Source organism: Acinonyx jubatus, chromosome X (assembly GCF_027475565.1).
Source record: "Acinonyx jubatus isolate Ajub_Pintada_27869175 chromosome X, VMU_Ajub_asm_v1.0, whole genome shotgun sequence".
Classification (NCBI taxonomy): Eukaryota; Metazoa; Chordata; class Mammalia; order Carnivora; family Felidae; genus Acinonyx; species Acinonyx jubatus.
The window spans coordinates 91,515,663-91,658,563 of NC_069389.1; the positions used below are offsets into that span (position 1 = coordinate 91,515,663).

General features: G+C 38.9%; 2 protein-coding genes and 1 non-coding gene across 5 annotated transcripts; 1 reads left to right on the forward strand and 2 right to left on the reverse strand.

Annotated features, from left to right (window-relative positions):
- Nucleotides 1-3,751: 3,751 nt before the first annotated feature.
- On the reverse strand, nucleotides 3,752-102,138 carry LRCH2 (leucine rich repeats and calponin homology domain containing 2). 3 transcript variants are annotated; one of them, XM_027054872.2, is made up of 21 exons: nucleotides 101,755-102,127; nucleotides 71,208-71,352; nucleotides 67,117-67,243; nucleotides 62,168-62,273; nucleotides 61,948-62,084; nucleotides 57,452-57,585; nucleotides 49,976-50,063; nucleotides 49,555-49,666; nucleotides 49,003-49,100; nucleotides 48,847-48,905; nucleotides 46,928-47,035; nucleotides 40,939-41,004; nucleotides 33,583-33,631; nucleotides 33,388-33,504; nucleotides 26,801-26,845; nucleotides 24,485-24,535; nucleotides 22,004-22,061; nucleotides 21,124-21,236; nucleotides 20,802-20,939; nucleotides 20,578-20,655; nucleotides 3,760-6,763 (listed from the first exon to the last, which is right to left on the reverse strand). In XM_027054872.2, the coding sequence occupies exons 1-21, from the start codon at nucleotides 102,104-102,106 to the stop codon at nucleotides 6,644-6,646; spliced, it is 2,301 nt and encodes a 766-aa protein (XP_026910673.1). In that variant the 5' UTR covers nucleotides 102,107-102,127; the 3' UTR covers nucleotides 3,760-6,643. The 3 variants fall into 3 exon arrangements, with proteins under 3 accessions (XP_026910675.1, XP_026910673.1, XP_026910674.1); XM_027054874.2 differs by lacking the exon at nucleotides 46,928-47,035 and having other exon boundaries at nucleotides 3,752-6,763; nucleotides 101,755-102,138; XM_027054873.2 differs by lacking the exon at nucleotides 24,485-24,535.
- On the reverse strand, nucleotides 24,034-24,162 carry LOC113597856 (small nucleolar RNA SNORA35). The gene has a single exon (XR_003418601.1). It is a non-coding gene; the product is annotated as a small nucleolar RNA SNORA35 (small nucleolar RNA).
- On the forward strand, nucleotides 51,064-52,530 carry LOC106985365 (protein SET-like). The gene is made up of 2 exons (XM_015083538.3): nucleotides 51,064-52,105; nucleotides 52,282-52,530. The coding sequence occupies exons 1-2, from the start codon at nucleotides 51,265-51,267 to the stop codon at nucleotides 52,308-52,310; spliced, it is 870 nt and encodes a 289-aa protein (XP_014939024.1). The 5' UTR covers nucleotides 51,064-51,264; the 3' UTR covers nucleotides 52,311-52,530.
- Nucleotides 102,139-142,901: the final 40,763 nt, after the last annotated feature.

Below are 142,901 nucleotides of genomic sequence, written 5' to 3' on the forward strand. Positions count from 1 at the left end.
CACAGAATCCGAAACAAGCGCCAGGCTCTGAGCGGTCAGCACAGAGCCCGACGCGGGGCTCGAACTCACGGACCGCGAGATCATGACCTGAGCTGAAGTCGGCCGCTCAACCGACTGAGCCACCCAGGTGCCCCTCAATCTTAATTTTAAAGATTGTGAATAAGAGACAAACTTCAGTAAAGGTATATAGATTTCATTATTTGTAATTCAATTAATAAAAAAGCACCTAGTACAATGTTTCACATGATTCTGCTCTCCCTTTTTATATTTAATTATTAACCTTCCCATATTTTCATCAGAGTAAATGAGTCATCTTGCCCCAGAAGACATTCAGCTGCCCTTGGTAATTCAGGCTAACTTGTATTTTAATTTGATTTTTAATGGACAATTTACCACATGCTTTGGGAGGCACGAAAATAAGTGAAATGATTCCAAATGTTTTAAGTCAATATAACTTACTTTACCATAAAAAAAAGGAATGAAATAGAGGCACCTGCGTGGCTCAGTCGGTTAAGCCACCAACTCTTGGTCTCAGCTCAGGTCATGATCTCACAGTTGTGAGATCAAGCACCACGTTGGAATCCACACTGACAGCATGGAGCCTGCTTGGGATTCTTTCTCCCTCCCTCTCTCTGCCCCTCTCCTGCTCATGCTCATGCTCTCATTCTCTGTCTCTAAAAATAAATAAATAAATAAACATCTTTAAAAAAGGAATGAAATAAATAAATACCTTTTTCCATTTGTTCACAAGGGATGTAATCTGTAACTGAAAGTGTGAACTCTAATTAAAAAACCGTAAATTGGGGCGCCTGCGTGGCTCAGTCGGTTAAGCGTCTGATTTCAGCTCAGGTCATGAGTTCACAGTTTGTGAGTTTGAGCCCCGCGTGGGGCTCTGTGCTGACAGCTCAGGGCCTGGAGCCTGCTTCGGATTCTGCGTCTTCCTCTCTCTCTGCCCCCTCCCCCACTTGAGCGTGCGCTCTCTCTCTCTCTTTCTCTCTCAAAAATAAATAAGCATTAAAAAATTATAAGTATTTAAAATTAAGTATGTATTTGTATGGGGCCCAAATTTTGTATTCATCATGGTAGCCTGAAAGAGTAAGTATGTTTTCAACTTGAAACCAAGAATTTCTGCCTAGCAAGAGGAGAACGGACTAACATGAACACCATGAAAAATAAGTGTAGTTTTCTTCCTAAGCATTCCAAAAGAGGAACATGCTTTGTGTTAATATTTGCTAATTTAACATTATATGAACTTGAGTTTTACAAATACTTATATTATTCTTCATGTGACTAAAATCACATGGTCATGTGTGCTTAAAATAGATTTTAAAAGAAAATTTAAAAAATAGTGTTAATCAGAGCATCAAGCACATCTCTTTTTTTTTTTTTTTAAGTTTTTAAAACTTATTTTGAGAGAGACAGAGACAGAGGGAGACAGAGAATCCCAAGGAGGCTCTGCACTGTCAGCACAGAGCTCAATCTCATGAACTGAGAGATCATGACCTGAGCCGAGATCAAGAGTTGGAGGCTTACTCCACTGAGCCACCAAGGCGCCCTAAGCACACCTTTTAAAACCATAAAAGAAGGGGAAAGCGTTGGTGGGGAATGGGTCAAATAGGCAATGGGGACTAAGGAATGCACCTGTCGTGATGAGTACCAGGTGATGTATGGAAGTGTTCAAACACTATATTGTTCACCCGAAACTAATACAACACTGTATGTTAACTAGCTGAAATTAACATAAAAACTTAAGAAAATAATTAAATAAAACCATAAAAGAAAATCCAAAAGTTCTTAATAAAGTAGAACACATTTCAGAATAGAGACCTATTAAAAAATGCTAAGTACCTGTTACCAAGACCTTGAATCATCACTTAAAATATCGAACTACTATTTGTATAATAAACTGATACTGACATAAAGCTTGAACAACCACAAAGCCTTATTACTAAAACTGGTCACTCAACCAGCAAGATCTGCATCACTTGGGAGCTTGTTAGAAATGGAGAATCTGAAAGCCCACCCCTGAACTGTTGAATCAATTGGTATTTGGTTAATAAGGTCACTAGGTGCTCCACATGCATATTAAAGTTTCAGAATCACTGTTCTGTATTCTATAGAATAATATTATTACTTCATAAATTATACAGCATTACTTGTTATTTCTTTGCATTAGAAGTGACTGAGGTATCTGAACAAAGTTCTAGAAAATTCAATTTGCTATCTGAAAAATCTATTTCTATTTATATATTTACATACGTGCATACCTAATATATTTTTTGCCTATTTAGGTAGACCCTTGATGAATATTAATGGCATACAGTAAAAATGATTAACTTTCCTTAATCTTCAAGTGGCAGGATAATATTATGTATTTAAGAATCAAAGAAAATAGGCTGCAATAGCTTCTTCAAAATTTTTTAAAAGAAAAAATTTAAAGAATTTTAAAGAATCTTCTCTTTTACAAATTGTGGTAACTTTCAAATGATTCAGTCAGCAACTTCCCATCCTAAACTACTGATGTCAGAATTCTCACAGCTTGTAAAAACTCTGATTTTCCAATGCAGTAAGACGCTCCTTGGCTACAATAGACGAAGCCTTGCTTAACACGTGCGTGCGTGCGTACACACACACACACACACACACACACACACACACTCACACACACTCTCTCCCTCTTTCTGTGGAAAATCTAAACTATTTTAACACCATAAGCACAGGGATTTTTTTCATGTTTTAAAATGCAGAAATAAAAAAGACTATGCCTTAAGGAAGAGAAGACATCTAGGCATTTCCAAATTAACTTAATATACATTAATGTATCAAAGGGCACCCAGCCTGTTAGAGCACTCTGGATGCTGAGACAGGTTCCTGAGAACCTTAGAACCACTCTATGTATAACATCAATATTTATTAAAGCAAATAAAGACAATTCAAAATTCTGTGATAAAGTTAGGATACTTTTTTAACAAGTTATGCTAAATGTTTACTTCTTTTCAAAAAAAATTTTTTTTACATTTATTTATTTTTGATAGAGAGAGACAAAGCACAAGTTGGGGAGGGGCAGAGAGAGGAGGAGACACAGAATCCAAAGCAGGCTTCAGGCTCTGAGCTGTCAGCACAGAGCCCGACGAGGGGCTCGAACTCACAAACTGTGAGATCATGACCCGAGCTGCAGTCGGACGCTTAAGCACCTGAGCCACTCAGGCACCCCACTGTTTACTTACTTCTTAAGCACATCTTTAAATCTCAGACTTTAGGGTAACTATAAAACAGGGGCAATATCACCTTTAATAATAATATTTACCTGAATAAGCTTCCACTAGTAGGATGAATAATAATTATGAATAAATGACAGTCATTTTAATGAAGTAGGCAGAGTTTTTAAAAACTGGAATTACTTGGGGCGCCTGGGTGGCTCAGTCAGTTGGGCGTCTGACTTCAGCTCAGGTCACGATCTCGCGGTCCGTGAGTTCGAGCCCCACGTCGGGCTCTGGGCTGATGGCTCAGAGCCTGGAGCCTGCTTCCGATTCTGTGTCTCCCTCTCTCTCTGACCCTCCCCCGTTCATGCTCTGTCTCTGTCTCAAAAATAAATAAACTTGAAAAAAAATAAAAAAAAAAAAAATAAAAACTGGAATTACTTGAAAATGATTTTTTTTTATCATCAAATTGCTTAAGGGTAATTCAATCATATACCTCACACTAAATTCTACAATACAGATAACCACATATCCTATCTTTCACTTTACGTAAAAGTTTATCGGACATTTATGTATCTAAAGAGTCAAACTTACATAAAGGTGATTTATTTTGTGACGGTATCTTAGGAACTGTAAAGAGAATCTGAACTCTTAAGCAACTTACATGAAATATCCTCTTGAAGTCTATTTTTCCATAGTAGAGAATACAGACACAAGCTATCAAATACCTAGGGAAGATGGATGCTGTGATGTTGGGAGAAGAAGTAAAGAGAGAGAAAAGAAATCTCAGACTTTAATTTTTTCATTCAACTTTATCCACAGTTTGCATCGGTAATATACATTTAGTGTTCCATTTATTTTTAAATGCATCAGAAAATCAATTATGATAGATCTGTGACCAATACAAAGATTTCTGAATTCTTCAAAAAATTCACTTAGAAAAGTCGATAAACTAGCATTCTGTAAAGATAATTATTAAACAAACGGTAATGCATTTTTACTCCTTATTTCAATTCTAACATATCCAACATCACTTCTGTCTTGTGCCATAGAGTAATAAAATTTAGCAGGAGTAGCTATCTACTACATTTTTTAGGGCCTAATAAAATATTTGCTTGACTTATTTAACCCCTTCAAATCACAAATCCAATTCAAATAATTATAATCATTCTTAATTCAATAAGTGATGAAGTAAATATAAAATAACCATAAAAACCATTTAGAATAAAAATTTACACTTATTTTAAAAACTACTAAAAGAAATACATCAGAGCCTTGATAAAATGTGTCCTTGGGGACTATGCTGAGAAACTGACTTAGAGGTGGTGTTGCCTTTTGGCACTAGAGTAAATAGACTGACATGATGTGAACCTCAGATGGACCCGTCTTAAATGGAATTTTGCTTTGCGGCGAAGAATGCTGTAAGAGAGGTTCTGGTGTAGTTTCCCTTTAAAGCAATAACTGACAAGTAAGTGAGATGCAATAAGGAAATGGCCTATAATTTCAATGAGAAACAGGAAAATACCTGTAAAATAATTAACATCTAGACTGATTGAGAAGAGGAATCCTACCGCACGGGAACTACGAAAGCAGTATGAATGATTGCTGTAGCTCTTAATGGTCACTTGATTTGTAACGTTGTCAGATCTGTACAATAAAAACTAACAACTTGAGATATTTGTTTGCCATTTCTTACCTTTATTACCCAAGTTTTCACTAGGGAGATTGATTATGCCAATGAAGTGTTTTTTTAGATCCAACTGAAAAATAGTAACTAATTAGCTGAAATATTTAAAGGAATAAATTACTAATAATTTAATTTTAAACCTTACAGTTATAAGAAGCTTTAGTTCTTTAAAAGCTCCAATTTCACACTTGGGGAATGTAAAGAACACATGTGTATTCTAATGCCAAAATGTAATTATATGGCTTCATTGCCAAGTGATCAATAAAAGTAGAGTTGTTTCTAAACCAACCCTTATTATACCATTCGGCACACTAGTTTTACCTTGTATATATACCCTTTGAAATACCCAGGCCAACACTTTTAATAAGCTGCATCCATATTAAGAGGTAACAAGTGCAAATAATCACATATTTAAGATATGGCACTTGCTTGGCTACTACAAAAGTAATTATACTAAGGTTCTTCTATAGCAAACTGAGTTATTACAGTAATGTTTTTGAAAAATTCCTGCACTCCTACCAACGTAAATTTATCCAGCTCCAAACTAAACAAGGACTTTAGGTAACATAGCATACTTAGGAAAATATTTATAGAATGGTCTGTGTTTAATTCAACATCATGTTCATTGAGGACCCTAAGATTTACAGGATCCACAAATGGCCGGATTCCAAATACACACCTATTCTTCAATGGCTGCTCTATGAACCTGAAAAAAAAACCAACCCAGCTAATGGCAGCATGCCGACTGAAAGTCCAGACACAGATCCAAACTTTGGCAGGCCTATCAAAGTGTCCTTGATAATGAGTACTTGGCTACTTCTCAAAAACCTTACTGCCTTGTGTAACATTTTCAATACAGAAATAAAATACTCTCCAAATAATACATATTAAAAGATGATTAAGTTTTGCAAAATTAAATAGCATAAATTAAGCATATTAACATTGTTTTTTTTTTTTTTTTGACAACATGACATAACCAATTTAAGGAAAACTGCAATGGACTAAATAAAAAACCACAAATGTCACCGTGTGAGGCACATTTAAATCCTCACATATAACGGACCTTACAAAATCTGCTAAAATATTTTAAAGTTCCATTGATTCCATTAATACATAAAAAGAAATTGCAAAAATGCTTAAGACTATGTAAGAGTCATCAATTACACAGGCACTTCACATGTAAACAGTCTACAGTACAACTGAAAATATTTTGGCACTAACCTATAATACTAAAAGAATTTAATATAAAGCCAGAGTTCTGCATTTTCTACTCATTTTTTTCTAGAAAACTAAGACCAAAGATTGAAGAAACTGTGTATAAACTAGAATTAGAAGTGTATTAAATAACTCAAATATAGAATAGTTTTAAATCGGTAAAAAAATGATTACCTCATCCAGGTGTTTACTAGTATGCTCTGATATAAAAAAGTAAACCTAATGTGATTATTAAATTGAAACCACATCTTAAATTTAGTGTCAATCTGGTTTTTGAAAAATAACGAAGGTTATCAACTGACTCAGTAAAAAGAGAATTTGAATTTATCAAAAACTCTTATTAAGTTAATCCAGTTTTTCCCCCAAAAGAAGTTTGGGCAATTCAAAATTTAACTTTGATGTTTTAACATGATTTTTTTTAAGCTATGGATTGACCTAATAAAATTATTAATTTTGATTAGACATTCTTATCACGAACTTGAGATTTTTTAAATCACTTCAAATAAATGAAACTATACACTTAAAATTTTGAAATGTTACATCAAGCTGTAGAAAGCTGAGATGCCTTGGTTGTAGGTAATTCAAGAAGAGCCTGCACTGTGACACCAACTTTCACAAGACCTCTCTCTTCCAGAATATGATGAGGCAAACAGAGTCTTTCCTGAAAAACAAAATAAATGATATCAGAACATCTGTTTTTTAATAGTGCAGTAAAGCCTGAACAAGTCAGAACTGGATTTTTAAAACATGTGTCCTGTAAAACTTCAAGTAGAAAGTACACAATTTTAATTAAATTCTAAACTTTTTATTCTCTTCTGGAGGTGTAATTGCCATGTAACATTATATTAGTTTCAAGTGTAAAACATAATGATTTGAACAGCATTCTCTTCTCTGTATCTATAATGTGCATTTTATTTTGTTTGTCCACTTGGGTTTTTTTTAGAGTCTACACGTAAGTGGAAACATACAGGATTTGTCGTTCTCTGTCTGACTTAATTTTGTTTAGCATAATTCCCTCAAAGACCATCCAAGTCACAAATGGCAAGATTTCGTTTTTTTTTATGGCTGAGTAGTATTCTGCTGTATGTATACCACATCTGTGTCCATTCATCCACCAACGGTCTCTTCGGTTGCTTCCATATCCTGGCTATCGTAAATAATGCCACAATGAACACAGGGGTGTGAATATCCCCTTGAATTGGTATGTTTGTTTTCTTTGGATAAACACTCAGAAGTAGAATTGCTGGATCATATGGTATTTCTATTTTTAATTTTTGAGGATCCTGCATACTGTTTGCCATGCCACAGTGGCTGCACCGATTTACCTTCCCATCAACCTGATGCAAGGGTTCTCTTTTTTCCACGTCCTCATCAACATTTTGTCTTTTGGACAACAGCCATTCTAACAGCGGTCAGGTGGCATCTCATTGTACAAATTCTAATTCTAAAATGGCTCTTTCGATAGACTTCTAGGGTACGGGATTCTATTTTACGGTCTTTGTTTTGATCTGAGGTTGATCTGATCCACATAAATAAGCGAGTACTTTAAAGTGAGACAGCCATGCTAGAAGTTCCCTAAGCTCTTGTGCTGGAGTAGAAAGAGCACTCCATTTCCAGTCAGGAAATCTAAGGGCCATGCAATACGAAGTGCTAAAGGTACTAAAAACTACGCAGAGACTCGGTTTCTTCAACCTGAAGAAAGGACCGTGTAAGAAACAAACTGAAGAGTGTAAACTCTTCAGTCCTGTACAAAATTGGCCTCTCTCGTTCATTCTACCAGTTCTGAGGTTCCACGGTCTCTAATATGTGAAATGATTCAGTACTTTTTGTTTGTCTTACTGTTACTTCTTTCCAGCTGCTAGTGATCTTTGTTGCTTCTTCGTTCAGTGGCCTAGAATTTGAGAAGTAGCAACTGCCTCCGCTTGTAAGCACATCACATCTCATTTGACCTTAAGGCAGCTTTGCATTAGGTTTCATTAGCCTTGGCTGATCCTCTTCTAACTTCTTTCCTTTTTGTAAGTAATCTCTACTCCCGACGTGGGGCTCAGACTCACCACCCCAAGATCAAGAGTCACATGCTCTACCCACTCAGCCAGCCAGGTTGTCCCTCTCCTAGCTTTCTTGATGTTTTCAAGAGTTCCGTCTTCACTCTCTTCTCTTTTGTACTATATCTTCTCTTTGGTATTCTCAAAGCCTTATCAAAATTGCAAGGGTTAACTAAATAAATTTGGTAGCTATTTCTGAAGAAACAGGGCAGTCCACTGCTTCATCTGGGACACACATTCATCTCAGGAAAGTAAGCTAGTAATGGATAGTGTGGGCGGCAAACAGACCATCGACAAGACCCATCTGGTCCGTAACTATACACTTGGTGAGCACAGTATCTTACAAGTCTAGAAACATTACATTTTTTTCTAAATCCACTGTTTCTTCAAACATGGGGGGCCTTGGCAAGACTAGGCCCCTATTCCCAAACAGTAATAACTATATCCGCCACCCTGATGACTTTCAAATCTTTATTTCCTGCCATGACCTCTCTATTGAGCTCCAGATACAAATATGAACATGATACAGCCAAATGGATGTCTAACAGGCAGATCAAAATCAATCTGTCCACAACCGAATTACATCATCACTAAGTTAAACTGTCCTTTTATATTCTGTACCTACGTCAGTAATACACTATTCAATTTCTCTCAATATAAACCTCGGAATCCTAATAGTCTTCTCTTTCTTCCTTATTCCCATAAACCATTCACCAAACACTACTGGTAATAATCCCATTTATCAGAAGCATTCTCAAAAACTATCTTCTCATCTCCATTTTCACAATAGCATTTGCTGCCTTCCCAATGTTTTGTTTATTCAAATAATCACTGAAATGTTAGAAAAGAACAAAAGGTTTCAAATCAATGACCTCAGCTTCCACCTTAGAACTAGAAAAAGAACAAACAAATTAAGCCGATGGCAAGAAGAAAGAAAGAACATATGAAGTTGAGAGAGGAAAGCAATAAAATAAAAACCAGAAAATAATAGACAAAAAAAAAAAAAAAATCAGTGAAACCAAATGTTAGTTCACTGAGAAAATTTTTAAAAATTCATAAGCTTCTAGTTAGGTTAATCAGAAAAAAGAAAATACACAAATTACCTACATCAGGAATAAGAGTAGTAACATCAGAAGAGATATTACAAATACTAAACTGATAATAAGGGGACATTATAAACAACTTTATAATAGTAAGTTTGACAAACTACATGAAATAGACAAATTCCTTGACACACAGTATACCAAAAGCTCATGCAAGAAGAAACAGAAAACCAGACTAGCCTTGTATCTATTAAAGAAATTAGAATTGTAGTTAAAATCCTTTCCACAAAGAAAACTTTTGGCCCAGCTGGGTTCATTAAAGAATCTGACCAAACGTTTTAAAAGGAAGTAAGATCAATTCTACACAAAATTTTCACAAAAAGTGAGGAGCAGGGAATACTTCCTAACCTATTTCTTAAGGTCAATATTACCATGACACTAAAGCCAGGCAAAAGATATTAAAAGAAAAGAAAACTAAAGACCAATATCCCCATGAACATAGATGTAAAAAGTCTAAACAAAATTTTAGCAAACTGAGTTCAACAATATCAAAACAACAACCAAATCTATGATGATCAAGAGGGTTTATCCCAGAAATCTAGGTTTGAGTTAATATCTGAAAATCAACCACCATTAAGTCACAATACTGTGAAAGAAAAAGGAGGTTATCATCTCAGTAGTTGTAGAAAAAGCATTTGACAGAATTCAACATCCGTTCCTGATAAGAACTCTCAACAATCTAGGAATAGAAAGGAATTTGCTCAACCTGATACAGTTCATCTATAAAGAAAAACAACAGCTAACATTTGCAAAGTATATATCTCAGAGTACTTTTATCTGGAATATAGAAAAAAACACCCACAACTCATTAATAAAATGGTGAATAATCCAATTAATAAAGGGGCACAGGATTTGAAAAGACACTTCTCCAAAGAATGTATACAAATAGTCAATAAGCACATGAAAAGGTGTCCCACATAATTAGCCACTAGGGAAATGCTAATTAAAACCACAATGGCTGTGGGTGCCTCACATCCAGTGAGCTATGCTAGCTTACTGTCAACTTCCCCTAGAGGGTGAGGGCCCCCAATCCAGCTGCACAGCTGTGGATGCTGGGGATTGTGTTGGATGTCCAGAAACAGTCAGGGGTGGCAAATGGGTCAGATCCACATTTCAGCTCTGGAAGAACTCTGGGTGCGGGGTGGGGCAATGGGATCCTCCAGCCTTTGCATCCCAGGCTGCCCCATCGAGCCCAGAGCCCAATCCCTCCCGAGGCAATGGCAGGACTGGGTCCCTAGCTGACCAGGCGCAGGGATGCTGCAGGGGAGGCGACACAGGCATCAGCCACAAGAAACCGAAAGCAGCAGCTGTGAACCTCTCCCAAGCACAGTAAATGATGTGACGTTCCCCGGCTCCTCTGAGAATCTCTGCCTGCTCCCTCCTCTTTCCCACCCTCAACTGTGTCCTTGGGGCCTACGTATAGAATGAAGAAAGCTGAAACCAGTGTTCAAAAAAAAATTTGTTCATGAGTGTTCATAGCAGCATTATTCATAATAAACGATGAGTGGAAACAGCCCAAACGTCCATCAACTTATGAACTGTAAACAAAATGTGGTATAAATGTTAGTCAGTTAGTTAGGAGGTATCAGCCAGGAGGGATAAACTGATGCTGGCCACACCCTCGGAGGCACCCCCAAAGGTTAACAGCCACACCTTCAGAGCCACCTCTAAGGGCTAACAGAGCAGGAAAGGCTTAGCCGCAGAGTCGGCTCAAAAGGCACAAAGGGACTTCTAAGAACTGAGCAAGCACACAAAAGGTTGCCTTGTGCTATCCCCTGTGACCTTAGGTTACCTTAAAGTCACAGCAAAGCCCATTAAAACTCTTGAACATGCAGCACATAAATAAATACAATTATAACAGAATGCATCATAAGTAGGCACAATGCACAGAAGCCAAAATGTTACACAATCAGCAGGCGACAATCAAAAATGCCAATCAAAGCCAAATTTATATGTAAACAAAGCAGGCTTATAAGGCTGTAGCTAGAGCTTCTCAGGTCCATTGCCATTCTTACTCCGGCAGGGGCCTGCTTTCACTCTTAAAAGTATACTATACTTATCTACTTGATAAACTCTATCTCCCTATTCTGGTCTCAGGTCTCTAATTCATTGCGGCATCCAGGCCAAGAACCTAGTGACCCAGTAACCTCGACATACAATAAAATATTCAGCCATAAAAATAAATAAAGTACCACTTTACACAACAACACGGATAAACCCTGGAAACATTATACAAGATGAAAAAAGCAGACGCAAAAGATCCCATATCGTAGGACTTCGTTTATACGTAATGTCCAGGAGAGGCAAATCCGTAGAAACAGAATGGGGTGTGGGGTGCTGGGGGTGGGGAGTATGGACAGGGAGACTACTCATGGGTAAGAGGTTTCTTCCTGGGAGGATAAAAATATTCTAGGGGAGGAGCTAAGATGGTAGAGTACTAGGAGGACCCTAGGCTTCCCTCATCCCTGGAACATACCTAGATAACCATCAAATCATTCTGAACACCTAAAAAATCCATTTGAGGACTGACAGAACAAACTGCGCAACTAAAGGGCGAGAAGGGGCCACATCATGGAAGGTAGGGGGCACGGAGCTATGGTCTGGGGAAGAAAAGTGCTGCAGAGGGGAGGGAGCCCTGGTTGTGGAGAAGAGAGAGAGAGAGAGAGAGAGAGAGAGAGAGAGAGAGAGAGAGAAGCACAACAGGGGGTAGCATAAGGAAAACACTTCTCCAAAGCTACTGACTGGGAAAAGGAGAGAGGCTGATTTTCATGAGTTTTCGCACCCAGTGGGGCTCAAAGACTGAAGTATTAGGGGTCTGTGGCACAGTTTCCTCTCCAGGGACAAAGGAGCTAGTGAACGCCGTTTCCCACCCCTGCCCCCTGAGCAGAGACACAGAGACACCCACTGAGGGCAGCCAACCTAGGCACTGGTTCTCTAGCGCACTTGGCCCCTGCCCTTCTGGGTCAAAACTGCATCAATCCCAGTGCAGCAAGAGCCTCCCCAGGAAGACCGGCACAGGTCCTCCCCACCCCCGCCCCCCCCCCCCCCCGCCATACCTGGGTCCCTAAAGTTCAGAGTTTTAAACTCAGGGGGCCTGGCTGGGATAGAGTCCAAAGTGCACTGCACTGCTCCAGGCAGGCAAACAATCCAGACATATTGTGAAAACAGCAATCTGAAAAACACCTAGGACACATGAGGGGAAATTATTAGCTCCTCTGGGAGGGCTTCCCTGACAGCAGTGAGCATAAACCCCTCTCTGGGGACAAAGGAGCTGGTTGGTGCCATTTCCCTCTCCCAACCCTCAGCATAGACTAACTTCAGTCAACAGCACAGTGCCAACATCCGCTGCTGAAATTACTTTCACTAAGCCCCGCCACCCTTCGTTGTGCTGGTACTGCTTTTCTCAGGCAAACATCCCTGAGAACTGATGCAGCAGGCTCCTCCCCCAGAAGACCAGCACAAAACCCTGCACAAACCACATCTACTGACCATAAAGATCTGCAAGGCTTCAGCTCTAGTGGAAAAAGCATCAGGTCTGTTAACAAGCAGGCCAAAGCACATGTAGATAGAACACGCTCCGGCCAAGGTCCAAACACTCCCCACTGCAGGCAAGGAGCAACTCTACAGAAGACTAACGGATGGGATACAACAGTCATAACGGCATAAGCGGCAGCAGAGCACATGTAGCATACACCAGAGACACTTCCTGAAGCGTCAGGCCCTGGCTGTTCTATGATTTCTTATTCATAGAGCCATTAACCTCAGAAGCAGGGAACATAACAGGCTTTCCTAACACACAGAAGAAGACAGAAACCTAGACAAAGTGCCAAGACAAAGGAATTCATCCCAAAAGAAAGAATAAGAAAAAGTCATGGCCAGGGATCTAATCAAAACAGATGTAATACGCCTGATCCAGAATTTAAGACAACAATCATAAGGATACTAGCTGGGCTTGGGAAAAGCATAGAAGACATCAGGGAGACACTTACCACAGCGATAAAAGAGCTGAAAACTGGTAAGGCCAAAATGAAAAGTGAGATAACCAAGATTCGAAGCCAACTGGTTGTAATGACCACAAGGATGGAAGAAGCAGAGAAATGAACAACATATAAGATAAAATTGTGGAAATAATGAATCCAATCAAAAGAAGGAAAGAAAAATCTTGGACCATGAATGTAGACTTAGGGAACTCGGTGGCTTAATGAAGTGCAGTTAACATTCATATCATAGGACACCCAGAAGAAGAGAGAGAAAAGGGGACAGAAAATTTGAGGAAATTATAGCGTCCCTAATCTGGGGAAGGAAATAGACTTCCAAATCCAGGAGGCACAGAAAACTCCCATCAAAATCAACAGAAACAGGCCAACACCAAAATATACCATGAATTTGCAAAATACAGAGGTAAGGAAAAAAATCCTAAAAGCAGAAGACAAAAGAAGTCCCTAACTTACAAGAGATGACAAATAAGGTTAGCAGCAGATCTCTCTACAGAAACTTGGCAGGCTAGAAGGGAGTGCAATGATACACTCAATGTGCTGAATGGGAAAAATCTTCAGCCAAGAATACTCTATCGAGCAAGGCAATCAACCAGAAAAGAAGGAAAGATAAAAGAGTTTCCTAGACAAACAAAAATTAAGAGTTTGTGACCACTAAAGTAGCCCTGCAAGAAATAGTAAAGGGGACTCTCTGAGTGGGAAAGAAAGACCAAAAGCAACAAAGATTAGAAAGGAACAGAGAAAATCTCCAGAAACCATGACAAAACAAGTAATAAGATGGCACTAAATTCATATCTATCATTACTCCGAATGTAAATGGACGAAATGCTCCACTCAAAAGACACAGGGTGTCAGGATGCATAAAAAACAAGAGCCATCGAGGGGCGCTTGGGTGGCTCAGTCAGTTAAGTGTCCAACTTTGGCTCAGGTCATGATCTTACAGTTCGTGGGTTCAAACCCTGTGTTGGGCTCCATGATGACAGCTCAGAGCCTGGAGCTTGCTTCGGATTCTGTGTCTCCCTCTCTACCCCTCCCCCACTCGTGCTCTGTCTCTATCTCTCAAAAATAAATAAAACATTAAGAAAAAAAAGACCCATCTATATGCTGCCTAGAAGAGACCCATTTTGGACCTACAGACAGCTGCATACTGAAAGTAAGCAGAGGGAAAAACATTTACCATGCAAATGGACATCAAAACAAAAAAGCCAGAGTAGCAATACTTATATCAGACAAACTAGATTTTAAACTAAAGATTGTAACAAGAGATGAAGAAGGGCACTATATCATAATAAAGGAGTCTATCCAACAAGATCTAACAAGTAAATATTTATGTCCCCAACTTGAAACCCCAAACATATAAAACAATTAATAACAAACATAAAGGAACTCATTGACAATAATACAATAATGGTAGACTTTAAAACCCCACTCATGTCAATGGACAGATCATCTGAACAGAAAATCAACAAGGAACAATGCCTTTGAATGACACACTGGACCAGATGGACTTAATAGATACATTCAGAACATTTTATCCAAAAGCAACAGAATATACATTCTTCTCAAGCGCACATGGGACATTCTCCAGGACAGATCATGTATGAGTTCACAAATCAGGGCTCAGCAAGTACAAAAAGATTGAGATCATACCATGCATATTTTCAGATCCCAACGCTATGAAACTGAAAGTGAACCACAAGAAAAATTTTGAAAATACCACAAATACATGGGAGGATAAAGAATATCATTCTAAAGAATGAATAAGTCAAGCAGGAAATTAAAGAAGAAATAAAAAACACACATGGAAACAAATGAAAATGAACAAGATGGTCCAAAAGATTCGGGATGCAGCAAAAGTGATCATAAGAGGGAAGTATACAGCAATACAGGGCTACCTCAAGAAGCAAGAAAAATCTCAAATACACAGCCTAACCTTACACATAAAGGAGCTAGAAAAAGAACAACATATGAAGCCTAAAGCAAGTAGATAGGAAATAATAAATATCAGAGCAGAAATAAATGATATAGAAGGAAGAACAAGAACAACAAAAAACTACAGTAGAACAGATCAAAGACACCAGAAGCTGATTCCTTGAAAAAATTAATAAAACTGATAAACCCCTACCTGGACTTATCAAAAAGAAAAGAGAAAGGACCCAAATAAATAAAATCATGAATGAGTGGGGAGAAATCACAACCAACACCACAGAAATACAAAGAATTATAAGAGAAAATTATAAAAAATTATATGTAAACAAATTGTGGACATTCTGGAATACAATCTGGAATAAATTCCTAGAAATATATCAACTACCGAAACTGAAACATGAGGAAATAGAAAACTTGAACAGACTAATAATAACCAGCAAAGAAATTGAATCAGTAATCAAAACTCTCCCAACAAACAAAGTCCAGGATCAGATGGCTTCAGAGGAGAAATCTAACAAACATTTAAAGAAGAGTTAATAGCTATTCTTCTCAAACTGTTCCAAAAAATAGAAATGGAAGGAAATCCGCCACGTTCATTCTACGAGGACAGCATTACCTTGATTCTAAAACCAGACAAACCCATTAGAAACAGAACTACAACCCAATATCCCTGATGAACACGGATGCAAAAATTCTCAACCAAATACTAGCAAAGCGAATCCAACAGCACATGAAAATAACCATTCTCCACAATCAAGTAGGATTTCTTCCTGGTTGCCAGGGTTGGTCAATATTCACAAATCAATCAATGTAAAACACCACATTCATAAAGGAAAGGATAAGAACCAACATGATCCTCTCAACAGACGCAGAAAAAGCATTTGACAAACTACAGCATCCATTCATGATAAAACCCTCAAGAAAGTAGGGATCCAGGGAACGTACCTCAACATCATAAAGGTCATATATGAAAAACCCATGGCTAGTATCATCCTCGTTGGGGAAAAACGGAGAGCTTTTCCTCTACAGTCAGGAATAAGACAAGGCTGTCCACTCACGCTGCTGTTATTTAACATAGTACTGGAAGTCCTAGCCTCAGCAATCAGACAACAAAAAGAAATAAAAAGCATCCAAATTGGCAAAGAAGAAGTCAAACTTTTCACTATTTGCACATTACTTGATATCTATGTAGAAAACGCAAAAGACTCTACCAAAAGACTGCTGGAGTTGATACACAAATTCAGTGAAGTCGCAGGATACAAAATCAACATACAGAAATCTGTTGCATTTCTATACACAAATAATGAAGCAGCAGAAAGAGAAATCAAGGAATCAATCCCATTTACGATTCTACCGAAAACCATGAGACACTCAGGAATAAACAAATCAAAGAGGTAAAAGATCTGTATTCCAAAAACTATAAAACATTGATGAAGGAAACTGAAGACACCACAAGGAAATCGAAAGACATACCATGGATATTCTTTCCTGCTTTGTCAAAGAGGAGTTGACCATATAGTTGTGGATTCATCTCTGGGTTTTTTATTCTGTTCCACTGATCTATGTGTCTGTTTTTGTGCCAGTACCATACTGTCTTGGTCCCTACAGGTTTGTAATACAGCTTGAAGTCTGGATTTGTGACCCCCTCCAGCTTTGCTTTTCTTTTTCAGGATTTCTTTGGCTATTCGGGGTCTTTTGTGGTTTCATACAAATCCAAAAGCACAATTTTTAAACATGATAAATTTTACTTCAAAAACCATAAAGCTTGTGCTGTTTGGAAGATACTATAATGAGGGGCACCTGGGTGGCTCATTTGGCTAAGCGTCTGACTCGACTTTGGCTCAGGTCATGATCTCATGGTTCTTGAGTTCAAGCCCTGTATTGAGCTCTATGCTGACAGCGCAGCGTCTGCTCGAGCTTCTCTCTCTGTCCCTCCCTCTCTGCCCTTCCCCTTCGTGCTCTCTATGAATATAAATAAATAAACTTAAAAAAAGATACTCTAATGAGAATGAAAAGATAAGCCAAAGACTTGTGATACAATATTTGTTTATCACATATCTGGTAAAGAACTTAGTTCATAATTTATAGAGAAATCTGAAACTCAGTGACAAGAAAACAGCTCAATTAAAAAACAGACAAAAGAGGGGTGCCTGGGTGGCTCAGTTGAGTAAGTATCTGACTCGATCTCGGCCCAAGTCTTGATCTCACGGTTCCTGGGATGAAGTCCCGCGTCAGGCTCTGTCACTGACAGTGCAGAGCTTGCTTGGGATTCTCTCTCTCCCTCTCTCTCTCTCTCTCTCTCTCTCTCTGCCCCTCTCCTGTGCACACATGCATGCGTTCTCTCTAAGTAAATAAATAAACTTTGAAAAAAGAGACTAAAATAATAGAAGATTAGAATAGAATATGCCATAAAACAAGCCATACCAATGGCAAATAAACCCCTGAAAAGATGATCAACATCATTAGCCTTCAGGGAAGTGCAGATTAAAACCACATTGACAAACTGGTACATACCTATCAGAATGGCAAAAAATAAAGAAAAAAAACCACTATATTAAATGCTGTTGAGGATATGGAGGAACTAGAACTCTCATATACTGTTGACAGGAATGTAAAATGGTACAACTACTTTGGGAAACAGTTTTTTACTTTCCTGTAAGGTTAAGTACACACCTACCATATGTTTCATTCATGTTACTCCTGGGTATCTACCCCAAATTAAAGAATGTATGTATATATCCAAAGACTTGTGTATAAATGTTCATAGCAGTCTTATTTGTCTCAGTGGTCGCTAAAACTGGAAACAATCCAAATGACCAACAAGTCAAAAGACCAACAAATTGTGGTTCACAATGAAATACTACTCAGCAATAAAAAGGAATGATCTATTTATATATGCAACATCACTGATGAGTCTTAAAACAATTGCACTGAGTGAAAAAAGCCAGAAAAAAAATCATACATATTCTATCATTCCATTTGTATACAACTCTAGATAGAAAATGCAAACTATTTTTTTATTTTTATTTTTTTTACATTTATTTATTTTTGAGAAACAGAGTGAGACAAAGCATGAGCAGGGGAGGGACAGAGAGAGAGAAGGAGACACAGACTCCAAAGCAGGCTCCAGGCTCCAGGCTCTGAGCTGCCAGCACAGAGCCTGAGGCGGGGCTCGAACCCACGAACCACGAGATCATGACCTGAGCTGAAGTCGGACGCTCAACCGACTGAGCCACCCAGGCACCCCAGAAAATGCAAACTAAACTATAACAACAGATAGCAGATTAGTGGTTACCCACAGAAAAAAGGATTGCCAAGGGACACACGGAAAGTTTTAGGGGTCATGAACATGCTCATTATCTTGACTATGGTGATGATTTCATGGTGTATGCATGTCAAAACTTACTTAATTGTATAGCTTATCTATATGCACTTTATTGTATGTCAATTATACCTCAAAAAAGCTATTAAAACACAAAAATCTCTTGGGGCTCCTGGGTGGCTTAGTCAGTTAGGCATCTGACTTTGGCTCAGGTCATGATCTCATGGTTCGTGAATTAGAGTCTCACATCGGATGAGCTTGAGCCCAACTTTGGGTGAGCCTCACTTCTCTCTCTCTCCCTCTCTCTCTCTCTGCCCCTCATGGGATTCTCTCTCCCTCTCTCTGCCCCTAGCTCACTTGCACCCTCTCTCTAAAAAAAATACAAAAATACAAAAGTACATTAAAATGAAATAAAAAACACTAAATGAAGAAGCGGACTCTATATTACAATTTCTAAGTCAAGGAAAAACAAGAAGCTAACGATAAAACTCTTTCCCCAATACCAGTAGCTGGGAAGTTTTGAAAATGGGAGTTGAAAACTGGTCCTTCCATAGTCCCTCTTGTGGTAGCATGGGTGGGTTACTAACCCTTTCCTAAAACAAGCTAGAAAGAGAGTATTAGACTATGCTAAGTAGAATAGTTTCTGTTAAGACCTTCCTAATTGACGCTTCTCGCCTACTGTACCACGAAGGTATCTGGAATATGTCGCAATGTCTTTTCTTTCATATAAAAGAACACAAATAGAGAGTATCCAAGCCTGAGGATATGTTCTAAAGTTAGATTACCTGGGTTCATAGCTTGGCCCCACTGTGCACTAAAGATGAGACCTTGGACAAGTTCTCTAACCTCCCTGTGCCTCAGTTTACTCATCTATAAAATGTGCATTCATTCGATAAATGTTTATCGAGAATGCCCCTCCAAAAAACTCTTAAAAATGATAAAACAGAAAAATATATATAATGTAATCCTAACTAGAAAACAAAACTTCCTAATTTTTCTGTTTTCTCAATAAGAGATTAAGAGTCTAACACAGAAGAACTAACATAAAAATGTTTAAGAATTAAAATTTTAAAACATCATGTCAAGCATAAAGATGTAATTAGAGAACAGCAGCATGTAGTTTCGAAATTACAGGGTAATTCAACTGATTCTCTCTCTATAAATTATATTTATTCACTTGAGGAAAGAGATTAAAGTGGAATCTGTCGACCAGATTATTAGGACACTGGTAAAAAGAGCTAAATGAGCACAACTCAATATATAAATGTATCAAATCAACACACTGCACACCAAACTTAATGTTATGGATCAATTATATCTCAATAAAAATGAATTTTTAAAAATAAAAGGATGTCAGCAAATCTGACAACAAATTATATTTAAAAAACTAAATAAAGAAAATAAAAGGGAAAAGTATCACAACTATATTGTGATCTGCTAACAACACCATGTCCTTTCAACACCTGATCATCTTGATGTTGGGCCTATGATGTTTTCTAAAACAGTAGTATTTTAATTATTTGTTTTCATTATACATTTACAATACTACTTTAACTGCTAATTTTATAGTACTGCAATTATCACCTGAAACATAAGCCAAATTCTACAAATTTCAGACAAAGTTTGTCCCATGAGAAATTGTCATAATATGTTACCAATATGTAGAATTCGACATTCTAAAGTTTAAAACGCTGTTCACCCTGAATGCAAATCTTCTGATGAGAGTCTACCCATGGATTTACAAAGCAGTCCAAATGTGTTTCAGCAGGAGAAATGAAAGCAGCAACTGCATCACAATCAACTTTTGATATAGCCACTAAGTTATGTCTTCTCAATGATATGTATGATTACTGCATTTTTCCATACATGTAGCTATTTTATAAATGACTTTAAAAGCAGCTTTAAAACATTCATTAGACAGCTGCTACAGTTAAAGCTGGAAGTCAGTAAAAGGTACCAAGAGAGCATATTCATTTTCATGTCCAGAAAGCATTATTTGTTCCTATTGTGAAGAAGAACCCTGGTATGCACATAATAAGTTAATATTTAAATGATCATTTTGTTAGAAAAAGAACAGTTACCTGTGAGACACCCAACTTTTTACATGCATCAAGAAAATTTTCTACATTTCTTCGACATTTTGCCATGCTCAGTTTAGGCTGTGAAGTAAGGGGAAAAAGGTATTTTTCAGGCACATTTATACAAAAATTAATCAAAACTAAAAATTACATTTACTGACGTGTATTATTGAAAGACAGTTTTGAGAAGCTCTATCTTCCTTTAGAGAATTACTGAAGAAACTTACCACTGCTGGTGATGGCACGTGAATACTAGCTACAGAGCGTGGCCTTATATGATTGGCTAAATGGCAAAGAACAACCCCATCCATCAGTGCAGCTCCAATGTCATCAGGCAAGATGACTTTTAACCTGGATTCGAGATTCTATAAAGAAATGGGTGTAAATCACAGATATTCTATCTAAATATAAATGCTATATATTTGTATCAGTAACCATTATATAATCCAAAATTTTAAAAAGCTTTGCAAATAAAATGCATCTAGCTTGCTAATTTTCCAAGTTAAGCTCATTTCTGCAAAGCAAATCTGTAAGGTCAATCTCGCTTACGTTGCGAAGTTGTCGTATTTGCTCTCGTTCTTCCCGGAGATGTTCCATCTTTCTTCTCATTGTAAATCCTGGATCTGCTGCCCCATATTCCTGACGAGATGAGCGGCTAAAAGCTATAAAAACAGACATTTCCTAGCTTATCACAAGGCTAACAGGAAGAAGCAACCAGCAGTGGGGAAAGAGGCATGATGAAAAAGAATCGGTACAAAACTACAAAAAACACCATCACTCAACACATTCTAAATACTTTTTGTAGAATATCATTGAAATCTACTTATGTGCATAACTGAAAGCAGCAGGGAAGACAAGTGTAACAACTTCTACCACCCATGCATGTTCTTATTTAAACATATGTTATTAGAAACTTATGATCCGGGTTAAAAATTGTTATTGAACATACATCAGCCGTTATTATCTTAAAAAAAAAAGGAAATTATTCTTGAAGGTCAATACAGTTATTCAGGAAGAAAAACTATAATTCAATACCTTGCCAAGTAACATGGATCCATTTTCTTTTGGGCTTGCCAAATGCGAAAAGATCCCTTTTTAAAACCACAATATAATGGAGTGCTAGGATTTCAAACAGTGTTTGGTCTGCTGGCAGAGTGGTCATTCTAAGAGCAGTCACAGTAGAGTAGAAATAAGACTGCAGTATATCTAAGGCAAAAAGCTGAGGTTTCAGGAGCTTGAAGGTAAAGAGGAAGAAAGAAATGGGGGACGGGAATTGGAAAGACAAATAAGGTTAAGAGAAAATTACTTTTAGGAGAGGGGAAAGAATCTATGTGTACTTAAAACTACGGAATCAATCCCATTTAAGCAGGAAAGTTCTAGCTGGTTTCATACATAACCAATAAATCTTATTTGCAGAATATATATTTACCTGATCTAGGCTTCAAGCCAAAAGGACCATGTGAAAAACCATCAGTTCTATCATACTCCTAAAAAAAAAAAAAGAAGAAAAGAAAGAGAAAAGTAAATAAATAAAACCACTTCTCTTTCCAAATAACCAAGGAAGTTATTTGCATCCGTTTCAATTTCAGAAGTATTTGGTTTTTTCCATGATTAGTGGAGCACAGAAAGGTAAACTGCATTTCAATTCAAATCGATACATTTCACTTCTAAAAGACCTACAAATATTTGCTAATTGATCTGACTGCATAAGCTTTTAAATACTTCTCTCTCACAGTGTAAGGAAAATTAAAAATTATTGAATTACATAAAATAAATAGGTATTTTTTGAATGAAGAACCAGATTAAAGCCTCCGAAAAAAATGAAGTAAGCTTCAATGAAGAAATAAGTGAAATTAGCAACATTTACTAAGTGTCTACTACGGACTTGACATTGAATAGATAATCTGAGGCAAATCTACACGTTCACGGTAACAGGGAGTGACAGGTGATACTAACAGATGACAAATTATCATCTCTTCTATTCTAAGGTTCATTGTTTCCAAGTGCATTTAGAGGTGTGCTATGGAAAGAACTGTGGTATGTTTTTAACGTCTGAGCTTGGAGTTAGAAAGCTTAGCAAAACATTTAATTTCTCTGTGACTATTTCTTCACATTTAAAATGGAAGACTGTTGTGAAGATTAACTGAGATAACTAAAAGAAAGCCCTCTGGAAATTGTACAGCTGTAAGAAAACAATTTTAGCAGTAGCTTACTTAACACTTGCAACAACTGCAAGGGCCTCAGTCGCTTCCTTACCATTTATTGACTGGGATCTTTGGCAAAGGTTACCAGTCTCCTCAGCTATAAAATTATGAGGATGATACTCAGCTCATGGGGCTGCTCTAGGTTCAGGTGTACAGGCAAGCACTTTGTTAAAAGTAGAGTACTATAACTAGGGGCGCCTGGCTGGCCCAGTCGGAAGAGCATGCAACTCTTGATCTTGGGGTCGTGAGTTCAAGCCCAACGTTGTGCACGGAGCCTCCTTAACATTTTTTAAAAAACGAAAATGAAAATAAGTAGTATAGCAATATACTAAATGTTTTTACCATTTTGTTTTACAGATGAAATGGAAGTTATCAGAATTTCGGTGATTCTCTGAATCTTCTGCTGATTAGTATGGTACATGCAGTTCAAGTTGAATGTTAATTGAGCCACCACCACATGTATTCATCACCCTATCCACCCACAAGCCTCACGATTTGTTCGTTATTTTGGTTAAAAGTATTATGAATTCCCCCAAATTTCATTTATCCAAATGCAAGCAAAATGTATTATAAAAGCAATATAATTTATCTGAGAAAACTGGCACTAATACTCTCTCCCCATGAGCATAGATCATAAAATCATAAAGCAACCAGGCAACTAGTCACTTATATGCTTACATTTTTATAACTGAAAGTAAAAGAAAGGATTAACAAAAGCATGTGACAAAGACTAATTTTACAATACCCTAACTTAAATTACTTTCTAAAAGAACGCAAACCATTTTACCTGCCATACAAATAATTTAGAGATGTGTTTATAAAACTAACATCCAAGTCCATTTAAAAGTTTTATAATGCAACTCACCCAAAACAACAGACAAATGATCCGGGCTTTTTTAAAAAACTAACACCACCTATATAAAATGAAACACTACCTTTGTAATTAACCAAAGTTATATGGTGAATATGGATGACCCGAACATTTAGACAAAGTTCCGAATTCACCAAATGAATACATAATCATTTATTTACCAATGCCAACACACTTTTATAATACTAAATAAGGTCATCTGAAGTAGCAAAGATACTGCTTAGAATTGTTCATTTAATCTCTTGTTGTAAAGCAATAGGTCTCACTAAATTAGAAGAACCAATCATTCAAACCACTAGCGTATTTGGGTAAGATCTCACAAACTCCACCTTTCATCCCACCCCTCCTTCCCCAGGCTCGCCCTTAGGTCTAAGATGCCAGGAAATGTGTACCCTCCTGTCGATAGGAACAACCCACCGCAGGGATGTTTCTCGTGGAAAAAGGAAGTTTCTGTTGCATTGCTTTCAGACCTAAGTGGTTATGAGAAAAACCAAAGGTCATTGCACAATGCTGAAGTACTTCTTTCAAATTTAAAACTGTAAAGTTGCTCTTCTCATTTCAAAATATAGATGAATTCTAAAACACAGAATTTTATAAAGGGAAGTCTTTTCTGTGCTCTACAGGCATTTTCCAATTATGATTATGAACATTTGTACAAAAGATGGTGTCCTCAGAATTTTTTTACAGACTAGGTTTGTACAAATTAACCTACTGTGGATTTTTTAATATGAGTGAATAAATTGTATTGTTTCAAAAAAAAAAAAATAAAGATGAGGTTACAGAGAAGAGACAAGGAAGAAACCTATGTAAACACATATAAAAACAGAACTTGTACCTCAGATGATACTGGAGATTGTGGTGACATATAAGCATTATCACTGTCTTGCTAAAATATAAAAATAAAAAGATGAAAGATGAAATTAAAATACAAATGATGATTTAGACACATAAAAGAAAAACTGAAAATTGCTTCTGATCCACTGCTAAAGGAAGAATCTAGAAAATACCATCTACCACCTTGCCACTCAAAGTGTGGTCGGTGAACCAACAGCGTCAGCACCCTCTGGGAGCCTGTTAGAAATGCAGAATCTCAGGCCAACCCTAGACCCGCTGAACCAGAATCTAGATCAATAAAATCATAAGCACTCTAAGGTATCAGAAGCACTATCTAGTCATATCAAACATTCCTGTGAATTTATGTCCTTTAAGTAACACAAATGAGGAAAATCTTTCTTTATTTCTTACAAGAGATCCATATATTAGGATTAATTCAAAATGCCAACGATACGCGACAATCTGAGAGAAGTACGTGGAGGCAAGCAAAAATTGCATCACCTCAAATAAGAACATTTACCTGGAAAATTACGTGTCTCTACTATAGGCTTAGAAATAAATACAAAAGATTTACCTGCCTAAACTAATATTAAATGGTCCATGTTTTTTTAATGACCACTAGCAACCAAATTGAAAAATCTTAACATTTAACCTTGAATATGCATACCATAGGACATCATCATTTCCTTCAACAGAAGATTACCGACTACCTACTGTATGTCAGACACTGTGCTACACAGTGGGAATATTAAAACTTCGTAAAATATCATCCACTCAAGGATCTCTCAGTCTAGGGGGAAAATAGATTCATTTGTACAGGCAATACAACCTTCTCGGTACAATGACAGACCCATGGCCTGGCATAGTATGAGACGCAGATGAGGGGCACTTGGGGAAATGGTAGGGGTGGTGCAGAAAGGCAAATTTCCTGGGAAAGTAAAAAACTGAGTAGGTGTTTACCAGAAACAGAAGGAAGGGAACAACATTCCAAGACGAGAGGACAAGGACGAAGGCACGGGAGCAAAAATGAAAGGATGAGGCAGAAAACCCGTGAGCAGTTCATACTGCTGGACGGCACAACGAAAGCGAGAGAAAGCAGGACAGATCATGAGCAGAGGCTGGTGTGGTAAACAGGGGCTTGATCAGGAAGGCCCTAGAATTTACCTTCTAAGTGACGGGGACGCATTGAAGGTTTCTAAGCAAGGAGAGAACCTGCTCACGTTTCTGTGTTCTTTGGAGCAGTCACTGTGGCTGCAGGGAGGAAAATGGACTGGAGAAAGGGATGAGAGCAAGGACGCTACTGTGGTGGTACAGGCAGAAACTGTTAAGGGCCTGGGCCAGGGCAGAAATAGCAGAAGTGCAGGTGGGGAATGTGCTCAAAACATTTCAGTATCAAAAAGAAAAAGTAGGTCTTGCTAAGTGATTAGATATTGAGGTAGGCAGGACCAGAGTGGATATAAAATATAAAGGGACAGGGACAATAGCCAAGCTGAGCGTCTAGCTCAGGGTTCAGCAAACATTTTCTGTGTGGTCCCATTTCTCAAAATTGAAGTATTCAGAAGCCCTGCCAAGTACTCAACACCAAATTGATACCAATCCCTTCAACCAAAAATACCCAAAGCTGAAGTATTTATGGTGATGACACTGTGTCATTCCAAAAATGCTAGGTTGCTGCATAACTTAAAATGGTGAGGTAGAAAAATTTATAACAAGGCACAAACCGTAGAAATCTAATTTCAAATGTTAAAATAGTACACAGAATTTGCAGAAAAAGATTAACAAATTCCAAAAGAATCTCAACTGACCACAAGGTTGGTTTAGGGAGACAAAAGATGAGAAAATGTAAAAGGTAAATGTTAATAAAATTCTAAAACCGAACTATTAGATGGGGCGCCTGGGTGGCTCAGTCAGTTAAGCGTCTGACTTCAGCTCAGGTCATGATCTTATGGTTCGTGGGTTCGAGCTCTGTGTCGGGCTCTGTGCGGACGGCTCAGAGCCTGGAACCTGCTTCTGATTCTGTGTCTCCCTCTCTCTCTCTCTGCCCCTCCCCTGCTCTCACACTTGTCTCGCTCTCAAAAATAAACAAACATTAAAAAGAAAGAACTGAACTATCAGAAATTCCGTTCGAGGTGAAAGATATATGGAAATTACATAATTAAATCAATAACTGCATGATGATGTTCTGTTTGTATTATTGGAAAAAACCCACGCATTAAATCACTAACAAACTGACAGATGTATTACATTTTACTTTCATTGAACCAACTACATATGAAAAGTAAACATTTTAAAGAATTGCTTTACCCTCTTTTCTCACCTCATCGTTTTCATTGCCACTTGAACTCTTCCTTGATGATTTATACTGAAAAAAATTTAAAACATATACTTTACTTTTCTTTGAACATACGAATTCTCTACTAGTAAATGCTATGTGAGGTTTATTCATATCTTATTAAATTCTCTGATACTTTTGTTAAATTACCTGATACCAAGTTTAGATACATAAGCAGTTAAATAGTCCTTGGCGCTTACTAATAGCTAACACACAGTGCTTTCTATGTGCAAGGCATTGTTCTATATATCTAGTAACGTTTCCTTCCTGAGCCGATCCATTTCCCATCCATTCAGGTTTGCTATCTGAAGGTTGTCTTAAGTTCTCCCTTTTTCTTAACCCACCATATCCAAGACATCATTGTCAATTCTTTCCGTAATCTCTCTCAGACTTACTTCTTCTGAACTCTTGTAACTACCAAGGTGCCTGGGTGGCTCAGTCTATTAAGTGTGCGACTTTGGTTCTGGTCATGATCTCACGGTTTGTGGGTCCAAGCCCCACGTCAGGCTCGGTGTTGACAGCTCAGAGCCTGGAGCCTGCTTCAGATTCCATGTCTCCCCCTCTCTGCCCCTCCCCCACTTGTTCTCTTTCTTTCTCTCTCTCTCTCTCTCTCTCTCTCTCTCTCTCGAAAATAAACATTAAAAAAAATTTTTTTAAACACTCGAAATACCACTTGCAACTCAGGATTCTCCTATTGGAAAACCGACTTGCAAATTTCTTTGCAAATTTCTGGCACTCCCATGTTTTATTTAATGGCACCCTTTACTTATGCAGCTTTAATTCCCTAACTCTTGGGAAACAAGATAACCTACCTGATAGCTCAACCACAGATTGGTGAACGAGCACTATTACGGATTACAAATACGAGACCTAAGTTCCTCCATTGTCTCTCCAGTGATTTATGACAACCACCACTAACCTACCAGGGTGCTTTTTCAAGCTGACCTCAGACATAGTCTCAATATGTTTGCAACCTGATGTTCCAGAGACAGCCCCTGAAGGCAGCCGGCATGTGCGAACAGACCTATCTGCCATCTCTAGGCTCAATGCTCCCTGGCAGCATGTATTCTTGGTCCTATTCTACTTTAACAAAAGGGTGACATTTGCACCGCAGACCCCAGGACCTGAAGATGGTGTCAGTCATAGCAATAACGGAGAAGAGACGCATGGATGTCAAAACGGAGCTGTTGCCAACCTGAATACTGATGCAGGATCTCACCCCTAAAGGCACTGTTGGGAGGGTTTCAAAGAGGTTACTACCAGTACCACAAGTACGTTAATGCGAAGAAAGGGAGCATCGTGGGGGTTTCTATGTCGCTGGCATCTTACATGCTTTTCAACTACTGCCGTTCAGACAAGGACACTCAAACATAAGCAGCTACACAAGTACCACTGAAGAAGGCCCAGTATGGATTCCTGCCTTCCTGACCATGACCTTCTTTGCCAGGCACCCCTGATAATTTGCTGCAACCTTTCATATTTTAATTGAGAATGAATACCCGATAGAGGATGACTCCTGCAAAAACAAAAACTAAAACAAAAGAATGACATTTGAGTGAATAATAAGCTAATTTTTATTAACTGTATACTCTGTGGCAAGGGCTTTTCTAATAAGCACTTTATATTATTAAGTAATTCATTAGTGAAAATAATCCTGTAAAGGAAGACACTATTCGAGTCATTTGAGGATAGAAAAAAATTAAGCTTAGCAAGGTTAGGTAATTTGTCAAAGTCACACAGTTAGCTGATCTCCCAGTTAAACACTGGAACCAAAGTGGTTTGATTTGACAAGCCAAGGATATTAACCCCTATGCTATACTTCCATCTCTAAATCCCGAATGATTAGCAAAGGTTTGCCAGGAATAAAAAGGGCTAGTGGGCATTCTCAGAAGAAGGAAAGCACAGAGGAATAAAAAAGCTCAGTCTGTGCAGAAAACAAAGAGTAGCAGTATGGCTACTTGAGAAGAGTGAATTGTGGAAGGTAGTAAGACTTAGAGAAGTAGGGAAGCCTGGCGCCTGACATTTTTTAAAAGTCCAAACTTGGGGTGTCTGGGTAGCTCAGTCAGTTAAGTGTCTGACTCTTGATTTCGACTCAGGTCATAATCTCATGGTTCATGAGATCGAGCCCCATGTCAGGCTCTGCACTGACAGCACAGAGCCTGCTTGGGATTCTCTTTCTCTCTCTCTCTCTCTCTCTCTCTCTCTCTCTCTCTCTCTCTCTCTCTCCCTCCCTCTCAAAATAAATAAATAAACATTAAAAAATTAGTTTAAATAAAAAAATTCTTAAAATGTCCAAGCTTTCTGTTATTGATACTAGAGAGTCAAGAAAGTCTGGCCCTAAAATAAAAAAGATAAGGCAACAGCTGCAAGGGGAATTAGGGATAACTGTAGAGGTCTAAGCACATTTATAAGATGGAAAGTAAAGAGATAGAAAGGATGTAGAGAAGTGAATAATTGATAAAGGAAAGAAACAGAGGATGATGAAGTCAAGAACACAGATAGTAATAATATTACCTACTACTCAACTATACTTCTAATGAAAACACAGAAAGGTACTACTTAGTTTGCATTACTGCACAGATTTGAAGGTCCTAAAACCCCAAACTTAATATATACACAGATTTGAAAATATTCTAGAAGTCCAACTTGTACTGAATCAACGCAGCTGCCCTCAATTAGTATTAGTCTGAATAACTGAAGCTTACTATATCTAAATTCAAATAATATAATAAAGACCTGTTTACAAACCAGAGAAACAAAAAGGTCGATTCACTTTTGAAATTTAAGTTAATTTCACAGGAGAGACAGTAACTAGTGCACAAACTCGAACTCGGAACAAATCAGGTTATTTCACAAACCCAACTGGCTTCCCCAACCCAGTATAAAATTAACCATGATCATAGAAAATATACAAAAATATTTTCCTTGGAGTTAGCCTTTAAATTCAAACATTATACTATATTTATGCAATCAGATAGGTATTTTAATGGTCATTGTAATGTTTTAGCGCAACAGTAATAAGATACCTTTGAAGACAAATATGTATGGCATTTCGATAAATCAAATCATTCTTAAAACTGATATGTTACAGTTACTTTAATGCTTTATAACTTCTTTGTTTAGAAATCAATCATCAAATGCATTTAGAAATTCATGTGTTATCATTATTAGAAGAAATTAAAGCTACTAATTTATATTAATGTAATTTATCAAAAAATCAGATGTTCGTATTTTGTTGTGTATCTCATTAAAAAGGTTAACACGTTTCTGTAAAGTGTAAAATACATTTGCTTTTTGTAAATGATTTTTAATAAGGTAATATATTTCCTGAAATACTTTTACTTTGAAAAATGCGGTGACTTTATTTTGGCAATAAGGACACTAAATTTGATTTAGTAAAGTAGTAATCTACACAAGAATGGCCTGGAAGCCTAGAAGGGTTAGTCAGTATCACTCTGCTGTACTGATTTACTTACTCAGATAATCTGACCCAATTTATCTTCTTGTTCACATAATCTGGCTAATATGTTGAAACATGTTTTACTTACTTTCAGGGGCTTACCTGAAAAACCTTACTACCCAAATTCAGTCTTGGCAACTAGGAAGCAGTAACTGGAGAGATCCACATACAACAAACATTCACACAAGCGCTTTCAATAAATATACTGAATAACAACACCATTAATAATTTACCATGGAACATAAAGAAACCTTGTGGCTTAGCCATTTATATGTCTTAGGATAAAGTGGCAACAAAAGCTCTGTATGTTTCTTAACACAGAAAAGCTAAAGGGGCCATCACTGAGTGAGCCTGGTGATACTTTGCTATGAATCTCTAGAGTAGTGCATTTTAATGTTGAATGAACTATAAATCCAGATTAAGTGCAGTGCTATATCCTATGAATAACCCTTTTGATTCCTGGGAGATAGGTGATTAAAAGAAATTTTGTTTTTTTAAATAAAGACACTTCATAGCTGTCAATGATGTTTCAATCAAGAAAATCCTGGCAATTCTGAATAATGGTTTTGACTTAGAAACTATCTCAGGGTTTATATATTTTTTTTACATCTTAGGAAAAAAGTTGTTGACATTCCATTTTTTTGCAGTGTCCTAACACTGACATCTTCTGACTGTTGAGGAGAACTACATATCTCCTTAAAATTTCCCAGTCACTAAAACTTATCTTTGCACCCACTTTATTTTAAAGTGGAAGACATTAACATTTGTTGAAAGATAATAATGTAATGGACATTTCAAATATTATCTCATTTGATCTCTTAGCAACTTATAAAAGAGAAATATTACAGGAGATAATTTAAGCCATAAAAAATAAAATCCTTATCAACAAATGATGCTATTAACACAAAGAACTTTTTTTTTTTTCAACGTTTATTTATTTTTGGGACAGAGAGAGACAGAGCATGAACGGGGGAGGGGCAGAGAGAGAAGGAGGCACAGAATCGGAAACAGGCTCCAGGCTCTGAGCCATCAGCCCAGAGCCTGACGCAGGGCTCGAACCCACAGACCGAGAGATCGTGACCTGGCTGAAGTCGGACGCTTAACTGACTGCGCCACCCAGGCGCCCCTCAAAGAACTTTTTTAAGAGCTCACTGAGGCTTCTATTAAGACTTTATTGAGAAGTTCAGTTGGGGGCGCCTGGGTGGCTCAGTAAGTTTTAAATGTCTGACTTCTTTCTGCTCAGGTCATGATCTCATGGTTTGTGGGTTTGAGCCCCACGTCAGGCTCTGTGCTGACAGCTTAGAGCCTGGAGCCTGCTTCAGATTCTCTGTCTCCCTCTCTCTCTGCCCCTCCTCCGCTCGTACTCTGTCTCTCTCTCTCAAAAATAAATAAACATTAAAATTTTTTTTAAAAAGTTCAGTTGGGTTACCATAAACTATTTTTTAAAACAATGAAACTGTATTGATTTGCAAGTTTAATTTGATATTAGGCTATCCACAGTAGATAAACAGACAGCATAGCATAGGCTCTGGGTTCAAATCCTGACTCAGCTACTTATTAGCTAAGTGACGTGGAGCATATTACTTTGCCTCTCTGTGCCTTAATTTCTCCATTTGTAAAATAGGAACGATAAGGTACTTACTTCACAGGATTGTTATGAATATTAAATGAGTTGATATTTGTAAAGTACTTAGAACAGTGCAAAGCACTTAGTACATGGTGTGCAAGAGTTCTGATAAATTGTCAGAATTTATATGCTTTTACTTTACTAGTAGATCAAATAAATATCAAAATCTCATTCTTTAGCCAGAAATACCAAAATTTCCCCCACATCATCACTCATTCATCAGGTTTTCTCTACTAACAAATTTTATCGAGTGCCTTTGTTCGAGATTCTATAAACTAAAAGAGGAGACTTTAAAATCAATGTCAGAATGTACATAAAACTGCAGATCTGTAGAGACATGGGATAAACAGACTTACACCATTACTGATCAGGGTTCTACTTTAGAGTGTTTTTCCTTTTTCCCTATGTCTTTTATTACTTCATTACCTCTCACACTGACCAGGTAACATGAAGCGCAATAAAAAGATTCAGTAATTACTTGTTGAAAGATGAAACTTGCTATGACATGTAACGTTTCTGTTTTGGTCATATAATACTACTTCCATGTATGTTATACTCCCATATAAGGAAACAGATCAATGTGTATAGATAACCACTTCTACCAAAGAAAAACATGAAATATAATCCTACCCATTAGTGATATAAACTTCAAATTACCTACCCATTAGCATAGAGCAATGTCATTTACATAAAATGATTATTATTAGATAAAAACTAGGCTTCAGGAAACAGAAAGGTACACAAAGACAACAGAATTTGCTATTCATGGGGCAGGAAGCTTCCCTGCACTGTTCATTTGAGTCAGAAATTCCAATAATGGATTCTGATTAGTACTGAATATTATGCTAATTCCACAGGCATCTACAAACATAGCGGACTTTAACCACAAATGAGTAATACTACAATACTTACAAAGGTATACCCAGTAAAATTTCATTAAAACACTCCTAAACTAGAAATCTGAGAGAATTCAGATAGTCTAAGCTTTCCAAATTTATCTATGATAAAAGATCATCTTAAGAAATCTACTAAGGTAGCAAGAAGAAAAAATGAGGGACAAACACCTTCAGGCATTTTTAAGAGCCATGTACACAGCATTTATTTAGCCAGAAACAGTTAAATGCTAATTGCAAATATGTGTGAACTACATACTGAAACAAATCTAATTAAAGACCTTTTCTAAGTAATTCTTCTAAAACATTACTACATATTGCTACAATTAGCAGGATAGCAACCATTCATCTTTCTTGTCAAGTATTTGGTAAATCACAATTCAGACTGATCTACTCATCCTTAGTTATTCTGAATTATTGAAATTTTACCTATTTAACTGGATCATAGTATCTATACTCTTGCATGGGGGAAATCAAGACAAAATAACATATTTACTATATGTAACTAGAGTTCTATTCTACCTTATTGACACAAAACTGATAAAATCAAAACTAATAATTACGAAGTAAATTTTGCAATTCAATAAAGTACCTTGAAATATTCTTTTCTAATCTGTTTGCTCCGCCTCCTTTCTTCACTCTGCCAGATTATAGGTTGAGATTCTGGCCACTGCTGTTCATCTATTTGATCCTTCTGAGTTTCTAAAGGCTGTAATGAGACAATTTCTTTTAACTAAATAAATGAGAACAAAATATTAGATATAACAGTAATTCATTTTCCTCTTACCTGCCATGTGAGAGGTGATAACGGTGAATTAACTTCATCTGCTGAGACACTACAAAATTAAAGATGCCTTAATATATTAAAATCTTTAGAATTACCCTTAAGTATTTATTATGAGCATTATAAAGTTGTCTCTCTCTCTCTTTTTGTAGCAGAAATCTAAAGAATTTACCCATGGCTATGGTTTGCACTAATAACATAAAACTTAGCTGACAAAAACATATTTAAGTTCCCAATCACTTATATTCCTTTAAAAAACATTAAAACGAGTTTACTTAATATCATCCTATGCACAGAACTCCTCTAAGGACTTTTTAGAGGCCAAAAGAAACGTGACACCTAGACAAACAATGAAAACACAGAATGTTTATTGTATTACACCGTCACCAAAACCAAACAAACAAACAAACAAACAAACAAACAGAAACTGAGTAATTTCTTTATACAAATGTCTTTCGTTTAAATGCCAAAGAGAATAGGGGAGCAATTCTTTTTTGACTATTGAATTACTGATTATGAACCTCTAACCCTTCATTCTGACACACAGGGGCTACGGCAGAAATTCTTTTCATCTATTTTTGTGGGGAACAGTAAACCACACATGCTGTTGTTAGGTAGCCACTCTGAACAAGAAGTTCCTTTGGAAAAAATACACAAACAAAATTCCCACAGGAGCTATTATTATTCAACACTGTTATAGAACTTCTCTATAGTACAGTTAGAAAAGAAACATGTAAAAATTAGAGAGAAAGAAATAAATTTTCAAAATTTATAGAAAACATAATTATCCAAAGGAGGTAAAATCTATTCTTACTAAGAGAATGTTACCAGTTATAAAAAAAATATACAAAAGTTAATAGCCTTCTCATATAACAATTATAACAAGCTATAAAATATATTAGGAAAAAACTCATTCATAAAAGTAAGGAAAAGCAAAAATATGGAAGAAACTGAACTTAAACATGCATAAGACCTACATGGAAAAAAAAAAACTACCAATGTCTAGTAAGGAACTTGAATAATTGGAAAGTTCTTAGACAGAAAGACTAAGTATTATAGGTGTAACTTTTACTTCAAATTAATGGACACCTGAAATGAACTATAATAAAAAACCAGAAAGTATTTTGGGGCTTGTATTAGAAATGCAATAGGGGCGCTTAGGTGGCTCGGTGGTTTAAGGGTCTGACTTTGGCTCAAGTCATGATCTCGTGGTTCACAAGTTCGAGCCCCGCGACAGGCTTTGTGCTGACAGCTCAGAGCCTGGAGCTTGCTTCGGATTCTGTGTCTCCCTCTCCCTTTCTCTCTCTCTCTGTCTCTCTCCCACTTGTGCTCTGTCTCTGTCTCTGTCTCTCTCTCAAAAGTAAACGTTAAATTTTTTTTAAATAAAGAAATGTGATAGAAGAATTTCCAAGTTGATTTGGAAGAACAGATGATCAGGAAGAGAAAAGTTATATAATAAAAGGGACTTCCCTACTAGGAAATTACATATATTCTATTAAATTAATCAAATACTACTAGATCCAGATTTTCCAGGGGAAGACAAGTACAGGACCACAAATATAACAACTTTTGATTTAAAAATATGAAATTTACAATCACCGTAGAAACGATAGGTTATGTAGCAAATAGTGTTGAGACAACTGGTTAACCAATTATAAAATACACACAGAAAGAAAGAAAAACAGAAGGGGAGGAGGAGAGGGCGTGAAAAAAGGAGAGAGGGAGCAAGAGAGGAAAAAAAAAACCAGATACCTTTTTATCAAACACCAAATTAATGACTAAAAGATTTAAATATAAATAAAGATAACATCACAAGCATATGAAAAATATGGGCAGTAGAAGTTTTTAAACATTGGGACAGACAAGGTATATGAAGAAGCAAACTAAATATTGACAAAACACACAAAATGTAAGAATTATACTTTGTGTCTGGCCAAGACAGAAGTAACAGTGATCAGATTTATTCCCTGACTAAAAACACTAAAAGCACAGACAAGATATATAAAAGTCTACCTTCCAAGATCCTGAATATCAGGCAAGGCCAAAAAAAAAAAAAAAAAAAAAAAGACATTTTTTTTTTCTTCCCTGGACAGATGGCTAACAAACAAGTCAAACCCCACAACTGTGCCAGGTTGCCGCAGAAAGAGAGCTTCCAGGCTTCAGGCTTCAGCCCCAGACGAGGAACCAAAGCACGGCCCAAGGGTATCCGTGAATTAAGGAAACTGAGCTGGGACCCAGAGTGAAAGAGGTAGATGGAATTAACAGGACAAAGTAATAAAGAAAAGAGCAACACGCAGAGAAAGAACTTACGAACTCTCACAAATTTTCTTCCAATTTTCAAATTTCAAAATCTTCAAATTTTCAGCTGAGTACTGATCACTGATCTTATACTAGGCGAAAGAATGAATCACCAGAAAGATTCGACAGAATAGTTCTCAGACTCACAGAGGACTACAAGCAATACGGGTTCCCACAAGCCAGACTGGAAAAACATATAGTTGATGGAGCATCAGCCAGAGTACTAAGAAAGTCTTGCCCCACTAGGGGGCCAGATATGTCACACTGATTCCACGTAACAAGTCACAAAAACCAAGTCCCCAAAATATCAAATCGTTGTCAAGTAATTTAACCACATCCGAGAACAAAGTTCCAGAATATTTACAGCAATGCGGTAAGATCCAGCACCCAAGAAGGTGAAGTTCACGGTTCAACCAAAAATTCAATCAGGTAACGTTCAGGAAGCTCGAGGAAAAGACTAAACATGTTAAGTACAGACGTGATGGACATAAAATAGATAAAAATCAAAGTTCAAGAGATGACAAGTAGAACATCTCTTTCAAGTACGAAGAAAATGACACTACATGGAAACACAAAGGAACACGGGGCACTAGAGATGGTGACGAAGGGAGTAAGGATAAAAGGCATTATTCTGATTATTTAAATCTCTTTAAAGAAGTAACTGACTATTTAAAGCAAAAGTATAACAATGTATTATGGGGCTTATGACATGCATGGAAGTCAAATGTGTAGCCGCAACACCACAGAGGCCAGAAGGGAAGAAATAGGATTCTGTTGTGAAGTCATGCAATGTATGAAATGGCCTAATAGCACTTGGGAGATAGACTGTGAGATGTTCAAATACTATACTGTAACCCCCAAAATAATAACTAGCGTATGATAACAAAGAGTTATAGCTAATAAGCCCATGAAGGAGAGAAAGAGGAATTTTCAAATAAAATTTAAAAGACAAGAGAAAAAGAAGAAAGATGGCTACAAAGAACAGATAAGACAAAAATTAAACACATTACAAGATGACAGATTTAAATCCATTAATACCAATAATTCCATTAAATATGAGCAATATTAACGCTGCCATTAAAACTCAGACTGTCAGATTAGATAAAAAAGGAAGGTGCCACCATATGCTAACTATAAGAAACCCACTTTCTTCACAAAAACACAAACAGGTTAAAAATAAAAGGATGGTAGGGGCGCCTGGGTGACTCAGTCGGTTGAGCGACCGACTCCAGCTCAGGTCATGATCTCAAGGTCTGTGAGTTCGAGCCCCGCGTCGGGCTCTGTGCCGACAGCTCAGAGCCTGGAGCCTGCTTCGGATTCTGTGTCTCCCTCTCTCTCTGCCCCTCCCCCGCTCATGCTCTGTCTCTCTCTGTCTCAGAAATAAACATTTTTTCAAAATTCAAAAAAATAAAAGGATGGAGAAAGATGTATCATGTGCTGAGATGACTATATAATATCAGAAAAGTAGACTTCAGAGCAAAGAACATTACCAGAGATATAAAAAATGCCATTTCATAATGACCAACGTATAAACTCACCCTAAACATTTATGCAGCTAATAAAAGCCTCAGAACATATGAAGGAAAAGTGATAGGACTTCAAAGACAAATCCCCGATTTGTGCTGGAGATTTCAATAGTCTTCTCTAACAACTGATAAAGCTGACTGACACTGAAGTGTGCCAAGGGGGCGGTGGGGTAGTGAAGACAAACAATGAACAAATAAAGCAATACACATTCAGGATGCCAGATGGTAAAAAAGTATAAATTTAGAACGTCAGAGGGTTCTGTGGAGAAAAATAAACCCGAGATATGGATAAAGAGACAGAAGTGGGAGAGGCATGGTCTTTTATTTAAGTTGTTCAGGGAACCCGTTGCTGCTGCTGCAGAAACCTGACGGCAGAGCATAGGGCTTATACGGTTACCTGGGGGGGAATCATTCCAGGCAGAGGCAAAAGCCTTGAAGGAATGGAAAATGCCTGGTATATTGAGATTCAACAAGGAGGCCAGTAGAGCTAGAGAAGAACGAACTAACTAGGAAGACCGAGGCAAGAGAGGAAGACAACAGGGAGCCAGATGACGTTAGAGGTTTCCGAGTCCTCAAAGGGCTCTGGTTTTTATTCTCAATGAGATGGAAAGTCATTAAAGAATTACTTCTGAAGGGTGACGTGATCTGACTTACATTTGAAAAAAGACCGATCTGATGCTTTTTTTGAAAAACAGGCGAAAGGAAAGCAAGGGCGAGAGAACTGTTAGGAAGCTACTGTAATAAATGAAGTAAGAGAAGGCCAGGGTTAGGGTGGTAGGTGTGGAGGTGACAAGATGTGATCGGATTCAGGGTAGATTTTGAAGGTAGCGTCAACAAGATTTGCTCGTGGATTAGATAGGGCGTGTGAAAGAAAGTGACGAGGTTGGCTCTGAGGTTTTTGAGCTGAGTAACTACAAGGATGAGTTGACCTTTTCAGAAATGGGAAAGAAATACAGGAAAACCAAGTTTAGGAGGTATAAGGAGGGAGATTAAGAGTGTGGTTTTGGAAAATTAAGTTTCATATGCCTATTATACATCTAAGTAGAGGTGCTCAATAGGCACTGGGTCATACAACTCTGTGTACACACGCACACACAGATGAAAAAAGGGCCTCAAGGGAAAAATACCAAAGTACTATAGCTTGTCATCTCTAGAGAGATGGACAATAGGTGGTGTTTATTTATGTGTTTGCTAAATTTCATAATTTTTCAACAAAAAGGCTACACTAATCTTATAATCAGGAACAAATTTAAATTATTTTTTGTTCTTAAAAAAAATATTGAGGGCCGCCGGGGTGGCTCAGTCGGTTAAGCATCCTACTTCGGCTCAGGTCACGATCTCGCGGTCCGTGAGTTCAAGCTCCGCGTCGGGCTCTGGGCTGACGGCTCAGAGCCTGGAGCCTGCTTCCGATTCTGTGTCTCCCTCTCTCTCTGCCCCTCCCCCGTTCATGCTCTGTCTCTCTCTGTCTCAAAAATAAATAAAACGTTAAAAAATAAATTAAAAGAAAAAAAGAAAATACTGAGTGTTTTGAAGATGAGGAAAGTAGAAGTAACAGTTCTATGAAGGAGAGGCCAGGATTATACATCACAATTTTGAGGTCTGAGTAACTGGGGCTTTCTCAAGAGAATGTTAGGAACCTGGGGAGGAAGCTTAAGATGGGAATGAAAGGAAGTGACAGGGAAAGTGATAACACAAACTTTACGAGAGCAAACATGTAAGAAAACACAATCAGTTTTCAAAAAGGGAGGGAGTGGGTTAAATCCAATTAATGAAATTTGAGTAGAGGAATGTTTCTAGACTGGAGTATAAAAAGTCATCTTAGGGGTGCCTGGGTGGCTCAGTCAGTTAAGCGTCCAGTTCTTGATTTTGGCTCAGGTCATGATGTCACAGTTGTGAGATCAAGCCCCGCGGCGGGCTTGGCACTGGGCATGGGGCCTGCTTGGGATTCTCTCTCTCCCTCTCTTTCTACCCCTCCCCAGATCACTCATGCTCTCTAAATAAATAAATCAATAAACGAACTTAAAAAAAAGTCATCTCACACTTGAACTCAGAATTCTGAAAGCCCAAGTGAAAAAAAGAAGGGCAATCCCAGTAGAGAAACCAGGATATAGAACACAGATATATGAAACCACGCTAGAATAAAGAAGAAAAAGCACCCTGCCAAACGGCAAAAGGTGCCAGTGGGAAAGCACACGATAAGGTTCTTGAGGTAGGCAGAAACTCACTTCAATCTTACAGGTTAAGTCAAACATTTTCAGCTTTCTCCTGAAAGTTATAAAGAACCAGTAGAAAATAATAAACGGGAGTCACACAGCTAGATGGTTTTAGAGCCATCACTCTTTACATCAGTGCAGAAGACAAATTTAAAGGGAGGCAAAAGTGAAGAAAAAAGATGACTGGTGACTGCTGCAGTAATCCAGGAGGAAAAGGATGGGGCCTAAACCAACACCACTGTGCTAGGAATGGAGAGGTTGGGATAGATGCAAGTGATGTTAAGGAGCTAGAATTTTCTGTGATTGACTAGATGATTGACTAGATTGGGAGGGGTGCCTAACAGAGAGAAGTTTCCGCTGATTTCAAAGTTGCTGGCTTGGGTGACTAAGTAGTGACACATTCATTCAGGCTAACCCTATGAGAAGCAGTCACGTCGGGAAAAAGTAAGTTCACTTTAGACCGTGAGGTATCCAGGAAAAGTGATCAGTGGGATGTGTGAACCTCGAGGAGGCTGAATGTTGTTACCATATCTTACGATGAGGGGTTCTGGAACCAGACAACCTGGGCTTGAATCTTCACTGTACCACTTACTAGCTGTGTGACCTTGAGCAAATTAGGGTAATTTCTGAGCCTCAGTTTTCTCCCCTACAAAATGGGGTAACAACAGTAACGAACTTCACAAAGAGGATTAAATGAGAGAAGACATCTAACACATCAGAACAGTTTGCACATAACAAGCATTCAAGAAATGTTCGCTCTCTCTGTATTTCAATACTCAGCCTACCCCTAGCCTTGGACCTCTACACTCCTGGGGGAATGACCCAGGAGTTGAGCCTGATGCAAATTTTCAAACCGCCATAAAGAATAAATCGAAACTTTCAAAGTCTTCTAGTTCTGTGGAATTCATATATATTAACTTAGACCCTGTATTCATGTAGAAGAATTTAGTAAAAACCCAACTGAAATGAAACGAAAAAGTGAACAGGAACAGAGAATAAACACAATGATGAAGAAAAACATTATTCCTGGCAGTAATAGTAATCCAATAAATGGTTTGCTAAATTAATAAATGAATAAACGATTCTATCACCAAGACAGAATGCAGGTATGAGCACAAAATAGATCAAATAAGCATTTTTGGATTCGTTTATATCAAAAGTAAATTCAACTGGTGCTGTAAACACATTTCCCCATTAAATTATCTAGTTATATTAAATCATTTATCATTTATTCAATTAAAGCCCACACATGGGAACATCACTGTTAGAGAATCAAGTTTCATTATACAATACTAAATATAAGGACTAAGACATTTATATACCTCTTTTCGCATTCCACAGTTTGTTTTGGCTTGTTTCTTGGGACAGAAGTTGAATGGTTAAGAATCCTAGAAGTAAAGCAATACATTAATTTCAAAATACATCGAAAAGTATTCTTTTTTTTTTTTGCACACGATAGAATAGATCTCCCTAATAAACTGCATCTGGTCCATGAAGATCTCTGCTAGAAAACAACATTAAATATTATTTCGATCTAATGCCTATAAGCGCACTGGGTATTACTAGGGAATGAAGCTCACCGACTGTTCCATGCATCTTCTTTCATAAACCCTTTCTTTAAGTTTGGGGATCTTCTAACCATGCTATTGCCCTACGTATCTAACTTTTGGCCGAGAAAGAAGATAAACAGATGCAGGTTGTTTAGGTACCATCATGATTGATTTCATTTTCCCAGCACAGCAAATGACACGAGTTATATTGATGTAACAGATGACTATTTTGCTAAAAGCCAAATACATCTTAATTCTAAAGGCAAAACCATGTTGAAGTTCCATTCTTAAAAAAAAAAAAAAAAAAACACAAGTTTATTACATTTTTAATACCCAAATGAAATGGTATTTGAAGAAAACAAAAAAGAAAAAGAATGATAAAGCATTATATGAGAGAACTATTTGTCCATAATTTTATAGAATTCTAAATATTATTCTCAAAGTCAAAAGTAATGAATTAATATATTTCTTTAGCATAAGTCACCAACATATTTAATAGTTCTTAATATTTATCTAGTGACCATAGATATAAATGTAACTTTTCAATTTTAAAGTTTAGTCTAATAAAGAATAAAATACATCTTTTATTCAAAACTTTTTGGAGGTCAACTATCAAAATATATAGGAGAAAACACTTAAAAATTAAAACTACATATTAACTACTAAAATATATCATAAGCTAAAGATAAGTTGGTAACTATAGAAAGATGGTTGACATAAGCCAATTTCTATGACCCCGCATTCCTCACTAGCTTGGATGTATTAAAGCTCCCCTGGGGAAAGTCACATGAGAGGCAAAGGACAAGGAACACAGGCAAAGGAGTGTAGCTTTGCACCAAAGAATTTCGAGATTAATGACATCTTTATTCTTCTTAGTATGGGCACGTAACTAAAATTGCACTTAATCCCCAAATGCAGAAGAATCAGGGTAAAAAAATACCCAAGACTATTAAGAAGAAATACTTTTTTAAAGAGTGATTTTTAAAAAAGAGATATAACAGTGTGAACTATCCTGAGGGGTGAGTGTCAGAATTATTGCAGGGGGGGGGGCGAACGGGGGGGGGGATCATATTACTATGCCCTCACTACAGTAAATTCTGAATTCTCCTCAAACCACACTTACTAGCATTGTGATCACTGATGCATATGAGTCATACTGGAGGAGAAAGAAAAAAACAGTTGAGACCTACTTACCTATAAAATGTAGTTCATACACTTAAGAATTCTCCTACGTAAATGTTTGTTTGTACGTGGATCTTTAATGTTTTACTCTGTGATATTAACGGTCAAAATAAACCTCTGCTTGGGTCGCCTGGGTAGCTCAGTCAGTTAAGCTGTCCAACTTCAGCTCACGTCGTGACCTCCCGGTTCACGAGTTCGAGTCCCGCGTCGGGCTCTGTGCTGACAGCTCAGAGCCTGGAGCCTGCTTCGGATTCTGTGTCTCCCTCTCTCTGCCCCTCCCCTGCTCATGTTCTGTCTGTCTCTCTCTCAAAAATAAATAAACATTGAAAAATAATAATAATAATAAACATCTGCTTTATCTAAATATCTATTCTAGATTATTAACACATTTCCCTAATCCAGTTACCAGTACTATGTTTTAAGTAAAAGACTATAAAATTCAGCTGTACCCACCTGGCCCCTTAACACTTAAGGCTTCCACAAACTCTATAGACACCCTGATGCATGCCCTGCTGCTCTGGTCCTCTGGAAGAGGTTTTCACTGAACGATGCTCTAGAACATAAACGCCTCCGTCTGTATTCACATCTCCCGTACATCACCCAAACCAAAAGACGGAAGGGGTAAGATTAGGGGGAGAGGACAGGGAAGTCATTAGTAAAGCAAACAGAAAAGAAAGAATGGATGGATTTCAAGGGCTGAGAGAACTACTTAATTAGTTATAACAAGCTAGAGGTTAACACTGGACTACTTGTATGGTCAGAAAAAAAAAATCCCATGAAATTGGTTATGTACATAATTTCAAAATTCCAAACCAAAGCAATGAACTTCTCAAAATCTGATTTTCCTTTCCATGATCCTTAGTTATACATCAATAGAACGTTTCAAAATTGCTTTTTTTTTTTTTATTCAGCCGTATCACATAGTACTCAGAAGTACATCTTTCCACAATAAGTGAAAACTCTCAGGACACACTTAACAGCAAATAACATAATTATTAAAAAGAAAGATATAATAGAAAATAGCATACAAGTTAAGAGGAATGAACATGCAATGGGAACCGGTCAACTGAAGCTATTCATTGCAAAAGACCCACATATATTGTAATCCTTTCTCTATGATGATAACCAAGCAAATTCTAAGGAGCCAGCTAAACGTCAACTTATTATAAAGCCACATAATAAGAAAATCTGTGTAAGAAAAATAACAGTAGCCACCTCTCTAATAATAAGATAGATAAGAAAGATTGGTGGAAATTTGAAGAATTAGCTAAATAATTTAGGGTAGAACATTAAGGTAATTTTTAAGACAATAGTATTTTTTTTTAATTTCCCAAATTACAGCGAATGTTGAAAACTTGCAGAATAGGGGCGCCTGGATGCCTCAGTAGATTAAGCGTCCAACTTCAGCTCAGGTCATGATCTAATGGTTTGTGAGTTTGAGCCCTGCATCAGGCTCTGTGCTCACAGCTCAGAGCCTGGAGCCTGCTTCAGATTCTGTGTCTCCTTTGCCCTCTGCCCCTCCCCTGCTCACACTCTGTCTCTCTCTCTCTCTCTCTCTCTCAAAAATAAATTAAAACATTTTTTAAACACTTGCAGAATAGCTATTTTAATATGGACAGCTTCACTGATTCAGAGGGACTTCAATACACTCAAATACAAGTAGAAATAATCCAGTATTTTGATAAGGGGGATAAAGATGAGCTTCTAAAAACTCAACAGTAAACTGCCAATACAAAGTAGCTTAACCTATGCAATTCAGAGAGGAAACAGTCTTCTAAAAACTAGGCTTCAGACTTTGAACACGTACCAGTTATCTACTTGATAGTCTATTCGATCTCCTTTCCCACTCTTTTTGACTATTAATTATGTGCAATACCCTCTTGTTATTTTCCTAGGGTAGCTTCATCCACCTAGTATTAGTATAAACATGCGTAACGAATAAAAGACATTTTTAAAAGTAGCAGGAACTAAACAACTGGCAAAGTTGCTTTAAGAAAATCATCGCTGAACCCAACCTAAGCAGCTTTTTAATAGCCTCTCGTTTGGGAGTGCGCACACGGCTTCTTTCAGCTCAGAGCTACCACTGCATTTACCTTCAACTAGTAGCTAGCTAAAGAACTTCTAAGTAGTATACAGTCAAAACAGGAGTCCGAGGTGGTACTTCCTGATATGCGAGGGTAACCTTACTCTAAATAAATTATTTTAAATCGTGACAAACAACAAACAAAAACATTGCAACGACTGTGTTACAACCTAAAGAGACATGTTATAACTCCTGGTTGATCTGCAATTTTAAATAGCATTTCAGATTCTTTATTAATAAAGTTGGAATCTACAATGCAGTATGGAAGAGAAATCTACAACCAGAGAAGGTGTAATATTTACATCAAATCCTCTAAGGGATGGATATATCCTTATAGAAGATTACTTCTGATTTTCTTGGACTCACTCCAATTCAAGTATTGTAATAGTAAACAAAAATCTTAATTATCTATACCTAAGAGATGTGAGCAATAGCAACATACTTTAGAAAAAGGGAAGAGATTATTTAGTGGAGAAAATGCTAGAGTTAGCATAAAAAAATTCTGAGATCAATTTAACAGAACTGGCCAAGGATCTAATTAAAATTGTTTATAAATTATACATTTCAAAAGTAAAATGTGCTCCTTACATTATGACCAGATATGATAAATATTTTAATGCCTTCCAAAGCTAGACATAATTATTACATTAATGTCACTGCATATTAACGTTTATCTTTAAAAAATCTGTACTCCTATGTGTTAACATCTGAAAAGGGAGATGAAGAGAAACATCAGACATAAATTGCTTTTGCACACATCTAAAAAAATAAGTTATTTAGAAAGGACATCACTAAATTAATAGTTCCTATTAGCTTTACATTTGTTTACCTCATCTTCCAGCAATCAGTTAACTAATAATATTACTGAGTACCTACCATGTACAAGGCACAGTGCTAGGTGCTATTTTGTACAGATCACAAAACTATCACACACAAAAAAACCCTAGGAAACATCATTTGATGTTGTTTCTATGCTAAAAAGAGTAATTCAAGTCACAGGAATAGATTAAAAACTAATACAGTAGTAGAAAACTGGAAAATGTAGAAATGATATATAGGACGATGTTAAAATCTAAAATTATGTACTCTGGTGCTATTCTTCACACAATCAGAGAAATACTGTCGTGGGTTCTTTCAAAATCAATATTATCTGCTCATAATGATAAATACAATTATTTCACCCGCCAGGTACAAAAGATAGAAACTCAACTATTTCTTAAGCTACACAGAGCAGGTGATGGCTTGCTTCAACAAACCTCTTAAACCACGGGGGAGATCAATACTCGGATTATACTGGAAGGGGAAAAACATACACTAGCACTCACAAGTAGCCAGTATAAAAAGAGGCCCATTAGAAATGAATCATAGGAAGAGATTAGAAAATAAATTTCACAGAAAAGGGTGACAGAAAGTTATGGTAAAAGAAAAACATGAACTGGGAATGAGGATACATTAGATACAGAAGGAATAAGGATGAGTGATATTTTCTAGTATGGTTTTTAATTCTATAAATGTAGTAGCTGCACACACGCACAAAAAATATTTAGTAATTATTTTAAAAAACATAGTGGCCCTTAAAACCACACATCTGCAATTTGCTAAGTCTTAACAGCCATTATTCTCAGCCTATCTAAGCAAATGCCAGTATATCTCATATGCTCAGCCTATCTAAGCAAATGCCAGTATACATCCTAAAACACGGTCACGTGAGCCACAAACATTTACTGTTTTGATTAAGAAAAACAAAATACTCATTAGTTACCCACACTAATAAATGTACCAAAATTATCCTTTTAATTTTCTCAAAGCAAAACACCACTCAGATCTTCTTTATCATTTCAAAACTAAACTAAATCATGCAGATGCACGAAGAGCTGACCCTGAGCAGCACGCAGAACTTCTGTAATTAAAAAGGGACTCGCACTCATTTCATACTCCTTCATATAATGTCTTTCTTATGGCCAACGGCACGTGTATCTGGAGAAAGTCCGGCCAGAGGGAGAAACCCTCCCTGACCAAGAAGCAGACCAAAGTGAACCTGTGACCTTCAAACCATAATGCTGATTTAATCAACAATTATGTAAGTCCATTCAATTCTAAGGAGTTTACGCATATCCCAAGTAATCTGGAATTTCATAAAAAGCATACTACACACACATGACACGGGGAAAAATGCTTATAACGTCTCTAAGGCTATTGTGAGCTAAAATGAATACCAACAAATAAATCAGTTACTATTATTTAGCACACAGGACTAAAAAAGAGACACCTACACAGTAGTTAAATAAAATGACTATGTGGGTATAAACCATTTGTTAATTGTGGGTGTAACTGGACGCTTCTCTCCTAAGTATTTCCTAGTGTCTTTTAATAGCCCCTTGACACAGATCTTAAATGGTCCTATTGTTTACTGGAAACTTCATTTGATAATCTTTGAATAATCATTTGAGGATTATAACGTCTGCCTATTTGAATCTCATTACTGAAAAAAAATACCTGTTCTTCTGCTCTTGCTGCAATAACTGAGCGGCTATTTTCCTCAAATCAGTTACTTCCTTCAAATCATCATCCTCTTCCTCTGCAAGTAACTGTTCTTTCCCAAGTCTGAAAGGTGACACAAACATGGTTATCCAGAAAGTAAGGCAGATGACATTTTATGCCAGCTTCCAGAAGCAGAAACCATTTGTTCGTTTTTAATATCAACTGAAAGCTAAAATCCTAATGTCCTTGTACTTGAAACATTAAAACAAGAAATAAGGAATACTTAAGGAATATAAAAACATACCTAACCTCTAGTCAATAGGAAATGTGTCATACTGGTGATATTAATAAATGGCTAACAAAGTAAACTGTATTACCGTTTTGTAATTTCTGAAATGTATAATTTAACAACGCATACTCCCCAGTCTTGAGTGTAATAAGAACTCCAGAGCCCTATATGCCTGTCTTTATAAATATCAAATGTTATCAGTTTATCAGTTTATTCATCGTGACGTTAAAAGTCTCTATGTAAGATGTTTAAGTAGAGGAAATGCAAAGCAGGTCCAAGTAAGACTGGCGAATTTGCAGGAAAATGCTCATTAAAATACATAATTTTTAATCAAAGAGAACAAAGGAATTTTTAAATAAGTTCTCCAAACTCCAGTGATTTTATCCCAAAGGTATTTCATTTACAACGCAGTATCAAACCCTAAGACTCCGTATCTTCACCATATCTTGTATGCCACTGTGACCCTCAAGTTTAGGCAAAGATCTTCAGGAGATAAAGTGAGAAAGTAAGAGAAGAATGACATATAAAGAGTGTAAGACAAAGCAATGTACCTCCTTATGGGGTACCAGAGATGATTAATTCAAGATTGCTTAAAAAGTTACCAATGAGGTCATTTGGAGGAAGCACAATGGACAGAAAAGAGAAAAGCTTGGAGATCAGAAACAGCTAGGGTCACACCGTAGGTTCTAGTGGACGCCATCTAAGTGGTTCTAGGCAAGAAACTTTAGAGTCTCCCAAGCTTCATCTTCCTCATCTGTAAAAATGGGGATAGCATTAACCCTGCAAGATTTAGTGAAGATTAAGTAAGAAACATGAGGGGCACGTGGCTGGCTCAGCTGGGAGAGCACGAAACTCTTGATCTCAGGGCCATGAGTTTGAGTCCCATGTTGGGTTAAATAAATAAAACTTAAAAAACTATATAATAATCTTTGGGACACCTGGCCGGCTCAGTTGCAAGAGCACGCAACTCTTGATCTCAGGGTCATGAGTTCGAGGCCCACACTGGGTATAGAGATTACTAAAACAAAATAAAAATCTTTAAAAATAAATAAATAAGAAACACGGGAAAGCACACAGCACAGATCCTGGTACATGGTAGGTATACGACAAATGTTCGTTCCTTCCTTCCTTCCTTCCTTCCTTCCTTCCTTCCTTCCTTCCTTCCTATACAGCTGTATAGCAACTTTAAGGAGTGACTGAATGTGGCAGGTCACACTCCATCATTTCCTAAGATGATACAGAAAAGATCTCAAGTGCATTATTTTCATAAAACAGAAGTAGATACCCTTAAAATTACTATAACCAGTCTGATGAAATGGAAAGTGTAGTAGACAAAGACTTGAAACATCTCAGTTCCAGACATTTGAAACTCCAGGTCTATATCCTTATTGGCCAAATGATGCAAAAAAAAAAAAATCATTTATTTTCAAGAGTTGCTTAATAGCTCAAATGAAGCAATGAATGTGAAGGTACAGTCGTCCTCGGTAATAGTAGAATTATTACACTTCTTAGCCAGGGTGGTGGGGAGGATGTATATACTACACTGAGCTTAAATGCTTACTATCCTCTTCAGTTTAATTGAGGAATACAGACAAATGTTTCGTGTATAAGTTACATTTCAATTGGAGGATTCGTGTATGCTTACCTTTTTTCATCTCCCAATTCTTCATTTTTCTGAGATTTCTCAGGACCTTTTTCTTTTCCCTTACATAAAAGAAAGTTACCATTTTAAATCTGTGTGGTGTACTTTTGTGAGATAAAGGAGAGTATGTTATTAATATTTGTTCAAAGTTTTCTTTACCTTAAGGAAAGAGACATATGATCCAATATGTGCATCTCCTTGTTCAAGAACTGCTACATCTTCTGTGTTGGGATCAATAAAATCATACACCTCCTGGTCTAAGTATAGATTAGTAATTATTAGAAAATATAAATAGTAAGCAGTATGCTTTCATACTGTAGTATTTAGAATAAAAGTATATTTTTTCAATAAAAGAGGTGGCCAAAGACATTGTAATTTTTCGAAATGCATTTTTGATTAAGGGCAATATACATGAAATAAAAATAGGGGTGCCTGGGTGGCTCAGTCAGTTGAACATCCGACTTCAGTTTGGGTCATGATCTTGAGGTCCGTGAGTTTGAGCCCCACGTCGGGCTCTGTGCTGATAGCTCAGAGCCTGGACCTGCTTCAGATTCTGTGTGTGTGTGTGTGTGTGTGTGTGTGTGTGCGCGCCTCTCTCTCTCTGCCCCTCCCCCACTGACGCACACATGCTCTCTCTCTCCCTCTCTCTCTCAAAAACAGATAAACATTAAAAAAAATTAAAATAAAATAGCAGGCACCCATATGAATTACCTTTCTGAGAATCAGGTTTGCTTCCAATTGAGTGACTGTCATTTCTTGATGTCTGTTCTCTATTTGACTCGGAGACTTGAGAGTGAAGGCTGATTGTGTCGTCATCTGATGGCTGAAAGGAATAAGCACAAAGTACAAATGAGGCACTTGAAGCATAGAATAAGGATTAGGTTATTTTAATTTCACATAAGACGCGTAGAGTATCTGCTTTACATCTCCAGTTCTCAAACCAAAAATTAGTATGTTAAGCTTTCCTGTTCTGCTTCTAAAAATGTGCATGTCCTTTTTTCATCTGAAGTCATTAAATGCAATAATGATTGTATTTTTAAGCAAAATAAATCAAGTGTGCACAAGTGTCTATGTATTTCAGAACTCTAACAAAATTTATAAATAAAATAGATTAGCAATAGAAAAGACTCACTTCAGTTGTAGATAATCGTTTCTCTCCATTATCACTTCCAATCCCAGAGTCAGGGCCATGATTTTTATTTGGATAAAAATCTTCCATACTATGGAAATAGAAATTCTAAGGACAATTAGGGTTTTCTTCTTAAATCAATACAGACTTGACCTAAAATGTCCCTAGATAATACAGAATATATACTCTTGATGTTTAACATCCTTAAGGACATGAAGGGAAAGTATCAGAAACCATCTGATAAAATATTTTATTCATATCCCTCATGTAATATTTTCCCTTCATGTGCTCTGTTGTAAAGTGTCAATTGTTAACAATAAACTATTACTTCTCCTGAGAGATTCAGAAAAGCAGGGTCCTGCTAAAAAATACTCTTAACGAAAGCCCTTTCTATTTTTCTCATTGCTTTAACAAATTTTACCATAGAACACTGAAATATGTTTTTAACTTCATAGTTTCTTCTTCATTAGCTGTAAAAATACGCTTTCGCTTTATAAATAATTCCCATCCGATAATTAAGAGAAAATGCAAAAAAAAAAAAAAGCATGCAAAGCACTGAATAAACAATTGTTTTGGCAGAGCTGTCCTTGAAAATTTCGGAATTACACAACGCAACAGTATGCCACCCAGGTTGCAAGGTATTTTTCGCTTTAATTTGCAAATTTACATACGCGCAACCTTGCATACACTCCATACGGACCATTTACTATGTGCCAGGAATTAAGCTAAGTGCTTTAAAGACAATACCTCACACACGCCTTGTGAAAACTCTAGCAGGTTGGTGGTGCAGTCTCACTCTGCAGATGAGAAAACTGAGGCCAGGAGGGATTGAACAACTTTTCCATGACACGCAATTTGCAAATGGCGGCTTAAATGTGATCCCAAGATTATCTAACACTGAAGTCTCTGATCTTAATCACGATGCTCTTATTTCTTCCCCAAATGCCGATCCGTACACTTTCCAGGAATGTATCAATATAGGTGCGCCGCCTCCTCCCCTCCGTACGCAGAAGGCCGGGCGGGGCCCGCGCGACGCCCCGCCCACCCCCCCCCCCCCCATCATCAGGCCATGACGTCGTCAGGAAGCGCGCTCGTGAGCCACGAGGCAGAGCGAGCGACCGCGCGCCGGGAGGAGGCGGCTGAACGCCGGGAGGTCGCATAGAGCGAACGACCGAGCGCCCGCGCGCGTGACCCGTGTGGCGTGAGGCGTGAGGGGAAGCCGCTGCCTGCCCCCTTCGCCTTCCCTTCTCTCCTGTTTCCTGCGACCGTGACCGCGACCGCGGAGCAGCACCATGTCGGCGCCGGCGGCCGAACTCGGTAAAAAGCTCAACTCCAGCCACGACGGGTCCGGCGAGACCACAGAAAAAGAACAGCAAGAAGCGATTGAACATATAGATGAAATACAGAGTGAAATCGACATACTTAATGAACAAGCCAGCAAGGAGATCCTGAAAATCGAAGAGAAATACAACAAACTCCGCCAACCGTTTTTTCAGAAGAGGTCGGAAGCGATCGCCAAAATCCCAAATTTTTGGGTAACAACATTCGTCAACCATCCACAAGTGTCTGCGCTGCTTGGGGAGGAGGATGAAGCAGTGCTGCATTACCTGACAAGAGTTGAAGTGGCAGAATTTGAAGATACCCAGTCAGGTTACAAAATAGATTTATATTTTGATGAAAACCCTTACTTCGAAAATAAAGTTCTCTCCAAGGAATTTCACGTGAATGAGAGTGGTGATGCATCTTTGAAGTCCACCGAAATCATATGGAAATCTGGAAAGGATCTGACGAAACGTTCAAGTCAGGCACCGAACACGGGCAGCAGGAAGAGAAAGTATGAAGAACCTGAGAGCTTTTTCGCCTGGTTCACTAACCATCCTGATGCAGACGTGGATGAGTTAGGCGAGCTCATCAAAGATGATATTTGGCCAAATCCACTGCAGTACTACTTGCTTCCTGATACAGATGATGATGATGAAGAATTAGAAGAGGAAGAAGAAGAGGAAGAAGAAGAAGAAGAGGAGGAAGAGGAAGAAGAAGAAGAAGGGGAAGGAGAAGAAGAGAAGAAGGAAGAGGAAGAAGAAGGTGAAGATGATGACAAGGGGGAGAAAGGCGAGCCGGATGACGACAAAGGTGACTAATGGAACGTGGATGGATGCCAACCTTCCTTTTTCAGTTTTCTCCAGTCTCTGGGAGCAACTTGCAGTCTTCCCCACCCCCACCCCCGCCCTTCTCCTCCTCTTGTGCTCATTTGCCCTGTTTTTTGTGTACTTCATTTTTTTAAAAATGTTTGTTTGTTTGTTTTGCAGAGAGAGAGCCAGAGACACACGCAGCGTGAGAGCCACAGGCGGAGAGAGGGGGAGACGCAGAACCCGAAGCAGGCTCCAGTCTCCAAGCTGTCCGCGCAGAGCCGGATGCGGGGCTCCAACCCACAAACCGTGAGATCGCGACCTCGAGCCCAAGTTGGACTGAGCCACACAAGCGCCCCTCGTTTGCCTTATGTTTTGAAGTCTCTTTTCTCTCCCTTTATGCCATGGTTCTCTACTTATTTGGGGGGGGGGAGGGGGAATACGTTGAGCAGAATACACTGGGAAAAGAATCTCTACCCCTTTCTGTTCCAAATTCATTTTTATCCCTTTAAAAATTTCATCTCAACAAAAACTTTATGGAATCAGCACTGCCATGTTCTGTGGGGAAAAAAGGGAAAAAAAAAGACAAACGTTCTGCTCCCTTAGCTCTGCTGGAAGCTGGAGGGTGTTTAGGCCCCTGTGTAGTAGTGCATAGAATTCTAGCTTTTTCCCTCCTTTCTCTGTATACTGGGCTCAGAGAGTAGTACACTGTGTCTCTGAATATGGACAGTTAGCATTTACCACCGTTATCTGTCTACTTTCTCTTGTTTAGAAAAAAAAAGAAAACTTTAAAAAATAGGATTAGAGAAGGTCAGCAAAGGGTGAGATGTTTGGGTGGGTTGAGCGGGCATTTTGACCACATGGCTTCTGCTCTGGCAGGTTTATAATGGTGATGTTTAACAGACATCCTTGCAGCTGAAGATGACACTCTTACAACAAAATTCTCTCCTGATGATGATTTGAGCCCTGCCACTTGCCAGGAGAGTCGGCAGAACCTGTAGGATCTTATTTAGAATTGACATTCTCTTGGAATTTTGTTCTTGTTTATTTTTAAATATCTTTTTCTTTCATTGGAAAGATGATGCTCAGTTTTAAACGTTAAACGTGTACAAGTTGCTTTGTTACAATAAAACTAAATTTCTACAAAAAGGATTTGATGCTTTTCTCTCAGAACAGATGTATTTCATTATGACTTTCCAAGTTTGAGTCATATAATGTATTGTCAAACTTGGTCACCCTGACTCCGTATTTTTTGACATGCACTTTGCCGGGTGACCTCAGGGCTTGTGTGGACTGAGAAAGGGATTTGAATTAATGGGTACGATTTGCCATCAGCTTCTGAAATCTTCCACCTCAGTTGGGGTACCAGATTGCTCAAAAGTCAGTTCTGATTATGCTGTGCCCTTGATTTGTATCCCAAATTGGCGTTTTTAAAAATGGGCCTTTATTTACCTGGATATAATCACAGTGCCTGCCACCGCGGTCAGACAGACCTGGTGCTCTAATGCCGAATTACACGAAGGGAGGTTGCTGGCCTGTCTTCAGTGGCACTATGAGATGTGGCCGAGAAGACAGACTCTCAAGAGAAGTCTGTGCTGGTGGTGAACTCAGGAGTACTTTCGTCTCAAAGTACTAGCTATTTCGCGCACGGCTCTCAAGCGAGGCCTGTCTGTGTGAATCTGGGTGAGAATGACCGGCTCGGCTCCGCTAAATGCCATTGTGCGCAGACTAACATTTTGGGAAGCTACCTAATGCATAAGCTTTTTCATGCTGTAAAGGATGATAGCTAAAATTAAATTCCACTTAACTTTTTCAGAGAGGAATTCGTGGATAGCCAGGTCAAATTCAAAGTTTTCTGATGCATGAAACTTTATAAATGGAACGATTCCATCGATAGGCAAAGGGTAATGAAAACCTGTCTAGATGGATAGCATGTATAATTTCTGCACAGGTCATGCTTAGTAAGTACTACATCAGTGTATACGGGTCAGGAATCTTGCTCCAATAAAGGAACATAAAGATTTAAAACTATATATGTATAAAAAATTAAATAAACTCAGGTGAGCAATTACCAAGTGTCAGACACTATGCTGAATGCCTGAAAAGATAGGAGATGAATTAAACAAATGTTTGGCCTCAAAGGGCTCTCAGCCCAGAGGGGGAGTGTGTTTATATATTTTGAAGACTATGACAAAGGTAAATATATCAAGTAACATGAGAAAAGAGTGATCAATTAATTCTCCTTGGTAAGGTTAGGAAGGGCCTCACCCAAGAAAGTGGCTTTGGAGCTTAGTCTAGAAGGATGAAGAGAGGCAATAATTGCTAGCATTTATGGAGTGTCCTTATTAGCTACTGTGCCAGGTACACATCGTATTTTATTTATAATCCTTACATTCTGCAATTCATGCATCATTTCTTTTCATAAATGAGAACAGAACTTCTAAAAGTTACCCTCCCAGGGGGGAAAAACAGAACCCTTACTGAATATCATGTCTTGAACTAGTTGCCGAGTACACATTTAATTCTCACAACAAGCTTTTGAAGTGGGTATTGTTAACATTTTAAACAAAGAAATAGGCTCAGAGACAGTAAACAACTTATGCAGGCAAAAGAAGAATTAAGAGGTTAAACCATGATTAGAAGCAAAATCCACCTGACGCCACTGCACAATAATACATCCGTGTACTATACTAAAATCTATGCGTATCTGTGATAGTTGACAATGATAACAATAAGCTATTAGTTGAGGAACTGTTATGGGTAAGGCGTGTTAAGTGCTCTATATACATTATTTAATTTAATCCTGACAGCATCCATATGATTATTTCCCTTTTTACAAATGTAAGAACACTGAGGACTACAGACATTATGACACAAGGACATGAAGTTATCAAGAGTCAGAGAAGGGCTTCATGGGTATATTATGCCTGACTGCAAAAGTTGATATACCTAACCACTGTAACGCTTATCTATGTAGAATAAATACTTTACAAAATCGCCAAGGCACAGAAGGCTATTCTAGGTAGTAAGAATCAAAGAGACAAAGGCATAAGCGTAGAGGTGGAAAGTGCACACAGGAATTTTCTAAGTAGTTCAAAACAGCCTGTGAGTAGAAAATTAGCACGCCTAAGAGTCGCTTCATAAGTAGATTCAATTGACTTGTACTATCCTATATAGTAGCCACTAACCATCATATGGCTGTTGAGCACTGGACATATGGCTAGTCTAAACTCAAACGTGCTATAAATGAAAAACACACACCAGATTTCAATGATGTAACAGAAAAAGAATGGAAAACCTTACATTTTTTATAGGGATTACATGTTGAAACATGTAATTACGGGTTTTGGATATCCTGGGTTCAGTAACATTAAAATTAATTTCACCTGTTTCAGTTTTACTTTTTTTTTTTATGTGTATTTATCTTGAGAGAGAGAGAGAGAGAGTCAGAGAGAGACAGAGGGGGAGAGAGAATCCCAAGAGGGGCTGGATCTCACAAACCGTGAGATCATGACCTGAGCCGAAATCGAGTCGGACGCTTAACTGACTGAGCCTACCCAGGCGCCCCATTTTTGCTTTTTTTTTTTTAATGGATTACAAGAAAATGTAAAATTACACATGTGGCTTATATTCCACTTCTATTGGACACCAGTGCTAGAGACCATCTCTAAAATACATCTCCGCTCTTTCCACTCCTTTTCATCTCCACCGCACCCACCCTATTCCAGACCCCTTGATCTCTTGGCAGTACTTCAACAACCTAACTAGTCCCTGTGCTTCTACGTTTGTTTACTTCCAATCTATGCTCCTTTCAAAAGCCAAAATAGCTGTTTAAATATAAACCAGATCATGTTATTCCGCGGCTCATAACTGTCTGCTGACTTCCCACTGCACTGTAAGTAAAATTCAAACTCTGCACACCACAACCCCCAAAGCCCCCACGTGACTTGAGGCCTGACTACTTCTCCAAAATCAACTTGGACGTCTTTTTCTTCAGTCACTCTGCTCCGACCGTGCTGGCCTTTCAGTTTCTTTAACACACCAAGTTTCTTCCTAACTTCGGGTCTTAGCGCATGTCGTTCTTTCTGCCTGAAATGTTCCTCCCTTAGTCTTTACGCAGCTAGCTTTTCTCCTTTCAAGTCTTCACTTAAAACCTCACCTTCCCAAAGCGACATTCCCTGACCACACTCCTGAAACATGTTCCTCTCCTTTGTCCCTTGCCACAATTTGAAGTCGTATGTGTGCATGTGTATTAGGTTTCTTTGCTTCATTTGCTGGCTGGCTCCTTCTCCACTAGACTGTGGGCTCCATGAGGGCCGACACCAAGGTACAGGCCATTCAACAAAACATACCCTGAACCTGCCAGCAGGCATCTGACTGCTATTTGGTGTTTGTTTCAACTGATATTGGTACAATAAACAAGTGATTAATATAATCAATGTCACTACTAAAGGAAATTCATTTTTACATAAACGTAAAGCAAACTAATAGAGATCACAATACGAATAAAGCCTAATTTTTATAGAACTGTTTGGTTTATTATCACTCATAATATTAAACAGAATAATCTTTAGGAATTAAATATAGTGTGTAAACATTTAATTCTACTGAGGCAACAGAAATATTCTAGAAAACATCCCATTTGGGAATTCAAAAACACTACTTAATATACTGCCATTCCAATTACTCTAAACTTTCTCACAAATAAAATGACAAACCTTTAAACATTTCAGGCAGGAGTGTAGTCTCCCTTTCTGCAGTCTCACCCCATTCCACATTATTTTCCATACTACTTGGTGGAATTGTATTTTCATAAAATCTTTCAGACATCCCAAAAGGATGAATCAAAAACAGATAGTCAAATCTACCATTTCAAAATCTCACGAGGAGATAAACACCAATGTCGTACAGAATATCAGTGATAAGTCATCTTTAATCCAGACATAAAGAATATGAAGAAAAGGAGAAAGGTACCCTAAAATGTCTCACCCCCAAATAAAATTCTACTAGTTATTACAATACTAGTTAGTACAATAGAGGGATTATCATAATAAATTAACAGTTGCCAAGGGCTGAGAAATTAGTGTTTCTGTAATATAAAGTCAAACATTTACATTTTGCTACCAAAATACTAGTAATACTTAGTTTTTTGAGAAAATCCCAAATTTATTCTAGTATCACAGAATTCTATGATGGTGATATTCCACTTCAGTCAACTGTTGATTTTAATCCTGGGCCAGTCAACCTAAATATATTCAGTACACTCAAGATGAATCTGTATCTTTTACCTACAGAGAAGACAGCAATCATGAAATGAGACTGTATATGAATATTAAGAATATTACATTACCTGTCTGTGAGAGGCTGGGAGGGCATCCTTTTACTCAGCGATGGAAGATCCAGAGAATCTGGTTTCTTATCCATTCTGCAACATGCTTGGATATTTAAGTATTTAAATATGTGTACTTTACCCTTTAAACATATCTGTCAATAAATAATTGAGAAAGTAGATTTAGTTATATAGGCCCAAATATTAATGTCACCTACCAATTTATTTATATGTGTGTATATATATATATTTTTTTTTTTTTTTAAGTTTATTTACTTTGAGAGAGACAGAATACGAGAGGAGGCGGCACAGAGAGAGAGACAAAGTGGGAAGACAGATAATCCCTAGCTGGCTCCACAGGGTCAGCACAGAGCCTGACGTGGGGCTCGAACTAACCAAACTGAGAGATCATGACCTGAGCTGAAATCAAGAGTTGGACATTTCACCAACTGAGCCACCCAGGTGCCCCTATTTATATATTTCAATAATCTTAAATTATGCTGAAACATCACAATCACAATAGAAACTTTACATATCTGAATCATTTGTACTTCTGACAGTTTATGAAAAAATCTGACAATACCAACTAAAAGTCTACTGCCATTTATAAGTTAATTTTTCTGTACGTGACTAAAGTTTTCTTGCTAAAAGTACAACAAACCACTAAATAATATAAAATCTATAATTCACGAAAGTTGCTTATTTTATTTTATTAATGTTTATTTTGAGAGAGAGAGAGAGAGACAGCGGGGAAGGGGCAGAGAGAGACAGAGACACAGAATCCAAAGCAGGCTCTAGGCTCCAAGCTGTCAGCACAGAGCCGATGCAGGACTCAAACCTTGAGATCATGACCCGAGCCGAAGTTGGACGCTTCACCGACTGAGCCAGGCGCCCCTCACAAAAGTTGTTTTTATTAGAAAAAAGTGAGAAGAAACATATTCACTGTAGTGATGAGAACAGAAAAAAAATAATAATAACCCATGTAATTCTTTAAAATAATCTTATCAGAACCACAAAGTTGTTTGGTCCAAACACTGGAATAAAGTTAATCAAAATAATATAAATATAGGAAAAATGAATTTGTTGAAAGGTGTGATAGCAGGCCAGTTAGAATAAAATAATTTTTCAAATGGTCAATTCAACTAAAATATTGTCCTGAAAAGTTACTTTCATTGGTGGTGGAGAAGAGGAATAATGAGGGCTAAAATACTATGTGAAAGAAAGTATTTTACATAAAAAAGACAATGAGCAGTAAGAAAACGGTAAGTTAACTTCAGTCACCATGAATAATATCAAATAAATATTTCTCAAAAACTGTAATCATGGGGTGCCTGGCTGGTCAGTCAGTAAAGCGTGCCACTCTTGATCTCGGGGTCCTGAGTTCAAGCCCCACATTGTGTAGAGAGCTTACTTTAAAAAAATTTTTAGGGGAGCCTGGGTGGCTCAGTCAGTTAAGCCTCCAACCCTTCGTTTCCACTCAGGTCACGATCCCATGGTTTATGAGTACGAGCCCCACATTTGGATCTGCGCTGTTGGCGTGGAGCCTGTTTGGGATTCTCTCACTCTGCCCCTCCTCCTCTCCTGTGCGTTGTCTCTCTCTCTCTCAATCTCTCTCTCTCTCTCTCTCTCTCTCTCTCACACACACACACACACACACACACATTTTTAAAAAATGAAGACAAATAAAAAATAAAAACAGTTTTTTATAACTTATTCAAAAATGTTTTGGAAGGACTGGCTGGCTCAGTCGGTGGAGCATGGGACTCTTGATCTCGGGGTTGTGAGATCAAGCCCCACATCGGGTGTAGAGATTACTTAGAAAGTGAAATCTTAAAAACAATGCTTTGTTTTATGGATGGTCTTACATAACCTACAAACATGCAAAAAATAATCAACAAAGAAAACAGTAAGAAACAAACAAAAAAAAACCAGTAAGAAAAGTACATGAAACAGTAATTATCATTCCAGGCATAAAGAATGTTTCTTAGATAATTGTAACAGATACAAGACCTGACCACTGAAAAACTTCATTTAAAAGGAAAAACTCTGAGCTATTAGAATATAAATAATTACCAATTAAAATATATCCCATTATCTGTATAAGCCAAAGAACAATCATCTTTCATTACCAAATTAAATACCGGTGAATTCTTTTCTTTTCTTCTGTAAATTTTTTATTGCAGTAATTCACATACATAAGTTAAAATCAAAGAGAATTACAAAAGTGGTAACGAAAAATTAATCCCCCATTTCACTCCTTTCAATCTCCAAGACTTAGTCCCCACATACCAACTCTTTCGAGCGGTTTTCTGCTATTTACCTTCATATATATATATCAGTAATATGGTTCTGTTTTACTTCTTAGCTATATATGTTATTTATTGAGGTCTTACTAAGGAAAACGAGGACTCAGATTTCTTACATTACCACTGCCCACCACTATCACATATCATCACAGCCACCATACCATCCTCCCATCTTCAATCCCCATCAATTTATTTCCTCCTTCAGAAGTATAGCCTAGTGGTTAGAGCACAGACCCTGCAGTCAGACTGCCTTGCTTTGGAACCAGCTGTACCCACGCTAGCTATGTGGCATTGAATAAGTAAGTCCTGTAACTTCTATGCTTCTGTTTCCTCATATATGAAATGAGATATAATAGTACCTATTTTACAGGGTTACTGTAAGAATCAAATAATTTAATGCATGTAAAGCATTTCGATAGTGCCTGGAACACAGTAAGCACTAGAAATATCTCTGCTATTATTACTCCTATGTCACAATCTCTCATTAAATCAAAATACAGTATTATGACAAGAACATATTCTGCTGAGGCCAAGAGTGATACACATTTGGCTGCTGAGTTATGGAAGAGAATCTGAGAGAATCTACCTACGCCGTAGAATAAACCCCAGGCTTTTGCTAAGGCAAGTGAGGGCTAGGCATGCGACTACAGAGCTAAGGGCAAGAATCCGAGGGTGTAAATCTTTTTTTTTTTTTTTAATTTTTTTTTTTTTTAACGTTTATTTATTTTTGAGACAGGGAGAGACAGAGCATGAACGGGGGAGGGTCAGAGAGAGAGGGAGACACAGAATCTGAAACAGGCTCCAGGCTCTGAGCTGTCAGCACAGAGTCCGATGCGGGGCTCGAACTCACAGAGTGTGAGATCATGACCCGAGCCGAAGTCGGCCGCTTAACCGACTGAGCCACCCAGGCGCCCCCGAGGGTGTAAATCTTAAGACCTGTAGTGTCCAATATGGCAGTCACACTAGTCACATGAAGCTATTTCATCTAAAATTAATCAAGATAAGATTAAATTTAAATTTAGGCTCCTTAGGGGGCGCCTGGGTGGCTCAGTCGGTTAAGAGTCTGGCTTTGGCTCAGGTCATGATCTCACGGTTCATGAGTTTGAGCCCCACGTCAGGCTCTGTGCTGACAGCTCAGAGCCTGGAGCCTTCTCTGGATTCTGTCTCCCTCTCTCTCTGCCCCTTCCCCGCTAGCTCGCTCTCTCTCAAAAATAAATAAACATTAAAAACAATTCTGGACAGCACAAATCACAGAACATTCCTGTAGCTGACAAAGTTCTGCTGGACAGCACTGCCTCAGACATTCTACAGACTTTCACAGTTCCAGTCTTTCATCCTTCTATTCAGTTACAGCTCTCCTCCAGTACCAAGCCATTCCCAGGTCTAACACAGCAAGTAAATCAACCTTCTTCGTGTTGCCCTCTCCCATAGCAGGCCCAAGTTCCAGCTTTCCCCTGCGCTGCTAAGGCAGCTACTACCAGGACACCAGGCAGCCTTCATTTGAATTAGAAAAAGCATCCTCTTTGGAATGAGTGGAATGTACCTTTGTAGAAAGAAAAAGGAAACCCTTCTTCTGGAGCAGAGCGCCTGCTGGCATCTCACTGCCACGTGCCTCCTCGGCCAGATCCTCTCCTGCCAGTGTAAGTAAAGACCCCAGTTCCCACTATTTCATCTACCTTCCATGTTCCAAAATTCTGTTGCCATCCCTCCCCTGCTGCCCTCTTCCCTCTCATTCTCTGGCCTTATTATGGGTTTATATCTTGGTACTTTCCTTTACTGTCATTTTAGTAGATTCCATATGGATTGAATCCTCAAACTAAAAGGCTGAATTAATTCTTTTCCACTTGTATCTTGTTCTTTCTGTTAGGATTCCATCTATCAGTGTTGAGAATGCGTTCCAATCAATCATACAACAAAAAGTCAAGTAGATACATACCCGAGTAGGATAGAGGCAGAGACCCTCCACAGTCTATGTTTTTAAAGGAACGCTGACAAACAGAATTACGCATCTGGGCATTCTAAATTCTGTGCTCCAGAAGCGAAACTAAAACTCCTACCAAAGTGAAAAAGTCACTTCGCAGAAAAACTCCTTTGGCCAAGAAGGCCTCAACAACGAATTGACTCCTCATTCTGATGCTTTCTGATTTAGCAATCTGATGGATAATTATGAAGAAAAATAGAAGGAACACGTACTGTATTTTTATTACAAACCTGTGCTGGTGGTACTTGCAATGGATTATTATCCAAAATCATTACTTGCAAATGATGCAGCTTCCTGTAACAAACTGGAATTTCGGTCACTTTATTACAGGAGAAATCCAGCTTGACTAAGGGAAGATCTCCTAATTCTGTTCAGAAATGAAAAATAATTAAATTACATTGCATATAGTTGCTCTCTTGTTCATTTCAGTAAAAAGAATGAGCATCTTACCATCTGGCAACACGTGAAGATTATTTCTTCTGATATTTAGCTCTCTAAGTGAATGTAATTTTCCCATTTGTTGGGGAAGGACCTGAATCTCATTGCAGCTGATATCCTAAGGAAAATAAGAAAATAAAATGATAACAAACTAACTGAGAAATACAGACATATTTCCATTTTCAAATTAAAGCACATGGCTAATAGCAAAAGCTACCTCAAATGTTGTTTCTCTGAAAATGGATTATCTGGCAGATTTCTATTAATGTTTCATCATAAAGTCAAGGTGGCACAGTTAAATTTTTCCGTGCAAAACTGTGAATAATAACTTAGGACTACATAATTCAGCCTTTTGAAAATCGCAGCTGAAGACTACTCTCACCAGCCAAAACCAGAAGTAAGGATAATCCAGGCACTCCTCATTCAGAGGTAAAATAAAAAACAACGATCAATCACTTTGATAATCTGTCAATTATGGTAGTTTTGAATTACTCTGTTGGACAGAAGCTGAGAAAGTCAAGGATTTACAGACGTGAGCTGGAGAACCAAAGGCTATGGTCAGAATCAATTTAAACCTCTTTCTCAACGGGACACAAAATATGAGGGGTTACAAGCTCAAAATCTTGTGGCTCACATCATAACGCAAAGACTTTCCAGGAGATCTGAATCAGAAATGTCTCAAGGTTAAATTAAAATGCAAGTTCCTGATTTAAAGGTAAATGACACCACTTTCCCATAACAGGAGACAGCTGAAAGTAACTGTGCTCTCCTCTTCCTCCCCTCAAAGAGAAATCTGCAGCGTGAGCTCATACAGCAATCATTCCAGACACACGGCAAATGAAATTCACATTCTTCTGCAACTTCTTCCAATTTCCAGCTTTCACTGGAAATGATATTAGCTTGAAGGGAACAGAGTGGCACATATATTCAGTTTTATCAAAAATTAAAAAGGCAAGAGGGTAAATTCTGAATACTGAAGCCACGTAGGGAAAAATCCAATAGAGCTAAGACATTGGAAAAATGTATCCCGGAACACCTGGATGGCTCAGTTGGTCAAGTGCCTGACTCCTGATTTTGGCTCAAGTCATGATCTTACGATTCGTGAGATCAAGCCCCAAGTCAGGCTCCGTGCTGACAGCACCCGAGCCTGCTTGGGATTCTCTCTCTCTGCCCCTCCCCTGCTCACACGCTCGTGCTCTCGCTGTATTTCAAAATAAATAAATAAACTTTAAAAAAAAGAAAAAATGTACCCTACATACTTCTTTCAAACTATACCTAAGGCACCTTCATTCAACAATATCTATTCATTAAATACTATTTGCTAAACCAGGTTCTAAGTGCTGAATTTAGATTGTCTCATGGAGAAGCTGGTATTTGAGCAGTCTTGTCAGAGCTGAAAGTATGAGCCATGCCAATATATAAGAAAGGCAAAAAAGAAGGAACTTAAGGAAAAAAAGAAGGAACAATAAATGTAAAAAGGCTCGTGAGCAAAACATGCCTGACTTGTACTAAAAAACAGTAAGAAATTCAGTGTCACTAGAAGAAAGCGGGCAAGCAGGAGACTAAACTGGGGGGAGGGGTACAACTTAGGCCTTTACTCGGAGAGGTGTGGGCAGGAACCAAAAACTTATAAACAGAGGTATGACATGATCTGACTTCTATTTTGACAGGACCTTTGCTGCTACGGTGAGAATAGGCTATTATCCAAATGAAAGATAATCAAATTTGGAGAAAACGTCCTTTAAATTAATACTATTGCTTCCTGCAAAAAGTATCCAATACTGGAGAGTTCTATATAAAAAAATCCATTGAAATTTGATAGCCGCCCAGAAGAAATAAACCCAAACACAAAAAACTGACCCACTCACCAATAGGTACTCTACAAAATACTCTGCCGGGATTGGAGACCTGAGAAGATTTCCTACGTTTCTAATTATAGAATCGCACTATAGTTGGCCACCACATTCCTGCGGAATGGTGTCACGGGAAATACTCCAATGACAGGTAATACCCACAAATTCATTACGTGATTTACCATTATCAATTAGCCATCTTAATGCTATCTATTCACTGTTACCGATTTCAAGAATTTAAATAAAAGCATGATATTTTTATAGTGTCTAGTAAAATACAATCTTTAGTAGCTTTAAAATATTCTATTTAATAACTAAAAATACTAGAATAATTCTAAAAATCCTAAATATTCTTAAAATTTTATCTATCCCAAAACCATCTCATGTAATATAATTTAGAACATAGGGCCAAAACTAAATGACAAAAAAAAGAAAAAGAAATTACACAGCCACAGAATCTTAAAGTATAATATTTATAAAATCTTTAGAAATATTAAATATCTAGGGGCACCTGGGTGGCTCAGTCAGTTAACCATCCAATTCTTGACTTCAGCTCAGGTCATGATCTCAAGGTCCATGAGTTCAAGCCTCACCTCAGGCTCTGTGCTGACAGCGTGGAGCCTGTCTGGGATTCTCTCTGTCTCCCTCCCTCTCTCTCTGCCCCTCCCTCACTCACTACACTCTCTCTTTCTCTCTCCCTCAAAATAAATACACTTAAAAGAAATATTAACAGTGTCTGGGTCAAGCTAAATATTGGTCCCCCTTTTACTATGAATTTGTTAAATCACATCTAGAATCTTCTGTTCATTTGTGAGTATAATGTTAAAAGGGACCTTAATAAAGGGAAACATTTTCAGGATAAAAATAGCTAAAAATAGTGAGGCACCTGGGTGGCTCAGTCGGTTAAGTGTCCCACTTCGGCTCAGGTCATGATCTCACGGTTCATGGGTTTGAGCCCCACATCGGGCTCTGTGCTGACAGCTCGGAGCCCGGAGCCTGATTCAGATTCTGTGTCTCCCTCTCTCTCTGCCCCTCCTTGCTCATGCTCGGTCTCTCAACAATATATAAATGTTAAAAAAAAATTTTTTTTAATAGCTAAAAATAAAAAGTAATGAAGAACAGAAATACAGAAAATATAGAAAGGAGTAAAAGTAATAAAGATGTTTAAACTACAGAAAAATAGGCCTTAGAGTTTGGTGAAATGGGAGAGTAAACACATGACAGATTACAAATACTTGAAGGGAAGAAAAGTTGTCATTATCTATACTTTTTCACATGGTAGTCCCAGGACCAATGGATAAAAGTGATAGGGGGTGTGTATTTTAGTTCAAAATAATAAAGATAACAAATAGGAGGTTTGCAAAAGAGAATAAAGGATGCCTCGGTGACACACACACACAAGATTTATCCACCACTGAAAACGTACAACTAGATGTGTTGGGGATTCCTATGATAGCAAGTGGTTAAAATTCTATGGTTCTAAAACATAACAGGACTAAGTTCAAGGCAGTCTCCTTGTGTTATAATTGCACATGCAGGTATTCATTACTGGATAAAAGAAATAAAAGGATGATGTTCCTGAAACGTCTGTTCATAACATTCTATTTGCACATTAATTTGCCACTGAAGAATCATGGATAAGTTCCTCAAAAAAACTTTTGGCCCTCCACACATAATAAAGTCATACTTAAGAATACTTTCGTTTTTTTTTTTAACGTTTACTTATTTTGAGAGAGAGAAAGAGAGAGGGCAAGACAGAGTACGAGCGGGGGAGGGCCAGAGAGAGAGAGAGAGGGAGAGAGAGAATCCCAAGCAGTCTCCGTGCTGTCAGCACAGAGCCTGAAGTGGGGCTTAACCCCACAAACGGTGAGATCATGACCCGAGCCAAAATCAAGAGTCAGACGCTTAACCAGCTGAGCCACCAAGGCACCCCAATACTTAAGAATACTTTTTAAATGTCCGTATATCAGGAAAGCATTACTCCACACAGAACAAAAAATAGAAATAAACAGCAAGCTATACTGTGTGAGGTGGAAGCATTGGCGAGAAAGAAATGCCTTTCAAAGTCCTTCTAGACGGACTAAGAATCAAACTGACATGAGACAAATTAATAGGAGAAAATGAAATCCCGTTTCTTAAGTACGGAGAATCCATACCAACATGAAATTCCCAAGACAGGCAAGAAGAGGCTTATATGACATCCTGAGCTAAGGAGAGGGGTAAGAGTCTGGGGATACAAAGGAGGAAGAGCATTATTAGCAGGAAGGTGAGAGGACATGTTTAGAAAACAAAGTGTGCTGGATTATTCAAATAACTTTCTTAGGCAAAGAGGAACCTCTGTTAATAGTGCCTATCCTGGTACAGGCTCTCCTTTCCACTGTAAATTTAGACAGTTGAGGTGGGGGACTAAAGAACTTTTCCTAAATCTGTTGGATGGATTGCTTTTAACTCAAAAGAAGCATGCCAAAGTGCCCATCCTGGCCTGCCCTTGGCCCCTCCAGAAAGTAACAGAAAGATGAGAAAACGGACCAATGTTTTGAGGAGATAATTATGTTTCTCTCAAAGTTCAATGTCCTTTAATACCTAAAATGTCCTGTACAAGGTAATTACTTTATTCCTTTATTTCTACAATCAGTTGTACACAATGGCCTCTTTCTATCTCGGTCCCAAAAGTGTTGTAAAATCACATGAGAATATAGAAGCGCGAGAGCTATTTTGTTCATTCTACTTTGCAGGCATTACACTCTCTTCCTTTATTCCCTTTCTCTGAGGCTTTCATAGCAGCCCCGGTCGAAGACCTTTACTGCCCCCAAAATGCACAGACAAATGCTTACTGGTTTGAAAAGCATTTCTCAAAGCTTATAAGCAAACCTTCTGACCTCACTAGGACTGAGAAACAGCCAGGCTCTTAATGTGGCTGTGAGCTAAAATCAGACATAAGCAATGGGATCTCAAAATTTTACTACGGTGAACACAGGCACATACCAAGTTATTCTTTAAAAAAAAAATTGCACTGAAATTCCATAAAAAGCAATCTTCCAAAATGCATGTTATGCATATTACACACAATACATTATTATACACGACCAATACAACTGTTTTACTCACCAATTCCATTAAGTCTTTTAACTTCCCAATTTCTTCTGGAATGGATACCAGTTTATTATTACTGACGACCAAAACTTTAAGGGGAAGGTCAAATAGGTATTTTGGCAATGTTGACAAAAGATTTCGACTGAAAAGAATAAGAGAGTCTCATTATGAGATATGTCTCAAATTTCTGCTCTGTTGAAAAAGAACAAATCACTTCAAAAGTAAATAAAAAGCTTCACCAAATAATAACTATCATTTAATGAGTGCTTACTCTGTATCATACTAAAACCCTTAAATGTAGTATCTCCTCTAATACTCACATTAACCCCGTAAGGCAGGTTAGCAGCACTATCTCTATTACACAAATAAGAAAACAAAGGTTACAACTGTGTTAAGTGACTTGCCCAGTCGCAAAAGACTGCAAAGCCTGTGTTGTCACCTATGATACTGTCTTACATGCCATCAGTTCTCAAAACCCAGAATCATTCTTCTGCGCTAGAAAATGCCAGAACCTTGTTCTCTGGTCTCATTTCACCGCATTCAATACCTCCATACCTTTACCTAAGGAAAAGTCCCAAGGATAAGTTTGCACATGCCACCATGTTAAAACATTTATAAAAGAATGACTGGGGTTACATGTTCAAAAACATGTAGTAACCCTAATCCATTCCCTTTTCTTATGAGTTTATGGTATAAGGGCCCACCCACACCGTTATCTCGGATCAAAGCTGACAGAACATTCCTATCTCTGTGGATATAGCACAACTAACATTAGAAACAACTAACCTAAATATAGCAACAACTCGCATTTATTGAGTACATACTACGTGTCGGGCCACGGTCGGAGTACCTCCCATGAGTTAACTTCGCTAACCCTCACAACAACCTGCTTTAGGAAGAGAGAATATCACGATGCCCATTTTACAGATGAAGAATCAGTCAAAAAGAGATTAAGCAAACTGCTCCAAGTCACACAGCTGGGAAATAGGAGAGCCAGGATTCAAATCTGGGCAGTAAGGCTCTGGGGTCCTTCCCCTCAACGTACATATGGTGGGTCAAATTCACACACCAATGCAGACTGACCCAAATGATCCCTGCTATAGATTCAATGTTTGTGTTCCCCACAAAATTATAATGTTGAAACCTAATCCCTCATGTAATGGCCTCTGGAAGTAGGGCCTTTGGGAGGTGATCGGGTCATACGGGTGGAGCCCCCATGAACGGGTTTAGTGCCCTTATAAAAAAAATACCTCAGAGAGCTCCCTTGCTCCCTCTGCCAAGTGGGGACAGCTAGACGACGGCCGTTTATGAAATCAGGAAGCAGGTCCTCACCAGACACCAAATCTGCCGGTGCCTTGACCTTGGACTTCCCGCCTCCAGAAATGTGAAAAGTAAGTTTCTGTTGTTTACAAGGCACCCAGTACATGGCATCCCATCATAGCAGCCCAAACAGACTAAGACAATCCCCCTACTAAAAAAATATAAAGTATACCATTACATTTATACACTAACAAGTATTCATAAAAATAAGCTATTATTTTTCCTGTTTTTCAAAGTGGCAGTGATAGACCTGTACCTAGCATTGTGCGGAACATACACAGCAACGAAAACCCAGTGGCAGCCCAAGGAAGAACATCAGGACCTCTCCCTCCCCATGTTATGCCTGCAGAGGACATCCAGAAATACTAGTTTGGCTTTAATCACAAGGAACAGACTTAAAAAAATAGACAATGCCCCTAGACCAGCGATCCTGGCCAGGCTGCTGGGATGTCAAATATGCCAGGAGCTTGTTACAATTCTTGACGCTTTCAGGATCAAATAGAATCCTTGGGAAGGTGCCCTTGTGGAGCACACAAGGATCTTCCTACAGAATTATTCTAAAAAAGGGAAGAGCACACAGGAAGAAAGAGCTGAAAAAGCATCTTACAAGTTTCTCAAGGTATTTTCACCAAAATAAAAAACAAAGTAAGTGAGGAAAATAACAGCACATACAAACTCATTCTAACCTTCCCCAGACCAAAAAAAGTTAAAAATTGGTCTATTTTGGGGGGGGGGGGGGCACCTGGCTGGCTCAGTGGGTAGAGCATGCGATTCTTGATCTCAGGGTTGTGAGTTCAAGCCCCACGCTGGGCCTAGAGCTTATTTAAAAAAAAAAAAAAGCCTATTTTCCTCCTTTAAGAAGGTTCATTGAGTTAGCAGTCAGCTTTCTCCAGAATCAAATTTCTTTATACACAGCTACTAAGTCATTAATCTTCACTTTTTTGCCATGTTTTAGAGACAAAAGAAATCAGAAACAAGGACTAATGTTATTTCAATAAAGTTTGTTCAAAACTGTTTGTGACTATACACAAAAATTGGGAGGTGACTTTTAGAGATCAAAACAGCAAAGAATCAGAGAAAGTTTTAGTGAAACTATTTTAAGATTACCATACATTTCTATTCAAATAGAAATTCAATTTTTGACAAGTTACTTTTTTTCATAAAAGAGCAAACTGAAACAAAAACAGAGACAAAACTTAAACTAAGGCCTTACTTGCCTCAAACCTCTCCCCCAAGCCAGGCCAAAGAGATATTAGAGAATTAGAAAAGAGCAACCCAAATGACTACATCTATGAAAGGAATTTCCTCTCACACATTTTCAAGTATAAAGTTTCAGCTAAAATAGTTAAGTACTGCTAGATGACGTCACTGAGGGAGACACACAGAAGGATTAATACATCGCAGCGAGGAAGGAGCATTATTATTTATATGTATTAGTATTTCCCACTTCCCTATATGGGAATTTAGACAGGTCATTTTGTTAAGGAGGGGGAAGAAATGACCCTTACAACTAAAAAAAAAAAAGGAACGCAAGAAAATGATTCTACTTTTTTTGAAGATTTGATTTTTTTTAATAATGTCTACACCCAACATGGGGCTCAAGCCCACAACCCCGAGATCAAGAGCCACACATGTCACAAAGGCGCCCCGAAAATGATCTTAAGCATAAGTCACAACATACCAGTTTCCATTCAATGTCACTCATTTGACAGGACAATCTTTTTCTTATACTTATCGAATGGTGACTGGTATAAATAGAGGGTAACAGCTAAGAAAGAGAGTTCTACAGTCATACTGCTTTGATCTGAATCTTGGCTCTACCACTTGCTGTGTGTGTGTGTGTGTGTGTGTGTGTGTGTGCGTGTCTATATGTGTACACATACACACACACACACACACACACACACACACACACGACTTTGGGCATACGGTTTCCCTCTGCACTTCAGTTTCTCATCCGTAATGCAGGGATAATAATAGTACCTTTCTCAAAATGCTGCTGAGGAGATGATGTAACATGGATAACATATTTGTAATGTCTGGCACACAGTAAGCATTATTAACATCAACTGTTATCTACTTCCTAACATTCCAACGCTCCCATCCTAATCCATCCATCCTTAAAGTGGCAACAAGAACTCACAAGAGTGTGAAAAACAGAGCTCAAGAACTGTTTCTTCATAATGGCTCACTTTAAGGGGCGTCTGGGTGGCTCAGTCAGTTAAGTGCCCAACTCTTGGTTTCGGCTCAGGTCATGATCTCATGGTTCATGAGTTCAGGCCCCTCATCGGGCTTTGAGCTTGGGATTCTGTCCCCCTCTCTCTCTGCCCCTCCCCTGCTTGCGCTTGCTCTCTCTCTCTCTCAAAATAAAGAATAAACTTAAAAATAATAATAATAATAATGTTTCACTCTGAGGATGCATATAAATAAATCTGTAGTGTGGTGCTATGGTTTCAGAAAAATACTTCTGCTCTAAAGCCTTGCTACCCAAAGGGATAAGGACCAGCAGGCATTGGCATTACCAGGGGGCTCGCTAGATGTGCAGATAATCAGATGTTTTAATCCCCAGGTGGCTCCTGTGCAGGTTAAAGGTTGAGAAGCAATACTCTCAAGAACAAGACCAAAAACCTATAAAGTAATGTGAACACGTAACAAATATAAGTAAGACACTGCTGAAATAAATATGGGTTACACAGCCAAACCAAACACAATCCTTTGTTACTGGAAAGGATTAGAACCGTAATAGAAAACAAAATCTACAAAAAAAAAAAAAAAGGTTTCCTTACCTAATGTTAAGGTATGTTAACATCTGCAGGTTTTTAATAGCTTCAGGAATGGTTTTGATGCAATTATGATATAAATTTAATGTTTCAAGAGGTGCAAATAACCAAACATCAGAAGGAATTTCTGTAAAACGATTTCTCGAAAGATCTGAAAAAGAAAAGTAATATTTGAGTATCAAACATAAACCTGTATCTATTAACAATTAACAGAATTATTTTCATACTTGCTGAATCACTTAGAACCTAAGCAACTACTTAAAATATCATAAAATATGGGGCTCCTGGCTGGCTCAGCCGGTACAGCATGTGACTCTTGATCTCAAGATTGTGAGTTCAAGCCCCAGTTGGGTGTAGAGCTCACATACATACATACGTACATACATACAATATTATAAAATATTATCCAAAAAGGCAAAAAAAAAAACCCATGTAGAAACATACTCATTTAAAGCTTATTTATTGGGGCGCCTGGGTGGCTTAGTTGGTTGGGCGGCCGACTTCGGCTCAGGTCATGATCTTGCGGTCCGTGAGTTCGAGCCCCGCGTCGGGCTCTGTGCTGACAGCTCAGAGCCTGGAGCCTGTTTCAGATTCTGTGTCTCCCTCTCTCTGACCCTCCCCCATTCATGCTCTGTCTCTCTCTCTATCTCAAAAATAAAAAAAAAAAAAAGCTTATTTATTAACAAATTGTACTTGATACGCTTTGATAGCTTTAAAATTTATCTTTTAAAATACCAATGAAGAATTCTCTCCGATCCTTTCAAAAACACAAAACGTCCTCCGCTGATCCCACATCCTCCTCCACCTCTTCCTCCTTCACAGCCAAACTTACATAAATCTACAACACATCTAAATTTCTTACTTACCATATATTTCTCAACCCACTGTAATTTTGTTTCTATTCCACTTTCATGCTCATCAAGGTCACCAACAGCCTCCATATCACTAATGACTCATCCACCTGGAAACATTACCTGTCTCTTGGCTTAGAAGCCTACATTTCTGCATCACTTCTTATCATCTCTCTGGCTACTTATTAGTCTCTTGCTAGATTTTCCCCTGTCTGTATTGTAAACGTCGATGTTCCTAAGAGCTGTGACAAGATATTCTCTCCATCTTAAGATATACACTTTAGCGGATGATTCCACCCAGTCCCAGGGCCAAAATAATCTTTATATACCGACAAGTTTCAAATTAAAGCTCTGTCTCAACACCTATGTTCTGATCGTCAGAAGTTCTCTTGATAACTCTCAAGCACCTCAAATTCTACAAAATCTGTACAGATTCTGTAAAAGTCCGAACTGAAGATCTTATTCCTCACATCTGTTTCTCTTATCTCAGGTAATGTCACCAACATCCTCCTGTTGAGTTGCACAAGCCAGACACCTGGTATTCATTCTTGATTCCTTCCTCTCCTAAGTTATTCCCCATACACACAAATATACTTCCATTCATTTCAATTTTCACAAAAATAAAATCGTGGAATTATTATAACCATTACACCTCCTTTAAAGGTTTGTTAAATGGCATTTTGAAAAAAACTTAGGACATCATGTGGCAGGTTGAAAAAAATACCCTAAAAGCGTTTCTTAAGTGAAGCACTACTCACCTTTTAGGGGGCATGACGATTTGTTGTGTGAGGCTATCCTGGGTGTTATAGGGTATTTAGCAGCATCCCTGCCATCTATCCATAAGATGCCATTAATACCATCTAATCATGGCAGCCAAAAAATGTCCTCTGGGGTTCAAACCCCCCTACACGTGTTGAGAACCACTGCTACCTCATCAGAGAAGTTCACTTTGCTTAGGTTAATTCATTACACGTATTTGGTTGAAAACATAAGAATATTATTTATCTGTGTCAGGGAGAACATCGATAGTGTACCTTCACCCACCATGTATCATTTAGCATGCGATCTGCCCTCATGAGAAGAACAGCCTCCTATCAATGCTCAACTTCCTCACTCTGAAGAATGAGACCCATTTACTTAGCAATACAGTAGATTCCTATTTGGAATATTAATATACATGTATTAATATATGTTTGTGTGTGTATAAACACGTACTCACCTAATGTAAAATTTTATAATAGGCAAAAGAAAACATTAGTTATGATTATTTGAGGATTAATTTGGAAACTTCTTCCTACAGCCGTAAGATTCTGAATGACTAAATAAAAGGATAGACAGAATTACTAGAAACCAAAATCTGAACTTGAAACAGAAGCTTCTCAATATCCTGGCTGACTTCCTCTGGATACCCAAGCATCATGGAGGACAAATGAATTCATTATCTCTTTAGTTTAGGATGTTTCTTTTACATTTAGGGTTCTACCTCTTGCTCTTGTAACTTCAGAATCCCAAGAGTTGAAAATTACTGTTTACAATTAATTTTAAATCCTAAAAACAAACTTTGCCTAGTTCATTATTCTGTATAAGTATTATATACCCATAAATAATACAGTGGTCCTAGAGCTAGATGATGGAAGCTTCAATTAAGATTGCAAGAATACGGATAAGAAAATTAGGTAGAATTTGAAATGTATCTTGGCATTAGTACTTAACAGGGATTGGGCAAGTGATTGTCTATGTGGGATACATAAGAGGCAAGAATCAAGGATGGCATCCAGGACTCTGGCCTAAGCAACTAAAAATGATGCTACTTAATAAAAGAGGTGGGGGTAGAACAGGATTTTTGGTTTTCTGCTGGTGGAAGTTTTATTTTGTTTTTTGAGGCAGAGGTTAGAATCGAAGATTCTATTTCATATCTGTATAATGTGAGATATCTGAAAGAGAGCCAATGGAGGAGTTAGTCAGATGATTATAGATCTCAGAAATGAGGTCTGGGATGGATATATAAAACTGAAAGTGGTGGGAACGTGGTCAGTACTATAAAATCATAGAAATGGAAGACATCACCAAACATCAGAGTATGGAGTTGGAAAAAGCTGAAGAATGGGCCATCAGGATAGCCAATATTTACAAGCTGAGTAGAGGGGGGGGAAAGCAAGCAGAGAAGACTAAAAATAATGGTCAAGAGAAAGAGTGCTCTAAAAAGTGACAGAAAAAAAATATCAAAATTACTATTTGTTCAGCTACAAGGTAAAAGCAATCATAATCCTATTCTTGATTTGTTTTATCAGCAGACAAGCTAACTGTTGGTCTGATGCGTAACTGTAGCCCCAAACATAAGAGAAACAAAACGAGTGTACATTTATTTCCTGACAATATAAAAAAGCCAAAATATCAGTATTAATAAAAACAATGATTTTAATAAAATAATTTAAATACTATGAACACATTATTTTAATAAGTTACATATTATTGTGTGAGGCTTTATGTTCTTTCCCCTCTAAAAAAAAAGATTATTTAGTTAAATTACCAAGTAATATTGAGAGTTCCCTTAGGGAATTTAATTAAATTTGCAATAATAACCTATTTTCTGGATGAGCTAATATACTTGCTTAGTAAACACCACTTAAAATTACAATTAATTATTCTAATTTAATTGAGTGAAATCAAAGCATAATAAACTCAAAATTAAAACTCAAGCCATTATCAAGCCCTTAATTAAGAATATCTTGTTCTAGGGTTTTTCAGATTTTAAATCTCTATAAACATCCTTTCTAGGAATTCGGTAAACAGAATAACAATGTCAAAAGAAAAAAATACGACCAAGGAAAGAAAGATAGGGAATAACACAAAACAATCTGTATCTCAATTTCTTGAAATATCACACACTAACAGCAGCTCACATTTTCCTTCAAAAAAGTACAAATGGACTTTTAGATAGATACAATGGATAAAATTCTAACTTCTAAATTTTTCATCTTGCGACGTACAATGAAAACATAAAGGAATTTTTACAACATTCAAAATCATTTAATTAACACGTACAGTTGGGCACCTAGACTAACATGACTGGTAACGAACATACTCAAGAAACACATGCAGAATTGGTATCGTATTTAATACGGTTCCATCCAAAGATGAGAAAACAAAGTGTTAATTTATTCCTTATGGGGACGTTCATCTCACAACAGCCTTATAAAGCCTGCCTCCTTTGGGGGTAAACGGGACTTGGGAAAAGATAATTATAAAGATGTTCCTGCTTTCTCCCCCACACACACAAAAGAAAACTAAAATTCGTTCCGTATCTTCCTGAAGTGAGTTGAATGGTGGCCCTCCAAGACACCAGGCCCTAATTGCTGTGAACGCTTACGCGGTAACATCGTGCAGATATAATTAAGAGTCTTGCACTGAGGAGACTAACCTGGATTGTCCAGGTGGGCCCTAACTTCCCCCACAGGCATCCTGATAGGAGGAAGGCACGGGGAGGTTGGACACACACATAGGAGGAGAAAGCCGTGTGAAGATGGAGAGAGAATTGGAGCGATGCAGCCAAAGAATGCCAGCAGCCGCCAGACGCTGCAAGAGGCAAGGAAAGAATTCTCCTGTAGAGCCTCTGGAGGGCGAACAGCACTGCTGAAATCTTGATTTTAGCCCCGTAAGACTCATTTCCTATTCTGGCCTCCAGAACTGTAAAAAAAAAAAAAATAAGCTTCTGCCGTTTTTCAACCACCAAGTTTGTGGTAATTTGTTACAGCAGACACAGGAAACTAACACACTCCTCATCAAAATAGTTTATCAGAAGTAATGAGAGAATGCCTGCAATTTTTCTTTTTTAAATGAAATAGCTGCACATTTTTTCTTCCTTAAGCAGGAAGGTGATATCTCAGTTAATTAGTGTCCTTGGAGATAAGCACCTTTATAACCACTGAATTATTTTTCTTTTGTCTTGGTTTTAATCATAAATCATTACCAAGCAGTACTGGCAACAACTCAACAGCAGACTGCTGTGTACTGTTTCCTGCCTTCCTTCAAACCTCTCCCGGTACAACTGCGAGGAGCCTTTTAGAGATGTTAATAGGTCACTTTACATAATCTGATCTAAATTATGTCCTGTATCACTCTTGGGCTTCAGAGGTCAAGGAAGCCAGGGGAAGGAAGGAAAGGAGTCAGATGGAATGGAAATCTGTTTGCTGTCCCCCAAGCTGCAGCCACAAGAGCCACAGATGGGTCCATATGCCAGCCAGTGCCATTCCTGGCCCACCGGCTGGCATTCCTGCCAAGGTATAGAAAACGGCTTTCAGAAATTATACTATTATACCATAGTAATTATACTAATTATAGTTTGATCTTATTCCATGTACAAAAGAGTGTACGGTTTTTGTCAAATTGTTGAAATTCAAACGAAGATGCGTGAGTCTTCTTTAGGTGATATTTAATAATATAGATTACTATAGCCCCTCTTATTAAAAGAATCCTAGATAATATCTGAAAATCTGACACATTTCTACCTCTGGAAAAATATCTAATAATGAAGCATGTTGTTGGAACACACCCTCATCATTAACAGAGATATCATCATAGAATTTTCTGCTTAAAGAAACATGAGGAGGGCACCTGGCTGGCTCGGTCAGCAGAGCATGTGACTCTTGATCTCGGGAGTCATAGGTTTGAGCCCCACGTTGGGGGCAGAGTTTACTTAATAAAAAAAAATTTTTTTAAAGAAACATGAGGATTAAGTGGAGAAATAATTTGAAATGAGAACTCAAAATTCACACCAACAATAACCTAAGTGGAACTGGGGTGACTATCTCTCTCTCTCTCTCTCTGTCTCTCTCTGTCTCTGTCTCTCTCTCTGACACACACACACCCTGCATATGCTAGATCAGAATACTAGAGGCCTTGCATAATTATGTTTAATCCTCATAACAGCCTTGTAAGGTAGCTATTATTCCACATTATATGTATGAATCAAAAACAGATTGAATGTCATGCCCAATGTTAAAAAACTAGTAATAACCGACAGCACCAGGGTTCCAAACTCAGATGGGACTTCAAAGCCCACATTCTATGTGTGGATTTCCACTCCTTCAACACACTATTATGACCTCATGTCCCAGATTTCAAATATTCTGTTCCACTGGAATCAGAAAGCAGGGTCAGAGAAATTCTCAATCTCCTAGCCACATTCATAGGTTAGGTTACTTCTTGCAATAGGAAGCAGTGTGCAAATCTTAGTTCAAGTCCAATTTTTAATTAAGAAAATAATGAACACCTTTATAAAGCTCTCAGCTGTTCCTAATTTACCAATTCAGAAGTGTTTGGTCTGAGCCAACACATCGCTTTCTTGGCTCCTTGAAGAGTGGACTCTACTAATTTTTCAGTATTTTTAACCAATCCAATGAACAAGGATTAAAGAAAATGAAACAAGTTTCTTCAAAAGGTAAGTAACATCTTATAGGCAAAACCAGTCAGCTGAGTACCTGTCAAAAACTCTGAAGAATCTGAGACTTTATCCTACTTGCAAGCCAACGAGTTAGCCTAACATAGTTGTATGGATGCTGGATGAAGGTAGGAGGTTCCTGTGAGACAAAGGACTTTATTACTCACAGGTGGCAGAAGCAGCATATTTTTATCAGTTCTCCTTGCCTCCCAAATCCCACCAGGGCAACACAGATAAGTACAGATGAATGCTTACCCACATAGTATATCGTGTTATAGGAGAGGAACTCTGAGCTGGGAGAACCAAATCTTTTATAATAGACAGTAAGCATGCATGCACTTTGTTCAAAGGGAGGCATTATCTTCATACTAGACATTAAGCACAACTGTCCTTTGCTCTGCAGAGAGAAACTATCTCATTTTTCCAAAAGACAGTCCTGAACAAAGAGCAGTTAGTGCCTCATTCACAAGCTGTGCAGAAACATGAAGCCCATGGAAAATTATCTCCCAATAGTACCATGTACATTCCTTATCAAGCAGGGATTTGAAGTTGCAGCCTCACCACAGAGACTATACAAGGTAAAACAATTACCTTAATTCTCAAGTTCGCTGTTGTCCTGCACTTACTCTCTGTGATAGAGGCAGGCAAATCCTGATCCTCACCTTTTAAGCCCCATTCTCTTTATTTCCTGGGCAGCATTCTGACTGGACTCATTTATTCAAACAAAATTCTCTTAAGCAGTATGAATTAGGCACTAGGTGTTAAGGTAGGTAAAAAGCCCAGTCAGACACCAACCCTAAGTAATCCCAATTATTGTTTCACTCTAGCACCAAATATAATCTACTTAGATAATAACAACTCACTGAAAGAAGCTATGCAAAAAGAATCACACCCACTTAGTTCTACTAAAATTGTAATTTTTATAAAGCTGTTGCGGTGAGACCAGTACTATATCATTCGTGGAGTGTATCTCAAAGTTCACACAAAGACTGACAGCATGAAAAGGGAAAGGTAGCCACTATTTAGCAGCTGAGCACTAAACTGGATCTGAATATTCTGATTCTACTAATTACTACCTATAAAACATCGCCAAAGTCACTTATTTACTATTCCTCACTCACTCAGAGATATTGGAAAGGAGTGAATCTTCTATGAAAAACCTAAAATCCCAAGAAACAACAGAAATGAAGGGAAAATTACCAACTTGCACCTAGTGATATATATATATATATATATATATATATATGCTAATAAAGATACAAAATAAAATGATAGAAATTGATCATTATATTGAGTTCTTATGACACGGAAAATATGTAGCAGAATTCTATGTCTTTAGGGTGTAGATAAAAATCAACCAACCCAAAAGCATGTATCCTAATATGAAAATTTTAAAATTAAATTTTCTGTGCCCTTTGGTAACAGATATTACTCAAATGTAAGCAGTTACAGTATGTAAAATCTCATTAATATGCTCTCAAATATGAATGCTTCCTTACCTATTTTTCCATCTAGAAGAAATGTCAGGACTAAAAACAAAAGCAACAAGAAACCAGGAGGCATCACAGCTGTCTGTTGATGTAAGAATGGAGAGTGTCTTTGAAGTATCAGAGACTCTGATGTTGGAGCCTGATGGGAAATGACAACCCCGTGGCTCTGGCATCTGCTTTCAACAGATGCCCTCTGCAAAGACAGGTGATTTCTTGATTCAGTATTCCCTAGAAGGGTGTTGGGCTGTCATTCGGGACAAGATAATGGAAAGTCCATCTAAAACTCTGAAGCCTTGTTGAATGAGTAAGACGTATGGGTAACAGAATTTCTAAGCTCCGTAGTGAGTTAAATTGCTAACCGTAAGTACAGTGGAGAGAAAAAAAAAAGGGGGTCAAGTAGATATGTGAAAAAAAATGAAGAAAAAATGCTTTAAAGCCAACAATTATGAGAAACAGTAACAGGCAGACCTCACTGGCCTACAGCAACCAACACTGGAAAGCTCTTTTTGAGCACAGGCACTTTGAGAAGTAAGGGTGCAAACAAAAACAGATGCTACAAGGAGAAACCACAGCTGCTAACCAGAGGGTAGATTACATGCATGCTCAGTGAGAAAAGGACTGTGAGTCATACAACTATTAGGCCACGTGGAAGTATGAGACTTTATTTAAAAAAAAAAAAAAAAAAAAAAAAAGGAGGGGGCAGCTCCATGCAGTTATCTGTAGGAAATCCTGCGAAGTGTTTTAGTTTCTCCAAGAAATAACGACTAATTAACCGTGCAATGACACTCCAACATCAAAGTAATGTTTAAAAATGACACTATACTTCAAACCTTATGAAGACTTATTCTACTGTACATTTGGCATTATGAATCTATGCAGTATTATTTATTAAATGGTTCTTGGAAAACCTTTATTTTCAAAAGACGAATGTTATAGCCTCATCATATAACTTTTACTAAAATAAATTCCAGATGGAGGAAAAAGATAAAAATGAACCAGAAAAAAAACCAGAAAAACACTGTAGTGAATAGTCACTATTAGAATGGGGAAGGACTTTCAAAGCATTAAATAAGGGAATGATTCAAAAATGAAAAGATTTCTAGATTTAGTGACATAACAAGAAAGGAAAACTGAAGTAAAAAAAAGCAATGTATATATATACACACACATACACACACACACACACACACACATATATATGTGTGTGTGTGTGTATATATATGTATACACACATCCCAATAGCTCATAGGTAAAACCTGGGCCAAAGACATAAACAGAATCAAAAATGAAAAATAATCAATGACCAAGATGCCCATGAAAATATGTTCAACCTCACTGTCAATCAAAAGAAATGCAAAGAATAAGATACCAAAACTCACTCATCAAATTTAAAGGTTTTTAAAGGTATCGCTCAGTATTGGCAAGGCATTTCCATACACCACTGATGGGATTTCAAAATGAGATAACCTGTCTAGAAGGCAATTTGACAATATGAATCAAGGTCCCGAAAAATGTTCATACCCATTGATCCAAGAAATCAACCTCTAGCAATTTTTGAAACCAAATAAAGATACATAAGAAATTATGTACATTGGCAGCACCTGAGTGGCTCAGTCGGTTAAGCGTCCAACTTCGGATCAGGTCATGATCTCACATTTCTTGAGTTCGAGCCTGCATGGGGCCGTCTGCGGTCAGCACAGAGCCCGCTTTGGATCCTCTGTCCCCCTCTCTCTCTGCCCCTCCCCCGCACTCTCTCAAAATAAATAAACTTAAAAAAACCTTTTAATTAAAAAAAGGAAATTATGTACATTTAAGGATTATTTAAAACAGTAGAAAATTAAAAACAACTTAAATGTCCAACAGTAGGTAAAGGCTAAGTAAAATATGGTATATACTTAAAGTAGAAGATCTTGCAGCCTTTAAAAATTTAATTTTAATTAAATTTAATTTAAATTAATTTAATTTTAATTAAATTAATTTAAATTAATTTAATTTTAATTAAATTTAATTTAATTAATTTAATTTTAGCTAATTTAATTCCTTAATACGAAAATAAGAATACTCACAAAATAACTAGAGCATTTTAAATATCAAGCTGTATACACAGTATGAACCGTTTCCTTTAAAAAGGTACATTTTTAGAAAGTACCTTTAATACGCTCCTTCATACACATACAAAGGTAGGGAGTGTGGGAGTATGAAGTAAATATACCAAAATGTTAATATTTATTCAAGGTTGGTGGAATGCGGAGTATTTTGTATTTTCTTCCCTATGCTTTTATTTTCCAGGTTTTCTACAATAAATAAACGTTTCTGTTATAAGAAAAACACAACATTATACTATTTTAAAGGTATTCGACTGACTACACAAGGTAAACTGAATTCTAACCATATACATCCCACTCATTAAAATGGTATGTGCAGACAGTTACAGGCTTGGTAAGTTGGTATTATATATAATCTTCTCTTTTGATGGGACACAACTTGGTCCTGCTACCACAACCTCCTCCAAAGCATCTATCACACGTTATCATCTATAACATGACGCTGAGTCATGTTATACTGACTCTACTAAACATCATAATTTATTAAATTACCAGGAAAGTATGCAACTTTTAATGGCAAAATCATGCTCTCATGTCAATCCTTTTCTTTTTTTTTAAGTGTATTTATTTTTGAGAGACAGAGAGATAGGATACGTTTATACAGTATACTTTTTATTTGTCTTAATTTAGACACCTTAGTAGCTTCCTACTGCATGAGAAAAGAAAAATCTAATGTAATAAGAGAACAGTCTGCATCAAATGGACTCCCCAGAATAGTAGGCTTTGGATTCCAAAACAAAAGTAGTTCTTTAAAAAAAGAGGTGGGGGAGGTCACCTGGCTGGCTCAGTAGGTAGAGCATGTGACTCTTGATCTAAAAAGGGTCATGAGTTTGAGCCCCACATTGGGCTCAAAAAGTACTCATAAAGTAGAGCTTACTTTCAAAAAGCAGTCCTGGGGTGGTAGTGGGGGGGACACCTGGGTGGCTTAGCTGGTTAAGCGTCTGACTTCGGCTCAGGTTGTGATCTCACGGTTCATGGGTTCAAGCCTGGCAACAGGCTGTGTGCTGACAATGCAGAGCCAGCTTGGGATTCTCTCTCTCTGCCCCCCCCCCCCCGACTTGCACTTTCTCTCTCAAAATAAATAAACTTAAAAAAAAAAAGAGGCTAATGACCGCTTCTCAGCCTTTTGATTAAGATCAAGTGTCAAAAGAATGGCTAATGAATTATCTTTTTTAAAAAAAGTAGTCTTTGAGGAGGGTTAAAAACAACAACAACAACAACAAATCCAAGAGCAAGCTAAATGGATACAAAACCATCCTAAATAAAACTAACTGCTTCATCTTTGATGAATCCAGATTATGAGGAATTTTACAGGCAGTATACTGTGCTCTTTAAGAAAAAGTACTGTATTTAGAGAGCAAAGATCATGTTTACTTGAGTTGTTTCACAACAAAGCACTAAAATATCAGATGCTGAAATTTTTTTTAATGTTTTTTTTTTTTAATTTATTTTTGAGACAGAGAGAGACAGAGCATGAACGGGAGAGGGTCACAGAGAGAGGGAGACACAGAATCTGATGCAGGTTCCAGGCTCTGAGCCATCAGCACAGAGCCTGACGCGGGGCTCGAACCCACGGACCGTGAGATCATGACCTGAGCCGAAGTCGGACGCTCAACCGACTGAGCCACACAGGCGCCCCTGGATGCGGAAATTAAAAGCAAGTTACAGCACATTAATCACAAAGTAATGACAAATTCCACAAACCAGGCCAAAGAAGACTCCATCCGTTCGTGGTAAGTGGTCAAGCAACGCCTACAGAGCAGCACACTGGCAGCTACCAGTAAGACCGAGTGAATTCACAGGCACTTTATTGCTAACAGAGAAAGCATCGTAGGAACGCTATCAGTCCCCCACGTCTCAAGTCCTACAGGACACAACCAAACTGGAGGGAGGGACCAAGTGACAGACCACAGGCACAGTGGGCCGCCCGTTCTGGAGACGTCAATTCTAGACTGGATTGCAGCTCTGCACTTTTATGCTCACAGCTATACCTGGATGTCCAACGTCCCAAAATGAGAGAAGAAGATAATAAACTCCCACAAGATAGGGAGGTGGATAAAAAATGACCTCACGTCATCTGTCTATGTGCCCTGTACCGGGGAGGAGTCTTCCCCCAAGATATGGGTCAGACCGCGGTCGAGCCCGGCGTATGTGGACTATGAGGAAACGTGCAAGATCACCAAGGTACCGTGGCAGAGCCATTCCACTAGTTTTTAGTAAAAAAGAACAAGAAGTCCGTACATAAAAGAATATACCATGATGTGCCCACAATATACCATGACCTCCCCACAATTTTAAATCCAGAAATCTGACAACCATTGCAGAGAAGCACAACACCGAACCAAACACTATAGGGAATTTTTGTATCTGCCCTCAAAGCATTTAAATTCCTCTCGGGGCAAGCAATTTAAAGCCAAAAATACAATTGCACCTGGCTGTCTACTCACATTAAATAGTCACTTAAAATTCTAACAGTAGAAGATGGTTAAATAAAATACGGTACATTCATACAATAGACTATTAGGCCGTCATAAAAAATGCTATAAAAATTTTTCTTCAATGAACACTGGCATAAGTAAGACTCAGGAAGAACAATTTGGAAGAAGACTGTACAATAGACTATAATGGGAAGACTTTTATGGCAACATTACACAGATAAATGTTGAGAAAATTCAACAATGAGGTGATGAGGCTTTTTACAAGAGAAGCACTGAACATATAAAGAGTTGTTTATGAGGGCCTTTAAGCTCTGATCCTACTGAGGATGATAAACTTTGCAACTCGGAAGTGTAGACCTTAGTTTTGCCTAAGGCAAATGGAGGACGACAGACGAATCATGTAAGAACAGAGTACTGGACCAAGACATGCAAAAAATATAGTTTTAAACAATTTAGAGCTATACTACCAAGAAAACTGCTAAATCTAATAATAAAATGTGCATTTATCTCCCAATTTTTATGGGACTTCATCTACCAATGTAATTTTCAAAACAGAATTTGTTAAACCAACATAATAATCCTCAAAACATTTTATAATTCAATATTTTCTGTGGGGGCTGGGCTTAGGAATCCCCCGGGCTTACACCAATGGGTTAACAAGGCACAAAGAAATACAAAGCCATAGGATGCTCACACCCGAGTTTGGGTAAACCAGATTGGCACACTAAGAATAGGGAGGTGTAAAGGCACCCCAAAATAGAGAGGGGATGCAGAGCCCCCAGAATAGAGAGGGAGGGGCAAAAACCCAAAATAGGAACGGGCGCAAAGGTTCCCAATACAAAGGTATACGACATAAACCAGATCAGGCGTGTGGGGCCAAAATGCCCCCCAATTTAGTACTATAGCAGAAAAGCTGCTTTCACAGGAGGGAAGGGCCAAGTTAGGTAAACTGATAAACTGGACTATGGATTGCTGTGCTGCAGGCGAAGCAGCCCACAGTGGAGATGGTTAACAAAAGAAAAGGTGCCTTGTTAACCCTGAGGTTATTCCCCCTATCTGTCTCATCCCCTAGGCTAGCTAAGATAAACAAGCACAGCGCCTCCTGTCTGCCCTCAACAACCATCTGCCCATCTGCCTGGCGCCAGGATTTTGTTTTGTAACTGACCCAAACCCCAAACACCGTATATCTTCAAAACCCCCCTTTTCCCTCATGTCCCCAAGTTAATGTTCACTGTTCCTTTGTCTCTTTGTGCACGCCCATCACGTTTGTAAGCCTTCTGATCTGAATAAATACAGGGCAAGGACCCTTATTTGGGGCTCTTGTCTTTTTCCAGACATTAGCCATCTCTCACTTTAATCCTGCATCCCGCTCTTTTGCTGACCAAAAGAGAACTTTAGACTTAGAGTCTACCACAGTTTTCAAAAATCAATTTTATTAGTTAACCTAAATATTTAAAAGTAGTCAACTATTCTGTGGAGCACCTGGCTGGCTCATTTGGTAGAACATGCAACTCTTGATCTCGGGATCGTGGGTTCAAGCCCTATGTTGGTCATACAGTCTATAAACAAACAAACAAACAAACAAATAAATAAATAAAAGCTGTCAATTATTATAAAATAAAAACATATCCCGTGCTACAATATAACAATATACAAAAACTATAGATAAAATAAATACACTTTTTTTTTTTTAGGAAGAGCATGACTCTGGATCTCAGGATCATGAGTTCAAGCCCCACACTAGGTCTAGAGGTTATTAAAAACATAAAGAAATAAACTTTAAAAAAAACTATAGCTAATGTGTAATAGTTAAAAATTAAATAATCATATTTCTGCGTATGAAGCAATAATAAACTTATTTTTGTAGTGACTGGCTGGCTCAGCCGGTAGAGCACACAACTCATGATCTTAGGGTCGTGAGTTCAAGCCCAACGCTGGGCATGGAGCCTACTTTCAAAAACTAAAATAAAAAATAAACGTATTTCTTTTCTTCTAATACTTTTTCATTTTTTTAAATAATAACAAAGCAATTATTTTTTTTTAATGTTTATTTTTGAAAGAGAGACAGCGTGACTGGAGGAGGGGCAGAGAGAGAGGGAGACACAGAATCCGAAGCAGGCTCCAGGCTCTGAGCTGTCAGCACAGAGCCCGACACGGGGCTTGACTCACAAACTGCGAGATCATGACCCGAGCCGAAGTCAGACACTTAACCCACTGAGCTACCCAGGTACCTCAATAACAAAATAATTAAAACAACATCAGGGAGACAATGAGAAGTCCAATCTCACTGGAGAACAGGGTACACAGATGAGTAGTGGGAAATATAGAGGAAAAAGAAATAGACAAATTATGGGAGAACTGAAAAGGCATTCAGGGTAAGAAGGATGCTTAATTGAACAAATGTGTTAAACACCTACTATGCACCACACACTCTACTTTAGTGCTGGAGTGGCAGCAAAGTAACTACATTCAAGTAACTCCAAAATCAGTAAAAGGAAATGTAAACAAATACCCTATTTCTTCGATTTTATAATGCCCGTTTTCTTCTAATGTTAACATTTCTGAAATCCACGTACGTGTGTGCTTATTGTGGAAGTTTTCTTTCCAGAAAAGTTATTAAATTGATGGTGAATGCTACAACAAAGGAAACATATTAATTGCAATAAAGGATCACACCTGTTATAACAGAAGTATAGAGTAATCACTATATGTGGAAGATGAGAGGACAGGAAACAAATAAAGACCTGATCTGGGATACAAAAGATCAATAGGAATTCACAAGGTAGAAAAGAAGGAGAAGGACATTTAACAGTAGGTGGTAAAAACATGGACACCTAGAAGCTCATGATATGGGGCACCAGGGTGGCTCAGTCAGTTAAGTGTCCAGCTCTTGGTTTCAGCTCAGGTCACGATCTCAGTTTCGTGACTTTGAGCCCCACACCGGGCTAATGTGCTAGCAGCGTGGTGCCTGCTTGGGATTCTCATTCTCCCTCTTTCTCTTCCCCTCTCCCGCTCGTGCTCTGTCTTTCTCAAAATAAACTTAAAAAGAAAAAAAAAAAAAAAAAAGAAGTGCATGATACCGTCAAGGAACAGCATGTAGTTTGGGAGACTGCACTGTGGAGTCTGGGGGCAGTATAAGACTAACTTGAGGGGCGCCTGGGTGGCTTGGTCGGTTAAGCGACTGACTTCACCTCAGGTCATGACCTCACGGTTTGTGAGTTCAAGCCCCATGTTGGGCTCTGTGCTGACAGATCCGAGCCAGCTTCCGGTTCTGTGTCTCCCTCTCTCTCTGCCCCTCCCCCATTCACACTCTGTCTCTCTCTCTTTCAAAAATAAATAAATATTAAAAAAAAAAAAAAGACTAACTTGAAGAGCAGTAAGCCAGGAATGCAAAGGGGATATAATAGACAAAAAAACAATCAATGTAAGCATACCATATTAATGCAGTAAAAGACAAAACCCACGTGATCATCTCAACAGACACAGAAAAAGCATCTGAAAAATCCAACACCCTACTGTGATTTAAAACATTTTTCAAAAACTTCGGTATAAAAGGCACTTTCTTCAACTTAATAAAGGGCATCTATGAAAAAAACAGAGCTAACACCATGTTCAATGGTGAAAGACTGACTGCATTCCTCTTAAATTCAGGAACAAGGCAAGAATTTCCACTCTCACCATTTCTACTCAACACTGTACTACCAGAAGTTCTAGCCAGGACAATTAAGTCAGAAACAAGTAAAAAGCATCCAGATTAAAAAAAAAGAAGAAGAAGAAGAAGAAGTAAAACATTTCTATTTGCAGATGACATGATCTTGTATACAGAAAAACCTGCTGAACCATTAAAAAACTATTAGAATGAAGACACTAGTTCAGCAAGGTTGCAAGATAAAAGGTCAGTATATAAAAACCAATTATATTTCTATGCACTAGCAATGAGTATCCCCACAACAAAATTAAGAAAAAATTTCCATATTTACTCAGCCATAAAAAAAAATCTTGCCATATGAAACAATTTGGATGAAACCAGATGGTATTATGGTAAGTGAAATAAGTCAGCAGAAAAAGATAAATACCTTGTGATTTCACTTATATTTGGAATCTAAAAAACAAAACAAATAAAACAAACACAAATACAGGGAACACATTGGTGGTGGGAGGAGTGATGGGCAGAATAGGCGAAGGGGATTAAGAGGAACAAATTTCCAGTTATGAAATAAGTAAAGTGTGGCATAGGGAGTATAGTCAATAGTATTGTAATAACTTTGTAGGGTGACAGATGATAACTACACATCATGGTAATCATTTTGTAATGTTTATTAATGTCAAATCAGTACACTGTAGAATTGAAACTAATCTAATATTCTATGACAAGTACACTTTAAAAAAGAAAAATTCTATTTACAGATAAATCAAAAAAAAATAAAAACTTAGGAAAATTATAAAATGTTGAAAGAAATGAAAACTATAAATAAGTCAAAAGACATGAACATTTGAGACACCCGGGTGGCTCGGTCGGTTAAGGGTCCGAATTCAGCTCAGGTCATGAGCTTGTGGTTTGTGAGTTCAAGCTGTACTGACAGTTCAGAGCCTGGAGCTCACTTGGGATTCTGTGTCTCCCTCTCTCTCAGCCCCTCCCCTACTCATGCCGTGTGTCTTTCTCTCAAAAAAAAATGAACGTTTTAAGAAAAAAATTTTTTTTTAATTTTTTACAGACATGAATATTCACAGGTTGGACAATCTAATATTAAGACAGTAAAACTCCCCCAAAGTGATCTAGAAATTCAACGCAATTCCTATCAAAATCCCAACTTGCATTTTCTAAAGAAATGGACAGGCTGATCCTAAAATTTATACAAGAAGGCAAGGGTCTCAGAACGGCCAAAGCAATCTTGGAAAAGAACAATGCTGGAAGACTCACACCTCCTGGTTATAAAACTTCAGACACAGCTCACTACACAGCTACAGAAATCAAGAGAGCGTGGCACTGGGATAAGGACAGAAATATATATATATATATAAAAAACAGAAATAAAGATCAATGGAGTAGAATTGAGACTCCAGAAATAAACATTTACATTTACAATCAACTGATTTTCAACAAAGGTGACAAGACAAGTGGATGAGGAAAGAAATTTATTATCGACAAATGGTGCTAGGACAACCAAATATCCACATGTAAAAGGATAAAGGTGGACCCTGATCTCACACCATACACAAAAAACTAAAAATGGACAATACACCTAAATGTAAAAGCTAAAGCTATGAAATTCAAACAAAAACATAAGGGTAAACCTTCATAACCCTGGGTTAGGCAATAGTTTCTCAGGTATGGCACCAAAAGCACAAGTAACATAACTAAAAATAGATAAAATGTGCTTTGTCAAAATTTCAAAATTTTGTGTTTCAAAGTAGAGATCCCACAGAATAGGAAAAAAATATTTGCAAACCATATATCTGTTAAGGGATTTATGTACGGAATTAAAAAAATAAAAACTCTTATAACTCAGTAAAGATAAGACAGCCCAATTAGAAAACGGGCAAAAAGTCTGAATAGATATTTCCATTAGGAAGATATACACATGAGATGCTTAACATCATTAGTGATTAGGGAAATGCAAATCAAAACCATGAGGAGATTATACTTCACACCCTAAGATGGCTGTCAACAAAAATACAGGTAATAACAAGTGTTGTCCAGGAGGTGGAGAAATTAGAATCCTCACGATGTAAAATGGTGGTGCTAGCACTTTGGAAACAATTTAACATTTCCTCAGATTGTTAAACATAGAATTACCACGGGATTCAGGAATTCCACTCCTACCTATATACACAAGAAAGTGACAACAGACATCTACACAAAACCTTGTACATCAGTGTTCACAGCAGTATTATTTATAATAAACAGCCAGAGTGGAAACAATCCAATTGTCTATCAACTGATGAATGGATAAATAAAATGTACAATGGAATATTATTCAGATTTAAAAAGGAATGAAGTACTGATACACGCTAAAACATAAACGAACTTTGAAAACATTATGGTAAATAAATCTGTCACAAAAGGCCAGATACTTTATGAATCAATCTATATGAAATGTCCAGAATGGGCTAATTCTATAGAGACAGAAAAGAGATTAGCGGTTAACTAAGTCTGGATGAGGGGAATGAGAGGGTAATGGGGAGGGACTGCTTATAGTTATGGGGTTTTGGGGGAACACAATGGAAATATTCGAAAATTACACTGTAGTGATGGGTGCAGAACTAATAATCAATAAACTATACACTTTAATTTTGTTTATTTATTTTTTTTAATTTAAGAGAGCTTGCAGGCACACACACGTGCATGCAGGGGTGGTGGAGGGGTGGAGAGAGAGGGAGAGAGAGAATCTTAAGCAGGCTCCTTGCTCAGCATAGAGCCCAATGCGGGGCTCAACCCCATGACCCTGGGATCATGACCTGAGCTGAAATCAAGAGTCGGACGCTCAGGGTGCCTGGGTGGCTCAGTTGGTTAAGCGTCAGACTTCGGCTCAGGTCATGATCTCACGGTTCCTGGGTTTGAGCCCTACAGCTCAGAGCCTGGAGCCTGCTTCAGATTCTGTGTCTCCCTCTCTCTTCTTGCCCCTGCTGTGCGTGCGCGCTCTCTCTCTCTCTCTCTCTAAGAATAAATAAACTAAAAAACAAACAAAAAAGAGACCCTCAACCAACTGAGCCATCCAGGTGCCCCTATACTATCTATACACTTTAAATGGGTGAATTTTTGTTATGTGACTTATAACTCAAGAAAATGTTAAAAAGAAAAGGAGTAAGCAGAGATAGATCTGGAAAAAAAGATCTGTGTCTTAAAATATGAAACTGGACCTCATTCTATTATATAAAAATCAATTCCATAATGATTAGGAACTTAAACATTTATCCAAAACAACCCTTTAAAACTCTTAGTAAAAAAGGTAGATGAATATATTTCACACATTCTTAAAACAAGACGCAAAAAGCAATAACTATAAAGCAGCACGGACAAAGTTGACTGTATTAAAATTTTGAACATTTGCTCATGAAAAGACTTCTTAAAAAGCAAAAAGAGGGGCGCCTGGGTGGCTCAGTCGGTTAAGCGTCCGACTTCAGCTCAGGTCATGACCTTGCAGTCCGTGAGTTGAAGCCCCGCGTCGGGCTCTGTGCTGACAGCCCAGAGCCTGGAGCCTGCTTTGGATTCTGTGTCTGCCTCTCTCTCTGCCCCTCTCCAGCTTGTGTTCTGTTTCTCTCTGTCTCTCAAAATAAATAAATAAGCAAATGTTTTTTAAAAATTTTAAAAAAACAATTTAAAAAAGTAGCAAAAAGACAAGTGATAAACTAGGAGAAAATATTCACAATATGCAAAGTTGACAAATGAGTAGTGTAAGGAATACTTTAACTCATAGAATTCTATAAGAAAAGGACAAACAGCCAATAGAAATTGGGCAAAATACACAAAAAGTTATTTCACAGTACAGGAAACACCTATGGCCAAAAAGACATTTGAAGGTATGTTAACATCACTCGTGATCAGAAAAATGTATACCAAGAAACACTTCACTGAAACACCATTTTAAACTCATTTGGCCAAAATGTGTAGATCTGACAATACTATGTGCTGGAGATCTGGATTCGTAGGCTCTCTCATACATGATGAAGGAAATGTAATTTTTTTTTTCATTTCAGAGAGAGAGAGAGAGAGAGAGAGACAACGCATGCACAGGGGAGAGGGGCAGAGGGAGCGAGGGAGAGAATAGGGAATGCTAAGCAGGTTCCTCGTTCAGCGTGGAGACCGACACAGTGCTCGATCCCAGGACCCTGGCATCATGACCTGAGCTGAATCATGAGTCTGGATGCTCAACCAACTGAGCAACCCAGGAGCCCCAAAAGAAATGTAAATTTTACACCAATCTGGCAGTCTCTCAAGTCAAACGCTGGCATGCCACATAACCCCGAAATTCCACTACCAAGTGTATACGCAAGAGAAATTCTTGCACGTGCACCACAGGAGACATAATAATACTTACAGCAGCACTGTTCACAAGAGCAAAAACGTGGCAACAACCCAAATGGCCATCAGAGAGAAAGTGAATAGAGTATAGTCACACAATGAAAGATAAATATTAAGTAATACAAAAATTACCAGTCATATAGAGCATAGTGTATGCGTTAGCTTTTTTAAACGTTTTTTTAAATATTCAAGACAAGGAATAAGCAAGGAATAAGCTTACTGGCCCCAAGGTGTGTTAGCAGCTACGAGTGACAATCAGATCTGCATATTAGAAAGAGTGCTGTGGCTACAGTGTGAAGAATTGGATTTGAAGCATATAGGAGGCAGAGAGAGATCATTCAGGAAAACTGCTGATAAGTCCAGTTAAAGGTGAGGGGAGGAGGACCTGAATAACAACAATAGCAGCGAAAATAGACAGGAAGGAAAGAGATCTGAAAGCTATTCAAAGGGCTATGCCCAACAGGCCTTCGTTCCTAACTAGATATAGAAGGGAAAGGGAAGAGTCGAAAATCATTCCCAAGTTTATGGTCTGGGTGACCAGGGGGCCTAAGGTCAATAGCAAGAGCTGGTTTTTTTAACTTTATTTTTTTAAGTTTATTTATTTATTTGGAGAGAGAACGTGCACACGAGGGAGGCAGAGGCAGAAAAAGAGGGAGAGAGAGAATCCCAAGCGGGATCTGTGCCAATAGCAGGGCTTGATCTCACGAACCATGAGATCCTGACCTGAGCCGAAATCAAGAGTCAGAGGCCTAACCAACTGAGCCACACAGGCACCCCAGGAGCTGATTTTTTAAATATATTTTGAGTTTGAAGAGACTCTAAGATGTCAATATTTATGTAGTTTCCCTCTTCATGAGTAACTATAGAATCTGATCCTTTCCCCTACCTCCAATATCCTCTATAAAGCCCTCTCTGATGTTCTACCAATGCAATCAGATGTCACCTCTCCCTCTTTGAACCTGCACTGTGGCAGTCCTCTCTATGCACCACAGGATCCTTAGGGGATTCCAGGCCTCTACCCACTAGATGTCAGTAGCATTCCAAAGTTGTGGCAATCAAAACATCTCCAGATATTACTAAATATACTCTAGGGCAAATCTTCCCTGGTTGATTTCCCTGGATCTAGCCTATACAATAGATATGTGAGTACAAATAAGTATTTATTTCATAGCACTATGAAATCATAAATTCCTTTAAGGCAGCAACTTTACAATCTTGTCCATATAGGTAAAATACATATGAAAACCCCATTCTTTTTTTTCTTAAACAAATGTTCCTTTGGGGCACCTGGGTGGCTCAGTTGGTTGGGTGTCCAACTCTTGGTTTTGGCTCAGGTCATGATGTCTCAGTTTGGGTTCGAGCCCCGCATTGGGCTCTGTGCTGACAGCCTGCTTTGAATTCCCTCTCTCCCTCTCTCTGCCCCCTCCCTCACTTGTGTGCTCTCTTTCTCAAAAACTAACTTAAAAAAATTTTTTTTAATAAAAAAAAAACAATTTTTTTTTTTTTTACGTTTATTTATTTTTGAGAGAGAGATACAGAGTGCAAGCAGAGGATGGGAAGAGAGAGAGGGAGACACAGAATCGGAAGCAGCCTCCAGGCTCCGAGCCATCAGCACAGAGCCCGACGCGGGGCGCGAACTCACAAATCGCAAGATCATGAGCTGAGCCAAAGTCTGCACTTAACTGACTGAGCCACCCACATACCCCATGACAAATCCATTCTTACATATTAAGGCAGGTTAAGTTATCTATGTTCATAGGGTGCCTGGGTAGCTCAGTTGATTGAGCATCTGGCTCTTGATTTCAGCTCAGGTCATCTCACAGTTTGTGAGTTCAAGTCCTGCATCAGGCTCTACGCTGACAGCACAGAGCCTGCTTGAGATTCTCTTTCTCTCCCTCTCTCTCTGCCTCACCCCGGCTTGAGCTCTCTCTCTCTCTCAAAATAAATAAATAAACTTAAAAAAAAAGTTATCTATGTCCAATTTACTATTTTTAATTTATAAATATCTTTAAAAGTAATTGATTTCTTTTTAAGTTTTTATTTATTTATTTTATTTATTTACACCAAACATGGGGATCGAACTCCAACCCCAAAATGAAAAGTCACATACTCCTGTGAGTGAGCCAGGCAGGTACCCCTAAAAGCAATTGATTTCCCACTAACACAGACATCCCCAACCAAATAGCTCAAAGTATTAAGGATTTACATATTGTAATTACTTTTTTAAGAGAGGAAGAATTCTAGGGGTGCCTGGGTGGCTCAGTCGGTTAAGTATCCGACTTCGGCTCAGGTTATGATCTCACGTTTCATGAATTCGAGCCCCATGTCGGGCTCTGTGCCTGGAGCCTGCTTCGGATTCTGTGTCTCCCTCTCCCTCTGCCCCTCCCCCACTCATGCTCTGTCTCTCTCTGTCTCTCAAAAACAAAGATTAAAAAAAAAAGGAGAAAGGAAGAATTCTAGGCTGTGCATTCTAGAGCCTCTTTGGGGCATAACCATCTAATGAAGTGATTTCTGAATGCAATCCAAATTCCCAAATGTTCTAGAACTGGTTAGTCTCCATAGAGTTCAAATAAAAGTTTATGCTGCAGTTATTTTATTTCTGTCTTTTGTCATCTTGAATCCCTAATACTATGCATAAAATTCTACTGAAAAAGACTGAAGTGATCAATTTAAAGGTAAAGTGACAAAAAACTCTGTCAAAAATCATACAGGAGTACATAAAATTAGATTTACATCCTTACTTGGAAAAAAACAACTTTTAAAATTTTTCCTATCAAAAAATACATTAGAAAACAGCCATTGTTTACCCATTCATTACAGGACACTGATATTCTGTAAGTGGAATGCTACCAACTTACAATTTATTTGAAACAGGAGAAATGTAAAGATTAAAATTTAAAACTTGACCTTTAGAAGACTTGAGTGCACTAGTTTTTAAGTGAGACTAAACATAAACTTAAATTACAATTATAAAACTGTCTTGTACAGGGGCATCTGAGTGGCTCAGTCAGTTAAAGCGTCCGGCTCTTGATTTCAGCTCAGGTCATGATCTCACAGTTCGTGAGTTCGAGCCCTATGTCCAGCTCTGCACTGACAGCACAGAGCCTCCCTGGGATACACTCTCTCTCTGTCTCTGTCTCTCTCTCTCTCTCTCTGCTTCTCTGCCCCTCCCCTGCTCATACTCCCTCTATTTCTCTCTCAAAATAAATAAATAAACATTTTTAAAAAATAAAATAAAACTGACTGGTACAGCTTTTATTATATTAAATGGTTCCCTGGAATGTAAGGTGTTCCTTTCTATAAAGGGAAGCAGACAAAACTTTCTGAAACTTTCCAGAGTATTAAAATGATTCAAGAAGTACCCAAATATACCAGAGTGTAACAAAACAGAGAGAACTAAAAGATTTCCCCTCTAGGTCGTGATGAAAAACTTTGGGGGCGCCTGGGTGGCTCGGTCGGTTGAGCGTCCGACTTCGGCTCAGGTCGTGATCTCACAACTCGTGAGTTTGAGCCCCGCGTCGGGCTCTGTGCTGACAGCTCAGAGCCTGCAGCCTGCTTCGGATTCTGTGCCTCCCTCTCTCTCTGCCTCAACTCACTCGCGTTCTGTCTCTGTCTCTCTCAAAAATAAATAAAACATCAAAAAAATTAAAATTAAAATTAAAAAAATAAAAACTTTGTAGAATAAAGGGTGGATATCACACAGTTTAAGCATCCCTTAGAGTGAGCTGTTGGGATGGTCTAGGAGAATGATATGCCCTTCTGCACAGTTTCACAGTGCCTTGGAAATTAAACAAATACTACGTACCAGGGAATCAATAAGCTGCAAGTCTTCAATTATTTCCATTGGTGAAATATATTTTATTTGTGAAAAGTATTCCTAGCATCATCTTTTATTTTGTCCGTATGCTTCTGGATCTTGTCCCACTTTATGCTTTGATGACAAATAAATGCTTCAGGGTTTGTATTACAGATAATATAAATCCAAGTATTAAATTTTAAACTTTAAGCAAAGTGTCCCTATAAATCCAATTCCAAAATATCCCGATCAACCACTTCTGTTCTTTTACCTGCCACAGAGTATATATATTTTTTCATAAAATATGATAAGCTCATATTTTCCAAAAGCTACTAATTTAGCTGCTTACCACACAGTCCTAATTCTAAACTGTGGCTTCTTTTCCAAATTGATTCCTTAAAGCACTATGCTCTACTGAATACCTTTTCCTACGCTCATCAACCTTTTCCCTGATGACACTGCCTCAGTTCTTTACGATTAAAAGTTAAGACATTAGCGTCCCCAGACATCTAACTTCACTTGCACCTTAGTCAGGCTACTTCTCCCATCCATGGCTAACGGCTCCCCACCCTGTTCTTGCTTCCCTAGCCCTCAAATAAAGGTCCTCTCTCCTCCTCCTCTTGCATTTTAACAGCGAACTCTCCACCAGTTTCCTCCTCTCAGCCTCTTAGTATGTTTGCGAAAATACAGAGTAAACCTTCGGTTAACATCTGCCCTTAACACGCAGTGTCTGTTCTCAACTCTGTGTTCATAACAGTTTTTCCCCTGAAATTCTGCAACTGCCCCTCCTACCTAACCAGAACTTGATCCCATGCTGATTGTTGATCTCAAGATTCAGCATACATCTAACTTTAAAGGAAGCTTTCTCAAACTAACTTCACACCCACTAAAAGGAAGCCTTATGACACAGTTTCACATCACTTATTTGTAGATTTTATAAAAGCATACAATTTCGAATATTCTCATATAATTCTTTTCCTTTTTATGAATATTTTAGTAAGTTTCTTTTTTAAGTTTGTTTATTTATTTATTTATTTATTTATTTATTTATTAGTAATCTCTACACCTAACATGGAGCTCCAGCTAAGCCAGCCAGGCACACCTATTCTTTTATAATTGTCACACATATTCCTGTACACATTCAACTACTATGTTACAAACCCTTCAAGGACAAGAACCATGTCTTTTTCTTTTGTACTGGCTAGTCATGTATCCAAAGTTGGAGTTCAATAAAGGCTTTCTTAATGAATCTATTCTAAAACCGTCAGAAATAGAAGCATGGCGACAAGCTATGCAACTATCACGCGACACAGAACAAAACACACTGCGCCACGAGCGAAAATTATATAACCTATGAAGTTAGGTAAGCATTCTCCAGAATAAATACTCTATTAGTATAGTGTTTAGTTGAACGAGAGTTTTATTATAAAGGCAGAATGTGTCACAATGGAAATAACACTGTAATGGTGAGTGCTACCGGCGGAAAACCTAGGCTCTGACCCACACTTTGTCATACGCTGGCCATTTCGCTTTGGGCAAATCACTTAACCTCTCACAACAACAAGGAGTAATTACTATGTATACTCTGCCGAGCTCACAGGGTTATTATTAGGATACAATAGCATAATGTACATGAAAGCGCTTAGAAATTTATAAAGAACTATATAAATGGTAATATTTTAATGATGAACATACCCTCCAATTTAAGATGACATTTTATTTTAAAATGTGAACTTACAAAAGAGAGCAATTAGGGGCACCTATTTATGCTGTAGAAGAATTCATCACTGAATAAAATAAATCGCTGCAAGGTCCAGCAACTGAAATTCAATCTAGAGCAAGTAAACGATGAGTTAACTGTCAAAAATGTGCTTCACGTCCAATTTTCCAGGAAGACGCTTATTACACAAAGCAAAGTAGATACCTGAATCAGTCCACAAAATCACAATCACAGGTCCATTCCACTGGATGCACTGAGAGGACCTTCACCTACAATCAGATGCTGCAAAGTTTATCTGGCTCCATTGTACAACCTGATACAATGCACCATATGCCCCGCAGTTGAAGGGGTGAACCAGCACATGTAGGAAATAGTACAGCTGACTCCAGGTTTACAGGAAAACATGTGATTAACCAGGACACAGCACGATCTGATGCGTGTAAGAATTCCTAACTCTGTTTCACAGACCTATTGTTTATGGACATAAAGGGGTAGGAAGAAGCAGAGGGAGCAGCTACAAGTAGGCTGAGACTTATTTGTAGCATTGGTGACAAAGTCAAAGATGAAAAGCTTCAAGATTTGTTTGGGTGGCTATTAAATAATTTTCAAGCTCTCTTAAGGTCAACAAATTATCACAGTATCCAGAGACGAAAAAGTTCTAGGTAATTTCCCTTTGCCTCGCCAAGTCTACCTATAGACCGTGGAAGACAAGACATTATAACAAGAGTCAGCTCCTTTCCTGAAATGGATTACCAGCTTTCTCATCCCTGTTTTTATGTCTTTATATGACTTTAACCAAGACGAATCTCAAAGGCAGACATATTCAAAAAGGTCAGGAGCACAAACCACCAATTGAAGATTCAAGTAAATTAGCAAACTCTCCCTTTTAAATATTCATCTCCTGAAAAGGCTGCATAATTAGTTAGCTTTGGGCTACATCAGAGCAGAAGAAGGGAAGTGAGCTAAAGAGGGGAAAAGAAACAAGAAGAGCAGGCGGGCAGGGCCAGGTGAAGAACACACACCAGAAATGCAAAAAAGGTAATGAAACATCAAAAACAAACTTGGTCAATAGCTACCAACTATCCATCTTCCCTCACAGCAAGACTATTAATAGAGAAAACAAGATTTTGCCACTACGTGTTTTGGGGGCACTATTTTCTTAACGCAAAGTTATTGAACAGTATTAAATATAAACCAGTGCAAATATAAACTGAAGAAACTATAGCTTCTTGTAAGTTTCTACTCATTAGAGGCATGATATAATGGGAAAAAAATGTGTCTCTGCTTCACCAAGTCTAATAAAAATAATACTGAGGGGCGCCTGGGTGGCTCAATCATATAGAAGCATCAGACTCTTGATTTCGGCTCAGGATTTCGGCTCTGGTCCTGATCTCAAGGTGAGATCAAGCCCTGAGGCAGCTCGGCGCTGACAGCAGGGATGGAGCCTGTTTGAGATTCTCTCTCTCTCTCTCTCTCTCTCTCTGCCCCTCCCCCACTCATTCCCTCGCACTCTCTGCCCCCCCAAGTAAATAAATAAACATTAAGAAAAGTTTATTCCTAGATATTTAAAAACTAATAAAATAAAATGAAAAGAATACTGAACTAGATCTTGAATACATAGCTCCTAATTTTGATTTTGACCCTCTTGACAAGTGACTTCGGTTTAGTCACTACATTCTTATCCATGTTCTCATTCACTTAAACAGTATTTCTTGAGTACCTTAAAAATGAGCTATTTTAGACTTTCTCGGCCCTGACTACACTTTAGGATCATCTGGGAAGACTTTAAAAACAAAACAAAAAACGAGCCTCTTGGCCCCTGAGATTCTGATTTAATTGGTCTGGGGTGGGGCCCAGGGTTTTTAAAAAACACTCCCTTGCGATTTTAACGTGCAGCCCAGGTGAAGAACCACAGGTCTATCTTGTCTTGTGGATGTATATGTGAGAAACAGCAAAATGATACAAAAAGCCTTCCCTGCTTCCTTTGAAATTTATCACTTTTCCCTTCTTATCCAACTTAGTTTTACCCCCAGATTCTCACCACCTCACACCTAGATTAACAGAATACCTTCCTACCTATTTTCCCTTCCTCCAGTCTCCTCCCAATCCAATAAACCATGATATGCTTGCCTAACTAATGAGTTTGGTTCTGAAACATTATCCCACTGAGAGTCATTTTAAGTGTAACAATACCAACAAACAGAACTGTTTTCATCAAACGGAGGATACTTTATGTATACATATGTGTATGTATGAGCGTGTGTATGTGTGTATGTATCATCTCAAATGTGCTCTATTCTTCTTCAGTTTCAGTGTACCCACCTTCATTTATACATAATGAATAGTAGTCCCCTAACATACAAAAATATTGCCCCTAAATAGTTCATGACTGAATTTTGTCAAAAATGAATGGAAATGAGTCACTCACAAATTTCTCATTTAAATCTGGAAGGGTTCCCACAAGGAACACGCATTCCACTGAAAAAAAAAAGTACAATGAGGTGGAATTATCTCAAACCCTCTGTCTTACAGTAGACACCAATAAAGTTTATGACAAATGAATGCTTGCCAAAGACAAATACGGTTCTGCTTTGTGTTAAAAGCTCGCCTCAAGAAAACCAACTGAAGGCTTAAAAGCTAAAGATTATAAGCACACAAGATGATACTGATGCGTATGAAAAATATTATCAAGTACAATATAAGCAATATATAAAGAGAAGACGAAACAAGGAAATGACCTATCCCCTGCCTTTAAGTAGCTCCCCATCTTCTCAGGCACCACATGACACAAACATAAAAAGAAACTAAGGCCAGCACTAACAACTATGTGGTAAAGATACTAAGTACCATAAAGACTCAAAAACAGGGAGACTGCTATGGACTCAGGGAGTCACAGACAGCTTCTTGGAAAAGCTGGGGCTTGAACAAAACTAAATAGGTGGAGTAAAGGAAGAAATCCCAAGCATGTGGGTGACGTTCAACAAACATGAGGCAGAAAATTCATTAAATACATTTGAGGAACGGGGAGTTGACTTGGTGGGAACAGAGGGTTCTATGTAGGAGTGTTTGGGGTAATAAGGTTGCAACAATAAACTGGAGCAGACAGTGAAAGCCCTGAACGCCAAGCCAGGATGCTCCAACTTTGTCCTACAGACAGATCCTTTACAGGTTATAAAGCACAATGAGCAAAACAGTGTAGCCTTATAATGATGCAGTCTGAAACCATTTTTCTCGAAGCCTTTGAAGAACATACCAAGTACTATAATATTTTGCCAATATATTCATAAATATGTGAACATATTGTTTATGAAATGTGTTCAGAGTGAACGAGTAAATACTCAAACATGCTTTTCGAAATACAGAATCAGCGATCGATTACGCATTCATAGTTCTTAGGGTAATTCCTAAGAGAACACTGGGCGGAAGGCTTCAATTTTAGGTTTTCCTCCTCTCTGCACCCTCCTCCAAACACATATCTAAATTTAATATCCAGAAACTGAACACACTGAAATAATGTTACTCCGAAAATAAGAGGCCTTTTATTACTTCTCATTATGGGCGAATTTACTTGCTGTACTGTTTCAAAATTACTACATCTATTCAAATAATTTTATCCATGATCTCTTTCAGCAAAGCAAATAAAAATAGCTAACAAATGTAAAGATTATGAAAAGCAAAAAACCCTTCATGAAACCAAAACACATTTAAAACAATCAGCGCTGATTTATAAGACAGAGGGGAAAGAGAGTATGTTCATAACAAAAAATGCCATCCACAACAAAGAGTACCAGAGAGGGTACGAAGAACATTACAATAGCCCATTTCTCAACCAAAATGATAAGCCATTAGCCCACAACTCCCTGAAGAACAGAGTTCATTCTGTCTCTCAAAAATGCCCTTCAATGTTTTGGCTATTGCTGCTATAAAAATTAGGACTCTTAACATAACTCAAAAGAAGGATCCTTTCCCCTAGTAACCAGACACGTTAGTGATTGATGATTTCATTTGCCACTGCAGCAAATACTAATTTAACCACCACTACCTTCTCAACACCAGGAAAATGAAAAATCTCAGTCTTTACAGGCATACGTGACAAGAAGGCAAGAATATTCTCGGATGATTCACACACATACACACACAAAATAAGAACACAAGAAAACCGTGGCAGTGCTGCTGTCGCTGCAGTACGAAAAGGAATATGCCATTCTTACAGGCACGTATGCCTTTAAAGAATATGTAGCAATTGTGATTTTATGTATTGTCTTTTTTTTTTTTTTTAACCCGTCCGGGGAAAGATGGGAACATCCAGGAGAGTTGGAAGAAGTGCATTAAGGAAGGTGTCAATACCTCCCTCCCTACTCCTTACTGGACAAAGTCGCTTTAACAATAATGCTCTTTCACCCCTCACATCCCGCCCGGTTTCCATACATCCTTCAATCAGCACACACGCACGCGCGCGCGCGCGCACACACACACACACACACACACACACACACACACCCGCCACCATTCCCTCCACTCCCCCTCACATTCAGGAGAACAGGCTGCTCCGACTTTGTCAGTCTCGCCGCCCCCGCGAACCCGCCCAGACCAGCAGAGTCCAACAACGCAGCCACGCAGCCACCTACTCCCCCCACCTCCTCCATCCGAGCCCAGCTTCCCCTCCCCGCCCCCCACCCCGTCCTGTCACCTGCTTGGGTGGTGTCCGTCAGGTCGTAGCCGCTGCCGGGGAAGTCTCGGAGTTTCCTACCGCTGAGGCTCAGGATGCCGGAGTTGCCCGCCTCCTCCAGGGCCCGGTCCAGGCTCCTCACCGTGTGCTGAGGCTGCAGGCTCCCCGGGTTCCACTGCGGCCCGTTGGGGAACGGCTGACCGAAAAGAGTCGGTACCGGGATGGGCACCACCAGGGTCCCGCCGCCGCCGCCGCCGCCTCCCCCTCCGGCTCCGCCACCTCCCCCTCCGGCTGCGCCACCGCCACCGCTACTTCCACCTCCACCACAACCGCCGCCCCCACTGTTAACACCACCTCCCTGACTCGCCGCCATGTTCCTGGGAGAGAGAATAGCCCCCGACAATACTCTCAGCTTGTGCCGCGAGTGTAGGGGATTCTTAGGACGCATGCGCAGGCTGGGGCGGGGGGGGTGGCGGCTGGGGGGGGGCGAGGTTGAGGGTGGGAAGGAACCAGGGGGCGGGCTGGGAGGAGGTGTTGGGTAGAGAAGAGACGGTGTTCAAACGTGCAGAACGCTTGCTTTAAGAAATGTGTGCTCAGAGGAAGGATGCTAAATCTCGGTTCCGCTGCTTTGGGTACCAAAATCTTGCGAAGCGACACCAGCTTAAACACAGGTCAGTTAGCAGTGGGTCTCCAAATCTGGAAATTGCTTCACCTTTCTCCCTCTGCAAAACAAAGGCAAATATATCAGATAGGGGTGAAAGGGATTCGTTTCAGAATATATTGAAACAGCATTCAGAAGGGCTATCAGCCACCTTATTGAAACGCTTACCGCACATGCCTCAGGAATTGTTTACCAGTGTTGACACGGAGAGAAACGGCGGAGGGGCATTTGGGGAGGAAAACTGGTGCAGAATTGAGTTTTAAGCATATATGAATTTTGCCATATAATTTAGACTTCCAAAATAGGAAACGACTTTTTAAATGTTTTCAAGTATGTGTGGGTCCCAGCCAGACTGCTGCCTTCCAAAACTTGGAAAAGTTCTCTGCATGCTGTTCTATCACTCTTTGAAGTTGTGCCAAGATCTCCAAAATATCTCAGGTTTCTTCTCATCATGTCAGTATGGCTGATGGAAAGCTCTTTGATCGTTAAACAACCTGAAAGTTTATTTTTGGGATGAAGGTTTTGGTTTTAGGTGGAATTCTGTAGGTTTAACACTGAAGATAACAAGCTAATCAATCTTGGATTTTAGGAGGTCATTCTTAGAACCTGAACCCAATCATTCAGGCCACTGTTACCTCTCTACCTGCACTCAGAGTATTCAAGTCTTTTTCATGAAGAGTCAGTAAAGTTACCAAAAAAAAAAAAAACAAAAAACAAAAAAAACAAAACAAAAAAAAAACCTATCAGAATGTTTGGACATATTCGGTTATCATTAATTTGAATATCCAATGCATCTCTTTTACATGCATTTCAATTTGAGCAATCTGCTAACAATCTCATTTTCTTAGAGCTATCTCCACAAAAGTTTATCTGCCATTGGCTCTACTTTGGGGAAAAATGCAGGAGAAATTAACAACTTGTCTAAATTGCTTTGTGGCCATACAGGCTAATTAAAATTATGTTGTCAGAAATTACATTTGCCATATGCATGACCCACAGAAGGAAGAGAACTGAGAATCAGACCCTACGATGAATTAGCAAGTGAAATCAAATTATTTAAACCCACTGGTGTCCGAAAGGGATGCTGTACCTTATATCTCATCTTTATATCACAATTCAAATCAAGTATTAATTGAGAACTTCCAGAATCAAGAAGGGCAGGAGGAGAAACTAAAGTCATTAGTCAGAGAAAAGATTAGGAAAGGAACTCTTTTAATAATTAGCCAATAAGAATTTTGACATTATTTAAAACAATGTATTGGACTCCAGGAAAAATAGGTCTTCAGGATCAGGATACCCATCAAGTGAAAATGGCCATGCACAACCAAATTTAGAAGTAAAATAATCTTTTGGGGCGCCTGGGTGGTTCAGTCACTTAAGCATCTGACTTCGGCTCAAGTCATGATCTCACGGTTCATGGGCTCGAGATCTGCATCAGGCTCTATGCTGACAGCTCAGAGCCTGGAGCCTACTTTGGATTCTGTGTCTCCCTCGCTTTCTGCCCCTCCCCCACTCGTGCTCACTCATTCTCTCTCTCTCTCTCTCTCTCTCTCTCTCTCTCTCTCAAAAATAAATAAAAACTAATTCTTAAAAAAGAACTATCTTTCAAAGAATTAAAAGAGAGTCTAAGTACAAAAAGCAGGAAGCCTGCAAAGTTGGCTAGATATACAAGACAATCGGACAAAATAACACATTCCAGAGCTCTTTCACACAAATATCAAGGCCATAAGGAGTGTTAAAAGGTAAACTGAGGCATACTTTAAAATGTTTAGAGTTGATCTGAGCACTCATCGACTTAAATTAGGCAGAGTACCAAACCAGAAGTAGCTCGGCCAACAGGAGCCAGGGGAAAGACAAGTAGAAAAAATGCAGAAGCAGAGAAGGGAAATTATCTGATTGGCTATGACTTAAAACTTCCTTGGCTGTTTGTGATTGGTTGTCCTTAGCATTTTGATTTCACAACCTTGAGGCATTTATAGGCTTAAATTCTGGTTTGCTTAAGTAAGTCGCCTTAACACTAGAGCCACCTCAGTCTGATGGCCTCCTTGTTTCATTAATTTAACAGGAGAGAGAAGGTTTAGAGGAAAGAATATGAAATTTAGAAATTCGTTCCAACCACTTAGCTGCCTCTGGAATACTCAGAAAAGTGACTTAAAATCTCTGTACTTCAGTTTCCGCAAAATGACACTAAAAAATGACAACAAGAAGAACAAGGAGAAGAAAATTTAAAGTAGTGCTTACTATTTACCAGGAACTGGTCTCATTCCTTTACATATACAAAGCCATTCAGCCCTCATAACGATCCTGTAAAATAAGCCCTATTATTCTTCCATTTTATGGATGAGATAAAACAGTCTGTGCTTTACAAAGGATTGTTCTAGGAATAAATAAGGTTACTTATGAGCTATTACGCTTTTCCAGCAACTCTTCTCTGCAAGTAATAGTATAGCATTAGGTACTCAATAACTGTTAATCTCTTTATTATATCCTTGCCCCTCTCAAAAAAGAAAACTAAATAACAAGGAATATACAAATACAGGTGCCAAGGGAGAAATCAGTTAATTTGTTGATAATTGTGGGCAAAGAGATACTTGACATGTTGCATGATTCTTTTTTTTTTTTTTTTTTTTGTATCAGTCTACGCTAGAGAATATTTTACAATGATTACCACTTCAGTGTTATTTCTGATATGGACATGTTAGCCATTGGTTAAATTGCAGTCAATAGTCAGCATTATCCAAGCCAAACTTAGAAAACAAATGTTGATAGGGACACGTGGGCGGCTCAGTCAGTTAGTGTCTGACTCTTGATTTCTGCTCAGGTCGTGGTCCTCAGGGATTCCTGAGTTCGAGCCCCACATCCGGCTCCGCACCGACTGCAGAGTCTGCTTGGGATTCTCTCTCTTTCTCTGTCTCTCTCTGTCTCTCTCTCTCTGCCCCTTCCCAGCTTGAGCTCTGTCTCTCTCAAAATAAATAAATAAACTTACAAAAAAAAAACAAAAAACAAATGTTGATAAATCACCAGGACTAGATGACACATATCAAAGATTACAGAAGGAAAACAAGGGATTTTGAACAAAATATGCAGCCTCTATCAAATAAAGCACTGGCAAATGACAAATGTAATTGTATTCAAGAGAAGTCTAAAGGGACCTTCTGAAATTCCAGGCCCGTTTAGAGTCACTGCTATTCCAAACAAATTGGTAGTTACTCACCATCTCCAAACAATATGGAGGAGGAAAGGCACAGTCCAAAACTCCAAATTCTTCTATTAGAGAACAAGATTATTGCGATAGACTACAGGATGTTCTTAACCAGTCTGTAAATGAATCAAAAGTGAGATATGTTTTATCTCAGGATCTAGAGCAAGTCAACGAACCTGGGGATTAAATGGACCAAACTATAGTATGAATTTTTTTTTAATCTTGATCAGAAGCCAAGAAAAAGCCCTGTGAGTCTCTGCAGTTTGTTCCCTGAAAACATCAGGTCAATTACATGCTAATTTCGGGAGAAGGGGGTGCAGGGGGCTAGCTGGCTCTATTGGGAGAGCATGTGACTCTTGATTTTGGGGTTGTGAATTCAAGCCTGCCTGGGGCATAAGGCTTACTTAAAATAAATAAATAAACAAATTCAGGGAAAATAAGAAATGGTGGGTATCATCAAAATATATATCAGAAGCCCTAAAAAAACCTATTTTGGGGGTGCCTGGGTGGCTCAGTCGGTTAGGTGTCCGGCTTTAGTTCAGGTCATGTTCTCACTGTTCGTGGTTCGAGACCCACGTTGGGCTCTGTGCTGAGAGCTCAGAGCCTGGAGCCTGCTTCGGATTCTGCGTCTCCCTTTTGCTGGCCCTCCCCCGCTCACACTCTGTCTCTCTCTCTCAAAAATAAATAAACGTTTAAAAAAGTTTTTTTACAAAACAACCTATTTTTTAAATCAACAAAGATATATTTTTTAAGATTTTTACTTTTAAGTAATCTCTACACCCAACATGGGGCTCAAACTTATAGCCCCAAGATCAAGGGTCACGTGCTCTACTGACTGAGCCAGCCAGGCACCCCTGGAAAAGCCATTAATATACTCTGTACTGAACTACTTCACAGCTGCTCACTCCAATCTCAGCACAACTCTTGAATTAGAGAAAGCCCTGAGAAGTGCACTTAAAATGATTGGCGACATGGGGAAAGGGGAAACTCACTTGGTCCTCCTCTCTATAGTAACTTGATCTTTAGTCCCTTCCAAAATCCCTGTTCTGGTATGGGACTTTCAGAAGACTATACGTTAACTTATTTCGGCATAATTTATAGCACACTATTTACAACATCCTTGATCCTCCTTTGCCTCTCTGTCCCTGCTTCTACCCTTGCAGCTAACCCTTTGCACTGCTTTAACCGATCTTGACAAACTCTCTAATCCCAAAGTTAATATTTATTAACTCAAAAGAGATTTTGACAAATATATCAGTGATCATTATTACTTAAAAGAAGCTATTGCATACCTAATCTTCAGTGTCGACATCAACAAGCACTATTTTATTCTGTCGTGGTCAGAATCCCTGCTATGACACTTACAAGGTATGAGATAGACAAGTCTTACCTCTCAAGCTTCAGACTCCTCATCTAAGGACCAGAAATCATAACATTATTAGCTGTTTCATAGGATTGTAGTGAGGATTACATGAGAAAATTACATAAAACACCTACCATATTATAAAGGTTATTATCTTTTTTCTAGGTTCACTTTGCCAATAGAACACTGAATTGAGTGAACCATGAATTACCAGCATGGCAATTCTTAAATTCTTCTGTATTATTGTGCCACCAGCACTAACAGACATTTTCCTCTGTGCTGCTGTTGAAGTTATATCCTTGTTAACTCACTCCAAATTTCTGCCTCTCCTAACTTTTGTGTCACCACTATGATCCCTTAACCTGATTCCAATTCCTGTTTAATGTCTCTAATGCAATTCCAGATTTTGACCTCTAGGTTTCTAGTATGTTAACCTGATATCATGAAATCCATTTAAATATCTGTCCCAGGGGTGCCTGGGTGGCCCAACTCTTGATTTCAGCTCAAGTCATGATCGCAGGGTCGTGAGATCGAGCCCCACATCGACTTCTGTGCTAAGCATGGAGCCTGGTTCAGTCTTTCTCTCTCCCTCTGCTCCTCTCCCCCACCCACTCATTCTCTCTTATTTTTTTTTTAAGTTTATTTATTTATTTTGAGAGAGACAGAGAGAGCCTGAGCAGGGGAGAGGCAGAGAGAGAGGAAGAATCCCAAGCAGGCTCCACGAGGCCAGCACAGAGCCGGATGTGGGACTCAACCCACAAAACTGAGTTCATGACCTGAGCTGAAACCAAAAGCCAGACACTTAACCGACTGAGCCACCCAGGTGCCTCTCGCGTTCTCTCCCTCTTAAAAAAAAAAAAAAGTTTAAATATCTGTTCTAAATCCTTCTCAAAAATATACCTTAAAATGCAGCTCAGTGAATAGAGCATGTGACTCTTGATCTTGATCTTGGAATTGTGAGTTCGAACCCCACACTGGGGGTAGAGTTTACTCAAAAATAAAAAACCAACACAAACAGAGAGGGAGGGAGGCAAACCACAAGAGACTCTTAAATACAGAGAACAAACTGAAGGTGGGTGCGGGGTGGGGGTGGAGAGGGGAAAATAGGCGATGGGCATTGAGGAGGGCACTTGATGGGATGAGCACTGGGTGTTTTATGAAAGCCAATTTGACAATACATTATTTTAAAAAATAATAAGATTACAAAAAAATTAAAAAAAATAAAAATAAAAAGCCAATATATATATATATATATATATATAGTATATATATTTTTTCTGTATATATATATATATATATATATTTGTTTGTTTTGCTTTATTTTGTTTTGTGTAAGTGACACAAGTCTGTTAAACATCCTGAAGAGCTTTCTTATTAGAGGAGCATGTAAAAGATACAGAGCATAGAGCACAGAATTTTGCTACTTTAGCTTGGCCAAAAGAAAGTATATAAAGCATCAACTAGATTATTAAAACTGTAATTAGAAAACATAAGGTTGAGGAAGATTTTTTTTTTTTTAGTCTTCTTTAGTATTACATTGGAAAGTCTCCTCTTTATATATAAACATGGAAACATGCCATATGCCTTTTGGGTAATCTTGTCTTGTATAATTTTCTTCTTCTTGCACTATGTGAAAGAGAATGATGAAGTAGGGCCTTTTTGAGCAAAATCCAAATTCCTAATAGGAAAACCTAGGCAACAATCATGCTACCTATAAGCAGGCTATACCTGTGATAGAGAAAAACAGACATTAGTGGCATTTCAGTAAAGCATATTAAAGGAATTATGATATCAAGCTAGATTAAAACCTCAGGAGGAAATATAAATGCCAGCAGGGTTTAGATTCTTTATGTCCTTAAATAGAATAAGATAGAAACATTTGGCCCAAAATCTGTGTATAAAATGAAGCTTGTGGGGCACCTGGCTGGGTCACTGTCTCAGTCGGTGCAGCATTAGGTGGTGATTTCCAGATCATGAGTTTAAGCCCCACCATGGGCATGGAGATTACTTAAAAAAAAAAAAAAAAAAAAAAGGTTGTGATGAAATGATGAAGAATCAAGTTGGACATCTACACATCTACGAAAGCCCAATTATATTTGTTTACCTTAAAATTTGGCTCAAAAATTTTTTTGGTTCAAGAGTGCCTGGGTGGCTCAGTCGGTTGAGCGTCCGACTTCGGCTCAGGACATCATCCCATAGTTCGTGGGTTCCAGCCCCATGTCAGGCTCTTTGCTGACAGCTCAGAGCCTGGAGCCTGCTTCAGATTCTGTGTCTCCCTCTCTTTCTGCCCCTCCCCGACTCATGCTCTGTCTGTCTTTCTCTCAACAATAAATAAACATTAAAAAAAATTGGGGGGGAGGGGGTTCAAATCTTCATTATCATACATAGCATTTATTTCATGCGAAGAGTGGCTGGTTTACGGGTTTATGTTTTTTGGTTCCCTCTCTCTCGATCACGTAAATGTAGGACATAAATCTCTGTGGGACTGTGACTGAGGTATCACCTGGTGATGGTATACCCAAACTACACAGGTTTTTTGCTTTTTTGTTGGGGGCGGGGGGTTTGGTTTGATGATGAAATTCCTTTTATTTTTTTTTTTTGAGTTTATTTATTTTGAGAGAGAGCGAGAAAGAGCACATGTGCGTGCATGAGAGAGTAGGGGAGGGGCACAGAGAAAGGGAGAGAGAATCCCAAGCAGACTCCATGCTCAGTGTGTAGCCCAATGCAGGGCTCAATCTCATGACCATGAAATCATGACTTGAGCTGATATCAAGAGTTGGACGCTTAACCGACTGAGCCACCCAGGCACCCCAAAATTCCTCTTAAAGACTAAGTCTACAAACTTAAATTTCTAGGGTTGCCTGGCTGGCTTGGTTGGTAGAGAATGTGACTCTTGACTTCAGTCAGGGTTATGAGTTCGAGCTCCACATTGGGTGCAGAGATTACTTAAAAGATTAATTAAAATCTGATAAACCTAAAGCTTTAAAGTGATAACTGGGTCACAAATGACCCTAAACTCCAGTTTTTCCTCTCCATGTGGCACCAAGACTATTTCTTCTTGGCCACTGCCATAATCATGACCCCAGTTAGCCTACTTGTAAGTTGTCAGAAGGAAGGGTCAAAGCTGTGTTCCCTGAACAAGAGAGGGTATGATCAAATATTGCAAGTTATTTTAGATGTGTCTCGTTTTGGTGAGGCAGTCAGAAATTTCAGTCTTCACTAACATTATAGGTTTAGGTTGGCAATGCTAACCCTCAAGAACTATTTATTTCTGCTTTAGTACTTTGGCTACAATTATGGTATGATTCCACAAAGTAGGAGAAAATATATTGGTTGCGATGACCTCATGTTTTACACTTCCTGTCTTTAACACGAATAGTTAATGTAGAAAACTAACACACTTTCCCACTCTTTTGTGGTTGTAAAGGTCTCTTTATTGAAACAGCTAGCCATAGTCATTCAATAACGGAGTAGATAATTCTAAGGTACTACTGAATAAACAGCTAGGTTATCCTTGATGGCTTCATTGACTTCTCTATTTTGTGCAAGTTGAACACTCCTTAATAAATTCTTCACCTTAAATACTTCTACTTAGATTAAAACTTTTTTTTTTTTTAGGATACAGACATACAGTTCCAGAGGCCTTTAAAATTTTCTTAGCTAAATAATAATAATAATAATAATAATAATAATAAAATAATGATATAAGATTTTCTGAGCTGGCAATGGTTTCTCCTACCGGTCATAAACAATAGCCTTTTGATAGGTTGGCAAAACCATAAATGCACCATACTACGTGAATACTAACATCGTCTCTACCGCCATAAACTTCGTTCAAGTCATTATTTTCTCTATTGTAGTCTCCTCACACTGGCCTTTCTGCTTCTATTCCTCTACAACTTAGTAATTACCTAAGGGCGCCCGGGTGACTCAGCTGGGTGGCTCGGTTGTCTTTGCACCTCCCCCCTCACACCGTGTCTCTCTCTGTCTCTTGGAAATAAATAAATGTTAACAAAAAAATTTTTAATTAATAATAATTATGTGGTCTTGGGCAAGTACCTTAGCTTCTTTGTGTCCCCTTTTTCTTATCTGAAAAACAGGTATGATAATCCCACCTACCTTACAGGGATACTGTGAGGATTAGAATTATTTAATACATGTAGAGCATCTAGAAGAGTATCTAGCACATAGTAAGTCCTCAAAGAACATTTGCTAGTATAATTGCCATTATCATTAACATACTCTGCTTGCTAGTAATACCTAGTAAATGATCTCTCTTAATTGCACAAGGGTCCTGTGGAGTAGGCATTCTTATTAAACCCATTGTATTTACTTACTTACTTACTTACTTATTTATTGTTGAAAGAGAGAGAGAGAGAGAGAAAGAGCACATGAGCAGGGGGAGGGGCAGAGAGAAGGGGCGGGGCAGAGAGAGGGAGACAGCAGGCGGTGAAGCAGGCTCTGGAGTGGGGTCTGCACTAACAGCAGCAAGCCTGACATGGGGTTCAAACTCACAAACTGTGAGATCTTGACCCGAGCTGAAGTCTGACATTTAACCGACTGAGCCACCCAGGCGCCCAAATTATCCCCATTTTATAAGTGAGGAAACTGGTTCAGAGAAATTAAGTAACTTGTTCAAGGTTTCAGTTGAAAAGTGGCAAAGCAAAAATTTGAACAGGAATATGATTGATTCCTAACCCTAGGTTCACTTTTTTAAAAATTTTTTTGAAATGTTTTATTTTATTTTTGAGAGAGACAGAGCGTGAGTTGGGGAGGGGCAGAGAGAGAGGGAGACACAGAATCCGAAACAGGCTCCAGGCTCTGAGCTGTCAGCACAGAGCCAGACATGGGGCTCGAACCCAAAGACTGCGAGATCGTGACCTGAGCTGAAGTCGGACACTTAACCGACAGAGCTACCCAGGTGCCTTTCTTTTTTTTTAATGTTTTTTTTTTTTAATTTATTTTTGAGACAGAGAGAGACAGAGCATGAGCAGGGGAGGGGCAGAGAGAGAGGGAGACACAGAATCGGAAACAGGCTCCAGGGTCTGAGAAGTCAGCACAGAGCCCGACGCGGGGCTCGAACTCACGGACCGCGAGATCAGGACCTGAGCCGAAGTCGGCCGCTCAACCGACTGAGCCACCCAGGCGCCCCAAAGCGATTGAATTTATTGAGAGAAATGACAAAGCTCTCAAGAGTGAGAGGGGTCCCGACTGGGTAGCCGCCGGGGGTTTTATCCCTGACTTTTTAAAAGATTTCTTTAATGTTTATTTTTGAGAGAGAAAGAGACAGAGCACAAGCAGGGGAGGGGCAGAGAGAGAGGGAGACACAGAGTCCGAAGCAGGCTCCAGGCTCTGAGCTGTCAGCACAGAGCCAGACACGGGGCTCGAACTCACGGACTGCGAGATCGTGACCTGGCTGAAGTCGGACGCTTAACCGACAGAGCCACTAGGTGCCCCTAACCCTAAGTTCTTAACCACTGTAACTTCTGGCAGAAAAATATCTGCATTAGTGTCTCTTCTCAGTCCAAAAAATTTTGGCTACTTAAGTCCTTCAAAGTTATCTCCATGTAACAGTTACTACCAGTTGCTAAGTACTGCCTGGTTAATTTATATAAAATCATTAAGTTTACTCATTAACAATTTCCATCAATTTTCAAATCAACCAACTTTCTTATATGGACTTATATTGACTGTCTTCTCTTTTGAAATCCTATAAACCCAAGATTATCACAACAGATTTGTTAAAGGTTTTATTATTATTATTATTATTAAGAAAATTTACCCCTAGCCCTGGTTCACAGAGACAACCAAAGGTATGTATTTGGTGATAATATTTTTATACATTTGATTCCAGGTTTTCCTGTAGGCATAAATTTTTATTTTATTTATTAGTTATGATACATATAAATATTTTATTTATTTTACAAATTGATATAAGCATTTTTATTATTATATACTCTTTACAGATATTATTTTAAATGTTTATTTATTTAAGTAATCTCCACATCCAATGTGGGGCTTGAACTCACAGCCCCCAGATCAAGAGTTGCATGCTTTTCTGACTGATCCAGCCAGGCACCCCTCTTTACAGATATAACTATATACTGCATATTATATATTTCTCTATATTATATAACCATATACTGCTTGACCTGTACATCTGTTATTGCATGTTAGGTTCTTACCAATATTCCTTTATTATGCATAACCTTGCTATTCAGATTATTACTAATAAAGTGCTTTTCTTATGTATTTTTTCCTTACACTAGATTCCAAGAAACTCAGTTACTTAATCGTAGGGTAGAAATATTTTAAGTCTCTTAATAAATATTGACAAGTTGCTTCCCAAAAGGTTGTACCTATTTATATTGTCAAAACAATATAAGGAAGATTATTTTGCCAGTACTGGGAATGTTCAGTTTTTTTAAATATCTTTACTATATTATATATGGCAAAAAAGAAAAAAGAGTCTTAGTTCTTCTGCTTAAAGCCAACATAGCCTAAAGACACCAGATTTATTGTCCTACCTGAAATAGCCAAAAACTTGAACAAAGTATATGAAACTATGGTTTTCAAGACACTGAATATCAGTCAACAAAAAAAAGTAATACATGAGGTATGAGACACAAATGAAGTAAGACCTGCAAATGCTCAATTTTATTGCTTTGAGAGAATTTCCAGAAACTTCCTCGACTGGAATAAAGAAAATCTACGACACACCTACAACTAACAATAAACTTGATGGTGAAAGAAAGCTTTCTTTCTAAGATCAGGAACAAGAAAAGGATGCCCACTCTCACCAACTCATTGAACATTGTACTGAAATTTCTAGACAGAGTAAGACGGCAAAGGAAGGAAAGAAAAGAAAAGAAGAGAAGAGAGGAGAGGAGAGGAAAAGAGAGGAAAGGAGAAAGAAGAGAAAAGAAAAGAAAAGAGAAGAAAAGAAAAGAAAAGAGAAAAGATAAGGGAAGGGAAGGGAAGGGAAGGGAAGGGAAGGGAAGGGAAGGGAAGGAACGAGGCACGCCTGGGTGGCTCAGTCAGTTGAGCCTGATTCTTGATTTTGACTCAGGTCATGATCTCAGTGGTGAGATGGAGCCCCTAGTCCCACGTCTGGCTCAGCACTGGGCATGGAGCCTACTTGAGATTCTCTCTCTCCCTCTCCTTCTGTCCCTCCCCTGCTCATGTACACTCTCTCTCTTTCTCAAAAAAGAAAGAAAGAAAGAAAGAAAGAAAGAAGAGAAGGAGAGAGAGAAAAGAGGACAGGAAGGTAGGAGGGTGGCAGACAAGCTGGAAGGGAAGAAAGGAGGAAGAGAGGGAGGAAGGGAGGGAGAGAGAGAGGGAGAGTTTGAGGCAGATAAGCATCTGGATTGGAAAGGAGTCTTTATTCGTAGATGATATGATCATCAATGCAGAAAATCCAATGGAGTCTACAAAACAGCTACAAGAACAAATAAATGAGTTTGACACAGTTGCAGAATAGGAAATCTGACAAAGATGTGAAAGACCTGTACACAGAAAACTACAAACTACTGCTAAAACAAATTAAATACATCATAAATGGATACATATCAACTCCAAGGGTTGGAAGACAATACTGTTATGATGTCAATTCTCCCCAAAGCCTCAGAAGGCATTTTTGTAGAAATTGGCAAGCCAATTCTCGAATTCATATGAAGATGCAAAGGATCTAGAATAGTAATCACAATTTGGAAAAAGAAGAACAAAATTCAAGACAAAGCTACACTAATCAAGGCAGTGTGGTACTCGTTTAAAAACAGAGAAATAGGGGCGCCTGGGTGGCGCAGTCGGTTAAGCGTCCGACTTCAGCCTGGTCACGATCTCGCGGTCCGTGAGTTCGAGCCCCGCGTCAGGCTCTGGGCGGATGGCTCAGAGCCTGGAGCCTGTTTCCGATTCTGTGTCTCCCTCTCTCTCTGCCCCTCCCCCGTTCATGCTCTGTCTCTCTCTGTCCCAAAAAATAAATAAACGTTCAAAAAAAAGAAAATTAAAAAATAAAATAAAAACAGAGAAATAGATTAATGGCACAGAATAGAAAGTCCAGAAATAAACTCATATATACGGACAAAAGACGTTTGACAATGGTATAAAGGCAAATAAGTGGAAAACAAGACAGTTCCAACAAATGCTGCTAGCACAATTAAATATTCATATGCGGGGGGCACGTGGGTGGCTCATTCAGTTAAGCATCTGACTTCACTCAGGTCATAATATCGAAGTTCCTGGGTTTGAGCCCCACATCAGGCTCTGTGCTGACAGTGCGGAGCCTGCTTGGGAGTCTCTCTGTCCCTCCCTCTCTGCCCCTCCCCCACTTGCATCTGTCTCCCTCTCTCAAAAATAAACTTAAATAAATAAATAAATAAATAAATAAATAAATAATATTCATATGCAAAAAAGACAAACCTAGATCCATACCTCACATCACATATAAACGCTAACCAACAGTGAATCACAGACCTTAATGTAAAACCTAAAACTTGAAATAAAACATAGGAGGAAATATTTGTGGCCTTGATTTTAGGGAAAGATGTCTTAAACGTGACACCAATAACACAATCCATTAAAAAATTAACAAATTTGACCTTATCTAGATTATAAATCTCTGCTCTTTGAAAGACAAAGATTCTTGTTGAGGGAATGAAAAGAGAAAGCACAGAATGAGAGAATGGTATATTCACCAAGTTCATCATGGTGATGGCTGCATGAGTGTGTACATATGTCCAAACTTACCAATTGCACACTTTCATTATGTGTACTTCATTGTATGTCAATTATGTCTCTATAAAAATGTGAAAATTGATAAATATTCATTGTAAAATGAACATGGAAAAAAGTGCTTAAGATTAAAGTTTCAGTAAAATAAAAATACAAAAAATATTAAAATGTTTTAATAGCATTTAATAGAAAATTGATCAAAGATTTAAACTGGGTTCATTGAATTCACTCTTAATATGCTTTCTCAACAAAAACAGTCAGTGAAATGTAATTCTGAATCAAATGTTTGTACATACAAGTAAGAAATCAACATGTTTGGGGTGCCTGGCTGGCTCAGTCCAGTGGAGAGAGTGACTCTTGATCTCAAGGTTGTGAGTTCAAGCCCCATGCTGGGCGTGGAGCCTACTAGAAAGAAAGAAAGAAAGAAAGAAAGAAAGAAAGAAAGAGGGAGGGAGGGAAGGAGGGAGGGAGGGAGGAAGGAAAAGGAAAGGAAAGGAAAGGAAAGGAAAGGAAAGGAAAGGAAAGGAAAGGAAAGGAAAGGAAAGGAAAGGAAAGGAAAGGAAGAAATCAACATGTTCTTAGAGTTCAAATATGTACTGTAGCAAAATCGGTGAGGGAAGGGAAGGGGAGGGGAGGGGAGGGGAGGGAAGGGAAAAGAAGGGAAGGGAAGAAATCAACATGTTCTTAGAGTTCAAATATGTACTGTAGCAAAATCGGTGAAAATGTTAGAATGAAAATGGCCTGGACCCAATTGGGATAATTGAAGTAATATTGAATTATATCCCCTTGATGAGTTTACAATGTAGCTGAAGAAGTAAGACTTGCATATAATACACTGTTAAATAATAGTTAAATTATCTACAGGGTATATGTTTCCATTTATAATCGTAATGGGAAATCAAAGAACTAAGAAAGTTAAGGAAATCTTCATGGCAGGGTTGGAATTTGATCTGAGCCATGAAGGACAGTGGGGCAGACAGAGCAGATAGAGTATTACACCTCAGGAAGGGACAGAGACAGAAAAGAGCATGTCGTGTTTTAGGAACAGGCCGCAGCATGGCCTGACCATAGGGGGCACGTTGGAATGAATGAAAGGTAAGCTTCCATAGGTAGCATGGAACTAGATTATAAAAGATCTTCAGGTCAGAAAGAGATGTTTTGGTTGGATTTATTAGACAAATTTCTCAAAGAGGATATGATATCATTACACTGGATGAGTTTAAACAGGAAAAAATTGGTATAGAGGAGATTTAACTATTCTGGAAGACTAAGGTAGTGGTGTCAGAAATGTTTAGGAGACAAATTTAAGAGAGATTTTATAGGAGGACTCAACAAGACTTGGAGACATATTAGACATTTATTTCCATCACATCATTCATTCTATTCCTTGTTTCTTTGATATTTGATTGATATCTAGTGTTGATCTAATATTTAAGTCTCCTTTCACATCCATAGTTAAGAATAATTACATAGTCACATTTATATAATCTAAGCCTGGGATCTTTTCTATTCTTGTTCAAGCATAATCTATCATCTAACTCTTCCTGATTAATTTATTCAGTATTAAGCATTCTGAGTTCAGTTATATTAACATGCTTTATATGATGGCTTTATTGTAACCTCACTTCATAATCTGATATACTGCTTATTCTGTTTATTCTGTTTTTTTTTATACAACAAGATTCATTTTTATTTTTTTCATTTATTTTTTAAGTAAGCCCTGTGTCCAGCACGGGGCTTGAACTCATAACACTGAGATCAAGAGTCCCATACTTAGGGCTCCTGAGTGGCTCGGTTGGTAAAACGTCCAACTTTGGCTCAGGTTGTGATCTCAAGGTTGGTGGGTTCAAGCCCCAAATCTGGCTCTGAGGGGCAGTGTGGAGCCTGCCTCGGATTCTCTGCTCCCTCTGTCTCTACCCCTCCCCCATTCTCTCAATCTCTCTCTCTCTCTCTCTCTTTCTCTCTCTCTCAACATAAATAAACATTTAAAAACAAAAAAAAGCGTCGCATGCTCCAAGGGCTGAGCCAGCCAGGCACCCCACAAGATTCATTTTTAAATGGATATATTGAACTATAATTTTTTAAACTTTTGGACTATAATTTTTAAAACTTTCTTTAGTATTATTTTTAAAGCAGGCCCCACACCCAACTTGGGGCTTGAACTCACAACCCTGAGATCAAGAGTTGCATGCTCTGTCGACTGAGCTAGCCAAGTGCCCCTAAAACTTCCTGTAGTGTTTTAAACTTAATTTCTGTGATAACTGTCCTAATAATTTAACATTTATTCTAGTTATTTCTTCTGACTGTTCCTGTATGTACTGAAGTCAATATCATTGTCAAATGCATTCCATACCTCTTCCAGACTCTTCCTTTGTAAAATAAACAGATTTCTGGCCCAGAAAGTTTCTTTTTTTGTGGGATTGCGCAGAGGGTATTTGGGCATTTGGAGAGAGGAAAAGAGACAGCTGGCAGAACCTTTCTCCCCTGCTCTGACCCTAGCTTGCTTTATTCCCATTGCACAATTGCCCAGAGCAGGCTGAACCACATTAGCTATTAACCCTCCACAATAGGCTAAGCGACCAATCGTCGGCAAATGGTTACCCTTGCAAGCTGAGCAGAGAAGAGAATATTTTTCTTTTGAAAAGGACGTTTTCAGAATGATTTTCATACCCTCTCTCTACTGCCACCACATCCACCACTTTGACCTCAGGGTCAAACTAAGGCGTGGATCAACACAAAACGAGGACAACACAACTCTGTCTGAACAGTCTCTCTCAGACTCAAACCCATTCCCTTCCTGCCATCCCCAGTGCTTCCTCTTCGTTCAGACCCTAGTCACAACATCCTGAGCTATTACAGCAGCCTCCTAACTAGTCGCCCCCCTTCTGGTCTTGTCTCTCTCTGGTCCTTTCCATTCTCTACACTGCAGCCAGAGCACCTTACCAAAATGGTCACTTACCAGCTCCCCTACAGCGTACAGAAGAAAGTCCAGCAGCCTTAGCGTAGCATACAGGGCTTTTCATGATTTGGCTCTTGCCTATCTTTCCAGCTTCATCTCTCACCACTCACTGGCTTTGTACTTCATGCTCTGGTCTAGTCCTCCTCAGTTACCTACATTTCCTGCCACATACCATGCCGCTCCCCTTGACTGAGTTGAACTCCCAGAACTCTTTCCTCTGGGTAACGCCTACTCATCTTTCAGGATTCAGTTGAGGCATCGCTTTTCCAAAAAGCCTTTATTCAACTTCTCATCAGCTGGCTTCCCTCCGGCTCACTTTGTTCTCAATACGTTCTGGGCTTTTCTCTAATTGGTTATTACCGAGTTCTGGTCCAGGGGCACCTGGGTGGCTCAGTCGGTTGAGCATCCAACTCTTGATGTCAGCTCAGGTCGTGATCCCAGGGTCATAGGATCGAGCCCCACGGTGGGCTCCACGCTGAGCCTGGAGCCTGTTGGAGATTCTCTCTCTCCCTCTGCCCGTCTCCCCCACTCGCCCTTGCTCTCTCTCTCAAAACAAATTTTCAAAAATTAAGAGTCTGGTCCCAACTCTTTTTGAGGTATGCATATATGCATGTGAGAATTGAAATCACTTCATCCTAACATCTGCAGTAGAAAGATCTTTTGGGGGCGCCTGGGTGGCTCAGTCGGTTGGGCTTCCGACTTCAGCTCAGGTCATGATCTCACGATTCGTGGGTTCGAGCCCCGCCTCAGGCTCTGTGCTGACAGCTCGGAGCCTGGAGCCTGCTTCGGATTCTGTGTCTCCCTCTCTCTCTGCTCCCGCTCGCGCTTTGTCTCTCTCTGTAGCTCAAAAATAAATAAAGGTAAAAAAAAAAAGAAAGATCTTTTTTTTCTCAGACTCACATTCTAAACTCGCCTCTCTTCACATCATAGTTGAGATCATGTCCCCATCCTTGCATTCTCCACAAAGCTGCCATGTTCAAAAGTTTTGTTGCTTGCAACCCCAAGTCCCTTTCAGACTTCCAGTTCTATCTGAAGACGCTAACAACTAATTTCACCCAATGTGACTGTTCCCCCCCGCCCTGGATTTCTGGGAGCCTCAGACTCCAGCCTTGTGAGCAGCTAAATTCCAGTGCTTACTGCCCTAAGGCCAAATCCGAGAAAGGTTTTCTGGCTCATAAATTTTTCCTGCTGTGTGGAGTAGAGAGCACAGAGCCTGGGTGTCATAACAGAAAGTGCTAATCTGTACACCGGGTGTACTGAAGCATGTAAAGCCAATTCATAACATTCTATGACACTTTTATGAGCTTAAAAGCATCTTGCCAGACCTATTCAAATTGTATGCATGTGGGAGAATTGTGCTCATAGCTATATTTAGAGTTTTAGATCATCCTTTACAAATATGCCAAGGTACCCTCGGTAGTCTGTGAGATATCAAAAATGTTTCCGAAGAAGTGTGCCAAGGTTCCAGTTCCTTCTGATGTGGCAGGGTTGCTTACAGAATAGTGATCCTTATTGTGGGTTAAGAGGTTGGGCAGCTGGACAAGAAGGACAGCTTTCTAATAAGGTGTAAAGCAGATTGTGAATCTGCTGAGACTCCAGAGAGAGGATCAGGAGGTGACCGGGGGCAGCAGTTCCCGCAAAAGGCTGGCAGGGGGACATCTCAGGGGCTCAGGGGAAGTGGACTTACCCAGAAGTCAGTGTGCCACCTTTAGCGGGATACTATATATGGCTGCCCCTCTTCAGGATATGCCTTTATCTACTGTCGTCTCACCCCATTCCCTCTGTCATTTTTTGTTAACGTTTACGTGTTTGTTTTTAAGGGAAAGAGAGTGAGCAGAGGAGGTGCAGAGAGGGAGAGCGAATCCCAAGCCAGCACCTCACTGTCAGCGCGGAGCCCAACGCGGGGTTCGATCCCACGAACCGTAAGATCATGACCTGAGCTGAAACTGAGAGCCAGATGCAGACGCTTGACCGGCCGAGCCATCCAGGTGCCCCTTTCTCTTTCTTTCTCATCTGTGACCTTCAGGTTATCCATTCCCTGTAATCCATTCCCGCCCTAACGGGTTTTAGCTAACAACAAAACCACAGTCAATAATGTGACACGTGTACAGTTTCAGAAGGTACATAAAGCAGGTTAATGGAGATAATATCTTCGCTCCATTTCTAATTAATCAAAATACACCCGGGGCGCCCGGGTGGCTCAGTCGGTTGGGCGTCCGACTTCGGCTCAGGTCGTGATCTCACAGTTTGTGGGTTCGAGCCCCGCGTCGGGCTCTGTGCTGACAGCTCGGAGCCTGGAGCCTGCTTCGGATTCTGTGGCTCCCTCTCTCTCTGCCCCTCCCCCGCTCTCTCTCTCTCTCTCTCTCTCTCTCTCTCTCTCCCCCTCTCAAAAATAAATAAGTGTAAAAAAAAATTTAAAAATATACCTGAATATTTGGTTCTAGCATGGGGGCTACACTTGAAGAGAATAGACACAAATATCTAGTGACTTTGAAGACCAAGTCTTATAAACACCATTTATTGGAAATTTTTAAAAATACATTTTCCTAGGCAGTGTCTCTTGACAAGTAGTCTATGGACTATCCATATCAGAATTCTCTGGGATACTTGTTAAAATTTCAGATTCCTGAGCTCAATCCCAGACCTATTGAATCAGAGTCTCTGGGGATAGGACCAGGAGATCTACATTTTTTGCATGTTCCCCAGGCAATTTTGTTGTACATTAAATCTTGAAAATTAACGGTTTAGAAAGTACATAATAATGACCTTCATCTACTTGGAAGCGTTCTTATATGGAAAAAGGAAAAGATTAATTTTGAGTTGCTCAAGAAAGGAAAAGATTAGTTTTGTGCTGCTCAAGAAGGCAGAACTTTAACTATGGATGGAAGCTGTAATAGGGAAGTGCTTACAATGAGGAAAATTAAAAAAAAAAAAAACCAATTAGTCATCAATAGGAGTAACTTTCTTGAAAATCAGTGTGTTCTTCACCTCTAGAAGTGTTCATATAGAGGGGATAAAGGGCTGTCTTTAAGGCACGATGTTGTACGGTTTTTACATTGAGTGGGAAGTTGAACAAAGTGATTTCTTGAACCCCTTCTAACTCATGCACTTGATAAATTTATGCAAAAAGCTTCAAACTAGAGAGATTATGCCATGGCCTCCAAAATTGATAATGCTGATTTCTTTGATCTTTCCTTTTTTTATTTTTTAATTTTTTTTTAATTTTTATTTTTTAAAAAATTTTTTTAACGTTTATTCATTTTTGAGAGACACAGAGACAGCGTGTGAATGGGGGAAGGGCAGAGAGAGAGGGAGACACAGAATCCGAAGCAGGATCCAGGCTCCGAGTTGTCAGCACAGAGCCCGACGCGGGGCTCAAACCCACGAACTGTGCGATCATGACCTGAGCCGAAGTCGGAGGCTCAACCAACTGAGCCACCCAGGTGCCCCTCCTTTTTTTTTTTTTTTTTAAGTTTATTTATTTATTTTGAGGAAGAGAGAGTGAGCAGGGGAGGGGCAGAGAGTGAGTGAGACACAGAATCCGAAGCAGGCTCCAGGCTCCGAGTTGTCAGCACAGAGCCCGACGCGGGGCTCAAACCCACGAACTGTGCGATCATGACCTGAGCCGAAGTCGGACGCTCAACCAACTGAGCCACCCAGGTGCCCCTCCTTTTTTTTTTTTTTTTAAGTTTATTTATTTATTTTGAGGAAGAGAGAGTGAGCAGGGGAGGGGCAGAGAGAGAGGGAGACACAGAATCCAAAGCAGGCTCCAGGCTCTGAGCTGTCAGCACAGAGCCCAATGTAGGGCTCGAACCCACCAACTGTGAGATTATGACCTGAGCTGAAGCTGGACGCTCAACCGACTGAGCCACCCAGGCGCCCCTCCTTTTTTTTTTTTTAAGTTTATTTATTTATTTTGAGGAAGAGAGAGTGAGCAGGGGAGGGGCAGAGAGAGAGGGAGAGATAGAGAATCCCAAGCAGGTTCCTTGCTGTCAGTGCAGACCCTGATGCTGGGCTAGATCCCATGAACCATGAGATCATGACCTGAGCTGAAATCAAGAGCTGGATACAGAAGCTTAACTGACTGAGCCACCCGCGTGCCCCTCTTTGATCTTTCCTTTATTTAGCATTTGCTTGTGAGCAACTAGTATGAATTGAACACTGTGTTAGTTTGTAGAGATACAATGGTCAACAGGCAGCAATGTTCCTGTCTTCATGGAATGTACAGTGTAGTCAGAAAACAGGATAAAGGTACAATTACAGAGCAGTAAGTTCTGTGATGGAGGAAATACAAAGTGTTAAGGGAACATAAAGAAGGTGCACCTCACTGGATTTGGGAGTCCGGGAATGCTCTCTGGAGGACATAATATCTAAGCTAAGAGCTCAATTGGCAGGAGTTAACGAGGCACAGAGACAGAAGAGCCTATGCAAAGGGCAAGAGGCAAAGGATAACAAACCCACTCAGGGAAATGAAGGCAATTCAGAATGGCTAGAATAAAAGTGCCAGGGGGCACTGGCACTGAAACGGTATATGGGGTCTAAATCTGAATGAGACTAAAATAGTCTAAGGGGTCCAAATCTCTCTGGGCCATGTAGATCATAATAAAGACTTTGGATTTTATCCCAAAAGGCAATGTGGAACCATTGAAGGGTTTTAAGAAAGAAAATAATAGGATCAAATTTTTAGTTTACCAAAAAATATTTTTTAGTGCCCAGAAAATATTGGAGAGCAGGCGAGACTAAAGGCCTGGACACCAGTTACAAAAGGCTTTCTTCAGTAGTTTGGAAGAAAGACAACATTGCTTAGACCAGTGAGAAGATATTGGAGATGAAGAGATGTGAATTATTTGAGAAAGATTATAAGTTATCTTTTTTTTTTTTAACGTTTATTTATTTTTGAGACAGAGACAAAGCATGAACGGGGGAGGGTCAGGGAGAGGGAGACACAGAATCTGAAATAGGCTCCAGGCTCTGAGCTGTCAGAACAGAGCCCGATGCGGGGCTCGAACTCACGGACCGCGAGATCATGACCTGAGCCGAAGTCAGCCGCTTAACTGACTGAGCCACCCAGGCGCCCCTATAAGTTATCTTTGATAGGAGTTGATGATTGGATGTAAGGGTTAAGGAGAAGCAGGAACCAAGGACAGTTCTTAGGTTTATGGCTTGAGCAGCTGAATGGATGGTAGCATTGCTCAGTGAGACAGAGAAATAAGGGCCATAGGTTCTATGCAGAGAAGGTGGACACGATGAGGTCAGTTTGGAACATGGAGAATTTGAGCAGCCTATAAGGTATCCACATAAAGATAGAAAATAGGCAATTGCATATGTTGAAGAAGGAGAGGGATCTGAGCCAGAGATTAGGTTTGAAAGTCATCAGCTTTTGAAACCACATGAAATAGACAGAATCACCCAGGGAGAGTATAGTAAGTGAGAAGATCTAGGAGAAATCCCTATGAAAACTAACAAGCTACAGATGAGAGAACAAAGAGCCAGGACACCTGGCTGGCTCAGTTGGTAGAACACGATCTCAGGGTTGTGAGTTCAAGCCCCATGCTGGGTGTGGAGCCTACTTAAAATAAAGATTAAAAGAGAGAGAGAGAGAGAGAGAGCGCGCCTGGGTGGCTTAGTTGGTTAAGCGCTCAACTTCAGCTCAAGTCATGATCTCACAGTTGGTGAGTTGGAGCTCCGCCTCCAGGCCCTGTGCTGACAGTTCAGAGCCTGGAGCCTGCTTCGGATTCTGTGTCTCCCTCTGTCTCTGCCCCTCCCCTGCTCACACTCTGTCTCTCTCTCTCTCAGAAATAAACATTAAAAAAGAGAGAGAGAAAACAGCCTACAAGGAGCACTGAGAATGTCTAGATTTTTTATTCATGCATTTGTATTGTTTTTTATCTCCAGTTGTGAACCACTGAACTCTAATAATGGTTTGGTATACATTAAAAGGCACTCTCTGTCGGGGAGCCAGGGTGGCTCAGTCGGTTAAGTGTCCGACTTCAGCTCAGGCCATGAACTTGCAGTTTGCGAGTTTAAGCCCCACCTCAGGCTCTGTGCTGATAGCTCGGAGCCTGGAGCCTGCTTCAGATTCTGTGTCTCCTTTCTCTGTTCCTCCCCTGCTTGCACTTTGACTCTCTCTCTCTCTCTCTCTCAAAAATAAGTAAAGATTAAAAACATTTTTTTTTTTTTAAATACACTCATTGTCCCATTTGACTACTTGGTTTTCTGATCATTTCCTTAGTACACAGAACAGTCTCTTGCTCTTTCAGCAATAATGTTCTGGAACCCTACTTGCTTACCTAGTGCCCAGGTGGCTTTGATCTCTGGCACAATGTTTCCTATGACTATTACCTACTTTCTGATTACTACCTCACCGCCATCATTCATATAAAGTAGAAGGTAAATGTGTGGATACGCAGCCACACAGACTGATCTTGAGTACTTATGCAACCTCTCTAAGACTCAGGTAAGTGGCTCATGACCACCAGATCACAAGCCCCATGAAAACAAGAATCTTGTTTACTATGACAGCCCCAGGGCCTGGTACATTATTATTACTCTGTTAATATTTGTTGATTGAATAACAAATCCATAAAATGTGGATTTGGGCACACACCTATCCCATTGTTGTCATTAGTATTGAAAGGGAGAACTACATTACAAATATAAAGCCCGAAACATAGTGAGGGTCCAGGAATAATGGTTGTCACTGCCATCATGATGTCTTGCTGCTCTTGACTCTGGAACATCACCTTATCACCCTAGTCTAATGTAATTTACAGTCATGGCTGGACACGGCTGACCCTGGCTTTTCTCCTCTTTTGCATGAGATTGCCAGTTTCCTCACACCTGGTAAAGATTTCCGTAACTGGGTATTGTATTTCCATAACTGCGATTCTGACTTCATCCAAACCAAAAAAATTAATAGCAATTTTATTTTGAAAATTCTAATATTATATTAAGACTGTAGCTGAAAATTCGTGATTCAGCATATTAGGAAATACATTGTTTACAGTCTTTATAATAATAATCTTCTTTTTCTTTATCTATTTTTTTAAAGATTTCATTTTTAAATAATCTCTACATCCAACATGGGGCTCAAACTCACAACCCTGAGGTCAGGAGCCAGCCAGGCGCCCCATAATAATCTTTTAAATGGGAGTTATATGATGTAATTAAAAATAAAAGGAAAAGGGGCGTCTGTGTGGCTCAGTCCGTTGAGCATAGGACATCGGTTCAGGTCATGACCTCCATTTCCTGAGTTTGAGCCCCTCATGGCCCCCTGCTGTGAGTGTCCGCTTAGGATCCTTTGTCCCCCTCTCTCTGCCCCTCCTCCCCTCTCTCTCTCTCTCTCTCTCTCTCTCTCTCTCTCTCTCTCAAAAACAAACATTTTTTTTAAAAACTTTATAAAAACAAAATAAAAATAAAAGGAAGATGAATCAATCCAAACCAAGAAACCATGCCTTAGACATTAGTAAAAGAGAACCCTTTCAACTAATATCGAAACTGGTGAAGTGCAAGTTTGGTTTCAGCTACTTGTATACACTAGGGATGCTCAAATCCATAAAGAACAAAAGCAGAAGACTTGCAAATAGTGATGATGTGAATCAAACTAGGGAAAGATGGACTTGGCGAATTGCTTTCTCAGCCCTGAGGCAGGGAATGGTTCTGTTTACCAGCTGTCTGCCTATTTTCCTAATGTATCTGTTGGGCATTTGCTGTAGAGAGGAAAACAAACAAAAGTCTTGCCAATGTAGGTGAAATTCTGAACAAGTGACCTAAATAAAGGTAATTGGTGTGGTGAGACAAAGAATAATGTTCTATAACACTTCCCCCGGATTATGTATATTTAATGGCTTAACCTCTAAGAAGAGACCACGGGGTGGTGGATAGAAATGGATGTGAATTTGTGTAGGCCTAATAGCAATAAAAGTTTGGGGAAAAAAATTAAATTGTCTGAAGGTAAAAGTAAATGACTAGAATGAGGAAAACATAGACATTTTGGACTGTCCGTTGGTCAGATCAACACCAGAGATCAGGCTGAGAACACTCTTACGGAAGCAACATTGTAATACGTGAATGTAAATTTATCTAATCATGTTTCCCACGTAGTTGATGATACATAAAAATGTCTAATTGTTGTGTAATCAGGAGAGAGCCAACCCTATTTTGCCCCAAACTCACTTGATAACATTTTATTAAAAGAGATTTTAGATATTCCCTCCACATGCCAAACCTTTTCAGAGTAGAACCGGCTTCATAAGTCTATCAACTGGATGACATTGTAAATCCTATCAAAGAAGATCCTCCCAAGAGCGTAAATAGATTGTAAATTCATTATTTTAGAGTAGGTATAGCAACAATCACAAAAACACAACAACAAGAACGCATGCAGGATGACACTTACCAAATGAAAGGTTATAGGCAGAAAGATGTCTCCCCAAGATTTGGTAGCTCTCCCTGTAGAGGAGACAGACTAAGCAAATCTCTCCTTCCCTCATCTGCCGGTCCAATCCTGAACACAGGCCTTATTGTCAAAGCTAACTAACATTCAGGAAATGATCTTGTGTCTTCACTCTAAGGTCTTTCACAAAGATAAAATGTAGACTGAGGTAGAGCGCAGAAGAGAGAAACACAAAAATGTGTCGCTGAAACGCTGTCAGAAAATCTCTGATAAATTCAAGCGAAGTCCCATTTATTTGTGACAGAACCAGTTCTGGAAGTCTACAGATACCTGAAATGTATTAAAAGAACCATTTTCCTATCCATCTGATTTGGCAGTGGAGTGCCTCTTAGTGTCCATGGTAACTCCCCTAGAGTGGTTTGGAAATTTATCATTAAAAGGCTTGCACATTAAAATATAATGGGTCAGCCACAGTCCGTAGGTAATGTTCAGTTTCTGAACTTCAAAACAAATTTAAACCATTCTATACCTTTAGGAACATATTATCAGCCGAATCCGTATATAAAAACTAGCCAATTTTTAAAGTCCACAGCAAAATGATTTTTCAAGTAGTACAAAGTATATAGCTTTGTAATATAGAAAGGGTAAAAATAGGAGCGTATTTGGAAATCTAGTCTCCTGTTTCCTTAAAAAAAATAAATAAAAATAAAGCCTTCAGAAATGTTTTCTTAATATAAAAATAAAGGCTTCAGAAACATTGTCTGAAAAAATAGGCTCACAAAATACAAAATGTATATATAAGCTGTAATCATAGAAATGTTAATGAAGGAGTAGGAGAACTTTTATTAATGTCCTCAACTGGCTTTTTTGTTTGTGTTCTTTATTTCATTTTATTTTATATGTTTTTATTTAATGTTTATTTATCTTGAGAGAGAGAGAGAGAGAGAGAGAGAGTGGGAGCAAGGGAGGGGCAGAGAGAGAGGGAGACGCAGAATCGGAAGCAGGCTCCAGGCTCTGAGCCGTCAGCCCAGAGCCCGACGCGGGGCTCAAACTCACGGACTGTGAGATCATGACCTGAGCGGAAGTAGTATACTTCACTGGCTGAGCCACCCAGGCACCCCTTTAATTTTTTATTTTTTTTAAGTGATCGCGACACCCAACGTGGGGCTGAAACTCACAACCCCGATACCAAGAGTCTCGTGCTCTACCGACTGAGCCAGTCAGTCACCCCTAAAGTGACTATTTCCAACTCCAAAACTTCTAACATTTTTTGGTTATTCTCTCAGCATTAAGAAGCTAACTAAAATTGAAGTAAGGCGAAATTTAATGTAGTGGGTTGAAACTAAAGAAATCTGTCTTGGTTCCCACCTATAACCCTTCCTTGACAGGTTTCATATTACAATTTGAGAAATTGGTTAAATGCATGGAAATACTTCATTGGTCTGCTTGAAAGCAACTGACCTTTACCCGGCCTGTTAATCAGTGAGTGAATTCAGTGAGATGTGACTAATCCCAGAGAAACAGCTTTTGAATATACCTTAGTGTGAGTAAAACCTGGCAGGAACTCGGGATGTATTTAGCTGAAATTGAAATTAAGAATACAAAATGTTAATCTTTTAGTGGTTTGAAATGCATTCTCTCTCTCTCTCTCTCTCTCTCTCTATATATGTATATATAAACTTAAAAAAAGTATATATGCTTTTTTATATATATATTATATATATTTAGTATATATTTATATATAGTATATATAGTATAGTACTTATTATATAAGTATTTTATATTTAATATATATATATTTCTTTTTTTTTTAATTTATTTATTTACTTTGAGAGAGAGAGAGAGCACAAGTGGGCGAGTTGCAGAGAGAAGGAGAGACAAAATCCCAAGCAGGCTCCGAGCCATCGGCACACAACCAGATGCGGGGATCGATCTCACAAATCTTTAGATCATGACCTGAGCCTAGATCAAAAGTCAGAGGCTTCACCGACTGAGCCACTGGGCCTCCCTGCATTCTATATTTTTTAAAAATAGATATCTCCTTGGGGTGCCTGGGTGGCTCAGTCAGTGAAGCCTCTGACTTCGGCTCAGGTCATGATCTCGCAGTTCGTGAGTTTGAGCCCCGCATCAGGCTCTCTGTGCTGACAGCTCAGAGCCTGGAGCCTGCTTCAGATTCTGTGTCTCCCTCTCTCTCTGCCCCTCCTCTGCTCACACTCTGTCTCTCTCTCTCTCTAAAAAAAAATAAACATTAAAAAAAATAAACATAAAAGAATCAAAACCAAATGGATAAAATTAATCGCCTGGGAAAATATTTTCAGGAACATAACCCACGTAAGAGGTGATTTCTGAGTATGTTTATAATTGGACTAGGGGGTTCTTAAGTCGGAAACACCCCATTTAAAAGACGGTGTCAAGTTAAAATGTAACAATGAGCTATAATCAAGGCCACGTAAAACATGTCTCTCATGAGGAAAAATTAAAATGGACAAAAGTTGTGATAATTGATAAAGAGATATAATGAAGTAAGAGATTCAGTGTGTAGCCATATGTCCATTTCTCTGGTGCCATTCAGTTTTTCTTTATTTTCATTTTATTTATTTTTCTTTATTTTAATATAATTTATTGTCAAGTTAGCTAGCATACGGTGTATAAGAGTGTGCTCTTGGTCTCGGGGGTAGATTCCCGTGATTCATCGCAGTTTTTCTTTACAGCCCTATCCCTATAAAAGCAGTGGATGCATCTGATTTTATAAGTGGATTACCCTAGCCATTAAGATAATTCAATCCTTTATGCTTCCTTTATACCAAAAGAGACTTTTATCTACCACATATTTCACTGTGAACATTACCCCTCAAGCCCCCGATAAGTAATGCATCGTGGTTCTCCCTCCTGCCACCATGAATAGACATGCTAAGCAGCCAGCTAGACTCCCTCTGTGCCACCTTACGGAAAACGTGGATATGCTTGAATTGATGCTCTGCTGTTGGGAACAGACTTCTATAACTCCATTCGAGAAAAATATTCTTGGGGTGCCTGGGTGGCTCAGTCGGTTAAGGGTCCGACTTCGGCTCAGGTCATGATCTCACAGTGCGTGGGTTCCAGCCCCACATGGAGCTCTGTGCTGACAGGTCAGAGCCCGGAGCCTGCCTCGGATTCTGTGTCTCCCTCTCTCTCTGCCCCCCCCCTGCTCAAGCTCTGTCTCTCTTTCAAAAATAAATAAACAGTAAAAAAAAATTTTTTTTAATTTAAGAAAAGAAAAATATTCCTTATTTTCAAAACGTATTGAAGAAATTAGTACCTTACACTGCGGCACCTGGGTGGCTCAGTGGGTTAAGCCTCCAACTTTTGATCTCAGCTTGGGTCATGATCATGGTTTGTGAGTTCAAGTCCCGCATTGGGTTCTGCGCTGACAGTATGGAGCCTGTTTGGGATTCTCTCTGTCTCCCCTTCTCCCTCTGCCCCTCCGCCCACTCGTGCTGTCTCTCTCTGTAAAAAAATAAATAAACTTCCAAAAAAAAAAAAAAAAAAAGAAAAGGCACCTTACATTGGTACAGCCATTATGAAAGCAGTAAGGAAGTTGCTCGAAAACTTAACAAGAAAACTACCATATGATCTAGCAATCCCCCATCTGGGTTATATCCAAAGGAAATAAAATCACCATCTGAAAGATGGGGTGCGTGAGTGGCTCAGTCGGTTACGTCCGACTTTGGCTCAGGTCATGATCTCACGAGGAATTCAAGCCCTGTGTCCGGCTCTGTGCTGACAGCTCAGGGTCTGGAGCCTGCTTAGGATTCTGCGTCCCTGTCTCTCTGCCCCTCCCCCACTCATGCTCTGTCTCTCTATCTCTCTGTCTCTCTCTCAAAAATAAGTAAACAACGGGGTGCCTGGGTGGCTCAATCAGTTAAGCGGCTCGGATCACGATCTCACAGTCCATGAGTTCGAGCCCCGCGTCAGGCTCTGTGCAGACAGCTCGGAGACTGGAGCCTGTTTCAGATTCTGTGTCTCCCTCTCTCTCCCCCTCCCCCGTTCATGTTCTGTCTTTCTCTGTCTCAAAAATAAAGAAACATTAGAAAAAAATGTTTTTTTCATAAATAAACTTTAAAAAATTTAAAAAAAAATCTCTAAGAGATATCTACACCCCCACATTCACTAAAGAATTATTCACAATAGCCAAGACCTGAACAGAGCCTAAATGTTTGTCAATGGAGGAAGAGATCATGAAAGTATGATATATGTAAAAAATGGAATATCATTCAACGTTACGAAAAGAAGGAAATTCTGACTTATGCTACTGCATGGGTGAAGCTGGAGGGCATTATGCGAAGTAAAGTCTGACTCACAAAGACAAATATCGTACGATCTTACTTATATGTGGAACTTTAAAAAGTTGAACTCGTGGAACCAGACAGTAGAACGGTGGATGCCAGAGTCTGGGGAGTGGGGGATATAGGAAGATGTGAGTCAAAGGCTACAAATTTCCACTTACACGATGAATGGTTTCAAGATCTAATGTACAGTATGGTGACTCTAGTTAACAATACCACGTTGTAGACCAGAAATTTGATAAGTAAACAGATCTTAATTAAGTATTCTCGCCACACAGACAAAAAAATTATAACTCTATGAAGTGATGGATGTATCAGTTAACATCATTGTGGTAACCACTTCACAATGTATATGTATATTAAATCATCGTGTTGTATTATCTTTTTAAAAACCACATTGTACAACCTAAATATATACAATTTTGGTCCATCATACCTCAGTAAAGCTAGAGAAAAATAACTGGATCTTGCATTTGATGAAAAATGGGGTATATCCTGATTTGAGAAAATTCAATGACATATATATGTATATATGTATATATATACATATATACGTATACATATATATACATATATGTATACGTATATATACATATATACGTATATATATGTATACGTATATATGTATATACGTATATACATATACGTATATATGTGTATATACATATATATACATATACATATATGTATATATGTATATGTGTATATATATGCATATGCATGTATACATATACATGTATATATACATATATATACATATATATGTATACATATATATGTATACATATATATATGTGTGTGTGTATATATATATATATATATATATATATATATATAGTAATCTCTACTCCCAATATGGGGCTCGAACTCATGACCCTGAGACCAAGAGTCACATCTTCCACAGACTGAGCCAGCCAGGTGCCCCTTCAACGACATATATAAACTCTGAGAAATAAGTCCACTGACCCAATCAAAGGAGGGACGCGGAGACTGGGAGCACAGTGAAGCAAGGCTTTAGTCAACGTTCTTGCGAGAGCAGATGTCTGATGGACAGGCACACCCGGGGCAGTTACAGCAGGCAATTTATCTCCTAGCAAGAAGTCCCTCCCCTGATTCCTCATTGGCTGAGTACCACAGAGGTTACAGCCTTACCCAGACATTGCATTTGCCCATGTAAGGCAAAAAGTAGTCTGATTGGATCAAATGTGCATTCCCTAAGGTGATGCAGAGACTTTCAGTCCCTCCTTTGTTCTTTGGCACATGCTCATGGCAAAGCCTGGGAAAATAAGCCCGCAAAACTGGAGGGAGGAATCAGGAAGAGAAGTGTCCAAGGGTTTGGGACTCCATTATGGGGGTGGGGGGATTCATATATATTTCCATTAGGTTGTAAACCTACTGTTAACTAGATAGCACAGCTTTAAAAAAAAAAAAAAAAACAACAATTCAATGTTTCTTTTTGAGAGAGAGAGACAGAAACGGAGTGTGAGCAAGGGAGGGAGGGCAGAGACAGGGAGACAGGGAATCTGAAGCAGGATCCAGGCTCTGAGCTGTCTGCACAGAGCCCGACGCAGGGCTCGAACTCACAAACTGTTAGATCATGACCTAAGCCAAAGTCGGACACTTAACCAACTGAGCCACCCAGGCACCCCTAGATAGCACAGTTTTTATTAGGTATTTCTGGAAATGAATCATCTCCCTCACTTCTCACGTAAACAAATAACACCAGAAACAGAAATCAGGGAGTGAATAAATTATTTAAAGTCTTTTTCTTACAGATTCACTGTGTGTTTCTTGTAAATAATAAATAACTCTCACAGATTTCAAATGTCAGTGAGCTATAGACATAACTTTTTAGAAATGTTTCTAATATTTCAAGTGAGGAACAACTTCAAAATATGTAGAGCATTTGGTAATCTTTGACATGTTTATTTCTCTTACATTCTACAGCCAGTTTTGCTTCTTCAAAATATACTCCAAATCCCACCACTTTGCACTGTTCCAAATCACCATCATCTCTCACCTGGATTATTGCAATCGCAGACCACTTCTCCTTACTTTCTGCCTCCATTCCTGTCCCCTAAAATCTTTTCTCAACCCAGCAGCCAGAGTGATTCATATTTAAAATATTTTTTAAGTTTATTCATTTATTTTGAGAGAGAGAGAGAGAACAAGGGGCAGAGACAGAGAATCCCAAGCAGGCTCTGCACTGACACACTACAGAGCCCGACGCTGGGCTCGAACTCACAAACCTGACCCAAAACCTAGTGTCCGATGCTTAAACCACTGAGCCACCCAGGCGCCCCAGGGTGATTCATATTTCAAATAGAGGTCAAATCACCACCTCTCTCCTCGGTTCAAAACCCTACAAATGGCTTCCCATCTTCGTCACAAAAACAAAACAAACTGAACCAAGGTAGTGAAGTGTAGCAGAATATATCACCCCAAAAGGTGCCTCTTTGACATAAGGATTATTTTGAGCTGATTATTTTGAGAAAGAGCAGACACAGCAGAAGCTCTACAAACAGAGTAGAAGTTACCCTTTTGTAAGGGCAATTTACATTTATAAAGGAAATCTCCGTGAAGGTATTGATTTTTTAAATGTGGTGCAGTTCCTTTATTTTTCACTGGTTTCCACGATCGGAAACCCGGAAACCCGAAAACCCAAAGATGGTGCATCTCTTATAAAACATCGGTTTGGTACACAAGGCTGCAATTATGGCCAGCCCTTTTTGTATTAAAAATGAGAACAAATGGTGAATGTTACTTAACAAAAGTACTTGAGCCTGAATAGACTTAGTGGAATGTTTAATGAAAGGAGGAAGATAATTGTGATTATTATTATGTGGCATTTTGTATAATAGTAGAGAGACTACAAAATGTTCCCTGCTATTCATTTGCAGAAGGTTCTTAACAAAGCGCTCATATATTCCTAAGAAAACTGAAGATTTTTTGAAAATGTTTGAGTATATAGCTAGCAATGCCACAGTGAAAGTAGATAATTTATCTAAGCATCTGAATACAGGAGAGCAACAAACAGGATTCAGGCCAGAAAATGAAGCAGTCATTAATGAGGGGTGTAGATCTCTTACTGAATGCATTATTTTATCCAAAAACGTCGGTATTTGATATCACAGTCGAAAAATAGGGAAGAATTGAAAATGTTTTTCCTACTAAGAAAAATATGTTTCTTTGAAATTTTTAGGAATGAAATTTAAAAAAAATTTTTCTTTGATGTTTATTTATTCTGGAGACAGAGGCAGAGCATGAACTGGGGAGGGGCAGAGAGAGAGACAGAATCTGAAACAGGCTCCAGGCTCTGAGCTGTCAGCACAGAGCCCCACGCAGGGCTCAAACCCATGAACTGTGAGATCATGACCTGGGCCGAAGTCAGACGCCCAACTGACTGAGACACCCAGGCGCCCCAGGAATGAGATTTTTAAAATGCCATGTCTCAAAGGTGGCTTTGGGGATAGATACTAAATTATGAAGCCTGAACGGAAATGCCCAGGAAATAGGATGTCAGGACTGAATCAATTTTCTGATGAAACGTAGGTAAATTTATTTTTGTTCACATTTTTGCTTAATAAAAATATTCTAAAGAATATTGTTTCTCGTGGTTGAATTAATAAAACCAAATGCAACTGAATTAGATTAATAAAAAACCAAAAGAGCTTTTTTCATGCTTGACCATGTGGTACATTTTTGGATTATCATTTTGAACAATGATCACTCTCCAGTGGCCTAGAAATAGAAGGTGAATTTGTGTGTTCGTTTGCTGTGTTGTTAACAAGGAGAAGTAAAAATCTCTGATAACAGGTTTATTGTGATGCTTCGTTTTTGTTTGATTGTTTCAGATTTTATAAATCTGAACTTTATCACATTGGGCTTGTCTTTTCTTTTTAATGTCAAGGCTGTTTTAGCAGTTGTCTTTTTTTTTTTTTTTTATTCTCAAGTTCCTTAACACACCGTGTCGTCTCGGCCCCAGGAGTAGATTCCAGTGATGCATCACTTATATATAACACCCAGTGCTTCATTTTTTATTCCAAGTGGAAGACAGCAAACACCCCCGATGAATCAGTTGGAAGTGGTCGTTAAGTAGATAAAGAAAATGTAAGATTTCCCATATATGAAGCCGATTGACAGAAAAGAATTTCAATATTCGATACTTGGACATTTTTATCCTTTTTCTCAGCTTTGTGCAGTCCCCGCACGCAGCTACGACAGGAGCTCTGTGCCCCGGCCCCAGCTCCGGTTGTCGGTACAGGTCAGGCTACACGCGGAGGGCTAAACAATTCACCAGCTGTGTATCAGACTGTGTGCCACAAACTATCCCCATTCCTTGCAGGGGAAAGATGAGGGACCAAAAAAAAAAAAAAAAAAAGGAAATGCATATTTTTCTGAGCTCTTCTCTAGGACGGACCTCAATTACATCTCTTCTCTCTGTCTGAGCTTCAATAATGAAACACACGAACGTGCGATCCTGATGAGAAAAAAAAAAAAAAGGCTGCGGGTGGGGGAGGAGAGGCACTGTGTCCACCGTAGTGGAAAGAGAAAAGAAGCAACGACAATAGCTTTAAACAGATGAAAACATGTGAAGCATGATGTTCATGAAAAGCCTTATCATGGCCGTGAATCGAGGTAGCCAATACAATTATGAAAAGTAGATTTTTAAGGCCACAGGATAAAATGCAAGGGGCCAGAAAAACAAGTGCAGTTGATTATTTGCCCAGTTGCATTTTTTGGATACATTTGTTTTCACCTCCCATTTCCCCGAGGGTAGGTATTTCAAAATGGTAGCAAAATTCTCATCGCAAATGTAAACTGCTTAAGTTTCTACATTTTAAGATGCTCTAGGTGTGTTCTGACAACCAAAAAAATGACAATAAAATATCCCACCGCCTTCCTCTGCCATGGTTTCCCTGATAGGTAATGCGACTCAGAAAACTAATTCTTTAGTTTTCCTCTGCCAATTCCTACCTGTGTTGTGTGAGACAAAAAGCTAACCTCGCTGGAGTTAAGTGTCTTTACCTCTAAACTAACATGGTTGGACTGGACTCTACTCAGGGCTCTTCTCCACTTCTATCCTTTTTTTTTTTTTTTTTTTTTTTTGGTAAATGTTTATTTGTTTCTGAGAAAGAGAGGAGGAGGGACAGAGAGAAAGGGAGACAGGATCCGTAGTGGTTTCTGCAGGGATAGCAGAGATTCCGATGTGGGGCTCGAACTCATGAACCGCGAGATCATGACCCGAGCCGAAGTCGGAAGCGTAACCAACTGAGCCACCCAGGTGCCCCTAAAATTCTATCCTTTTTAAGAATTATTATTTCTGTTTTGGAGCTGGGACTACTTGGTATAGAGCAAAAGAAAGATCCAGAAGAAAATGAGTTTAAAAAATAACGATTTAGGCCAGGAAAGAATTGTAGACTCATATTATCCAAACGCACCTAGAAGACATAATTTCTTAAACTTGCCTTCACTTTGTAGCATAATTACATTATTTTGTAATGCAATTAATAATATTCAGAATGGCTCCATTTTGTGGAAGATTAATTTAAACTTTTTTTTTTTTTTACCAAAATGTCACTTCTTTTACAAACACAAAACACCGTTAAAAATACTAAAATGGCAAATGTGATGGTTACTGATGTGGAAATGTTGGGGTTGGGAGCCAATGGCCAAGGAAGAATTCTTGAGACATCTTCAGTGCACAAAGGTGATTTTATTAAAGCACAGGGACAGGACCCATGGGCAGGGAGAGCTGCCCTGGGCTTGTGAGGAGATACTGATTACATAAGGTAAAGTCCAGGGGAAGTTTCCAGTGAGATTTTCATAAGTTAAAGAAGAGTCCCAGGATACCGGAGGCCTGGCTATTGTCAAGCTAAAGTTGTGTTTCCCTCCAGCAGAGCATTAACATTTAGACAGCGGGGAGTTCCTGGAGGAATGTTCTAGTCTGCCAGCCTCAAGTATTTATCAATGGGCTGCATCTTATAAAGAAATTTAATTTGATCTACCATTTCCCTCTGCCTTTGTTTCCCACATAATTTCCCCCTGAGCAATTGACCCTTAAATCTTTAAGTTTGCAGGGGCGTGGAGATGTCCCTACCTATGAATGGGTCAACGTTGGTCAGTTGGCAAATCATACATATATAGGAGCTATCAAAGGCAGAGACAGCCAACCCAACATATATGAACCTCCTTGAGTAGAAAAGATCATCTATCAGCTAGAAGTTATGGCAGGGAAGGACTATTGGCACCAGGCAGGGAGACATACAAGAAAAGACGACAAAAGAAGGAAAAGAAGCCCGAGTACAAAGACCTTTGATACTTAACTAAAACTTTCCTTCAGCCCTTTATTGCCGTTTGAAGAGAAATTTGAGATCTTCCACAGGTTCACAGGAATAATACGGCACGTCAGCTGGCATGTTAGATTCCTGCGAGGAAGGTACAGGTTTAATTCTTGATATATGAGTCCATGAGGAACGTCGTTCTAATTTTACTGCAGTGGGAGTACATGGTATGACGCAGTAGGGGCCTTTCCATTTTGGAGATAAGTCCCCTACTGTATTAGACTTTCCTTCTTTTTTTTTTTTTAATTTTTAAAAAAATGTTTTATTCTATTTTTGATACAAAGAGAGACAGAACACAAGCAGCGAGGGGGCAGAGGGAGAGAGGGAGACACAGAATCCGAAGTGGGCTCCGGGCTCTGAGCTGCCAGCACAGAGCCCGAAGCGGGGCTCCAGCCCACGAACCGTGAGATCACAACCTGAGCTGAAGTAGGACGCTTAACCGACTGAACCATCCAGGCGCCCTGTATTAGGCTTTCAATTCTTTAAATAAACCAGGTCTCCTGGGTTTATATGGGGTAGGTTTTTAGTAACTGGCAGATCGGGTTTAGGGAGGATATGGTTTGCATATTCATTTAGACATTTATGAATTAACCCGGCCGCAAGTGAATAATTTAACAAAGCACTATTGTCTTTATCTACAAAGATGCGTTATTGAAACATGATTTTCCTCTCTGTAATAAGCCTCATTTCCAGAGATAGCCAAAGACTAATTCATTTGTAAAACGATTTTAACAAACTTAGCCTAATTATTTACATAAGCTTAGCAATAATTGTGATTGATTATAGAAGTCTCCTAAAATTTGCTTTGCTGGAACTTTTATAATACTTGCCATCCAACATGCCTGTAATACCTGTAGATTTGGGTGTATTCCTCTTCTTGAGTTCCCCAAACATCCTAAGGTTCCTGCACCTGCCAGGAAGTGACATTCTTTACTCACCTGGTAAGGCTACTGGGAACTCTGTAATCAAGGTAACAGGCCAACCATTTCCAAGGGGCTTTATGGCTCCATGTTTCCTGAAGTCAATCTTAGTTCCTTAAAGCTGTCTAGTCACATCTGTCGATGCGTGTCTCTCAAATAGGACATTCCAGTCAAAGCCTTGGTAAAATAACCAGTATTTCCAATGGTGTCCTGTTACAAGGAGAACAGATTCTTATTGAATTTATGCAAATGCCCATGATTGCCACAAAAGAAAGAACACTCAAGAGTTTGAATTTCAGAGGGTTCGGGTAGAGAGAAAAGTTAAACACTTCAATTCGTTCACAGAAGAATACTTTATCTTATTTCTGTAAGCCATAGATATCTTAAGAGAAAATTTCCTTAATCTGGAGGAAGAGGGGCCCCTGGGTGGCTCAGTTGGCTAAGCCTCTGGCTCTTGATTTCGGCTCACGTCATGATCTCAGGGTTTGTGAGTTTGAGCCCCACATTGGGCTCTGTGCTGACAGTATGGAGCTTGTTTCAGATTCTGTTTCCTTCTCTCTCTGCCCCCCCCCCAACTTGCTCTCTGTATCTTTTTCAAAAATAAATAAGAAATAAACGTAAAAAAAATCTGGAAGAGTAAACATTAGAGAACCAGCAATGTTTCAAACAAAAGTCACAAACACTATGATCTTCTTCCTTAATTTACTTAGTCCCATGTTACTAATTCTTGTTCAGTTTGAATGCAGCTTGTAGTTAATTGTAGAAATTTTTATGCATTCTAATTTTATGATCTTAAAGAAGTCAAGTACCTGTATTTGTTCTAAAAGTCCTTTTGATAAATCTCCTTGAAGATGAAACACGTTTTGTAAGAGCATCAGAGCAATTAACTATACATGACAAAAATCTCAGAGATGGACATTGTTAACAATCTGATGGGAGATTTCATTATGATGCAATTGACAAGGAAATTCAATTATTTCTGTCACACGTAATACTTTAATAATCAGAATGTTAAGTGATGACCTTATTTACCAAAACGTATTGAAACTTCAGGAATTGCATATTTATATTTGAACAGTTATAACATTTACCCAAGCAATACAACCTAAGGTTTATCGTTATTTGTTTGACAGTGCTTTCAGAGCAAACATACCAAATAAAAAAGCCTAATTGGTCAAAAAAGACTTCATTTACAATTTAAATCTTGGGAAGTTTGTTGAAAAGCCTCAGAAAGTTATAAAGCACCTGCTTAAATAGGATTACAGATCATTACAAAAGCTAATTATTTATTGAACCAAGGTGGCAATAAGAGATTTCCAAGGCAAATATGTAGGGTTTATATAGCTGTTAACAAAACTTAGCTCCTTTAACATCGAGAAGTTTTAACCAAGTAATCAAAGACGTGATAAAGACGAAACTAGAAACTTTGGTGTTCTGGGCAGACAAAAGAAAAAAAAAAAAAACGTTGTTTATAATTTCTTATCAAGTATAAACCAACAAAAAAAATTTTGTCTTCTGAACAGTGAGAAAGCAGAATTTCAATCTTTTATCCGTATACTTTTAAAATTCATTTATTTTAAAAGTCTGGTCTGTCCTGACCACACATTTAGACCTTTGTGCACTGAAGACCACAAATAAAATTCATTTATTTTAAAAGTCTGGTCTGTCCTGACCACACATGAAATTCCTTTCCAAAGATTTCCCTTTATAAACCTCGTACAGCTTTTTGATTTAAAGTTGCTTCCCTTATTTCCATCGGTCTTAGTTACATTTAGCAGCATTTTGAACTCTTAGGAACGTGAGTCTCCAGTGAAAACTAAGTAGTAACCAATTGTGAATGGTGACACCAGAATTCTTTGGATGGCAAATTAATGGATATATTTAAGCCCAAAGCATGCTTTCCCACAGACCCAAATATCATTAGTTTCTTGCAGTAAGAAGTCAAAAGCAGATAAACCATATGTTTAGCAATCAACATTTTGGTATTTTATCTCACTTGCAAAAGTCCTAGATGTCCAATGAATTCAATCCAATTTATCATCCAAGCAAAACTTTAAAGTTTCAAGTTATCAAAGACTTTGAAGACTACCTTAAAAATTACCCATGAAAACTTTGAAACAGACTTAACCATTTTAAGTCATCTTTTTGCTGACACATAGCAACAGAAATAACATGAGCTTATTTGACCTTCAGTAAACCCAGAGAGAATAAAAAGTTTCATATTTAATGCTGATAACTCTAGCTTTTAAATGCTTATTTATTTTTGAGAGAGAGAGGGTGCATGCAAGAGCAGGGGAGGGGCAGAGAGAGAGGGAGACAAAGGATCCAAAGTGGGCTCCACACTGACAGCCGAGAGCCCGATATGGGGGCTCGAACTCATGAACCATGAGATCATGACCTGAGCTGAAGTTGGATGCTCAACTGACTGAACCACCCAGGTGCCCTGATGACTCTATTTTTTAATTAAGCCAAAAGCTTAAATTAATTTTAACGCTGAATATATTCCACCTGCATCCACTTAAAAGTCAATCAATTTGTTGTCCAATGTCAGTTTTTACTGGGGACACTGCTAGGGAAATCTGAAGTGGGTGGTCCAAGGTGGGGGGTGCTCTTCACTCCTCAACAGCAAGGGGAGGAGGAGGAGCCAATGGTGCCAGAGGCACCTAGGGTGGCATAGGAACCAGTTACACAGGCTGCACCCAAGATGGTGCAGACACAGGAGGAGGCAGAAGGGGTGAGGTGCCACCAGCTGGCAGAGAAAGAGAGCTCCTGGTTCTAAGCTTTGTCAGTTCAGACAGATGAGCAGACGCCATGTTTGGTTTTTTTCCTTACCAAAGTGGAAATATGCTGTCCATATCAGGCCAGAGAGGACAGGGCGTTTCCCCCAAACAAAAGGAGTTTTGGCGGCTGCTTGGCATTACTCCTTAGAGGCTCTGTCCCAAGGTAGACTAACCACAGTTGGCTCCAATTATAGCCATTAGCCCCGGAAATGGATAAGGGAGAAGCCCCCACATACGACTAGAGTAACCCGGGCCTGTATGGGAGAACAGCGAGAGTCAGAGATCTTGTCCCCTTCGTCAGGGATGGCCTTTGTTTCCTCCAGCAACCTGGGTTTCTTTGGAGGAGGCCTATTTAGACCATTATCAGCCAATAGATCAGGAGGAGGTTTACTGGCCAAACACATTCTGCAAGAAGCCCTTAGGTCCGGGTCGTGATTTAGAGCCATGGAGACCTGAACCTAGGGTACCTCCGTCCATTTGCCCGGTTTCCTTCAGGAGAGTTCTAACTGACGACCCTACGAAGGCCATGCAGTGTTACAGAAGATCAGTCCTGTCAAATTTTGCAATCCGAACTGTTTCCAGTGGGTCAAAAGGCATCCCAAAGGCCAAGTCCTTGGGAGAGTCCTTGGGAACTGAAGAGAGAAGTTCCATTACCAAAAATCCCCCCGACTCCTGGGCAGTGTCCCACACGCAGGATATTTGACACGCGAGAGGTTCCTGGTGTCAAAGCTGATGAGGGAAACAAAGGCAAGAGAAATGCGACTGAAATTAAATTTCCTTCCAGCTTGCAGCCCACTGACGGACACCTGAAACATGCAGTGTGACCTTGCTCAAGGAACTCATGGCTGCCTTACTTCCTCAATGTTTTTGTTTTATTAAAGACGAAAAGTAACTTTATCTTAACAGTAGCGAGCACCTCAAGGTCCTTAAAGCCTTGCTTTCAAATTCCTTACAGACTTCCGCTCTCCCTCACCCCGACTAACTTAAAAGTATATAATCAGTCACTCCTCACAACCCCAGGGCAGCTCTTTCTGCCCAGGGGTCCTGTTCCCGTGCTTTAATCAAATCACCTTTTTGTACCAAAGACGTCTCAAGAATTCTTTCTTAGCTGTTTGCTCAAGAACCGCATCATTTTGGTGCCCTTAGGTGGGGCTTTGAGTCTTTTCGTGTGGACTCTGAGCCGATGCAAACCTGGTGAGTACTTTCTCTTTTCTTCCTTCACTCTCATTTCAGGGGCTTTATGAGGAGGATGGTCCTATCGGAACACTTTCATGTCAATTGCTCAGACTGCAGTCCTCTCCCCCGTGGCTACTCGACGGGGAGGAGAAAGCCGGCCTTTTGGCTGGAAGTTAGTACCCTCGTGGGAATGATGGTAAGACCCAGAAACTCGATGCCTTCTCTTTATTCCTGTCCCTATACCAAGTTGTCTGTCTTGGGCACCGGACAGCCACCTAAATCACCACGAAAGCTGCCAATCTTAAAAGACTCC

Coding starts and splice junctions, on each gene's coding strand:
- LOC106985365 (XM_015083538.3), top strand. CDS start 51,265: ATGTCGGCGCCGGCGGCCGAACTCGGTAAAAAGCTCAACTCCAGCCAC. Junction 52,106..52,281: donor CGAGCCGGATGACGACAAAG/GTGACTAATGGA, acceptor TTTGTTTTGCAG/AGAGAGAGCCAGAGACACAC.
- LRCH2 (XM_027054872.2), bottom strand. CDS start 102,106: ATGGCGGCGAGTCAGGGAGGTGGTGTTAACAGTGGGGGCGGCGGTTGT. Junction 71,353..101,754: donor GACGGACACCACCCAAGCAG/GTGACAGGACGG, acceptor TTTCTTTTTCAG/ATCTTTCGAGAAATCGTTTT. Junction 57,586..61,947: donor TGCAAGTACCACCAGCACAG/GTTTGTAATAAA, acceptor ATTTATTGACAG/ATATGTTTAAAGGGTAAAGT.